The sequence below is a fragment of the Sinohyriopsis cumingii genome, chromosome 2 (genome assembly GCF_028554795.1).
Source record: "Sinohyriopsis cumingii isolate HCF-2022 chromosome 2, ASM2855479v2, whole genome shotgun sequence".
Lineage (NCBI taxonomy): Eukaryota > Metazoa > Mollusca > Bivalvia > Unionida > Unionidae > Sinohyriopsis > Sinohyriopsis cumingii.
The window spans coordinates 147735578-147859141 of record NC_142962.1 but is presented as its reverse complement, the minus strand read 5'-3'; the positions used below and the strand labels follow the sequence as shown (position 1 = coordinate 147859141).

The 123564-nt window shown below is 36.7% G+C and overlaps 1 protein-coding gene across 3 annotated transcripts; it reads right to left on the bottom strand.

Moving 5' to 3' along the window:
* Positions 1-20710: 20710 nt before the first annotated feature.
* LOC149806043 (uncharacterized) lies at positions 20711-82762 on the bottom strand. 3 transcript variants are annotated; one of them, XM_089950905.1, is made up of 13 exons: positions 82519-82762; positions 56585-56755; positions 54489-54638; positions 52761-52904; positions 50100-50238; positions 49533-49747; positions 48100-48244; positions 45489-45506; positions 42806-43028; positions 38419-38552; positions 37714-37872; positions 35879-36048; positions 20711-21050 (listed from the first exon to the last, which is right to left on the bottom strand). In XM_089950905.1, the coding sequence occupies exons 1-13, from the start codon at positions 82591-82593 to the stop codon at positions 20886-20888; spliced, it is 1908 nt and encodes a 635-aa protein (XP_089807031.1). In that variant the 5' UTR covers positions 82594-82762; the 3' UTR covers positions 20711-20885. The 3 variants fall into 3 exon arrangements, with proteins under 3 accessions (XP_089807031.1, XP_089807033.1, XP_089807032.1); XM_089950907.1 differs by lacking the exon at positions 56585-56755 and having other exon boundaries at positions 82519-82759; XM_089950906.1 differs by lacking the exons at positions 56585-56755; positions 82519-82762 and adding an exon at positions 58605-58751.
* Positions 82763-123564: the final 40802 nt, after the last annotated feature.

Sequence of the window (123564 nt, the reverse complement as noted above, 5' to 3'; positions counted from 1 at the left end):
CTTAAAATTGTACGAAGCTTTAGAACTGTTAGAAGAACGCGTCCTGTACTTTGACACGGACAGTTGCATTTACATCCATCACCCGATTCAACATCACCCTAACATCGAAGGAGACCGTTTAGGAGCCTGGACAGACGAGCATCCCGACGACAAGATTCTAAGTTTTGTCAGTGGCGGTCCCAAAAATTACGGCTACGAATACCGGGACAAACAAGGAGAAGTGCACACGACGTGCAAAGTGAAAGGACTGACTCTGAATTATCGTACCAGTCGAGTGGTCAACTTTGGGGTATTGAAAGAAGCCTTGCAATCGGGAGAGGATGGAAACTTTAAAGTGACCACTCACCAACCGAACAAGATTGTACGTTTACCCACTCACCACATCGTCAGTCGACCCCTGGAAAAAGTCTATCAAATCGTGTACCAGAAGCGAGTGCGACTTCCCAATCATTTCACCTTACCGTACGGTCACGTCGGTATTGGTCTGTATATAAAAAAGAAACCCTAGGCAAGATCGATAGTTCATTGTGACTAGCAAGACCGAGCGAACAAGATGAATACTTTGAAAGAGACATCGTTCCAGTTTGGGGATTGTAAAAAAGCTGTATCTTTCTCTAGTGTGACTAATACTGGATGGATAAGACCCAGACATTGCGACGGAAAATGTCCGGAAGGAAACTGCGATTGTCCATGTGGTTACCATTGTAATTGCGTAACGGAGTTTGCAGACGAGTGCGATTGTGAGCCTTGCGATGGGACCGATGCTGTACCTTGTGACCTGAGCGATGCCGTAAAGCATCATGGGAACTTTAGTGCCCCTATCCCTGTCATGGAAAGTGATGCTGTGCGTGTCAAACCTGTGGGATGCGAAAGCGATGCTGCTCGTCCTCTTGGACATTTTACTGGGTTTCGTTTTAAAGGGGAATGTCGACCTTCACGTTTACCTCCCTACGGATGTCATCCAGCCCTGAGCAAACTCCTGCCCATTTCACTCAACCCTCATCGAAACGAACCTGTGAAAAACGAATATTCGTTTCCTGTGCGTTCGTCGGAATACTGCGACTTTGAAAATCGTCTTCAATCGTTCAAAGGAAAATGGCCAAAGTATCTGGGAGGACCGACCCCCGAAGAATTAGCCAGAGCCGGATTTTTCTACTTGGGCGAAGGAGATAAAGTCAAGTGCTTCAGTTGCGGTGTGTCACTTCACCACTGGGAACCGCAAGATTCGGCCTACGTAGAACATGCTCGATGGTCACCGAATTGTCATTACTTACCTTTAGTGGGACCGAGACATTGAAGTAACTTCTTACCATAATCATCTGTTCATGGATACTTTACAAGAGAACATTCGTGCTTTGCCTGTGGAGTTGAGAGAACGCATTTACCGAGAGCTGGTCAAAATACAAGTGAAACGTAAAGAACAATTGCATCCGATACGTCACCGGTGTTTGAACCACTGGTACCTGAAGGCTATACAAGGACTGATTCAATTGAAAGTGTTCCATTGGACAGACATTGATCAACGACCTCCTGGTTATAAAAAGGATTGGTTCGGTATGGACGATTCTATCTACTACATTGTAAACGTACTGCATCGAATTCCAGAGGAAGAGTTAACGAATTACCAACATCTTTCACACAATGTCAACTTGGTGAAAGAGGAAACTTCTGAACGAATTGTAATGTGTAGATTAGTGACTCAACGATTTAAATTCGACACTGAAGTGAAACCATGTTTGTGCAAAGAGTACATTTCTTGTGTCAGACCAAAGAGGATTTAGTATGACCTATTCATGGATACTTTACAAGAGAACATTCGTGCTTTGCCTGTGGAGTTGAGAGAACGCATTTACCGAGAGCTGGTGAAAATACAAGTGAAACGTAAAGAACAATTGCATCCGATACGTCACCAGATCTTTAACCACTGGTACCTGAAGGGTATAAGAGAACTGATTCGTCAGAAATTCTTTCAATGGTCAGACATTGTTCAAAACTTTGAGGTCGCTAATGATCGACATGTTCATGATTATGGTTACTTCGAGATTCACCTAGTGCAATGCATTGAGGAAGACAAGTTAAAGGATTACCAACATATTTTACGTGGAATCTACTTAGAGGAAGAGGAAACACCTAAACGAACTCTGACGTTTCGGTTACAGTATGCAAGATTTAGATTCCCTACTGGAGAACGAAGATCTCTGGCTAGAAAGTACGTCTATTGCATCCGAAAAAAAGAGAATATAAAAACAGGCTGCCATGCCACGGTTTATGTCACATGTCATCCAACAGATTCCGTGGAAGGAACTCAATGACCATATTCAAACCGTGGATCATTACCATCAATTATTACAAGAACTGTATCCATTCAATTTGGGACGACAAGTGGTGTGTGTCTTAGTGACTTGTTTTCTGGGATTTCGTTTACCAGCCGATTCTTTGTGGACTCTTTACGATCAGTACTTACCACCTCCATGGCCTTAAATGGTCACGAAAAACTCCTTTTGCTCAAAGCCTTGCGTTTTCATCTGGATACTTCTCGACCTCAACAGGAAAAAAAGATTCGTCAACTTTTAGTGACCCAAGACGTGTATGACGATGTGTGTGTAGCTTGTGACTTACACCCTCATTGGACAGATGTTCGTGATTGGAAAAAGGGGGGTTTTGAGGCTTGGACCCAAGAAGTGGCCCAGTATGCACAAGAGTTGTTCAAGGAAAAAAGTTACTTTTCAACCCGTGTTAGTGACGGTGCCAGAAGAACCCGTCACCGAGAACAACCACTCGCTTCAGGACAGGACTGTCATGGACATGCCTGAAAGGTCATTCCGGGAGGACACTTGTGTGACAATACCTCATGTAGAGACTGTAAGAACATTACACACTGTCCCTAGGACATCTTGGTTAACCAGAACATGTTGTACAGACACTTGTTTATATTCCACTTTGATCGCTTTGCTGTGTTTTATATTCCTGTACATCACTATTTGGGTTGTATGTATTTTTGTCTTTCGTGTTCATATTTGAAAAAAAAAACATTCAATAAACGTGTTCTGAAAAAGTATATAAACTCTTGTCTTGTTTGTTTTTTCGTGTCACAAGTGACATTTCTCATACCATGGCTACCTCTGCTGTCTCTGCTCCCTCTTCCTCTACTGTCAAAGTCATCGACGAACACTTAGATCGTGCCAGTTGGGAGGCTTTGTATCTTCGCCATCCCTTTAACATGCTCATTGCTGGACCTAGCGGTTCGGGCAAAACCGAATTCGTCAAACGTTTGATCGAACATAAACATCATTTGATCGATCGGCCCCCTCAACGGATCGTGTGGTGTTACAAAGAGTGGCAATCGGCGTACAGCCTCTTGCGTGAAAGTCAAGGCGATTCCATCGTGTTTGTGGAAGGCATTCCTAAAGAAGACGATGGCATCGTCTCTGACTCCCGTCTAACCCATTTGGTCATTTTCGACGACATGTTAGGAGAAGACGAAGAAGAAATTAAATTGTGGTTCACGCGCAAAGGGCATCACCGTAATGCCAGTGTCGTTTACATCACCCAAAATTTGTTTCAACAAAGTAAAGCCCATCGCACCATCAGTCTCAATGCGCATTACGTAGTCTTGTTTAAAAGCCCTCGAGATAAATCGCAAGTGCAAGTCTTAGCCAAACAGTTAGGAACGCCTTGGCTGACTCAGGCGTACGACGATGCCACTCAAACTCCACACGCCTATTTACTCGTCGATTTGAAACCTACGACCCCCGAGGATTTGCGATTTCGTACCCACTTGTTTCACCACTGGTGCCAAGACGGAGGGCCTGTCCTGTACACGTCTCCGTCCTCGACTTCATTTCACTCCCCATGAAAAAAATCTATAAAAACCTCAGACCCTTTTTCGTCTCTCTCACACAGTGTGAACATGACGTCCCTTCAGTCGCATCTTCCGTCAAATTGATTCGTGCCTTGTATGGCATCAGCCGAGAAAAAGATCCACAAACACGAGCCCGTGTCTTAGAAGCTAGTCTCAAAGAAGTCTTACGATGGTTCACGGTGACGGCACGTCAATTACTCCAAGGAATCATTCAGATTCCTCATCAAACCCAACGCTTTTTCGATCGAAACAAAGTCGCTTTGGTCCAACTGGCCGATCCCCGCATCGACACTCAAACCAAAAAACAAATCATTTTGAAACCTGGAGGGAGCGGTACTCTAGGAGGGGTCATCATTCGCTCACTCTTAAGATGGGATCCTAATGCCCCCAAAGTTATCCCTAAGACAAAAGTCCAACGAAGCCCCAAGAAGAAAAAGAAAAAGACCAAGTCCCCAAGAAGAACTTCTCCAGTGGCGGGACCCTCCTCTTACCAGACACCACCACCATCACCCCGGAAAAAGAAAAGAAGCCCCCAGAAAAAGAAACAGAGAAAAAGTCCCCAGAAAAAGAAAAGTCCACAGAAGAAGAAGAAAACTAGTCGCAAGAGAGGCACTTCGGCCAGGACGCAACCTTACACTCGCAAGCCACGACCTGCCACAGCGGTGACTGCGTCTCCGGCAGCCTCACGTTTGTCCACTTCTCCGTTGATGTCACCAGGAACTGAAGAGTACTTGGAGACGTTGATCACACCAAGAACTTCTCCGTTGATGACCCCCAAAAGAACTTCCCCAGTGGCAGGACCTTCCCATTTAGCGGCAGTGGCTGCTGCTCACAAAGTACCTTCTCCCAAAATCAAAGTCCAAGAAAGATCGGGCATGTTACAAAGTTTACTGGATTTGTCCAAACAAGAACTGGCTCGATTTAGTCCGTTACGTACCCCTGCACGACGTGTCATGCCTGTCCTCAAACTGATAAAACGTAAAGACAATCAGTGGCGACGCGTTCCAGTATAAAAAAGACCTGTGACCGAGTAGGGTATCAGTGTTTTTAGGTGCTCCTAAAGACTCAAAGATGTCACCCTCCAGAAAACCCCAAGGAAAGAAAAGAAAAGGACTACCACCACGTTTACCCAAACATGGGGACCTGTTATCTGTCCTGTCCAAAGCTTCTCCACCCCTACGAAAAAAACTCATTCAAACGGCCTCCAAAGAGGTCATCGATACCGTGTGCGAATGTTGTTTGAACGTCTTGAAAGGCACGATCCCTTTGTCCAAACACCAGAAACAATGCTTAGGCAAACATCGTCACGTTCTTCGGAAAATGGTTCAAAAGAAAATTCCCATTCGTCAAAAAAAGAAGATGTTAGTGCAACGTGGAGGTATTTTACCTCTCTTGTTAGGCCCCATACTGAAAGGAGTCTTGGGAACCATGTTGGGAGGACTGGTGGGAGCAAGATAAAAAGGCCTTCGGAAGTCTCAAGATCTCAGAATTCACCCCTGACAACCCCATGGAAGGACGAAAACTAGCTTTAGTGCCTTACAAACGATGGATGGAATACCATCGGTGGCAAGAACAACGCACCCCGCATTTACCTCCCAATCCCCATTTGAGCGAGATGTCCCAGTTACAACACGAATTGCAATCCTTGATGGATCGCCAAGATTTGTCCGAAACAGAAAAATCGCAAAAGTATGGTCAACTCTTGCAACGACTGCAACTCTTTCACCAGAAAGCTTTAGACGAAACAGCTTTACCCACTCTAAAAGATTTTAAGACCTTGATGAAAAGTCCAGCACCATCACCAGTACCAGTACCAGTACCAGTACCACCAGTACCCGTGACCAAGACAGAAAAAGAAGAAGAAGAAGGGTTTCAAACTCCACCAGAAAAAGTACGCAAGTTAACAACACCACCTACCTCCAGAATTGGATGGATTAAAAAGATGATGGCCACCCCTTCTTCCTCACAAGAGAAAAAGAAAGTGAAGACAGAAGTGAAGACAGAAGTGAAACAAGAACCGATATCCCCCGCTCAGACATCCTCCTCCTCTTCGACACCTATTGCCGGTCGCACACGCAAAGCCTTGCAATCCAAGAAAATACTCCAAGAGAAAAAGAGTAGCCTCTTCCAAGAGTGGGTGCCTTATTAACACACCAATCAACACAAAAAAATGGAAAAAGTCTTAGCCAGCATTTACTACGATCCCTCCCATCCTGCAGGTTACGCAGGAGTTCAAAAATTGTATCGTGCTGCCAAAACGCGACTGAAAAGTCTCCGTTTACCTCAAGTGCAACGATGGTTACAAGAACAAGCTACCTACACTTTACACAAACCCATTCGACGCAAGTTTGCCAGAAGTCGCACCCGAGTGGAAGGCATCGATCATCAATGGCAAGCCGATTTAGCCGATGTCTCTCATTTGGCCAGCTACAATCGTGGTTACAAATATTTGTTTTGTGTCATCGACGTCTTTTCCAAATTTGCCTGGGTCGTGCCTTTGACTTCCAAATCCAGCAGCGAGTTAGTGCGAGCCCTGCAACGGGTGTTGAAACAAAGCGGTCGTCGCCCTCTTCGATGGCAAACGGACAAAGGCACCGAATTTCTGAACCAAGCTTTCCAAAAAGAATTAAAGAAACGTGACATTCATTTTTTTTACCACCGAGAATCCCGAAACCAAAGCCAGCATCGTGGAACGTTTTCAACGCACTTTGAAAGAACGCATGTGGAAATATTTTACGCATCACCACACTCTGAAGTACATCGACATCTTACCGCACCTGGTGCAAGCGTACAACCAATCTTACCATCGAAGCATCGGACGTGCCCCGCAAGACGTGACTCCCGACAACGAAGTGCTGGTGTTCGAGCGCCTGTTCGGTACGTCCCCGACGAGGGCTGTCCCCAAGAAAAGTGGAGAGTTGACCGTAGGAGATTGGGTGCGCATTGGCAAAACCAAACGCACTTTCGACAAAGGTTACTTACCTAACTGGACGACCGAACTGTTTCGCGTCACTGGACGAGTACATGGCCGTCATCCTGCCGTCTATAAATTGGAAGACATGAACGGAGAAGTACTCAAAGGAACGTTTTATTTGCCCGAGTTACAACGTGTGACCAAAAAAGAAGACGACGTGTACGACATCGAAAGCATTCTCGAACGCAGAACCCGTAAAGTGGGCAAACGACGTGTCAAAGAAGTCAAAGTACGTTGGAAAGGATATCCACCCACTTTCGATTCTTGGATCGACGCTTCGCAAGTCATCGACTATAAAAAGAAGAAGTGACCATCATGCCTTTTCACACAGCAGCAGACGCAGCTACGTCGACCACTCCTTCTTCACCTAGTTCTTCTGTGCAAGATTTACAAAAACAACCCTTGTGGGTGTGGTGTGGAGAACGTGTGCCTAAAACGCAAATCGTCTTTTTCTGCCAAATCTTCGTGGTGTATTGTGTCATCGGGGCAGCCATCGCCAATTTGAGTTTGCAACAAGGAGACAAACAATTGTGGACCATTTTATTGAGCAGTTGCATCGGTTACCTGCTTCCCAATCCCTCCCTGAAATTCTCCTCGAACGGGAACGTTGTGTCCAGTGCCAGTGTCAGTGCCAGTCACCACTCCAACAACCACAACCAGAACCCCATTTTGGGCGGAGACACGCCTCTGACATCCAGTAATATCCCCTCGGACAGCCACAGAACTCTAGAATTATGAGTCACCAAAACCAATTTTACTTAACCTTACCCAGTGACAGTTCCATGGAGGTGTTTCCCAACAACACGTTGTGCTGTTACACAGCCAAATTACCTCAAGCCATCCAGTTAGATCACGAAGCCCATTGGGAAGTGGCTTTAGTGGAAATGATTCACCCGACCCAAGTCCACAATGTCCTTCCCAATCAAAATACTTTTAAGGTGGAAGTTCATGACCAACAATTGCAAGTAGAGTTGGATAAGACTAGTAGCACATCTACCAGTAGAACCTATGATGAAAAACTTAAAACGTGGACCTACAACTTTGTGATTCCCCCAGGCTATGATTTCAGTGGTCATCATTTGGTCAGCGCCATGGCCTCCAAGTTTAATGGTGTGTTTGGGGAAGTTTTTAAGAAGGAAACTTTCAGGAACAAAAGTGTCACCATGGAGTACCACAAAGTAGCTCGTCGCTTCTTGATGAAATTTGAACGGAGTAAAATCTTGTCCATTTTATTTAGTCCTGAATTGTATGACATGTTGGGTGGACACATGAACATGAGAATGACCATACTCAAGAACAGCGAATCACCCACCGTTCACGACAACGAGTCTTTTAGCAAGTTATTTCGTGCCCCAGTAGAACTGAACCAAGGACTGAATTTGATCTTTGTGTATTCCGATGTGGTGGAATACAACGTGGTGGGACACACCTCCGTACCGTTACTGCGTGTCATTCCTTTCAAAGTGGATTCTGCCACAAACGCTGACGAGGAAGGTGGAAACACTTACCACGTCCACCGCGAATTTGTCCATCCTCACTATTTGCCTGTCAGCAAGTCGTATTTGGACACGGTCAACATTACTATAAAAGGAGATTTGGGACAAAATATTCCATTCACCAAAGGAAAAGTCACGGTGAAACTCCATTTTCGAAAACGGTTCTCTCACGACTCGTAAGTAAGTAAGTCATGTATCCAGTGTACCAAGGGGTGGCTCGACAGCGAGGACACGGTTTAGGAGACATGTTAAAATCGGCCTTTCGTTCGGTGGCTCCAGTCTTGAAACCGATGGTGACACGCGGATTGCACGCCTTGAAAGATGCGGCACTGACGCAAGGCAAAGAATTTCTCCAAAATGTCATCATCGACAAACAGAACCCTAAAGAAGCCTTCATGAGGGCTGGCAAAAATGTCTTGCTGCAAACGGGTAAAGACATTTTAGGCCAACGAGACACACCTATAAATGCCCTGCACGCTACCGAGTCAAGCATTCAGCAAGGACAAGGCAGAAAGAGACGACGAAGAAGAAAACACCCTTTCACCAGACTTCAAGCGAGAAAGGCCAAGAAAAGAAGAACCGTTCGAGACTTAGACGTTTTCGATTATTGAAACACAAAACAAAATGATGCACCGAGAGTCTTGCGCTTGTTCCAAGACGGAACTGGATCTGTTTGCCATGCCCCCCACCATGATGACCATGCAAGAATCTCAGTGGGTGGAATTTAATCCCGTCTCCTCACTGATCGATTCCGCTCCCATCGAGTTTGAAATCAAAGGACAGCCCGAAGATTACATCGATCTGAATAGCAGTTACTTGTACTTGAAAGTCCAAGTTCTAGATAAGGATGGTGCTGGAGTAGAAGACACTGAGAATATAGCTCCCGTCAACAATTTCATGCATTCCTTGTTCAGCTCAGTGGACTTGTACTTGAATAACAAACTAGTCAGCAGCAGCATGGATACATACCCTTACCGCGCCTACCTGGAAAATCTCTTGACGTACGGAATAGATGCCAAGGATACTCATCTCAATGCCTGTGTGCTGTGGGAACCTGACGAAGCGGGCAAGTTCGACGCAACAGATGGAAGCAATTCCGGCTTTGAGGCAAGAGAAGAGAAAATCTTAGACAAGAGGAGTTTAGAACTGATGGATCGTTTGCATTTGGACATGTGGTTGCAAGAGAAATATTTGCTGAACGGGGTGAATGTTCGCTTGAGACTGAATCGCAACAGTACCGCTTTCCATTTGTTGGCTGATCCTGATAAGACTGGCATTCCTAAAAGCAAAATTTTAGAGGCCAAACTCTACGTACGACGCGTAGAAGTGTTACCCAAAGTGGGTAACGACATCAGTCAAACGTTGAGCAGAACGACTGCCAAGTATCCCATCCGACGTGTGGAAGTGAAAACGTTCACCATTTCTGCTGGACTACAATCCATAACCGAAGATCATCTGTTCCAAGGACAGTTACCCAAACGTTTGATCCTTGGTATGGTCACGAATTCAGCCTTCAACGGAGCCTTCAATCAAAATCCTTTCAACTTTCAACACTTCAACGTGAAGAAAGTCGAAGTCAGTCGTGACGGCAAGACCTTGTGTACCCGACCTTTCGAGCCTGACTTTAGTGACAAGAACAAAAATTACTTGAGATCGTACTTGTCCCTGTACGAAGCCACCGGTCAGTTAGGAACCAACACCAGTCACGGCATTGAGTATAACGATTATGCAGGAGGCTATGCTTTGTGGGCTTTCGATTTCACTCCAGACCAAGGCAGCGACGAAGGACATTTCCACCCTATAAAATCTGGCCAGATTCGTGTGGAACTTCAGTTTGCAAAGCCTCTAACAGCGACAGTGAACGTCATCCTGTATGCAGAATTCGACAATACCATAGAAATCAACAGTTTGAGAGAAGTCATTCTAGATTATTAGAAAGCCATGGAAGACTGTTATCCCTCTTTACCTAGTGGAGAAACTTTGGAGATGGAATGTGAGGAGACCGTGGAAGGAGAAGAATCTCAAGACAAAGACGAAGAAGATATCATGATGAAGTCGAGATGGCCAGAACAAGAAGCCCATTTAGTCTCCTGTTTTGCCAAACACTTGGTCGACAAAATAACGGAATTGATCAAGAAAAATTGCTATGGATGTCAAAACGATCATCCCAGTCAAATTCAACACGATAAATGCCTGATGTTGAGTCAAGAAGAAAAATTGGACGAGTATCTGGACGAAGCTTGGAGTCTCATCTCGAACGAAGACGTGTTGCACCAGTAGTATAAAGACTTGCGTGAACATTCTTGTCCACCATTAACCACTCAAGAGATCCATCGTATCGAAGCTCTCCTGAATCAGAGTGAGGAAACAGAACGAATAACCGTTTATTCGTCAGACATTTTCAAGCAAAAAGTCAGGATCGAATTGACAACTTATTATTACCTGTGAAGAAAAAACACAAAACAATGGATACCTGGGAACTTTATTACCTTTTGAACCACAGTTCGTATACGGCTTCTTGGAATCCCGTCGTCTGTGCTAAAGATGAACTCCCTCATCGCAAACCTAAAGACCATCAAGCTTACGTGATCAACACGGACGACAGTCATCTCCCAGGAACCCACTGGGTAGCCGTCTACTTTCCTCAAGAAGGCTGTGTGGAATATTTCGATTCGTATGGATTGCCCCCTTTGGAAGACGATATCATCGACTTTATGAGAAGAAATGCTCAAACCACCCGATTCAATAACGTGAAATTACAAGGCACAGATTCCTTGGTGTGTGGACAGTACTGTGTGTATTTTCTGCATCATCGCAGCCTGGGCTATTCCTTAGAACATTTAGTGACTCATTTCGATCCTCGTTCTTCTGCTAGAAACGATGTCAAAGTAGATCGATGGTTTTGTGACCATTATGCTTATCTTTTGTCTCAAGCTAGGAAACGTAGTGTCCATCAATGGCCTAATGATTTCCAACAGTGGAAATCACAATTTCATTCACAACGTTGTCAGCCTTGTTTAAAGTAGATTGTATTTAAAGAAAAAAATTGTTTGTGATTTGAAAAAAATTGTTTGATGTTATAGTGTTGGATTATTGTTAAAAATGTTGTTGTTTAGTGTTAAGTGATTTTTTGAATAAAAATGTTGTGTTTTGAAAAAATGCTTTTTGTGGTTTGTTTAGCTATAAGAATGTTGGATTGATGCTCTTTCATTTCTTACTATCCCTCTCATGAACGTTGCGGCTCGAAAACCGTGTGGGGGATGTTTTCCTTCACGTCCGCGCTTTAACTTTAAGAACCGGGTTGTTCCCAGTCTAGCCATCCATTGTCGACTCATCCTCCTAAGAAGATGTGCTCCAAACTAGCTAAGCTCAACGAAGCCTACGTGAATTTGCATAGGGTCAGACACAGTCTGATACCGAAACCAGAAGAAATAGAGAATGTGAGAATGTTAAAAATCACTGAAGACCTGATAGAAGAGCTCTTCCGAGAAGAAATGAACAGGGAAAAAGAAGAATGGACAGAGAAGTACAGACTTCAGAGACAGCAGCAACAGCAGCAACAGCAGCAACAACAGCAACAGCAGCAACCTGAAGCTGACAGAGGCTTTGTCGATTGTCGTATCGACACCAAAGAATTCTTCTTCTCTTTCCGAAGAAGCAGACCTATCGCCAGAAAGTCTATCCTCAGAGGACATCGCATTCTTAGAAACTAAAAAGAATGCCATAGCAAAACAAAAAAACAGCCCTTTTCAGGGCTACCCAATACTCTAGAAAAGAAATAACTATTAATTTGCCAATGTGTGTGAAGGTAGAGTAGTGTGAAAATAAACACTAACTCTTTCTTAAAAATTTTGAGGGTATGTGTTTGTAAGAGCTCAAGTAAGTTGGTGTGGATAGTAGATTAAAATGATATCTTTTCTTAGTGTTTGAGGTGTATATTTGGGGTTAGATTGGATTGCTTTGCGTATGTGGATAGTCTATTGAAGTGATGGATAGCATAAAAAAGTGAGCAAGTGTTTCTTTTAGGTCCGCGCGTTGTTGTTTTTTTGGGTCATGATCTAGGTAAGATGAATTTTATGTTTTTAGGGGGATGTTTTCCTTCACGTTCGCGCTTTCAGTATAAATTGAAACTCGTTGGGCAGTCGAGCTACCCTTGTTGATTGATCAACACCAAAAATGAACACGAGACTGGAGAAACTGTTGGAACTTCATGTGCATCTGGAATATGCCAGGCGCATATTAAATGAACTGGCCGCTGAAGCCATTGTCGAGGAGGGAAGGATAAGAGAGGAGGAAAGAAGAAAAAAAGAAGAGGAGGAGAGAAGATATAAAGAAGAGGAGGAGGAAAAGGAGAGAAGAAAAAATTTCAGAATCCCAGAGAGTGAAAATTGGGATTCTGAAGCGACATATCCTGCCTCTGCTCTCTCCCCCCAAAAGGTAAAAAGTAACTGGGGGATAAGATGTGTATGTGGCGCCAGGCCTGGAAGGTGCCACCATTAACCAGGTGTCCATGAAGTTCCAAACAAAACAGCCCTTTTCAGGGCTACCCAATACTCTAGAAAAGAAATAACTATTAATTTGCCAATGTATGTAGGTAGAGTAGTGTGAAAATAAACACTAACTCTTTATTAATAGTGGAAGTGTATGTGTTTGTGTGTTTGTAAGAGCTCAGGTATGTTGGTGTGAATAGTAGATTATGGGTTTTTAAGCAAATGTGGAGAGTATAGTTAGGGTTATATTATATGAAATGAGAAAAGTGGGATGTTTTCCTTCACGTCCGCGCGATGTTAGATCATCATCTAGGTAAGATCCATTTTATGTTTTAGGGGATGTTTTCCTTCACGTTCGCGCTTTTCGTATAAGAATCCACAGTATTGGTTGTTCAAACCATTCTGCAAAGAATACAAAGAAGATGGCGTCAAACCAAATGGACAAATTACAAACCTTGCAAGACGTTTTAGACAACTTAGGAATAATGGAACAGATGCTATTAAGACTGGTTGAAGACCATTATTCCTATAGTCCCCATCGTGTAAAGATGGAAATTAACAATTTAAGGAAAGCAAAGGACAAGATTAGTGGTGTCATGAAAGAGATCAAGGAGGAGAAGGAGGATGAAGAGGAAAAGATAAGAATAAGAACATGGAACGAAAAAATTGAAAAAGAAGAGGAAAATGAGAAGAGGAAGAAAGAAGAAGAGGAGGAAGAGAAGAAAGAAGAGAAGGAGAAAAAAAAGAAGAGAAAGAGTGTTGGAGATAAAATAAGAAGTTGGTGGAGGAAAAGAAGAAATTAGAAGAAGAAAACCCAAAGGCCCTTTTCAGGGCCCCCATATTTCTCGAAAAGAGATAGTCTTTGAATTGCCTACCCCTTTTTTTTTAAAAATTTTTTTTAAAAAATTTAAAAAAAAAAAATCCCATGTTCAATTTCCCTTGTCGCTAGAGTGACCCAGGGTTTTTTCCCATGTTAATTCCCCTTGTCGCTAGATTGACCCACGATTTTTCTCCATGTTAAATTTCCATTGTCGCTAGAGTGACCCAGGGGTCTCTGTAATGCTAATTCCCATTGTCGCTAGGGTGACCCCTTTCACTACTACTGGTCTATGGTTCACTTGATAACTGGTAGAATCAAGTGGAAGTAGCCAGTTGATAACTTGTAATAACAGAGTCAAGTGATCCAAGATGAACTTGATAACTAGCAGAGTCAAGTGGAAGTATCCACTTGATAACTTGTAATAATAGAACGTAGAGTCGAGGTAAAGCACAAATTCAAGAAAGGAAGAGTCAAGTGATATACACTGAACTTGAAAACTGCCAGTCACACAGACCCACGTGATAACTTGACATAACAGCAAGCAGAATTGAATTTGCAGACAAAGTCCAAAAATATAGAATCAATAGATGCACGCTGAACTTGAAAACTGGAAGAGTAAAGTGGAGATAGATAAACTTGGCGACTTGTAATTCCATCATGCAGAGTGTAGCTGATGTATGTGCTGTAGAACTGAAAAGCCACTGGCATATTAGCACATTCAAAACTACATCGACATCAACACATTCATTAATGGAATGCATACATTCGGACCTGTGATATAACTTTTAGGACTTTTTGGGATTTAATTCACAATGCTGAAAGGTTTCGTTTCTTAGTAGTATGGTTTTAGTCATAACATTAGGAACACCGTATCATCTTAGTACTAAGGAATATGAGCATACTGGACCAATCAAATCAGATTTGATCAATCATATTGATTATTATCTTGCCAAACTAAAGGAATGACGCTCCATAAATTTTTACCTGAATTAGGCACTGTTAAGGACAACGTACCAAAAAGCAGTAATTGTATGTAATGTGTTAACATAGAGTGAAATAATGGAGGAAACGGAAGGAAAATGCAAGGGTATTTAAGGAAAAGATACAAATACGGAAAATAAATATAAATGTAGTGAGAACTATATGGCTTCAGTATTCTAATCTAACTTACACATTTTCTTGCACGATTGCACCCCTACGTGATTTGTACAAATACCGTTGCCCTTTGTTTTACAAGTGCACGCCGTCTGCCCGGAATTTATCCCTGCAATCCTTGCTTTCGACGGGGAAAGGAAATTTACCATTGTGTTCCCAGAATGTAATGTATGGATAGGAAGTGACTTTTCTCGACAACGGCTTCGTCAACTTAGTTAAACTTCTTCTTATGATACGCCTTATCAAAACTGAGTCTTGGATTTCTCCCTTAGTAACATCAATATCAACCATGTGGAAAACATATTTTTAACCACTTTAGAACGGCTGGACCTTGTTTGATAAAGCTTGGTAGAAGTGTGTCTTATGGCATGCTGTATCAAAACTGTGTCTAAGGTGGCTCCCCTAGTAATGATATTGCTTCCATAACAATCATGCAGAAGACCTATTTTTCAACTTCTTCAGAACGGCTATGCCAGTTCTGATCAAGCTTGGTAGTGATGTTTCTTAGGATACGCTCTACCAAAATTATTTATGTCTTCACGTTATAACTGTCACTGTAACAAGATGAGCAAAACAATTGTAAAACTTCTTCTCAAGGACTGCTGAGCCAAGTTTTATAAAACTGTCGGAACGTTTCTTAGGACATTCTCTTTTAAAATTGTGTATGTGGTCTCCCCATTCCCACCCTTCCTCTTAGCAACCTTTTGAAAATCTATTGTCAACTTCATTTCCAGAGCGGCTGAGCCAGTTTTGGTTCAGATGGGTAGGATCGTTTCTTAGGACATGCTCTATCAGAAAGTGGGGACGACGTGGCTCCCTTAGTAATTGTGGCTTCCATAACAACCATATGGAAACTTGTTTTCAGCTAACCGAGAAAGACCGAGCCAGTTCTGATCAAACTTGTACGGTTAATATCTTAGGACCCACGCTATCAAAATTATGAGTGTGGCTACCTGCTAGAGTTGTGGCTACCTTAGCAAGAAGGTGGAAAACCTATTTTTGACTTATTCTTTAGAAAGGCTGGGACAATTTTGATCAAAATTGGCACCAATGTTTCTTTAGACATGCTCTATCAGAACAGTGTCCAGGCTGCCTCACCTAATAACAAGCATGAAGAAAGCTTTATTTTTATAGCACTCATTAGAAACTGGATTATTTTAATTAAATTTAGCAGAAATTTTTTGGGACATCCATTATTAGATATATTATTTTTTACTGTTGCTTTCAACCCCTTTGGTTTTCATTCATTTCCAGTTTTTCATCGATTTGCCAGATCACCTGACCGCATGGTAATTGTTTTATACTTAATTCTGACGAATTTACTAGTCTCACAAAATCGATCCACACTATAACTGGATCACGTGTAGTATTGTATGTAATTTACTAAGAAGCATTTTTTGTGAATTTGAGATTTTGCAATTAATTGTCAATGTGATGCTGACGTCAATTACTTGTTATCCTTGTCCATTTCATCGTTCTTGAAACTCTATTATATAACACTGAACTAAAAAATGCGTTTCTTACATTTTTATCTATTATAACGATGTTGAATAGCCTTTCCCACGTTCCCATGAGTGTGTATATGTATGATCGTGTTTTCTAGTGTAGAATAACGAGGGTGATTAGGCCTTTCTCACATATCTACAAGTGTATTGTAGCAAACAGCAGCAATGGAGAATATCTCCTCGCATTCCTACGAGTATATTTTCCAGTGTATAACAACGATGAGGAATATCTCCTTACAATTCTGTACTATTATGATCCTGTTTCCAATGTAGAGCCCCGGTGCAGAATAGCTCTATCCAATTTCTCACATAACTTTTATTCTATCAGGTGGACCATTTGGAACTTCTACTGCACACATAAAGTAAAAAAAGAAATCCCTTCCCGATTTCAGTCATCACTTAAACGTTCTTACCAATCTGATTAAAATCAGATCTCCGCTGTATGACAATGGAGATCTGATTTTAATCAGATTGACGTTCTTGCTTAATTAAACATATTAAGTGCAACACATTTGCGTACTAAAACCTGCTGTGGTTGAAGTTAAGCGTCCCACAAACACACCGTTTCGCACTGACGCATCAAGTTATATACGACTTATTCAGTACAATTTTGAGTCGAAAAAACTGTTGTTGTAATTCGGGTGGGAGTTGGGGGTTGCTCTTTTAAATTTCGTATTCTCATTATTTTTTCTCAAGGGTAAATCAAACATAGATCAAAGCTGAATCATGAACAATTTCATTATTTTTGTCTGTCTCTTTTATGAATTTTAGTTTGTGAAATGTTCACGTTTGTATCATTGCGCACGCTACGCAGTAAAATATTTGGACGCAGTCTTTATACCATAGCTGTCTCAATCAGTCTTCATTCAAAGCATAACTTTGTTTAATCGTAATTTAAACTTTACCAGTGTAAACTTAACATTTTACGCTCTATCTTAAGGTAGGGGCATTTTCAATTGGTTTTGCCGTTTGAAAGTTACATCAGAATTCAGAATACTTCATTTTGACTTCAGGAGTGTGAGGAAAGAATCCTTAATTATGATCGAGTGAAAGGTACGTAAATTCCACCCGACAGTCAGAATTTTGCATGAGAAACGAGGCTTCTCGTGTTTGACACAAACTCTGTCCCTAGGGTTTAATTATCCTATCTTACACTGATGCAAAGCGGTTGAAAGTTAGTGTCCGCAAAAAAGATGTTTTTCACTGATCTATCCATGCTCCTCCTAACTCATACACTTTCAAAATTGGATCCTGCCTTAAAGCTGTTTTTGACCTCCCGTTCATCTAAACCTTAGTCAGCAGTCTCCGCCTTATTACACAAGTACGTATAACTGATTAAAATCAAATCAACAGTTATTTAACTAGAACCAGACTATGAATGGCGGCTCAGATGCTCTTCATTGTGAGGTCATCTGTATACTACTCACACCGCACTTCCGGCATGGCTTCATTTGACACCATCGACTGCACAGCATGAATGACATAGTATATATTTATACACTTTTTTCCGCACAGATATGTACTCGTTAGATTTAGCCAAGCGCACTTGATTTTAGCAGAGCCTGTCACAAAGCAGTATATATCTTAGTTCAAAAGTATACAACCTGCAACTAAGCAGTATACATGATAGCTCATAAATATACAACCTGACACTAGGTAGTGTATATGATTTATTGTTTACTAATAACAAAGCATTTTGGAGAAAGAGCGTAAATCAGTTCTGAGCAGCCCTCATAGAAATGGGGGGGGGGGGCGCTTGCAACATCATTTGTCTCATGACGGTTCATAAGCATTTCCATTTGTGAAACTCTTAAATTTTGAAAGTAAGTAATTCTTGCACGTTTTAAATTCTTTAATTTCGCAGGTAAGTAGTTCTTGCAAACAGACCGCAATCTCATAATGTCTCAACGGAAGAGACTGGTTTTGAAAAACATAAGGGCTTTTAAGTTTGAGTCTCAGCATGCCCATATTGTATCTGCTTAGAGAATTTGCATAATAATGAACATGGCATCCAAACAGACGTTACGCTAACATACAAAGGACTTGTTCTTACGACATTCTTCATGACTAATATAAGTGTCACTTTGTTTATCTTAACTAATTCAGGACACGTTCGTCTCCTTCTTGTGCAAATCAAGTAACTTTGCTTTTTTAAAGGTTTTGCTGGACAGTTTGCACTTTGCATAGGGTTTGATTTTGAAAGAAATATTTCCCCATGTTTTCCTCACTGGTTATCCTGGTTAGTTATACACCTTGTATATCTTTGGTATTATTAAAATAACTTTGAGTCATCTATGGTTTGGTGTTTGGCTGATGGGTATACTTTGAGTTATAGAGTATACACTTCGGCCTTATTGCGGATGTGCATCATTCAAAAGCCTGGTAGATTGTCTTGGTAATTTTCACTTCCTGGACTTGAATCGTAAATTGGAAAATATAAGCTTTTTTATATACTTTTTGTATATTTCATAATTCATTCAATGCACATTCAGAAGTTGGTTTTGCCCAATAGGCAAAATTAAATTTTCCAATTTTAATAACTGTTAAAGTTAGAGTATTTTGTACTACATCGGGCTCATCTTTCGAGAACATGGGAGCAGACACTTTATCAAATGTCTGCTTTAGGTAGTGCATAATTTCTCTAATTATCACATGTAAAGACATTTCAATCATTGTATATGAAAGTACCATAGAGGTATTCCAACATTCTCTCCATTGTGCATGTTACCAATACAAATTCCACATTATACCGGTTCCTTCTCAGAAGTACAAAATCTTTGGAGCGCTACCAAAAGAACACCGGAAGTAATCATAGTGATAGTGTTTGGCGGACTAATCTTTGCTAGATACGAATAATATATATTTACAAATAGAGAGTGTCGTTCAAATACCATTTCATGGTGTTCACCATCAATGAAATACCCGGACGTTCAGCTAATAGGTAAGTCATGGAATTTTCGAAAAATGCAAATATAAAGAAAAACAAATATAGGAAATTAATCATTTCGACGTACACGCTACAACTGGCTTGATGCCAGGTTCCGATAGGTTCAAAACATGAGGTTTGCTCAGATCTTAGCCTTCATCTTGCCTTACGAGTATTTAATTTCGTCATCATACAGTTTCTCATACGGAATCTCGGAAAATATTGAGAATACATTTCAACATGTTATTGGATATACATATTTAGTTTTAAAACAAAATTATCAGACAAGACGGATTTTCTTCGCCTTCAAAGACAAAAGTCTAAATGGATAAAATCTGTAAATCATCTACTCAAATGAGTGTTTGATTGGATGAATGCCAAGTACGCTGTCATGTCGAAATTATCAATCATTTTAGTTTCAGTAGCTTCAAACTATTGCTGACGTTGTTATTAGTGATGACATGTGGTGGAATAGTTGTGACATCATTGGCGTAATAACAACAAAGAAAATGAAAGAAGTTAAAAAGGGACACCATTTACTTCTCAGATTTTTTTCTTGCATGCGACGGAAAAAGCAAAAGGCATCCAGGTTAACCTTAAACCTGTTAATTGACCTGCTTTGTTTTTGTTTTTTCTTTTTAAATTACTTATTAAATCTACCATTTACAGCAGTCACAACACCGTACAGCGCCACAAAATTTGGAACGCCTCATTTTCCTTTCACTTCACTATTTTTCCCCAAGCCTTGATTGACTTCTAATTCTTGTGAGATGAAAGCCGAAGAGGTCCGGGTGACTCACGCTAGATAGTATGTAATCAACCAAGCTACAAGTACCGATTCTTTAGTAAGATCTCAAGTAAAATAAAGTCGTTTGTTCTAATTGTAGTTCTTGAAAAAAATCTTCTCATTATTATTTACGGTGATAAAATCACTTTTAGATCAAAGCTGAATCAAGACGGTACGATTATTTTTTGTCTCCCTCGCTCAATTTTAGGGATAAGAGTGGGCTTAATTTGTTATTACCTCTTCACATTTGTAGCCTCGCGCAAGCTGTACATGGTTTAGTCTGTGTATCGAAACGTATTTTTAAAGCTGATATGTCTTTAAACTTTAATTACTAGTAAATCAGCTTAACTTTTTGTATTCTATCTTAAGTTGCGGAAATTTTAAGTGAGTGTTTTACAGTTTTAAAGTTTCATAAGTATTCTCAGTGAGACCTTTTGAACTTGACCATAATTATCCACCCAGGAATGTAAGAAAAAAGATCATTTATTATGTATTGGTGTTTCATGTGTAGATGTCAACCAGCTTGATCTTCATTTTGCTTCAGGTATGCGACACACTCTCGTGCCTGACGTAACATTCTAACCATCCGGGTAATTTCCCTATCTTTCGCCGATACATATGAAGGATTCTGTTATTCCATTTATATATGTGCGGCTTGGTCATACAGATATTCCTAAATCAAAGAGATGTACCACTTGTGATATGTAAGACACAATTTATTCAGAAAAAAATTAAGTAACATAGTTCAGTTACTATGTTTTGCAAGGATAAACAATCACGAATAATATACACCCTTCGTAAGTTGAACAACATTTAGATATCTGAATTTGAGATGGATGCCATTGTTATTGTCTTGACAACTTCAGTCGCTCAGCTGTTTTCCCTAATCTTGTTCATAATCCAATCGAAGTAGTTAGCCACCTTTGTGTAGATACCCGGGAACGCCGCATCGCCACATGTGTATCCAAGGGAGATGATTCCCGCCTGTGTCCATTGGCTGTCATGGTGACAGAATAAAGGACCACCTGAGTCTCCCTGAAAGTCAAATATAATTTATGTTAGCCACACGCCATATCATTAAGGAACTATCAGTAAGCACATATAATTTTTGTTTCCACACCCACAACCACATTCACTCTTCACGAGAACCCCACCAGTGCTCTCATCTCGCAATGCAATATTACCAAACGCAATTCAGATTATCCATTTGTTTATGTGCTTCAAGCCACACATACAGTCTTATTTTTTCATCATACATAAATGAAGCTTACTGGCCAAGCGTATTTCTTCATAAATTCGTTCGCTAATTTATATTTTGTTCTAAATGTTTAAAGTCTATTAGCATGGCAAATTTTTCACAAATTTGTGAAGGCAACTTGACTATATTTATCTTCTTTAAAACTTTCTGTCGAAGTATGTCTTCCTTAAATGTTGTAAGCCAATGACCTAGCGTTATTTTGTTCGTTTAAAAATAATTTTGTAAATACTAATAACTCAATGTTTCTTTCAAAATTTTTTAAGACTACTACCCCAGCGTTAATTCCATACATTTTAAGGACAAATAGGAAAGCTTTTTTTTTAATTTTAGGATAAAGCGTCAGCGCCTGCATCCAAATGTTAGATAAATAAATAAAGCCATCCCGAATTTAGAAATATAAAAATCACGAAAGAAACATAATACTCCTTTTAATTTGATTAAGATGGTGATGCTGATACAGTGAAACTATATAAAACACAACGTGATATGAAATTTTGGCAAGATCAGTTAAACTGGGCAGTATGGTGAACAACGGCAGGATGCGAGATAGGTAATAAGAATTTATATCTTGAAGATGGCTTAATGACATCAACAGATACGTTTCACGTCTACATTCATATAAGAAACTCCAGTCCGTATGTTCAATAGCATTATCATTTAATTACGTAATTAATCCAACAGACAACATAACATGTCAAGAGAAATTGCAATTATTTTTGTAACAGCTTTAATATCACACATCACTATGCTTTGAGGTATCTGAGAATATAGAACGTAATCTCTGTGCCTAATACATCTAGCGTAAATATAAGTCTGTTTCAAATATATCGGTGTGAATAAAGATGAAATAGATATATTTGTAAAACCACCAAAAATATTACATTTAGTGGCATGAGAATAGTTCGCTCAACCCAAATATAAAATTTATAACACTCAGAAACTGGATGGACATACTTTTTTCTACGAGTTAACAGTGGGCCCAAAGAGGGAAGGACGCTGCATCTAAATCAGAGTATTAGATTATAAGCGATATCTGTTTGAGCTGACAAGCAGAAAATGGAAAAGCTATTATGTAGTAGATACTATTCAAAACACCGTTAAAAAGTTTGAATATTTCATATTACAAAAACAAGTTTTTGACACAGATAAACACATCACAACGAGATTTTAACGATATGTTTCAGATTCAAAACTTAGGAAAAAATATGCTGTTAGTGATAATAGTATACCAAATGAAAAGCTGGAGGCAATGGATAGTATAGAAAGTTATAATAATAATTTTAGCATAACAAATGGAACATATAAAGAAATAACTTTCAAACACTAAAACGACAAGGAATTGGATAAGATAGATTCAAAACAAATCAGGAAACCATACGAAAATTGTATAAATGCTAGATCATCTGTTGTATCGAAGTCAGCGTCGGTCGCAATAAGTCAAGGAGATACATATGTGATGAGTAATTTTTTTCTAGTTGATAAATGAAACGAATTACTTAAAATGTTGAAAGAAAACTGCTTCACGACCAACATAATTCAATACTTCAGGCGGTTTATTATCTCCAAGATTTTGATTGTCTATTTCAGCATTTAGTGCTAGCTTGATAACTTTTAAGCACATTCATTTTAAAAAAGGAAGCAAAACAAACGGGACGCCAGGATTATTGACCACTACGATATTCTCCAAAGAACCAAATAAAGCGAGTCTCTCTATAGAAATGTGAAGATTCATAGTGGAGTCATGCGAAAATTGTATAAACTTTATACAAAACGAACAATATTTATAACACAATTTACATCAAGAAACTCAACACTAACAAAGTTTCAGTGTGCTTTTGTAGATGATATTTAGTTTTAAAATAGATTCATCAACAAACATGGATGTGGAAGAAGTGCTAGAAGTGGCAATTCCAATTTCGTTGAGTCAGTTTACAAGTCACTCTCTAATTGTACTAGATATACTATCAGAAAAAAATAAATTAATACATGGAATTACCTAACAACAATATATTTAATTTTAGATCGATGAATTAGGAATGAGTTAGCCAAAGAGATAGAACATTACAGAGATATAAGAAAGAAGTATAAAACAGCAAGTACGTTTTCAAACTTTGTAGAGGTTGGTATGGCAAATGTTTCCGGTGGAATAAGTGTTGCAGCTGATAGTTTAAGAGATAATGACATCATGGATTTTATTATTCCTGTAGCATTTACATGGTTTGATGCACCTTTATTGGGATTTGCTGCATAAGATGTGAACGATAATCTGGCATGTAATACGGTTTTAAAACACGATAAGATTGTAATCTCTGCTTTAACTAAGCTGATTACTATTGACGATATACTGAATACGAACTGGGAACTAGACGTCAGGACTGCGATTCACAAGATGTAAGCCTTTCGCCTGATTATAGGCTTCTTTTCTCTTCTTACTTAAATAGAATCCTATTTATCGAAAGTGCATATGACTAATTTGGACAGTTAGTTGTACAAGCATAACTGTGGAAGCATGTCTCAGAAACAAATATAGTTTTAAAATCCAGTTGAAAACAACGAATTATTATAAATAATATATTTTGTACTTGCTTATTACAATATTCCATATGATCACAAAATAATTTATTTTACTACATAACCAATTAGAATGAAACCGATACCAAATACATTTTATGATCGTGAAATGTAACAATGAAGAAAGCACAACTCTAAACTATTAATACTTCGAGTAATAATTGCACCGTGTATATAACTAACTATAATTATAAATTACTAGATTTTTACAAACACAGTTACCGAATCCAATAAAGAGTCTGTGGTCTTTTGAAGCCTACGATGTATGTATTTTCCTTGATCAACTAAACAACAATATTAAAAAATAATACAGAGTGTCCAACTCGACTTCTTCGGAATGCCGATCTGTTAAAATATATTTCACGGCGATTTTATATCATACGATAATAATAGTCTATACAAGAATTACGAAGAGGCACTATCAACGCATTTAATGTTAGCATTAAAGATGAAGACTCTAAAGTAATAGGTTTTAATGGTATGTCAATTACATATATGTTTTGAATATCTCAAGAAAAATAAATAAACGACAGAAATATATTTAAGAGGTCATACTGATTTTAGTTGCTAATTCACAGAGAAAGATTAAAAATATAACTAGCTCAAGCATTATACAATAACATAAACATGAAGAACAACCATATTACACATTTCCCCTTCTGAAAAGATGATACGGCTAGAAGGCAGTTTATGCAAGGATGAATCGACTCTAAACTACGTAGTACTTTGCCTGAAAATTATCTGAAAGATATTAGAGTATGGAATTGAACAAGTTTATAACATCTAAGTGTTATAAATTAGTGTATCACAGAAAAAGCTACTAAAATCTCTGAGCAAAGGCAAAGACTTTGAAGAAGATTCAGATACATAATATTCTTTTACCAAGATATTACCTACTATATCAAGAGCTTTACAAGCTGAACTTTAGATTCGAAGCAATATAACACTTGTTGAAAACATACAGAACTACATGCAACCAATTAATCGAAGGACAAATTAAGAAATATCAACCTTAGAGAGTAAAGTAGATGAAATAATAAGTGTCTAGAAAATTGCATTACTTTACATTCAAACTTTCAATAGTTGCAGACAAAATTAAGCGACGAAAACAAACAGTATCATGAGAAGATTGAAACTTATCTAAAGATGTTAAATTGTTTAAAAGACAGTGTGAAAAAGTTGGACTACAGACTCACAGCCGTCATTAATAGTCATACCAGTTACAGAGGAACATTGGCTTCGAAGAAGTAAATAGAATGATTCCAAGCTTAATAACATTATTGTGAGTGAAAGTATAATTAAATCTATGAAAATAACCTCGGATCTATCAATTACTGATATAATAGATAAAATCATCCTACTGATTTAATCGATTAAATTAATCTTTTTAAAGATATGGACTTTGTAAGTCGTCAAAATGAACTGTCCGCTTAGTAGAAATTGTTCTAACAGATGGTAATCTATATTCAGACAATAGCTTATCACAAATATTGGCGTGGTATAAAAAATAAGTATAGAGCAGTTGGACGAAAATATAAAAAGAAAATCTGAAACGCTCCTAAATGAGCATTTAAGAAATTCCTGAAGTAATAGATAACAATTTCCTGAGGTAGATGAAAGACTTCTTCGTGAAAAATAAAGAGGAGTTAGGAATATATTTCAATGAAATAGAACCAAAGACAAACAAAAAACAACATACGAAATTAAAAATCACGTAGGTAAAAAGACTTTAGCATTAAGTGAAAGAGATGATACAGCTAAGTCAGAAGTACAGATAGTATTAACTAAAATAAACCTAAATATGAGAGTAAAGACTCTTGCGAACAATGAAATTAATGAAAGGTTGAGTGATTAGGATATAAATAAACTCAAGATGGATGATGATAATGTACATGGAAATATATTTTATTTGATTTTCGTATTGCATCGGAAATTCACATTCATATTAATATAGATATGAACCCACATTCAAATATGATTTGTGAACCTACGAACTTATAGGGTTTCTTGGATATATTCTATGTTTTTATATTGCCACAAACATTTTCTACTGCTTATGGACTTGATTATGCTCGATCGGGTTTTGCTGAATACAGCAAACAACGAATATGTTCTGTTTGAGTGAATGTTTCTAAACTTGTCAAACCAAGTTTGCATAAAAAATATAAAAACTTAAACATGTAAGATAAATTCAGTTAAGGATATTGATGTTTTGCTGGATCATTGGCACAAAGCCAATCTCTTGCATGCGAGGCAAATATAACTGAAAAGAATTATAAACAGATAGGAATACGAAAGAATAAAACAGAAGTAACACTATACTGCTTAGAACAAACATTTAATAGTTTACATTAAAAAAGTGTTGTATAAAACATACACAGGGTTTTGGAATTACGTTCTTGAAAAAGGAAGATTGCATAACAATTTACTATCAATAAATGTCAACATTGATAGGAGGAGCAATTCCTAATGCTATACCATTCATATGAGTTTGTTATATGTTTAAATTATTCGATTCTTATAGAACTAATGCAGCAAGAAAAGAAAGTGCAGAAAAACAACTAATGAGCTAAAGGAAAACAGCAAAGTCATTAAATAACTTACATGGAACATTACGAGAGCGAGGTTTAGTTATTTACATCATTTCATGGACCTTTTCCTGTATATTCTTCTGCTATCTTGGCGCTAATTACACTTTATATAAACCTATTAAACATACACTTTATGATTTTTATAATATTTTGATAAGCATGTAACTTATAAGTATATAATTATTACAATTATGGTCTTCATTAGGCTATAAATGTCTCTAAGAAGTGAGCAAAGTAAGAGATAGAGTTTTTAAGGTTCATAGATTTCCTAAAATATATAATTAAATTTAACTAAATAAGTAGGAAAGATAATTGCATATGGAAATTGTATAGCTCTCAAATGAAAGAAAATAATGTCACATAGCGTTAACAATCTTAATCTGACACAGCATTCAACTAGTATAAACCTATGCACTTACTAGTTATATTACCTAGGCTCAAGCAAAATGTTTTGACTTGTACCGGGTAGTTATACGTGTGCACTGGCCGTCATCTGTACAACAGCATTGGTGCTTTCTAAAATCCTACTGGTTTGTATGAAGCTTCGAATTATATATATATATATATATATATATATATATATATATATATATATATATATATATATATATATATATATATATATATATATATATATATATATATATATATATATATATATACACATATTTATATATATATACACATATATATATATATATATATATATATATATATATATATATATATATATATATATATATATATATATATATATATATATATATATATATATATATATATATATGAATCGCTTGTATTAATCAATATCAACTCAAACCATTGCCAGATTGATTGCATACTAGTGCTGCTGGCAGTCAAGCAGGAGTAAGTAAACCCAAGCAATATAAAAAATTATACAGTGGCGGAGATTCAGGTGTCACGGTACTAATTCAACTCCCATAGTAAACATATGGAAACACCATCATATTCAAAACTCAATAACTTAAAATTTCTGGGTGCTGATGATCAGACTTATATTTCTCCATGCACAACTATCCTTGGTGCAAGTTTCGGTGTGGAGAACACCATATGACCCGCGACATTTGTTTAATCTACATGTGCATGAACCACGTGTTATTGATTCTGCACCAAATGAATCAGGTGCTACTTTCATTATCGAGTACTCCTAAGTCAAGCCTGTAAAAATACTAAAATTGCATCAATATAATTTTGTCTATATTTTTTTACAATTACAGATAGGATAAGCTCTCAAAAGATATTTTTTATTAAAGTTTTAATTTTCATTATTAACCAATTATGGACCACCAAACCCGTATATACTCTATTATTTGTTCACCCATTTCTAGACTGATTCACAGTTCTTCCGTATAATTAGTACCGTGTGTCCTTCAAGGACTTGCTGGGATATGCAGTTATATCCACTCTGCCAAAGAATTAGCTTATTAAATCCCCATAAAAATTAACATTCACGACTGATTCATCCTTCATTGAAAATAATTGTTTTTATCAGTAACACATACTTACATAACAATTCGATATCATCTCGATATTTAAATAAAAATGTATATTTTATAACAGACATTACACGTGCGTCTTAGTTCAATGTTCAGGCCAAATGACAATAATATAGTGAAATAGAGTTTAGTTCCCTTAAAACAGACATTTTGTTTGACAAAATAATTTAATAATCTGAGCTTAGTAGGTTGTCACGTGTTAGGACTTCCCAGCCAGAGACACTACTAGGCAATCTACTATGTTTACTATTGTACAAATTTCTGAACCAAAGAGGACTAGCATACTATTATTGAAGACCTAAACACAAAAACAGAAAATGCTTCAGACAAAATTTATTCCCCTCATTTTATATTACAGACATATTACCAGCAAATTTACGAAAATTTCACTCAGCCAGTGAACTTCAAATATTTATGAACAAACCATGACCGATGATCGAACAACGTTTATGAAGACTACGATAAGCATTCGGGCATTGGATTTTTATAAAGCTGTAGACAATAGGAATGACCTTGAGCTTTAAAAAATAAAAATGGTGGATAGACACATGATAGTTAAAAGTCTTAAGAACCTATATAACAGGTTTAACGGAAGAGAAAAAAAAGACTGATTTACCGATTTCAAGCGGATAGTATAAGTATTTTGGATCATGGTTGTTATTTTACTGGAATGATTGAATTTATTGTTTCTATTTTTTCTTTTTTTGTTTTGTTTTGCTTGTTGTTTCTAAGTTGAAATAAAAGAGAGGATATAATTTAATTTATCTTTTTTGGGATTCATGGCGATGAATGGCGACAGTTTAGTTGAAAACCATAGGCTATGATATTACGGTCAATTTTATCCAGTGTCTGTTGAGACGGGATTTAATTCATGGTTGACGTACATCAAAGTAGTGTAAATGTATAAAAAAGCTAAACCACTAATTTTTTATTTGATTTTATTATACTTTTTTTGGTGCATGGGGGTGAAGGAGGACAAGTGCCATATATAAAGAACATTGAAAGTTAAAATTAGTCACTGGACCATCACTATTTAGGCAATTTTGAAAATCATTAAAATTACAAGAGCAATCGGACTCTAGTACAAGCACATGTATGTAGTGTTGTCTTCTAGGATGTTTCCAGAAAAGCCATGCAACCCATGTAATTTCTAAACGTCTACCGCCCGTATACCGGAGTATTTTAAACTCGTACATTTATGTCGTAATATGTCACATTTTCCTCAAATATGCACTAAAATTTATAAAGACAGGAATTTTTTCTCTTCAAAATGCATTTGAACATAGCGATTGTTCCTATTTAACATCTTCGAAATAACCTTATAGTACATATTGAAATGTAGCCCATTCCCACTAGATAATTAAAAGAAGATGACAGCTGCATAGATGTCTCTTTGTAGCAAGCGTTTTTACATAGTTAAACCTGCATAACATTGCAAAATCGTTGAATTTAAGAAGAGGAAATTTAAACACACATTTAGAAAAATCTGGCTTTATGACTTTTAACATTGATAGAATTAGTACTATACGCTCTGAACAGCTAGCTATACGTCCTGATTTTGACATCGAAAGGTCATTACTCTATCCCTGTTTGCAAAAACATTAAAAATATTGAATTAGCGTTATATTTTGAACTAGTCAACAACTATCACGGTCCCGTGATGCTTTAATCATGTTACATGATCTGTATAATGTATAGCTGACACACCTTATCTGATCTCTTCGACACAGGTAACAAATCCGCACACCTTAATTTATATACAATTAAATGATTTTACCTATAGGTCTAAACTGTTTGTATTCGTTTTTCATGCTGGATATTTGCTTGCTTAAATCAGGATTATTAGCTAGAAAACCTTTCAACATCACACCTTCTTTTCTTATTGAGAATACAAAGCATCTAAGTCTATATCCTTCGAATGTACGTTCAATTGAAACAATCGTTTGGTCTTGTCTTTTTTCCTTCGCACACTGATCTCGTCATTCAAAACTAATTTCATTGGTAACATCTTCGCATCTGTATTTGCCAAAACCATGTTAAGCGATTTGAAACTGAGATCTTCTCTTTAACAAAACTCTTGAAATTTTAGCTAATTCATGAGTCTTGTCACTCCGCCCTCAAAAATGAATTTGTGATAAATTCCTTAGTCACCTCAAACTCAATATCTTATAAAGGTTTGGATTCCTCAATTATAAATTGAAAAAAGAATAGTGTGTTTTCTTTTGTACAAATAGTTCTGAGAGATTTCAAATTATATAAATACTTTCTCTAAGGTCTTTCATAGGCTCACATCCTATTATATTCGTGCTGCGCACAATTAATTTTTCAGACAATAAAGAAGTAATGCAACACATCAGTTTATTTTGTTTCAAATGTTCATAAACGATCTGCATCATATGTTTCGCTGTTATTATATACATCATCTGTCTTTTCAACGTCATGTCTCGCATTCAAAAGAAAATGTTATATGAAAATATATATCTTTTATAAAGGTGAAAATCAATTTTGATGTTTGATTTCACATCTATTTTAAATTGCCTTTGTCCGTAAACAAATTGTGCTTAACCAATTGGGTGTATATTTCTTATATTGTTAAACTGTATATTTTTATTTTGACTGTTTTATTTGCAAATATTCTCTGCATTTTTTTTATTTTTAAATTTGAAAAATCTTTCATTTCATTAACAACGTGTTTTAAAGGGTTTTGTTCCTTGATTTGCTTTATTCGTTATAAAACCTTTTGTTTGTTTGCTGTCATCCTTTTCGTCTCAAACATTTTTAAGCAACCCACTGTATGGTTTTAATTTTTCGTCTTCTTTAATTCCTTGTTTGTACAGATATTAATGCTCTTTAATATCACAGGCAATCACAGCACTTTACGGAAAGGATGTCCACAGTCATAGCCGTGAAAATAAAAATCTGCTTCAGTCAGCCTGGCCATAATAATATAATTTTTGATAATCAAGTAAAGTTTGCCGATGATGTCATATTTTTTGCCTTTTGTATGCAGTTATATATCACTTTGTGTATTACAGATTTACAGCTAGTTTCATTCAAATTGAATAATGATATTAATTGGTAATGAGTTGTATTGATAATTCACAATTATTAATTTTTTAGCCTATATATTTTTGAAAATAAAAGATCAACATAATAGGAATAGTAACATAATGACAGTTTCCATAACACACCAAGAGGAGCCTTAAATTGCAGGTAACACAGAATGTAATAAATTATTACATTTTCAAGGAGGTCCCTGTAGTGAATTCAAATTTCTCAGCTTTTTTCGAAATGTATCCACTGTAACTTCTGTCCATGTTAAACCTTCTTCAATAGTTTCTTCAAACGATTTACGTAACCTCATAACTCTGCAACAAATTTAGTTCCACATATTTAATCCGAAAGCTCGAACTGTTATGGATCATTTTAAATTATACGAAGCTTTATTGTTGATTTTATTTTTAGCATCATCAGACGTAATTGTTACAAAACTGTTCGCGAGCGATTTCTTCACACAAATCAGTGTTATTAAAATGTATAGTAAACCCTACATCCGGTCCTTTATGTAGTCATATACACAACCAAGATTCAGTTATTATATTAATATTATATGACTTAGACATCCCTGGCTTATAAAAGCACTCGTATATTTCTAAATGTGACATATTTTCGTTCGTTGTTATCATTCTATTTCTATTTCATTCGTTATCAACAATATCTCATCAGCAAATTCCTTACAAATTATAATATTGTCGCAGCTTATGTCTCACACCGGTTTGGGTTTAACATTGAGTTAATATAATATTTGTTCACATTTATATTTGAAAACCACACAAACTACCTTGATGAGCGAGATCGTTCAAAATTTCTGCTCTTCTAATTCAACTATATTGTTAAAATTATGCAGTTGTTGCTATGTAACAACGCACGGTAGCTGTTTGTCACTATTTATTTTGTTGGCTAAATTTTACTAGACCTGGGTACCAAGAACAATTTTGTACGATGGTATACCGCGGTATTTGTGAACGTACCACGATGCGTAACACGGTATACCGCAATTAATTTTAGGGACCAATAATTCAGTGTTCTGGGGCATGGGCCTGACCATTTTTTTAATTTCCGCTCTTTCAATATTTTTTGTTTAAAATAAACTTTGCTCTGATTCATAGCAAATTAACACTGTATTCGTGATATTATTTGGAAGAAAGATTAATTATCTTGGGAAAAGAAAATATTTCAGCTAAAAAATTTTTTTACACAAACCAAGATTAAATGGCCAGCACATTATAGAACATAAATGTTTTATGTGTATGTTAACTGTTGTATAAGTTGCAATCTAAAAGCCGGAAGTAAACTGGAATGATTAAGCTTGCACTATAATTGATAGGGTTAAAAATATCGTGTTGATCGTAGGGAGAGCCTATTGATAAACATCAAAAGTGTTGATACTGAAGCCAACAATTTACTATCTACACTGTTGATATTCTAGGCAGGGAAACTTTGAGTGGGATGCCAACACCCGGGCAAGCTATTTATCATAGAGGGCCAGTAAGCATAAAACACACTTACTATAGCGGATTTGAGAAAATTATGTAAAGTTCAGACAGAAAACAAGCGCGCTCCTGAAATTTGTAGTGTGATTTGCAGCCTTACAAAGGAATACATATACTTAACACATTCACATTCGCTAGTAAATAACTAAAACATGACATGTGGTTTTTGTGGGGTTTCTAAAAACATATTTTCGAACGTTGGAATTGGCCAGAATAAATTTCATAACTTACCATTTGGCCACCGCGTTGGCATACGTGAGACATGTCAAATATGTGCTTAAAGGATCATATATATATATATATATATATATAGAGAGAGAGAGAGAGAGAGAGAGAGAGACAGACAGACAGACAGACAGACAGACAGACAAAACTACATGTGTTTTGTTCCTAATGGGCGGAAAGAACCAGTTTGATGCGGCGTAGGAATATGTCGAGACCGTCAAACGAGTCCTTTCCTCCAACTCGGAACAAAGAACTTAATGTGGTTTCGTATTTAATACATATTAGCTTTTTATTTACACATTCTTTTGAATTTTTGTAATATATCCTTTTACAAATATAAATTATGCATTTTTAAATTTTATGACAGATACTGTACAACCCTCTAAAATATGACCATGTGACGTATGTAAGCGGTGATTTACTCTTTAGCTTTGAATTTGTCAAAAATGTTGTAAGGGATATATAAATGCGTTTAAACTGCAGCCAAGAGGCAATTTTATTTTTCCTTACTTATCTAATGGAACAGAGGTTTAGGAACCAGGAAATGACCTTTTTTTCGTTCACCCTTCTTACTGAATATACACTCTACTTCCAAGCAAATTTCAAGGCAGATTTCACAGAATAGCAGTACCTGAATACATTCAATTGTTAACAGAAAGCTCATTAGTTTAAAGTAACTTTAAAATCTCTATTTTAAGTTTTCATTACAAGAAATTATTGATGCATTGAACTTATAGGTGATAATTTAAGCATATATTTTAAAGGAAACGAAGATTCAGTCCCATTCTAACATCAGACTAGATTTTTAAGAATCATTTGGATATTTTTAGCAAGAAATTCTAAACAATATTTTCATTTGTTCTCTTTATTTTCTACCTAAACAGTAGAAAAAATTAAAATGTAAACAAGCACACAGTTCCCAGTATGTGTCCCAGTGAATGTCTCAACAGCATTGTATCAAGCAGTAATTCTTCTAACTCAGCGTCATTTTCATAACAATTGCTAGTCTCGGTAATGCGTCTACCTTTATGATGCAAATATTTTTCAGTTTTATCCTCAGATTTACTTAACAAATTCGATTCGTCAGTAATATTAATAGACATATAGAAAATTCCTCAACTTAAACTTGTTCCTTAAAAGATCAATAAAACAAACCATTTTTGTGAAATTCTGAAGCTACAATGATTTTTGGGTGATTTCTGTTTTGTTTTTTTATAAGATGATTTATATCGTTGAATGTCTCTTATCTGTGTCATCAGTGCTGCCGACATCGAACGGGTGCAAGATTCAAAAGTTTCTTATTTTCTCCTTTCTCCAATTTCTTAGACCTTTCTATTTAAGGTCGTTGCGCTAAGAAATCAGCACTCTGTGACAATTAGCAAGCTCAATGGAAGATCAAATGCTGTCCCTTAATTATCTATCTATAGCTGTGTTGTTAACTGTTGGGTATTTGGTTCATGGTACAAGCAACCAGTTTCATTAAAGTAACCAGGTAGTCACCAATTTAAGTGTAGAATTAAATAAGGCTAAAGATTTCTCCAAAACGTGGAGGCACGTCTATGCCTTGAATCTTCACAAGAATCCCTAAGCATTGATAACTTTGAAGTTTTCTAACTTTCAGTACACGATTTCAAAGGCAAAATATTTGCTCTCTCTCTCTCTCTCTCTCTCTCTCTCTCTCATGCTTGGAGTCAGTGGCGTACTGAAAGCAAATGGCGCCCGGGGTCAGTGGCTTAAGTGGAGACGATGACCCAAAGAGCAAGAATACGAGGCCCAAAGGGACGAAGCCGTGTGAGGGTTCTTCGAAGGAAGCTAGTGCCCCCTTCCACGGCTAGGAGGTTTGGAGGACCGCCGAAAGCTCACCCAGCGGGGCCTAGGGCGGACCCTGGTCGCCAACGATTTTCGTGCAATTTAATGCTGTTTGGTGGCTTTTCCTAGCATTTAACATCTAGCACTCACACAAGACAATCAAGCGCCATTTTACGCACGTCTTCATTTCTACATTAGACCCATTAATCAAAGTTGTTGTTGTTGTTGTTGTAGGGCTTAACGCTTAACGCCATTTTTCAGCACAAGATAGGCTATACATGGCGGCCAGTATTAATGGTGGAGGAAGAACCCGGAAACCCCCGGAAAGAACCACCGACCCACGAGAAGCTACTGGCAAGCTTTCTCACATAACCACATTAGCCGAATCCGAGACTCTAACCGACGCAGACAGAGGTGAGATGGCAGTGACCCGTAACGGTAAGCGCTTTAGACCACTCGGCCACTAGGGGCCCCTAATAATCAAAGTAAAGACTCAGATTACAAAACACATATTACAAGAACACCTTATAACGGAGGCATTTAATTAACAGTTTAAATATAGATATAAAAGCTTCATTTTTCATCAAAACAGCACACCCGAATGTCGCTGGTTTAAAGCCAAAATAAAATCTAACGCATATTGTTCTACGATCGTGATGTAAAAAGATGTGAAGAATTTTCGCCGAATCCATGCAACATTTCACAGCGCAACCAAGAGTTATTTTATTTTTATTAATAAAACACCACGCAAATAAAGTTAACTCGAGAAACACAATCCTTCAATGACAATCGCTGTAACGTTCTGAGGTTTGAAGTCGTCGATCACTACCGAACTCAATACACAGCTGGCAATAAGCATACGATTCAAACAAAGTCACAAAAGACAAAAATTCAAATGTCGATATTAAAGAAATCGGCGTTGTTTTTTTTTAAATTAACGACGTCAGCAGACGTTTACAAAATTATAATCCCACATACCCCTTCCCATAAATCGAACTACTAGTGGTTGCCTGACAGAAATCGAAGATAGACGTCTATTTTAAATGATTTGTGATCAGGCGATATTATTGGTCGATGTCTGAATCCCTCTCACTCGCTCTGATGCGAAAGAGGATTATTTATCTTGAAAAATCCTAGCAGAAGACAGTGTATTTACTTGTACCTCAGTCAGAGTGTCTAGTAATTTTAATGATTTTTCAATTACCCGATGCAGTGCTGTCTTGTTAATTTAATTTCGATTTTTAATCTTTTCGTTTTCTAATATGGATCTAAACACGCCCAAACAAAGTATTGGTCGAACTTTCTAACATTTAAACTAATCATGCTCGGCTTAACCTACCCAGCAAGAGTCTTTGCCATTTATTGCAGAAGCACACAGCACAGAGTCAACGATTGCTACGGACTGCTTAGCTACGTGATTATCCGGAAGGGCAGCGTACCTCCTGGCACACTCAGTTGAGTCCATGATCGGCACTTGGACATGATAAGGAATTTCCACACCAACACCATCTGTAAATAGATTTTCAAAATCAATTACTAATTTTTAAATAGTTTAATAAGTATGCTTTCAAATTCAAAAAGAAAGATCTCGAAACATGGAGAATCAAGATTGTTAACAAATTAACTACAGTTAAAACCCGTTATAACGCGATTATCGGAGACAAAAGACTAACATCGCGATATAAGCTGGATCGCTTTCAAACAAATTTTTAAACAAAACTTCCCCATAGAAAATGTGCATTGAAATTTCAATGTCATCAATTTTAACAAACCTCTTGATCATATATCGCTTGTTTTGTTCGCCGAGTTTCATCAGACATCAAACACACTTCAATTTTGAATTGTACGCATGCCAATATGGCCGAAACGGTGCACAGTGAAGTTAAAGCAACATTAAACGCAGTTCTGGGATTAAAAATCTGCTACGGATACGAATGATAGGCTTTTCCGAGAGCATATATTTAGGATATTAAAAAGAGAGGTCACCTTAAATTAATAAAATGGGAGCCATTCTGCCATCATGTTATAAGCGGAATCGATAACGGGTTTTACCTGATTGTCTTCAGAAATTAAAGGTCCATTTCAGCATTCAACAGATCACGTATATATTTCGAACATGTATATTAGTTATCAAACAAACATTTAACAAAACTTTCTATGTCGTTCTTGTTGTTGCTGATCTTCTTCATCATCATCTTCTTCTTCTTCTTCTCATTATTATTATTATTATTATTATTATTATTATTATTATTATTATTATTATTAAAATTTAAATCTGTAAGTCTGTAAGTTTTGAAGATATTCGGAGTTTTTTCTCAATGTGGTTGAGATGCCTGCTCATTTATAAGCGTAGATTTGTTTTCATCAAACAAACAAAATTATCTGTTACAATATGCATAATAATTAATAATAAAAATGTGATAACTATAAGATATCATCCATATATTATACATAACAAGTTTTATAAGGGAACCACCTATGGACAAATATGACTAGGGACATGTCGAAACATAACGTTAAAGACGTACATAGATTTAACATTATTTAACTGTTTGGGGGAAAAGGTGAATGCTAATGTTATGTATATTGAAACTGTCTGGGGACAAAGGGAAATGTAAGCCCCATTCACTACTAATGTAATATTAAAATTTCCATAAGATCAACAGTATGTTAGTGTCTGGGGACAAGGTGAATGCTAATGTTAAATGTCCATAGGTTTTGAATTATACACCTGTCTGGGGACAAGGTGAATGCTAATGTTAAATGTCCATAGGTTTTGAATTATACACCTGTCTGGGGACAAGGGAAGTGCTAATGTTAAAAATATTCTTAGATTTACATATGGAGATTTTTAATACTGCATGTCCCAAGATAATCGCAAAATGTTAAACCTATTGACGTTTTTCACATAAGCAATCTTCTTGTCCTCGAACAGTCCCATACTTTCAAATTTATTAACCTTTTAAGCATTACATTTTCCCCTTTCCCCAGACAGTTTCATTTGATCCCAGAAAGTCCCCTTAAACTATAGCCTGAAAGAATAAATTCTTATATCAAAATGATTGCCCAGTCAGTTTTACCCCGGTGACTACACTGGATTAATCGATGTAACAAACTGCTCTACTGTACCATAAAAACTTGTTCAAATTTTAAAACTGTCTCTATGAAACTAACTGATTTCAGTCATTCCCCATCCTGCTGTGTTACAGAAAGTCCCTGGCGGGAACGTAAGGCTGGGTTCCAGACAAATGACGTTGACGTAATCCGACAAGGTGGCTGGTTGGTGAAGTTTCAACAGCGCGATGTCATTCAAGATGGGTTCACTCACATTAACTAGTCGTGAAAGAAAGAATGGCATACAAGATTTAACAATCTGTAAACTGCAGTCAATAATTGTTTTGTTGAGATTAAGGTACCAGCTAATAATAACTATAACCATGTCTTCGTCAACGAGTCTAAATTTTTAAATGACAATTTATTTGGAAAACCATGGCTTTTGCTCGTATCATAGAAAAAAAAATGTCTGCCATTTGTAACAAAACATGAAAACCTTGTGTCTTGAGACTTTCATTCCTATCTATACATTACATGACACTGTTAAAAAAGTTAACTGTTATTAGTGCTTGTTTTTGTTTTGTTTTCAGTAAAACGTGAATTTAACATTGACCATATGTTCTTAAGACAAAGCTCTCTTATGAATGATGTATGTCTTGACTTTCTTCAATCAAAATTGCTACCATGTTTGCAGTATATTTAAATAATTAAATTGGAGAAAAATATGTTGATAAAGCTTTTTTCATAATTATACCAATCTATCTCTCTATTTCTCTGTCTATCTATCTCTCTATCAATCTACATTTATTTTTCGTCTAAGCTTACTATTGAACAGCTCGTGTTTGATGATCAAATCTATTTCCATCACTTGCTCCGTTCCGTCCTTGTTTGCCTGATTGTGTTCTCCCAACACTACTAGCCAATTGGTTTTGTTTGCAAGTCCCTTACTGACGACATCACTGCATGAAAATAGGACAGAGCTAACGTTATTATTTCCACTCATTACCAAGAAAATAGACTGACCACATCTTCACAACCGTGGTCTCTTGAAAGGTAGAAGCCATCATATTGAAGCAATTGTAGTACGTACGACAGTATATATTTGTTTTGTTCTGCTTTATTGTTTCGTTTGTCAACCATAAACACGTAGTTTATCAACCACGAACACTTGAAGAACAAAACTTGCATTTTTTCCGAACATATTAAACCAACTTATGAAGAATATAGTTTTGAATATCTCTATCGATATTGCATCTCTATTGACTCTTTATATATTAAAAAAAACTGATTCTTAAAGTATTATGTAATTTGAGATGAAACATTCCTGTGGATATAGAAAAGCAGACACCTATTTTAGCACGTGACATTCAACGATAGTAATGGGCTGACATAATATAACATAGCGACAAGAAGCCTATAAAATACGCTCATTTTTAGACTTTTCCAATGGGGGTTTCACGGTTAGTATCTCCCCTTGAAAACACCAGAGGGCATATCGGTGCAACTCACTTCCGGATAGTTCAATCAATTAAGATGTCAGATGTAGATGAAGAAAATGTGACAGACCGCTCACATTATGCAAGCAGGATCGATATCTCACTATCTTAAAAAGAAACGATATCAATATTTGATCAATTATTTTTACATCTTTTATTTTTTCATTAACTTGCGCTGCTACCAGCTTTCAAATAAATATTTTCTGCCCATTTCAGAACTTCATTATCTTTCCATTACTACCTTATGCTCTAGTTTGTATTATTTGATTGTGTGAAAGTGTATCGCTGCGTAAAAAGTTCTTGTAATTTATATTGCTTGAAGAATAATGAAAATATGTTTATTTTGTACAGCTTCAATCATATCAGTTAATGGAATTTGAACGACAACGAGAAAAAAATTCTAACTTCTTAAGGTTTTTTATTATTGATTTAGACTGTTGCTTTTCTATTAATGTTCATTATATTTTTCATGAACTAATTTGAGTTTTTTTTTCTTCTTCAAAATGCACAAATGTTAACCACGCTTGAACAGACAGGCGCACGTACGAGTTTCCTTGATGATTACTTTAATTTTATTTCCTAGAACGGTTGGAAATTTTAAAGTATACAGTTTGGAGAAATATCGATGTTAGACACACTATGCATGTATAGGACATTTGTGGCTCTCACCTATCTATCTGTCTGTCTGTATGTCTGTCTTCTTTCATCTGGTGCATGGATATGTATATCCTCGAATGAAAGTGTGTTCGCATACGTATATTACATAAACATACTTCTGGTTAAAAGCGAGTATAAAATGATGCTAAGTTAGAAATAGCGACTGATAGATAAAGTCAACAAATATGAATATTTGTGAGTATTCATTTATTATTGACTTGTAGAGTAAGTTCTTACAAGCAGTCTCTTTTTAAAATCATACTGTTTGCAATTTTACATCCGGTCACGTGGATCAATATTGATTTAAAAGGCGAACCAACGTAATAGGACGGAATTTGTGAAATAATTGGATCTTTAAAACTTACATACCTGATGCAAGGAAAGTCAAACAAAATTAAACTAATTTTAAGAAGGCTGTTCTACATGAATTTGCTGGTGGCAATCAGAAATGTTGTCTAAAGACCCCAGCAAATTTGAGAGTTATTACGTGTCAGCATAAGCAATGAAAAATCATGCTGAAAGTTATTGCATGTACCGTCCGATATTTGATGTTTCAAAAGTCAAAAAGAAAATTGATACAACAAAAAACACATGTCATTGGGCATGTTATTTAATCTGAATATTGTACGATATTTACACCCAAATATGAACAAATATTCCGTCTGCATTAATTACACTCATTTATCGTTATGATAGCTAATGTAATTATTGGTTTGTTAAGTTCCTCTGAATACATTAAAATACTGTGTTCCTCTTTTAAAAAAACAAAAAAAAAATCTGGTTTATAATATTCAGCATTACAAATCAGCTTACGTATCGCATTCGTGTTATAATTTTCTTACCGAACTTGTGTTAATACTTTTTTAACTCGTATTATAAACGAACTATTAGCCTTGCGAAAATAACTGAGAAAGAAGGATATATCAGCATATGAAAATTGCAAATTGTTGAGAATGTTTTCGTTAAGGTTATATAACCAAAAATGTGCAATAAATGTTTAAAATCGGAGAGCAGAGTAAAATGTTCCTACAAATGTATCTGAAATTATGGATAATGAATTTATATTATCAGGTATGGACATTGTATTTAATTTAATTATTTGATATCATTTAAGTATGGAAAGTAAATATTATTTAATAATCTGATATAATGCAAGTATGGACACTGAATCTAATTATCTGATTTAATGTCTATAATTATTCTTCTATTATGAACAAAAGATGTTTGACATATATAATTGATTCATTGGTTTAACAATAATGATCTGTAGTACAGCTAAGATACCTTCCTTTGTTGACTTCATGTTTCGCTAACCAACTGTAGAACGGTGAACTATCCGGAACTGAAAAATGTATGTGGGCATGCGCATTTGAGCTAAGGGAGGTAATTTTAGGCGCTACGATCAGTAACTCCGTTGTAACCGTGAAACCCCCTATAGGGTACAGTCTCTAAATTTCAGTTGTTGTTGTGAGTTTAACTCCATTTTTCAGCACATGATAGGCTATACATGGCAGCCAGTTTCACTGGTGGAGGAAGAATCGAGAGAAACCCCCAGAAAGAACCACCAACCCACGCGAAACTACTGGTAAGCTTTCTCACATAGCCACTGTGATGATGTATAAGAACATTCCGTAAAGATTGGATATAAACATGTCCAGTAGTTGGAACTCGGAAAGCCTTCACATTCCTCATTACCTTTTATAACAAAATATTTTACAAATTTTAGGACATTTATGAAGTGTTTCCACATTTCTGATAATTTTAACAAATTATATTAAAAGCAATAAATACTATGCGACGAATAATCCAGTGTTTTGATGGCCTAACAGTAGGAATTGTTTGATAAACTAAAAATTAATATAATATTATTAGCGATGGATGTATTGCAAAAGGTTGCCACTGACAACAGATTTGCTCGTCAGGGCCTTCAGCAGAGGAACTTGGGTTGGGTAACCAAAATAAGCAGAACGGACATTCAGGAACCATAACTTCTCCATATTATGATATGGAAAGCTGAGAATCCAACTCATTCAAAGTTAATCCTTAGAAAAGTTATGCTACAGAAAACACCGTTTACAAAGCGGGAGAGTTGGGGTTATAAGTTATGTAAATGCAGTTAATGATATTACGGAATTCTGCAAATCAAACACTTTCGTGGTCTCATCGGACTAAAGTTGCAAATCAAACACTTTCATTGTCTCATCGGTATAAAGTTGCTTGTCACATTTGTTCGAAGTATAACAAATTTAAGCGAAAACTGATTACTAGTAAATGAAGTCCGGGTAACGGATCATCAAGGGCTGTAACTCTTGCATATGATATCGTGGAATATGGAGATTGAATTCATACAAGATCTTAGCAATATAATTCCGCATGCCAGATTGAGCTGAAGTATAAAAAAAAAAAAAAAAAAAAAAAAAAAAAACTGGTAAAATAATGATGTGGTAAGTAGAGTGAGGTGGACGGTTACTGGGACAATGGGCGTGGGATGGAGGCTTATATCAAACTCATTCAAAGTCGCTTAGTTAATGCTGGTTACCAAATTTGGCTCAGATGGTTAAATTATGCTGCGGTAAAAAAAATCAAGACGACAGTTAATCAAGGGGCATAACTTTTGTGAGTAAAATCTTTGAATGTTGGAAATTTATTTCAGCCTCTCATCAAAATAAAGCTTCACGAAAACTTTAGTTGAAATCTAGAAATCCTTGGTAAAGTCAAGATGCGGAAACCAACGTTAGAGGTCAAGCAAACAATGGATGTTATTCGTGTAAATAATGACGAAGAATGCTGATATCTGAACTAAAGCTGCACATAAAATATGGTTAAAATCCGGTCATTTCACTCAAATTATCTTATGAATATAACCCAGAGGAACCGAAAATAAATTCAAAACTTGGTCACCCGGCGAATATATGTACGATTATCTCAGTTATAATGGAAAATATGATAACAGGTGCGAACCAACAGTTTTTGTTTACGTAATTACACTACTGGTGATTCATATAATATAGTATTTATCTATACAAGTTGGAATTTTGCATATAATTCAATTTACCTACTCAAAACAATGTGCTGCTGTCAGGACCCACTGAGGTTTAATAAGGGTCCCTCCACAGAGATGTTTGAGCCCCGAGTTTTGGGTGAAGGAATGGCGTTTCAGATAGTGTAGGGAGACAAGCCACGGCCACTGACCCGGATTCGTTGCATCCCCACCCACTACTCGCTTCCGTCTCTTCTTGGCACGAGGGTTTGTGGTCTTGCCGCACGTGCTCAAGTCCATATCTGCGCGCAAATACATACTGAATTAAGACTGGTGTCCCCGACTTAGTCATTATACCCTGTATTTGGGCCATATGGTTTCAGATGAGCACAGCAGAATCTTTAAATTTTAAGTATTCATAGTGATAAGCCAACACAGAAACCTTTGATGTAAGTACAGACAGGTACAAATATTTAATCTACTGCCATTAGAACAAGATTTTTTTTTTTTTTTTACTTTCCTAAATATCACCAAAAATTCAGTTTCAAAGATTAACGCTAGGTTCTGAAACAGCGCTTTAAACGTGTAGTTATAAAATTGACGTTACTCACACATAACGTCAGTGACGTTATTGACGGAATCCATGACACTTTTTACGGTGTGAAAAAATGTGTGCATGTGCTCACATAAACTTCTATAGTGGTTGTTTCGAGCTGTCATTAAAAGTTTTGGACCTAGCTAATTTTAGTGAAGTTTCAAAAACTAAAAGCAGTTGATTAAATAATTTTACCTATTTGTACTTTTCCAATAATGTAATCTAGGTCCTCCAATCAGTTATAATTAATGTTTGGTTTGTGATGAGGTCATTTAAAGTCATACACCCCAAATATGTAGCGTAATGACCAAGACCGGCACATAAACCTCAGAGTACATTACTGAAGTTGCAAATACGAATAAATATTTAATCAACTGCCACAAGAACAAAAGCATTTTACTTTTTCAGTTTTCAAAACTTCACCAAAATTTGACCAAGTCCAAAAGATCACATTTTTGTTTTGATATTTCTGCCTCAACATGTAGTTGGAAAATTAAGGCTACCTATCCGTGATATCAATAACCGTTATATTTCGAATGAATGAACCATTTATGTGTGAAGACATCTGTACATGTGCTCGTAAGTACATTTAGTGGGGTCGAGTCACAGCTGTTTTCAAATATTTTGTCACTTTCCGGTGAAGGTTTAGAAACTAGCAAAAATTAAATTGCTTGTTTAAGTGACATTTTGATAAATATTTGTACCTATATGTAATTACAATACTGTTAAATCGGTACTCAAATCAGTTAAAATTAATTACAATGTTTAGTTTCTGTTTTACCCAGCGGAAGTCATATGGGCACAATATATGGTGACGATCAAGGACACATAAACCTTAAAAAAAATTAACTTGAGTCAATACATGGCTCTATTACAATGGGACTAAGGCTGTCATTAATAGACAGTCGTCCTAATGTCAGTGAACAGTCAGCCTAAACCAATGCGGTAAGGTTGTCCATGATACACGGTCATCCTAATCTCAGTTGACAGTCAGCCTAAACCAATGCGGTATGGTTGTCCATGATATACGGTCGTCCTAATGACAATAAACAGTCAGCCTAAACCAAGGCAGTAAGGTTGTCCATGATACACGGTCATCCTAATCTCAGTGAACAGTCAGCCTAAACCAGTGCGGTATGGTTATCTATGGTAGATGGTCCTCCTGATCTCAGTGAACATTCGGCCTAAACCAAATGCGGTAAGGTTGTCCATGATATACGGTCATCCTAATGTCAGTGAACGTTCAGCCTAAACCAATGCGGTATGGTTGTCTATGGTAGATGGTTGTCCTAATGTCAGTGAACAGTCAGCCTAAACCAATGCAGTAAGGTTGTCCATGATATACGGTCGTCCTAATGATAATAAATAGTCAGCCTAAACCAAGGCAGCACGATTGTCCATGATACACGGTCATCCTAATCTCAGTGAACAGTCAGCCTAAACCAATGCGGTATGGTTATCTATGATATACGGTCATCCTAATGTCAGTGAACGTTCAGCCTAGACCAATGCAGTAAGGTTGTCTGTGGTAGATGGTCGTCCTAATCTGAGTGAATATTCAGCCTAAACCAATGCAGTAAGGTTGTCCATGATATACGGTCGTCCTAATGACAATAAACAGTCAGCCTAAACCAAGGTTGTCCATGATATACGGTCGTCCTAATGTCAGTGAACATTCAGCCTAAACCAATGCAGTAAAGTTGTCTCTGGTAGATGGTCGTTCTAATGACAATGAACAGTCAGCCGAAACCAAATGCGGTAAGGCTAATTTACCTTGTCCTTGAAAATTTTCAGCTTTAAAAAGTTTTTGAGATACATTTTGGCCAGTTATTTTTATCAGTAGTCAATATTTCGGTACGTAAAGTCGCATTAAATACAAAATACTTATTGGAGTTGAAAGGTTTGCCTGTTGTAATGCTCACTTTATCTTCCATTTCTACGCAAATATTAGACACTGAATAGTCATTCTTGACCCATACATTAGTTTATCAAAACCCATCAAATTTGTAAAAGACAATTTTCTTTCCTTTTTAAAAAAAAAAGAATTAATAGTCATAGAGAACATTTATCGGTATATGCAAAACCTTTTCTGAATTTTATTATATAATCAATACAAGTTCTCTCAGGTATAGGAAAAAAGGACAGAAAGAAAAGGAAAAATGTTCACCTTCTCTTTTGTTCACATCTGAAAAAAAAGAAAAATGCAAAATATTTAAAAACACATCATACTTGTACACATTTCGCATATATCATCAAGTTCTACACCACACCGTGGGTTACTTCCCTTGGAAGGATAACGCCACTGCCACCACTATGTATAACTTTCGTGGTAAATTGCCGCCTGGAGAAAACCGTACGCTTTGACAAGTGAATCTTGTTCAAATCATGCCGCATTTTGTGCGATCTTTTCTTTGCAATGACTTTATTGTAGACTGTGAAGATATTACCTAAGACGTTGGAGTAAAATCTGAATTATTCACTTACAGAGATGAGGCAAAGAGCTGATGACGTTACAAGATAGTACGTGGCGGACGTCATTATATATTGATAATGTTCCAGTAAAGCGCATCTAACCACCTTATATACATAGTATGGTTGTATATACCTCTTTTATGATTGGAGTTCAATCTGTATTTAGAGAAGGAGAGTAGGGTCCAGCCAATTTGCTCTAATACAAATGCACACAAACGACGGGATGATATTAAGATGACAGGAATTGAAAGAGGAGGAGCGTGGTCTAAATGCATTCAAACATGAATGGCAATCATTCTCTATCATTTAGAGCGGGAACAATTGATCTTATTTAGTTCTTGCGTTATTTCTGAGATCTGGGTCTGTGCAGTTTGCAATTGGACTTCAAAGAGAGTACGTCAGGTAGTATTATTTTGTTCTATGAATTGCTGGTTAAGGATGGTTTATTATTTTGTAAATTATATGGCACTCATAAGATGCCGATGCCCTCCTCTTTCATACGAAAGGTTTCAAGCAAAAGTCGTGTACGGCTATTTTTGAATTATTTTTTTAAATTGTAGATTAACACGTCTCAGTTTTCCATTATTTGTTGTTGCTTAGTGCACCAGATACTGTTTAATACTTTTGCACCAGATAATGTTTAATGATCTTTGCATTCTTCAAAAAGTCTGGTTCGATATTGATTTGTTTTTGCGTTCCTTAAAAAGTCTTGATCGATACTGATTTGCTTTGCATTCTTTAAAAAATTCTTGTTCGATATTGACTTGTTTTGCGTTCTTGGAAAATACTTGTTCGATATTGATTTGTTTTGTTTACTAATCGTACGAGATCCATTTACATTTAAAATCACTTACTTTATGAACTACATTTCATTGGTTATTATCCAGGTCCTGAGATATTTTCATTATTTCAAAACTTTTCAGAATTATTGGAATAAAGAGAAATTGTATATTTTTTTCCGTACACTGGGTTGCATTGGCAACAACATCTCTTTTCACCTAATGAGATGAAATGTCGTTTTGATCAAGATGTATCTGGGATTTGTAATGAAACAGAGAAAAAGGAAAATATACAATGTCTTCACCCTTTTATTAAAGTTACAGTTGAAGTTGTTGATTAACATGTGTTTCGATTTCAATCCCAATGTGTACTTGATTGGTAATTAGTGTAAAGCCTTTTGTTACCCCGTTAAAAGAGAGTTTTGGTGAAAATGAAATTCGATCAGCAACAAAGTAAATAAACTGATGTATGTACCAGGGGGAAAAAAAATCTACGTACTGCATAAGACATTTTTTTCAAATAGTTTGGTACTTCAATTACCTTGTAAAATAGATTTACAAAATCTATAATTGGCTTGCTTTAAGAAAAATGTCTATAGAAAAGAAAGTAAGATATAAGCGTTAATCATACCATATTAGTATTAAACACTTTCCAAAACCCACTATGTATACAAATATTTAAGTATTAAATTTCGTAACATGGAAAGCTGGCTTTCTTCTATGTTCGAAATGCGGACAGTATCATATATACAGTACACTGATTTGCGACTGTATTATGCGTGTGACATTTTTTTAGGTCTATATTCACTGATATTATATATATATATATATATATATATATATATATATATATATATATATATATATATATATATATATATATATATATATATATATATATATATATATATTACAATAATTTGTAACTATATTACACAGCTGACAGTTTATCTTGGTCAAATGAATGATATGATTTTGTAATACTTCAGTTTCTAAAACTGTGTGTTCCTTATGATGTGCACATTCATAATGGTCAATATTTGAACCAGAGATGAATATTTTGTCTATGTATGTATGTGTGTATGACTGACTGACTGACTGACTTTATTTCCTCTTAAAAAAGAGATTACATCAGATTAAACAAATTCATGATAATACAAGATCATAAAATAGAACAGAAAACTGACAAAAATACAATGGTAATACTGTGTCAGCTACCGTATTGACAAAACGAAATATCTCAATACCTGCTATTATGCAAATCTGCAGTCATTTGGCGGAGCAAGGCATTAATCTTTTAACAGTTGCTTGATGATGATAATATTTCGAAAAGTTAATACGTCTATAGTGTTATGTGCTTAAAATTAAGTTCGAGATAGTAACGAAAATGAAATGAAAAACTTATAACAGTGTAATTCTATATGTAGTTTTTTTTTCTTCATATGACGCATGTATTTATGCACATATGTATGTATGTATGTATGTATGTATGTATGTATGTCACTTTATTTTTCAAAAAAATCTCACCGCATCCTCTAAAGGAGACCTGAAGATCGGTCAAATCATAACCGGAACCAGAAGGCATGTAGACCGTGAAGCACTGCGCTCTGAGGGGGAAGACGCTCTCATTATTGATCGTGATGTCACTAATTTCTGGGTCCGTCTTCAAGACCTAAAATTAAAAAGAAGCAATGCGTCTAAACTTAAACACTGCATTAAGTTTATGGAAAAAAGATTGGTGGAAGAGGTCGAAATAAATAACATAATCGTTTAAAACAAGGTGCAAATAACAAAATAACAATTGATCAATCGTGTGATGCAGTGAATGGAAGACCTATTAGCCTCCATCTACAGCCAGTCAACAGTGACAGGTGATATATCAGGTGACCGGTGATCTGTCTGGTCACAGGTGATATATCTGGTCACAGGTGATATAACTTGTGACAGCTGATCTTTCTGGACACAGGTGATATATCGGGTGGCATATGATCTCTCTTGAGATATGTGATTTATATGGTGCTTAGCGTCACTTGCCAGTGACAGTTTTAGATAGCTTATATAGCCTAAACGCCAATCAAAAAACGTCTCCATTTGATGTTAGGGTCTCGTCCTTTAAAGCACATATTTAAAAAATGCTCTCCTTGAGACTATGGTTTCAACCTTTAAGTATGTAAATCTTATTTAAAACTGCTCCTATTAAGTGTAGGATATCGTTTTTATTTTAGTTTAGCTTGAATGTTATATAAAAAAAAACTGCTCGCTTTGAGCGTAACGTCACATCCTTTAATGTACATGCTACTTAAAAATGCCCCTTTGATTTTTGGGTCTTGTTCTTAAATTACTTGTTATTTAAAACTGCTTCCTTGGATTGTAGGGTCTCAAGCTTGAATATATATGTTATTTAAAACTGCTGAAAATGTAATATCTGAAAAACATAAAGATATGAAATATTTTATTTATGAACCTGTCGTTACATGGAAAGTGTGTGTGTGTGTGTGTGTGTGTGTGTGTGTGTGTGTGTTGGGGAGGGGGGACGAAGCGGGATGCTCACTAATTCCGGAAAATTCCTTACGCGCAGCCAGACTATCTTTTGACGATAATCTGTACATCTTTAACTCGACATGAAAATGAACATCTCAGAGCTGATACATACCATATTCAGAATCAATGAAGAATTAAATGAGAGAATAATGGAAATGCCCGATATCCTACTATTCTATCCTCCGTCCTTTAATAGTATTTGAATCGTAAACAATAATAGATTATGTGTATTAGCATAGATTTTTATTTTACACTTGCATATTTGTTTGTTTGTTGTTGTGGGTTTTTTTTCTTGTTGTTTTTTTTCTCACAGAAGTCTTTATAGTCTAGAGGGCAACGTTGCCTTAAAAATAAATGCCGTAAGTTAATTGACTGGATTAGTTCCATGGAATATACATTTGCTGTAAAAGCGTCCATACCTCTATATGACTGTCGATATCTAGTCCATCAAACTCGTGGCAAGTTCGGCTGTACAGCATCACAAAGGAGTCGAGAGCTCCCGCGTTGGGACCAGGACTCAAGATAACAGAAGACAGAATTTTTTCAGAGCCGAACACAAAAATCCTTGTAGCGTTCCACTCCTCTGGATTCTGGACACTAGCAGGCGTGAGGACATTGGAACAGCTCTTGAAATCTATAAAATTAGAAGATCGCACACTTTCTTTCCTGTTTTACAAGTTCACCTGAAATTGCACATTGGTCCCTTGATAGCCACAGATATCATGATATCAAGTTGATGGGGACCTTGGCAAAACATTTGGATGATGTATTTGTAACATCTTAAAGAGATACAAACCTGGTTTTGTGATCAATTTTGAAGTTATATTGTCTTTTTCTAAATTAAAAAATGACATTTTCTCACCGAAAATATCTTAATAGTAATTTAGAATTAATAGATACATTAATGAATTTAGTAATAATTAATTTAATTCATAATTAAATGTTGATAGGGTAGTTGAGAGAGAGAGAGAGAGATACGCGTTTACCACATCCAAGCAGTTCAAACTGAAGCGCAGCCAGCGGTCCTACATGTTCTGTTGGGACTATTCTCACACATCGTGCAATGAAAATGTCGTGGAATATATTTACACTGGTTGTGCGAACAGCAATGTTGGCAGCTAGAACCTGAGCAATACAATTGGAAAGAATTACATATATTATCAACATATTCAGGCGACAGTTAAACAGAGAGTCAACGCAAGACATTTTAAAGTGATTACAATAATATAAAGCAAATCATGCACAGGGAGATAGGACATTGTTTTCTCTGAAACCCATCTGGTTCAGTTTAGATATCACATGACACATATAACCTTGAATTTCTCTGAAGCTTATCTGACTCAGCTGTGTTACGTAAAATAATGAAAGTCAAAGAAAATATGACGTATGGAGACTCGATTTCTAATGCATGTGGGTATAGTCAGGAAATGAATAATTTTATCCCAATTCGATGATGAGAAAAGCTGCATAATCGATACATGGGATTGATTTCAATGTGTGCATATTTGTTAACTAATTACTGCCGACTAGTTATTCATTTGTTCTTACACCATAAACCAACAGAAAGTGTGACATTTGACGATTTGCAGTGAGAAACATTCTTTGGTCTTGATCAAGCCAGAGTCTCAGAATTTTTCTTCGCGGCAATCGATGCGACATTCAAATATATACAGTAGTTTTCATCATTGTTTACACTTCCATACCTGTACACATACATAGTTGTAGTAAGAACATAATAATAAAGTCACTTTTTTCCCTTTTTTTTTCTTCACGTTCGCCGGAATAACAGTTTCTTTCTTTTCTGAATGTCGATTATTTGACCAACTACTGAAGTATTTTACTTTTATTTTAGAAAAAGTTGTATGGGAAGGTTTTTAGAAATGTAACTTGTACACGATAAATTATCAACAACAGTAATTTTAAGCCTTTGGTGTCCAGTTTCTCTTAACAAATGATTTCGTTCTTAGGGTTTCCTTTTTCAATATGAGGTGGTGTTTTTTTTAAATATCTAAACCCCTGCGTATTTTGTCAAATCATCCTTTGGCATTATGGATCGTGAGTTTACATATTATTAATAATATTTATCATTGCATATAATATTTCTAAGAATTTCATATTGCCTATATCTATATAAAAGTTTCTCTGTAATTCAGGCACCCTCTGGTGCGCGGGCTGGATAAGCGAAATTTAAGGCCACACCCTATGTCAGATAAAATCAGGTCGCGGGCCATAGGCTGCACGTGCCTGCTCTAATTTTTCATCATGAAGGTGGAGTGATATTTAAAAACATTCGTCTAATTTAGCTGCCAATAAATCAGGAAAATAATGACTATATGTCTGGTTCGAAATCGAGTGTCCTACACCCTCCCTTCCACCGATCAACATGTCAAAATAAGGAGACTGGTTTTCTTAGTTTCACCTAATAATTATGTGAGCTGTCAATAAGGAATAGTTTATCATCTGATTAGAGGGCTGTTTATTTAACGAAACAAGTGAAAACACTCATTTACAATTAGTTATCCGCAGCCATACAAACGAACTCAATAACAACAGCAACATCAAAAACAAACGCAACAACAACAACAACAACAACAATAATAATAATAATAATAATAATAATAATAATAATAATCATCATCATCATCATCGGGGCCCCGAGTGGCCAAGTGGTCTAAAGCGCTCTCCGTTACGGATCACTGCCATCTCACCTCTGTCTGCATGGGTTCGAGTCTAGGATTCAGCCAAGGTGGGTATGCTTGCCAGTAGCATCTCGTGGGTCGGTGGTTCTTCCCGGGGTTTTCCCGGGTTCTTCCTCCACCATTAACACTGGCCGCCATACATAGCATATCACGTGCTGAAAAATGGCGTTAAACCCAACAACAACGACAACATCATCATCATCATCATCATCATGACCATCAGCATCACAGTCGAATCGCGAAAATAGGAGTTTGGACTGGGTTTGGGAGCTGAAATTGCCCCCCTCCACGGGTTCCAGGCAATGCATCCGCCGTCGAAAACTTTATTCAGCTGAAATTTTCATAGTATTTCACCTTCACCCTAGTGTAACGGGGACAGTTCTTCACAAAACCTATATTTATGAGGGGGCGGGCGACGTAGGTTGGCGAATGTGGCAAAGTAGAGGCGCCACTAAAGAATATTTGCCTTCAGCCGTCACTACATCAGCAACAACATCATTGTTATTAAGTCATATCCAGTACCCAAGGGGTGATTATTTTCTGCATTTTTCATGCGCAAAATACAAATTAGTACACAGTACTTGGTTTTAAAAAAATATTAACTAACAACGCAGTTCTTTCTAATTCAGTCATAGACATTTCAACATTTACATGAAAGATCTTCAGCTCTCACATCTTTTAATTTTCTACAAGCGATGCAGATTTTATTGGCTAATGAAAGAAAAATAAGTTTCCTGTGTTCTATCAAAAGCCAAAACATTTAAGATTTCAAACAAATAAGATTAAACTTCATCTCGTCTCCGTTATGGTCTACGGCTCGGTAAGCTTATCGTTATGTACATTTCTGTTTTGTCTGTATCATTTTTCGTTCCCACCTCGCAAACATCATCGGCTTTAATTTCATAACCTAGTTTATAATAGCGCTTCAAAATCGAAGCTACAACTCACCAGAGGTTCTCCTCCACTACTGAGCGTGACGAAGTTTGTGCAGTCATCACTGTACAGTACTTTGAAATGCGTAACTCTCGAATTATCATGCGGGCTGCCTTTTGTTACGATCCCTGATACCAACATCCGCTTGCTAAGGTCTGCCTAAACGAAAATTTAGTAACTGTAGCTGCAACGAGTATATATGCAAAATACCCCCCAACAAAAAACTGGTCCTATATACTTATTCATCCATATCTATCTATCTATCTATCTATCTATCTATCCACCTATCTATATATCTATTTGCCTGCATGTCTGTCTGTCTGTCTGTATGTATGTATGTATGTATGTATGTATGTATGTATGTATGTATGTATGTATGTATGTATGTATGTATTGACATGTGCTTCGATTAAGTATTTATAGGTTACTGCATTTGTATGGGAAAATATGAACGAGTTTTGGGATGGAATACTGCACGACCTTGGGAGTGCAGAATATCCTTCCGACAAAACGAGTTCATATTTTCCCATATAAATGCAGTAACCTTTTTATTATGTGCTCATTTTTTTAGTTCTACCTAAAGTTTAATTATATAAAAAATACACATAAGAAACAATGTAAATGAATGAATGCCGTATTCCAAACTAAATACACAAGCGCAGATTTGTCATTACACAATAACATCATTATTAATGCGCACATAACTCCGCCCAGATAAATTTGAACTTAGTCGCGCTCTCGACATAACTTTCGAAAGAAAATGGCGTGTCTAGTTAAAATTTAAATTTGCAGTCATATTGTGAATGAATGCGCACTGCAACAACTTTTCCATTTGATCTGGAATTAATATATTTTGGTATTTTATTTCGATTCGACGAAAGTTTGTGATTTTGGACTGGATTCATCTGTGCAAATTATACATGAAATACATCGGATTGAAGTGGCGCGGGAGAAGCGTGTTTACATCTCCAAATGTGTTTCTGTTTCTGACATTGAATGTCTTTCAATTGCAATTATCAAAAAGACGCTATGGAATTGAATGCTTATTTCATTTTAAGTGCAGTAAAGAGGATGCAATTGCACTTATCATCGAAATTACAGCACAATTTCGAAATGTGTAATCCAGATTGAAAACCTATGACATGGCTCATGTAATTCGTATTTGCAGAATTAAGAAAATACATTTTGCGGAAATTCAGGATGTAAAACTGTAAGTATATTTTATTTTGCCATTCTTATCACCAGCTAAAGAAGAGAGTATATGACTTGTCACTTGTATGTTATTTGTAAGGACCTTATCTTGCGTCTGTTATATACAGTACTGTAGCTAGCCTAAATCCGTAACATTGTATCAACGCGGAATGTGCCAAAACAGCTGGTATGTGGCAGTCCACAAAACATCTGTTTCAGTTCATTCAGAAACAAATTTAAACAACCACAACATAAAGAGCCTCTCACGCGAGTGTACATGATTTGTGTACAAATAAAAAATGCTGGCGTCTGCGTCCATTGTTTATTTATAATAGAAAGTAGTTCCTTTATGCACGTGAATGTTATATGTGTATTGTCGCGCTGATTCAATATTGGGTAATACTGCACGATTCTGACAATGTAAAGTTAACGGGGAAAAAATGAGCATATAATAATACATTTTTAAGTTTATAACTTATGGAGTTAATGAGCATTTTTCACTTCAAGGCCATACAAATTCTGTTTTACCTGACATAACGTCTGAAAGCTTACTTGAATATATGTATTTTTAGTGATTGCAGGTACCGCCCATGCATCTGGACCATCTAGTTTTGAGTTCTTAGCAATGCCCTCTGGAGATGTCAATGTGATCTCCACTAATGCATCCAAGGGTTCGCTACAGTGCTTGGTGCTCTCTCTTGGCTAGAAAAGAAACGAAGAACACATGATAATTACTTTAAAATCACAGTCCTTTCCTATATATATATTTTAGAGCACATTTTCTAACCAGTATGATAATGCCATCTATTCGTATTTATAAAATTATGTTAGTATTATTAAATATTCACCTTTAGAATCCAGAGGTAGCACTTTCCGTTCCGTTTGGTATAATTATATATATATATATATATATATATATATATATATATATATATATATATATATATATATATATATATATATATATATATATATATATATATACATATATATATACATATATATATATATATATATATATATACATATATATATATATATATATATATATATATATATATATATATATATATATATATATATATATATATATATATATATATATATATATATGTGTGTGTGTGTGTGTGTGTGTGTGTGTGGTATACATACCAACATATGTATGTGTGTGTGTGTGTGTGTGGTATACATGCCAACATATAGTATTTGGTGATACTTGTGAAATGTGTATAATACCCTTTAAACTGATGCAAAATATTTGGAAGTAATAAATATCATCAAACAAGTTGTAGAGGATCAAACTAATTCAAACTAATTTTGCAAATAAAAAAAGGAACAAATAAACCTTGGTAAATTTTATCATTATAATTTTGTAATGTTAGTGGATAAAAGTACTTTCAGGGGCGTAGCTGGGCAAGTGTTGATGCACAACACTACCAGGCAGCTAGGTAGGATGCGTTTTACAAATATTAGAACGTAATATCGTTCATTTCTCGAAGTCATACAAGTGCTTCTGTGCACTTGTCTAGCTATGTCACTTGCCTTGTTTACGTTATCTGCAGCGATATTTTACTAACGTTGACGTCATATTGTTTTTATTGTGTATGTTCCTTTCAATAAGTACATGTAAGCAATGATTCCCTGTCGTAGGGTGTGAACAAATCGTATAAATATTTACAATGGATAGATGCAGTATTAAACTAAGTAATACAATAAACACAAGAATTTTGCACATGATGAATTAGCCATTCTAATGAAAGCACCATCAAACATTTAGTCACACTGTACGAAGAAACTAAACTTTATTTAATCACCACAAATTTATTCTTTGTGTATAATACAAGAATAGCAGACCATTCAAGTTAAATTCTAATAGCTCTTTGTGCATGCAGGAGTTGAAGATTGTGGTTAAGTTAATGATCGCTCATTTATGAATTGCAACAGCATATCAACCGTGTTTTCATCTTCTGAAATATTTCAAAAGTGGCACGTCAGTTGGAAATATATGACAGACAGAAACAGAGAGAATTAAACATTTCCATTTTATTTCCAAGCAGTTATAAGTGAAACAAAAGGGCAAGCATAACAACTCTACGTCCCTGATAAATTTAACTGGAATCAAATCTTGCCCACTGTTTGTCATGTTTATGGGCTCTCCCTCAGTTAATATGCCTCTGGGAAGAAAGGCGTTAAAATATTCAGTACACTGGAAAATATTGCCTCTTTTTTAAAACAGAGCGGCGAAATACTAAAAATGGTAAAGCCACCAACCTTGTTGGATATCAGCTCTTCGGAGTTTTATACTTTTTAAAAACGGTATGACTACATTTCAGATTTGATTCCAGTAAGGCTAGACAGTACTTTAAAATTCTTCTGTTTAGCGTCCATGGCCTATAATACTTGTACGTGGTACAATAGCAAATTTCATTAGTAAAAAAGTATTTCTAAAAGCATAAACCTGACAAAAGAACTGTTTCACCTCTGAACGTATATTAAATTAACAAGCCGATATTGATGCATGTTTTGAATAATGCATACAAATCTAACGCATACTACGAGTTGGCTAATGTGGTGTCTACTGTAATCTACAGATGTTGAAGCCCCTTCATGCTAATTGTGGCCGGCATTATAAGGCAGATTTTACTCGCCTTCCCTCTTCTTCCTTCGCTATCTGTTGCCCTCCAATCGTCTGCAAACGGAACATCATTTACATATGACGATGAATTATTTTTATATTCAACTGGAATGTAGAAGTCTTCCAACTCCGTGTCTCCCGAAGTGTCGGGATCTACACTATAATGCAACGTGTCCTCAATGGGCTGCCAATAGAAATTTACACGACTGCAAAGAGTCTCTCCTTCGTCATACTTTGCCTTTTTACAAGGGTACAGCACTGTTTCGTAAGTACGTATCGTGAATTTGGGTATTCAGAAATGATTATAATTTATTTCAGTTCCGTACAAGTCTATATTTAAGTTTAAAGATACTGAATGACATCTGTGAGAAATTAAATTCCAATAAAGAAGACAAATAGATCAGATAAAAAGATTTTGGATAGAACTGTATAATTACTAAAAAATTATTTTATATAATAAAAAAAGATGAGAAAGGAAAAGCAAGAACAGCAAGGAAAAGATAAGAATATATGCATTCAACTTCGGGGTTTAGGGTTATGAATTAGAAGATGACACATTAAACTGCATACACTCTGCTTGAAACAGTAGAATTGCTTTTGAAGATACCATCCTAAATTTTATCAATGACCGTATTTTCTGGTTTTTTGCTGACATCGTCAAACCCTATCTCTAACCAGATAAAGTTAATGAAAAATAAGGTATTAGAACAATACTGTAACTAAAATGATACATATTAATACTGATGGAACCATATCAGTAGCCGACCTTTCACGTAAACATACATACTTGTGTTTGTTTTAAAAATAATATTAAGTGTTAAGAAATACAGGTATGGTTTATAGGTCCAACTTCAGGATAAATATGTTGTTTTTATTTGTTTGGGGTTTTGTGCATTTTTTTTCCGAGTATCGTTTATAACAGAAAAGAACAGTACAGAACTTTACTGATTTTACATATATAAAAAATCATATAGTCAACAGTCAGTATAATATATAATTCATATACAATGCACTATTGCTTACATGAATGAATAAAATAATAAATAAAATATGTGTACACATAAATCATCATAGAAAGACAGACAGACAGAGACAGAGACAGAGAAGGCACTCTAAGTTAGAATGCATTATACACATATTTACATTGAGTTAGAGTTGCTATATCTTCAGTTTTTATTATTTTAGTAGTTTGTACATGCTTGGTTTCTGCCAATGATAAAGATCAATATACGACTTTGTAAGTGAGAGGGATAGAGGACAGATTAAGACAAATTGACATTAATCTTCGATCTCATTCATTATTTACACCAAGTTCACATATCCTTTCATGTCGTTCGTTTCCTATATGTCTACCAGTCTCGATATTTAACGGGTGTGATGAAACTCTTAATTTACATAAAGTCTTTCTTTGGCAAGCATTAACAATTATGTAGAGATAAGAAGTGGTTTGGAGCAAATCTTTTATATCCTTTACGTTCTCTTCCATTCGCTTAAACAGTGTATGAGCGAGGTTTAGTGTTGTTCCAATTATCGATTATAATCGATAATCAGTTGGTAGGGGAACCAATTCGCTAATCGAGTGTGCAACTCTATAATCGATTGCATAGTACGGGAGAAAACTGTGAAGCGCTCGGCACAGACTAGTTTTCTCTCTTTGTTTGTTGGGAAGATAACCGTGGATTCCGAACAAAAGTTTTAAAACGCCGATAAAAATCATGCACGTTCCGTGGCTGAAAATTATCCCACAAATATATCCATATCCTGTAGGAAAAGTTCATTCTCGTGTTTGAACATACTTCAGATTTTACAACGCACAGGAGAGTCCACCGACAAAGGAGAATTGAGATAAGACGAAGGTCGTATGCGAACTGTGAAGAAAGGAGTACGCAAACAATTAGCCGATAAACCAGCCCTTCACCCGCGATGATATTGATTTTTTTTGGGTGAGGGGCTGATATCACGTATTCATTAAAAGCTGTAATTATCTGCATCCGAATTTTGCTGCACACATCGATGTTATTTTATACACTTACCGGTCTTTCTTGTTGCTGTGCAGCTACCGTCGGCTGCATGGTTCTTTTGGTGACATGTAGATTATATTTCCTGAGCAAACTATATGTTTGGTGACTTGTAAATCCACCTGGAATAGCACAACCATCTGTCATGTGGGCATTTTGAATTTCGCTCTTGATATGGCTGTTACCAATTACCGATATGTGTCTAAAGTGTACGCGTATTTGTTCCGGAATGATTAGCATGCAGCAAAATTGCATATTTTAATGAACAGGTGACATCATACCCACAAAATCGTCCGTCAGTATCAACATAGATTTGTGGGGTTGATTTATTGGACCACGCAAACAAAGGTAGGTCTAGCTATTTTCATTGAAATCAACGAGGGGATACATTTGGTTATTTAGATGTTTGTCAAACACACACTCCAATAAATACTGCAAAAAAAAAAGAACAGTATTCTTATTGTGTTTTGGTGCTAGACCAAAACAAAATAATCATGTGATACGTCTTACGTTGTAGGACTGTGTAAACAGTATGATATAAGCCTTCCAATCCACTACAGTAGATCTGGATTATTTATTCCCTTCATAACTTCCAAATAAAAGAAACATACTCCATAGCTGGAAGCTTGTAGGATAATTTGGAAAAAATATAGTCGTCAACTACGAATACAATTATTAGGAGACGGAGCACCCTAATATAAAATAAATGAGCTGCAATCGTGAAGTTGCCACGTATATATGCTGTCTACATAATGGACCATACATCTCGTGACTGTCTTTCGGAGAATCAAAACGTTTCATGGAATTCCAGTATCTAAAATTTTAAATCCAGAGTTTTATTTTCATTAAATCGTTTGAGTAGTTTGTGCTTTTTCGTATATAGCATGTAATTAAAAAAATTTGTTGTTGTTTGTTAAAATACTTCAAATGTCTTTTCATAATAAAGCTCCACGTCATGTGAATATCATGCCTGAAATACATAAATGATCAGAAGATTATCCTGCTATTAGTCATATATGATGGAAAAGTGATCTCTGAGGTTTGTTACAGATGTTCCCTGAGATATGTGATATTTAAAAACATAACAGAGCACATTTTAAAATGTTTTAAATTAAATTTAAAATCTGTGCAATTTTAATATTATTTTAAATCTTCCTTTTCTTTTCTCTTTTTTTACAGTTGATTTGATTCAATTGATTTAATATACTTGTGCATAAATTATTTGTCCTTTTCTTCTATTTCAATATAAAAACATTTATTTCAAATATATTCCAGGCAATACAACAAATGTGAAATTTCATCTTGACCATGACCGCAAGGAAACTGGATAAACAAGAGGTACTGATGTTCCCTCCCCGGCCAAACAGACTAAGATTGATGAACAATTTAAGAAGACAACGGAGAGGATTTCAGCTACAAAGCAGAAAGAAACTGATGACGCACTCTTGAAACTCATTGTTGGCAAAGTTCTTCCGCTGAACCTCGTTGACCATAAATATTTTAGAAACTTTGTGATGCTTCTTAATCCAAAGTAAGTTCATACCTAAATGAAGCAATGTTTCATTAAATATAATGTTGTCCTGTCTAATTAAACATTATATAATTTTATTGTTTTCACTCTATTTAGATACAGGGAATATTCCAAATACATGTATGCTCTGTCTTGTTTGACTACCATAACTAAATGCTTCAAACTTTACATTTTCAGGTATGAAATTCCAGGTTGTAAATCAGTGTCCTCCAAACTAACTGAGAAGAAAGATCAGGCTGAGAAAAAATGAAAGAGGAACTACTTGATAATTCTTTATATTCCAAGATCTTGTTTGCCTTGGTGAAAGTCAACAGCCAATAACAGATATCAACCACCAGGAGGTTTCCAAATATCTTGTTGCTGCTCCGTCTGATACCAATCTCACAATGTTACATTGGTGGAAACAAAACTGCAAGTTCTATCGAAATCTTAGTTTACTAGCTCAGAAATACCTAAGTATTCCGGCACCATCTGTATCCAGTGAGAGAGTATTCAGTCTGGCTGGACATCTTGTCAGCATGAAACGGGTTCGTTTGAGCTGTGAAAATGTGGACTTGACAATATTCTTAAACAAAACTATTGACGATTGGTAGTGTTGGTGTAACAAAATCAAAAATAAGCAGTATTCTGAAAAATGATTTGTGTTCAGCATTACTCAAACATTTGACTTGTATTTTATTGTACCATCTAACTAGTAATATGGATAACATTTTGATATAGTCTTAAGTATTCTTGTCTTAGATTTTTTAAATCGTTATATGACTTTGCTGTTAAACTGTCAAATTAATAAATGTAAAAATGTTTAGTGTTTTATTTGTTTAAATGCAAAATATGAATTATTGGTTCATTGTTAGTGCAATAATCAGTATTCAGAAAAATTATACGACCTTTACTAGTCAAACCTTTGATTTTGTTTAATGTAGGTAACATTTTAATCAAGTTTAAAGAATTTTAGCTTTAGATGTTCTATCGTTACATAATTACATGATTTTGCGGATAATTTGTTCAGTTAATAAATTTCAAAAATTTTTTTAATCCGTGGGTTTGGGTTTTTTTGTTGTTTAAATCTAAACTGCTTTGATTGCAGTAATGGCAAATAATGACAAGCAAGAAAAGCACGTCCCTCTATACTTTAAACAATAGACAAATCGCATATGAATAAAAGTGTTCTTGGGGCTTGCAACAGTCTTTCAGCTGCATAAAACTGATAAGCCAAAGAAAGTTGCCTTTGTAGAACAAAAATAACAAAATAAAAAATGTAATGTTTTTATTAGGTTAATATATATATATATATATATATATATATATATATATATATATATATATATATATATATATATATATATATATATATATATATAAAACTCCTGTACATTTATTAACATTTTGAACTCTTGAACAAAGATTTAACTCTATAATAAAAATTAACATTTACTTGTAGTACTTGTAGTAACCGATTATAATCGATTATCATTAAGTTGTGTGGAACCCATGATCTATTATGAACTTCTAACCGATTCCCATCGCCAGGTTTAGATGCATCTGGTTTAACAATGTCTTAAGTGAAATGATTTCATTGCTTGCTTGAAGTTTTGTCATATTTAGGGCGCAATTTCCACGATCTTAATTTCTCTTTTTTGAGTTTGCGTGTGATAGTTTTCCGATTCCTTGTTTCGTTAAATCATGCCATCTCGACTGCAAAGTTTCTGGAGCACTAGCAAACAGTTTTAAATTTGTTTTCCTGCAGTAATGCGGTAGGGCTGTATCTATTCGGTAATGTTGTTACATGATATGTCAAAGAGTCATGTAAGGATCGTCTGCCTTCTTTTAGCACCCTTTCTACGAGACTATTAGCCTATGGATATTTTAAATACTTGCAACATAACTGAATCCTTAAGTATTGCGGACCATTTTTTGAAATTATTATTTCTGGTATACCGTGTCGCGCAAAGATTGATTTGAGATGACTGATTGTTTCAAACCCGTAGTGTTGCTATCTTGATGTATTGTGGAAAATAATCAATTTCTAAGAGATACGCTTGGTCATTCAGTTCAAACACGTCGGATGCGACTCTTTACGAAGATAAAATTGGAAATTCACTTGGTATCATTGGTTGAGTGTGATCTCTCGAGGTTCTGGTGCAATTTTTGCACGATTTTATCAAGTGTTCTAGCTAAATGGTTGGTCTTTTCCATAAAACTGACATTTTGGCGCGTTCGTCAGAACTGTACAATTGTTTTATTGTGAAGAAAATTCAATGATTAAAAAGGAAAACTCGCTAAGATATGTGCGAGTCCATGACAGGGCTGATAAAAATAATAACTGAGATTGACTGACGTAAACTCCTCTTTCCCTAAATCTTCTTAGCCTCCAAAATCGTGTTATCTCCAACAATATATTTCTAATACGTCTTTATGTTTTTGATAAACACATTCAGTATAAATTGGCTATAGTGCCAATATTTGGTGTATGATTTAAAAGTATGCACTAAACTGACTTTCTCATAAAATTTATGAACCAGATGGAAAAGAATAGTTAACAAAGCTATTCCCGAATATAAAGATGTGGCCTATATATGAGATGAATCGCCACTGATTTTCACTGGTACGTATATGATCATTTAGGCCTGCCTTCCACCTGGAGCTTAGCCAAAATAATGATGAGTTCCAGCTGTTAAACTGCCGGGGCTTACCGCTGACACTGCCCTAGATAAAACACAGCTGTGCCAGTTTTGCATTGGTCCATTCCGGTTCATTGCTCTGATATTCAGAATATATTTTCCATACCTACATTCTAAAGCTAATCTCACAACTTAACTTAAACTACTCACTAATCTCTCACTAATGTTACAACTAATGAAATTAGTTTCATCACAGGCATTTTCTAGTACATGTCATGTGCTGGTGATGAGAGAACCCGCACTAGGCACTGGCAGTAATGATCACCCCTTAACACGTCTGGCTTTAGTTCGGCGATTAACGGCACTTCAAAACACGTACGTTATTCAATTCCGAGACAATTGGAGTGAAGTGCCTTGCCCAAGAATACGTCTCTGAAGCTGACCCAGGCTGATTCGATGGTAGGATTCGAACCCGCACCCTTTCGGTAGTGCGTCCGGCACGCTGACCGCTGTGACACCGAGGCTTCCAGCATTCACGGGTTAAATTTAATACTTTTGACCTTTGATTCCAGGCAAATTTCCATATTACATGTAAAGTAAATCAGCACACGCATATAATCCTTGTTCATATTTATGAACTAATATATTTTGCTTATAGGTGAATTTGCACATATATTCATAATATTTATGTAATCATTACATAACTGTCGCTTAGTTACGATTATATATTCCCGTTAGATTGTGTTTTATTGCATTATATCTAAGGTAACTTTTAAATGTTTGTGCCAAATTTACATATGATTTTTCTGGGGTTTTGCCATCATTGGTATGTATCTGAAGGTCTCTCTATGGAGACAATGAAACAAATGAAAGAATGAATTATACTTGGTTATTTTTATCTGTGTATAATTTCTTCCAGTTACTTAGATGGACACACTCTCCTTATTAGATGGACACACTCTCTTTATTATAAAGTTTTAAAATAAGCAGCAATTTTAAATACTAATGAAAACTGACTGGCCACAACATTGTCTAACCACACACACACACACACACATTTTACCCCCCATCTCTCTCTCTCTCTCTCTCTCTCTCTCTCTCTCTCTCTCTCTCTCTCATATCGCGACTACAAAATACGTTTAAACCACTGGGATTTCGAAGACGTAAAATAATCTAGATGAGCCATCCTACATGTCCTAAGAAGCGATTAAAGGAAGCATCATCCTTGTCCCGAAAAGACCAATTAAAGAAGTGAGGTTTATACATTTTTTATGCAATTTAAAGACTTTAAGAACATGCTTTGATTTGGTCTTATTATATGCCTTTTTGGATATTAAAACTTACTTGGCTCTAAATAGCCAGGATGGTGCCGATGTAGCCTTAACTTCTGCATACATACATTATTCCAACTAAATTTAGTTTAAGCAGAGAAACACCGAGAGAGAGAGAGAGAGAGAGAGAGAGAGAGAGAGATAAAGAGAGAGAGAGAGAGAAGATACAATGACATCATTTGAGATTTGAGTTAGTTATGGAAATCGTCAGGTATCGGTCACATATTTGGATCTATGTAGAATTCTATATTTTTCATTTACATCGCCATTTTCCAAAATCAGTAAATATAACCTAACAGCTGGATTTGGCACCTTTTGGCACACTAGGATTTATAATCGTTTCTGCAAAATAACATCGTGCAAAAGGTCAATTTGTTTTCCATTACTTAGCCAGCCGTGGGTTTACTTTGTGAGTGGCACCATGCAACAAATGGACCATTTGTTTTCCATTACTTAGCCAGCCGTGGGTTTACTTTGTGAATGGCACCATGCAACAAAATGACCATTTGTTTTCCATTACAGCCGTGGGTTTACTTTGTGAGTGGCACCATGCAACAAATGGACCATTTGTTTTCCATTACTTAGCCAGCCGTGGGTGTACTTTGTGAGTGGCACCATGCAACAAAAGGACAATTTGTTTTCCATTACTTAGCCAGCCGTGGGTTTACTTTGTGAGTGGCACCATGCAACAAATGGACCATTTGTTTTCCATTACTTAGCTAGCCGTGGGTTTACTTTGTGAGTGGCACCATGCAACAAAAGGACAATTTGTTTTCCGTTACTTAGCCAGCCGTGGGTTTACTTTGTCTGTGGCACCATGCAACAAAAGGACCATTTGTTTTCCATTACAGCCATGGGTTTACTTTGTGATTGGCACCATGCAAAAAAGAGTTAGTTGGCACTTATGTCATGCTGTAATTGGGACAATACATTATTTTAGTTTAATATTTACTTATTCATATTTGGTTTCTTGACATTGTGTTCCTATAATTGTCATTTATATGCACACTTTGTCTCGTCAGATGCAACAGGTACTGTATGCAATACTGCAATGTTGCTGTTATTTTGTTAATTTATCTGCAACATTTTCCATTTATTTGCATTGAACTCATTTAATCGAAATTTCTCTCGATTATATCGAATTCTAGTTTATTAAATGGTATCATTATCTTTTCTGGTGGTATACTACATGCTTTATACATAATATGCTTATCTATTGGCACAAAACAGTCATTCCACTGCATAAACGTCTCTCCGTTTAGAATACAATTTCATTTCACCGACATAAGTTTTCATAATCTTCACTGGTATTTCATATTTCTTTCCAACAGTATAAAAAGAAATTAGTAACATATAACGATTACGTATCAATAACAAATGACTGTCCAGTCAAACATCAATGTAACAAGATACCTAATTGTTACCTGGCATATTGATTGAAGTTTATGGTAACCAATCATATGAATTTTTTTACCGAATGACTTAAGGTTCAAATTATTGATTTTTCCCCAAATATTCCACATAAATGAGAAATTAATTAAAGTCTTATTAATATAAACAATGCATATTTAAATTTAATGGCTTACTTGTTTATAAATCTCTGATAAATGAGTAAATACTACATTCCCATGGTTTATGATCAGTTGCAAAACATCGATATTAATTTGCAACGTCTGACACTCCATATGTATAATGCAAAACATCGATATTAATTTACAATGTATGACACTCCATATTTATAATGCAAAATATCGATATTATTTTAAACATTTGACAATCCATATGTCTAATGCAAAATACCGATATTAATTTACAACGTCTGACACTCCATATGTATAATGCAAAACATCGATATTAATTTACAACGTCTGACACTCCACATGTATAATGCAAAACATCGATATTAATTTACAACGTATGACACTCCATATTTATATGCAAAATATCGGTATTATTTTAAACATTTGACAATCCATATGTATAATGCAAAACACCGATATTATTGTTCAGCATTTGACAAGCCGCATTCCTAATGCAAAATTCCTATATTTACTTACAAAGTCTGACACTCCATATGTATAATGCAAAACATCATTAATAATTTACAACATCTGACAATCTATATACCTAATGCAAAGCAACGATACTAATTTACAACGTCTAACACGCCATATATTTAATGCAAAACACTAATACTAATCTATAACGTCTGACACTCCATATTTCTGATTTAAAACACTAATACTAATCTATAACGTTTGACACTCCATAGTTCTGATGCAAAACACTAATACTAATCTATAACGTTTGACACTTCATATATCTGAAGCAAAACACTAATACTAATCTATAACGTTTGACACTCCATAGTTCTGATGCAAAACACTAATACTAATCTATAACGTCTGACACTCCATATACCTGAAGCAAAACACTAATACTAATCTATAACGTTTGACACTCCATAGTTCTGATGCAAAACACTAATACTAATCTATAACGTCTGACACTCCATATATCTGAAGCAAAATACTAATACTAATCTATAACGTCTGACACTCCATATATCTGAAGCAAAACACTAATACTAATCTATAACGTCTGACACTCCATATATCTGAAGCAAAACACTAATACTAATCTATAACGTCTGACACTCCATAGTTCTGATTTAAAACACTAATACTAATCTATAACATTTGACACTCCATAGTTCTGATGCAAAACACTACTACTAATCTATAACGTCTGACACTCCATAGTTCTGATGCAAAACACTAATACTAATCTATAACGTCTGACACTCCATAGTTCTGATGCAAAACACTAATATTAATCTATAACGCATGACACTCCATAGTTCTGATGCAAAACACTAATATTAATCTATAACGTCTGACACTCCATAGTTCTGATGCAAAACACTAATACTAATCTATAACGTCTGATACTCCATAGTTCTGATGCAAAACACTAATACTAATCTATAACGTTTGACACTCCATAGTTCTGATGCAAAACGCGGACTTTAGTTTGCAACGCCTGACACTCCATATATCTGAAGCAAAACACTAATAATGATTTACAACAATTCACTCTACATATATCTGATCAAAATACCGATATTAATTTGCAACATTTGACAATCCATATATCTAATGCAAAACTCTAATATCTGATATTAATCTCCAACGTTTGACATTAAGTATTTCTGTTGCAAAACCCCGATATTAGTCTACAGCCGATATTAATACCAAACACGAACAATAAGTCGCAACGCCTGACATTCCATATACGGAACCATTTTCAAGCAAATTAATATGTGTTTTGCGTCAGGTATATGGAGCGTCAGGCGTTGCAAGTAAATTAGCCAAACCGACAATCGATGGATTTAAAGCTTTACATTGCAAATAACTAATGTATACGTTTATGTACGGTGATAGCTTATTCAGTCGTGAAGCCAATTACGAATAGATGCAACTGTTGAAATATCATATAGTTATTATATGCATTTGGTAAAAATGAAAAAAGTATCCATGATGATAAACGTTTTCTGAGTGCATTAGTACGTTGCGTAACGGCTACTTACTGTGAAACACTTTAAACAATTAAATCTTTAAAATAATACAAAAATAGGAATGCTGCACATGCTTTTCCCAGAATTATACTATCCCCCGCCCCATCCCGCATAATGTTGCGGTGTCAACATGATGAATAATAGGATTCATGAATTTCTAAGAGCGGATATTGTACAGACGTACGGATGGACGTACATACGGAGGGTATAATAATTAACGTTCATGATTGGAACTAGCTCTGATGAGCTATGTAACCAAAATGTTACGACTGTCCGGGACGGATCGGGAATGGGTCCGGAACCCCACCCCTAGGCTAAACAAAAGAAACGTAGACGCAAACGTACAGTCACTTGTCACTTGAAAGTTGGCCATCATTTTATTCTTTTATTTGGTATTATGCACACTTTGAGAAAATAAACACATAGACCTTTGCTTTTTGCTTTGGTGCCCTTTCGAGAAAAGTCTGGTCCCTTTTGAAAGTTTCGACCACCCCACCCTACCTCCGCAACACTTTATCTGATCCGACCCTGACTGTCCTAAGTATTTTCATTAGACATAAATCGACTCTCATGTGCTGGATATGTAGCAAGAAGGGTTGTAAGGCAAGGGTGAAAACTGGTCCTGCCGTAAGCGCATTTATAACAATCAGTGTTACAGATTATCATGAACCAGATTTTGAAAACGAAGCCAGCTGTTTAAACAGAGGTAAATTGTAATCGCTTGCGATTCAAGTTAACGCGACGTCTAACCAGTCTGATGGACTCAAGCCAGTCTGATGGCAAGCTAGGCATGAAGAGGTACAAAATCGGATGTCTGGACAAAAGCTTGCCCAACCAAGTAGGGCAAATGGAAATAATTTACTTTATTACATTTAAAAAATTCAACTTTTTCTAAATTATTCATCCGCTTTTTCTCTGTTTATCTCTGTCACTTTGGCCCACTCGTTCCAGTGAATGGGAAAGGAAAACCCCGGGTTTAGGAAATAGAAATGTCACACTTGTCGAAAAAATAATGCAACGGAACTTCCATGCAAATACATTTAGAATGAATCTACATGTAAATCTGAAAGCATGGTAAATAAACAAGAATGAAAGGTGGAGGGAAAAAAAAAGAAATATAATAAACGTTTTAGTAAGTAGTCATCGATAAAAGACTTGATTGTGTAGCACTGATACACACGAACACTGCTTTAAAACCCGTCGTAATCAGTCGCCAGCATCCAGAATATACACTATCAAAATTATTTTTCTTTGTTCTCAAATATACTGTTAAAATATAACCCTACTACAGAATATGTAATGCAATGTCTAAAAAAAAAGCAATAAAGGAACTGAATGATATGAACTCTAATCTCGAAAACTTCATCGCAAAACAAGTCAAGTAACGTCATGTAAGTTTCTGGCAAATCCACCAAGGAAAGTGTAACACTATCAACTATCAAGTTCCCACTAGGAGGGAATGCTTACGTCCTAACACTATCAACTATCAAGTTCCCACTAGGAGGGAATGCTTACGTCCTAACACTATCAACTATCAAGTTCCCACTAGGAGGGAATGCTTACGTCCTAACACTATCAACTATCAAGTTCCCACTAGGAGGGAATAGATACGTTGTAAGAACTACATAACATAAGCTGGATTCTTAGGTTTGTACCAACCTTCATACTACCTACGTATATTGTGTTCCGAAGATGTTGAAATCTTATTAATATATGCTAATATTAATTAATATTATAAAGGTGATTACTCATTGGTGTCTTTGTCTGCTGCAAGCATGTGTCTGAATATACAAATATAAAAGTATTTATTTATTTTTTTTTAAATTATCTGTTCAGGTTAGATGCCTGTATATTATGACAGAGAAGAAATAAGATGAAAATACTAAACTGGGCAACCAACATGCCCAATAGGATAAACAATGTAAAACATAACAACAACAACAACAACAACCCAAAACAACTACGAAGTTGGACGACCCTTTAGTTGGTCGAAGAGCGCATGTTGGTCATACAGTTGATAAAATGTATAGAACAATCAACAAACACCGCACCCGTTCCTTCCATCAACATGTGTATATATTTGTATTGCAAGGATCTTACGTCTGAAGAATGACTTTATCACTATTTGTGTTTGACGCTACGGAGTACGAATTCATCTTGACTTGAAAGTTTCAGACACGGAAATTATCTTCCTCTATATCTTCTTTCTCTGTAAACAAAGGCTTTGACTATGTTGTCAGAGATTTTGTCATAAACTAGACTATGTTGTCAGAGATTTTGTCATAAACTACTGAAATTATGGATTAGTGAAAATAGTTTCAATATGATGCATGCTAAAAGTAGAGTTAAATACAATGCTACTTGGAGGAATTTACTTGTGTAACTAGAGTATGGTATCATCGTCATCGTCATCATCATCATCATCAATCCATTAACCCAAGAGGTCGTTGGGGCACCACAATTGACTTTACAACCAATTCTCTCCATCTTTCCCTGTTTCCTACTACCCTCTGGGAATCTCCAAATCCCATAACTGTCCACTCCTTAATGTTGTCTTCCCACCTCTTTTTTTGTCTGTCTCTTCTTTTGCACCCTCGCACTGTGCCTTGCAAGATTGTTTTTGACAGTCCAGATGATCTTGAGACATAACCGTACCACTTCAGTTTACGCTTTTGTACAGTGGTCAAGAGGTCTTCATTGGATCCGATGCCACGTTGGATTCTGTTGTGGACTTCTCCGTTTGTTACATGGTCAACGTATGAGATGTACAAGAATTTGCGGTAGCATCTCATTTTCATTTGGATTAACTAATCTGTTGCCAAAACAAATATAGAGTATGGCATGGTGACAATTTATTATGGTTTTCATTTTCTATGTTTATTAACTAATTAAAAGTGGACTTTTGATAAAATGCGGTTCCAATGATAGATTTAAATGAAATTGTTTTTGATTCTTCACAGTGATGGTAAAGCTATTTGTTCCGAAACAAAGAGGGTTTACAAGAACGGTTGAATGCACATGGTAAATATTGCGATAAATGACACCTAAAAATAAATACAAAAAATAGTTAATATTATGGTATTTCCATGTCATGGAAAATTATAGATTATGATATAAAGAAGTTTGTTTTTCTTAAAATTGTTTTTACCTCGGGTAGTGCATTTAATGAAGCACATTCCTACACTTGTAGTACATGCTTCTAAAGCAGTTTTTTCATATATATAAAAAATGGACAAATACTTGTTTAAATTTGGTGATATCTCCAAAAGTGAATTTTTAGCTATTCGACTTTCTAGTCCTGATTTTCAATTATGGTGTGGAAGCATGGGGATTTGTCTCAAGAAATGTGTCCCACAAATTACTTTCAAATATTGTTTAAAAACGGAATAAACTGTGAGGAAATTGACCCAAAATGATGTTTGTATTGCCAATTGGGAGAATGACTCTACGAATAAGTAGGTAATTGTACTGTAAATTATTGTACCGAACGTTTTCTGTTAATAATGAAAGAACATGTTGTTATCACCTACAGTTCAATGTTTTCTGATCTAGAACGGTATCCTGCGAAGAAAAATGGGTGATTTGGGATGAGACGGTGACTATTTGCTTTAGTAACTGGAAATTATTGGATTAACTAATATGTTGCTAAGACAAATATTATTTAACCAATATGTTTGTTTAAATATAGGACTGAAGGATAGAGGAATCCTTAGATCTAAGCTATAGATAAATTTGTCTTTGGAGTTCGGATATAAATAATATTTAAATTTGATTACAATGCAAACAAACGTTCAAATAGCTATTTTAAAAGAGTATCATGACATAATTTGCATCAAAAACTGGCAAATAGAACAGACCACGCCCGACTCCATTTGAACATAGAGTGTGACCTTTAGTTCTGTATTCGCAGGCGAAATATAGGATAGCTAGGTGTTTGAAAGATATAAGGAAATATTGAATGAATGAAGTCGAAATATTGAAGCCCCTCGAGACAATAAAAAAATGTTTTGACTTCACGAGTGAAACATTTGCATATATCTACCGAAACAAAAAAAACAGCAGTTTCATTGTATTATACTTTTACGGCACAAAACTTAAATTTAAATGGATTTCCTTACCAGTTCAAACGCCAGTGAGCATTACTACATCTATACAAAAGGAGTTCAGAAATTTTGCAATAATTTTAGGGCAGCGACCTTTTACAAATTTAGCTTGTACATATATTACACATAATGCTTCGATTATGCATTTTGTCAACCTAAAGTTGAGAGATTTTAAATTTTGTTTAAACTTATTTCTTGTGCGGACTCATCCAGTGAAAATTATTTCAAAGCGGCAGACTTCAGAGCGTAATATTATATATTATACTGCATACAATCTCCTATTGTCACTTGATTTTTGGCTACAATTAGTACTCATCAATGACTGATTTCTCCATCGTTTTCAAGCATAAATATGACTGTTTCGAGAGTTAGACTAGCTATTTAAACAATTTTATTACTATATTTTTCTTCAAACTGTACCTATTGCTGTAGAGTGTAAAATGTTAACAGTACTGTATGGGTGACAGAGAATTATCGAATAGTAACAGGTCGTATGATTCATGAGGAAAATGAAAAACTAATTATAAAACTGTTTATACTTGAAGCCCTGCTTTCGTTTGTTTGGAGTCCACTTTTAGGCATTTCTCTTTGGTTTTATAGATGTATATTAGATGATCCACATTCCTGACTCATTTTAAGATCTGTTACTGATGTAGAGAGAGAGAGAGAGAGAATATGCAGAAGAAGAAAGTGAAATAGACTTAAATATGGAATGTAAGGCTTGAATAACATACATTTCCTAAATGGGCAAAGAAAGTAGTTCCAAAGTTATATCACCACTGTGGCGATATTATTATTTTGCTCTCACAGACAGACAGAGACAGCTAAGGACACAGACAAGACAAAGAGATGAGATATAGAGAGACAGAGATGAATGATGCAAATTTACATGAAAATTTTTAATTTTAAAGTCCTCACCATGTTGAATTATGCAAATGTCGGAATGTAACGATGTATTCGCATTTTGCCCAATTTCTATATTGCCACGTCACCATCCAATTCTAGGTATATTAATATCATTAGACAGGCTCTTGAACATCAAAATGGTGTACATATAAACCTGCAGGATTAACGCTGTAGTATTTTAGTTTAGTAATTGTTTCAGTATTTTCTTTTAATTAAATATTTATAGGTTACTGCATTTGTATGAGAAAATATGAACTAGTTTTTTGAATGGAAATACTGCACGACCTTGGGAGTGAAGTATGTCCATCTGAAAAAACGAGTTCTTATTTTCCCATACAAATGCAGTAACCTTTTTATTATATGATAATTTTTTTAATTGTACCTAATGCTTAATTATATTAACAAAATACAATACACGAAACTAAGTAACCAAATGTATGCCGCATTCCAAACTAAATACACGAGCGCATATTCATCATTACACAACAACACCATTATTACTGCGCACATAACTCCGCTCAGATAAATTTGAACATAGTCGCGCGCTCGACGTAACTTTGGAAAGAAAATGGCGTGTCTAGTTAAAATTGAAATTTGGAATCATATTGTGAATGAATGTGCATTTCAAAAACTTTTCCATTTGATCTGGAATTAATAGATTTTGGGTTTTTTTTCTTTCGATTCTATAAAATTTCGTGATTATGGACTGGATTTGTATGTGACAATTCCACATGAAATACACGGGATTGAAGAAACTAGGGAGAAGCATGTTGACATCTGCAAGTGTGTTTCTCTTTCTGTCATTGAATGTTTGAAATCATAATGTGGGAAAAATATGAAGTCTATCAATTGCAATTATCAAAACGACGCTAAGGAATTTAATGCTTATTTCATTTTGAGTGCAGTAACGAGGATGTAATTGCACTTATCATCGGAATTACAGTACAATTTCGAGATGTGTAATAAAGATTGAGAACCTATGACATGGCTCGTGTAATTCGCAATTGCAGAACTAAGAAAGTACATTTTGAGGAAATTCAGGATGTAAAACTGTAAGTATATTTTTTGGCCATTCTTATCACCAGCTAAAGAAGAGAGTATATGACTTGTCACTTGTATGTTATTTGTAAGGACCTTATCTTGCGTCTGTTGTATAATGTAGCTAGCCTAAATCCAAAGCAGCTGGTATGTGGCAGTCCACGAAACATCTGTTTTAGTTCATTCAGAAATAAATTTAAACAACCACAACGTAAAGAGCCTCTTACGCGAGTGTACATGATTTGTTTACAAATGAAAAGTGATGGCGTCTTCATCCATTGTTTGTTTACATTAGAACGTAGTTCCTTTATGCACGTGAATGTTATATGTGTATTGGCGCGCGGGTTCAGCATCGGGTAATATTGCACGATCCTGACAACGTAAAGTTAACGGGGCAAAAATGAGCATAGAATAAATTATATTTTCAACTATTTTGAGAATTTTGAATGGTCCATGCCAAGGTAGTGGTAACATGTGAGTTGTTGCTGAGCTTGCAGCCCAATCTTGGGAACTAAACATAGGATCTTTAGGCCCAGGACGGCAGTTAAATACAACGTTCGCTTCTCTATTTAACACACAAATGGGCCACGATAGTTACCTTTATCTTTATGCAAGCTGTAACAAAAAGCAAGTTTTCTTTATTAAGTTTGTGAAACTATCTTAAAATATCTGATTGAAGTGAATTGCTAATTTTTCTGCATAACAAAAGGGAAGTTACATTGTTGTTCAAAGACGGAGATACAAGTATATATCATTTCAAATATTCTGATAAGCAGGTTAACTGGAACCAACGCCCTATGGCATTTTAACAATTATTTGAGAAATTTGTCATATCAGTTTATCGTTATGATCACATTTTCTTTCATCGCTTCGCTGCATTCTGTACATATTTGTCATTCATTAGACAGCAACATCAGCTATCTTTAATTACAACCCATGTTATCGTACTTTAATTAATCTTTATATTGAAATTTATTGATTACAATTAAGTGCATTGTGCCATCGAACAATTGTTGTTATCACATGGAATAAACCTGATAAGAAAATTGCGTTGCAAGTGTTTGTTTTTTGTTGTTTTGTTTTTTTTTTTGGTGGGGGCGAAGAAAACTCAATGAAAGACTTTTTTTTTCATCTTTAAATTAAATTGAAACAGGAAACGATGATGATAGTTGAAAGGAAACGGTTTTCATAAGATATATTTATAAATTATTCAACGTAAATAAGTACAAAATTAGTGGACAATACAAGGAAATGAAGCTCAACATGGCATATCTAGCCTGATATACAATATAGGCCAAGTGATGAATTTATCCATCTATTTTTGGTCTATAAGTTTGTCTTGACCTCAAACATACTTGCTATCAGAGAGAGAGAGAGAGAGAGAGAGAGAGAGAGAGAGAGAGCAAGTCGAAATGCATACTGCCCTGGAGTAAACGCTTTCTGTTTGACTTTAGACGTTTGACGTCATACTCTTGGCTTTTAATGAGTATTTGCAAAGAATCTTATTAAATGTAAATTGTAGTAGTAGCACACCACCTTGAACTGATTAACAGAGTAAGTGTCAAGGTTATACAGACCAAAAGCATAGGTAGGTTGGATCACTTACAAATTATGCTCCTTGGAACCTGTGTAATCTTTATATTTGACAGATGGGATTAATTAAGCTTATGCCAAAGTCCAAACTGTTGGTGAATACTACATATTTTACCTTCAAGAACACAGCGATATATTACCTTGTATTCAAAATATGTAATATGAATTCCTATTGAAAATTAGTGTGTGCAAATTAAGAGTAGAAAAATTAGCAATATAGACTAAAGTAATCAATTTCATCGGTATCAGGATGAAAGTGTAGCTTAGGACTTTGTGGGTATCATGGTTAAAACCAATGTCAAATAGGCAGCTTTTATTGCCTTATAATACAGTTTTTATCTCTCTCCCCCCCCCCCCCCCCCCGCCAACTCTAGTCATAATCCATCAACGTGGGGTTGTTCAGATATCTGCATGCAGCTCGCCTTCTTTATTTATCCAAATCCTAATTAAAGGTTAAACATCAACTGCTGTTGGTTTTTGGTCAAAGAAGATTGATGCCAAATTGTCCGTCAATCTGATTTTTTTATTCAAAATATAGTTGTTTCGGAATCAATGGTTAATATCTGTCGCTGGCATCGACCATAACAATTAAGCCTCCGTTATGTTTCAGAAACAATCCCTTCAATTTAATAATTGGGCACACGTGAACAAGTTTTCCGCGATAGAAGATATCACTACTTTAATTAATTAACCAAGTTGAGACACAATAAAACGAAATAAAAAATCCCACAAAAACAACGTAGTTTGATAACATGTGATCTAAACTGGTTATTATGTGATTTCATATGGAATACCATAACACCCACCCCTTCCCGTTAATTATCAATGTACCGAATTCGCTGTGAGACAATGGCCCAAGTTCGGTTTAACGTTATGGAATATTGTCTCTCTCCTATAACAATTATGCTCTTAAATATACCGTTTAATCTATGATAACTTAATCTTCCGAATGTAAAGCATTAACTAGATTAGTCAGTACTTTTCGTTATTGGCGCAGAATGAATTTATTGAAGTAGGTGTTGTTTCTTTGACGCGGTTGCATGCGCGCTCATGAAACTTCATGGGTGTTTTATATCAAGGATACTGCTTACCACAGGCAAAACGTTATATCAGTGCGTTTAGGTCAGTTTATTTGAATCTTTGCATGTACAGCATGTCTGGTGCTTTTGACGGACCATAACATTGTAATATTATGAAATATTCACGACACTCTGCACGTTTTTAGTTAGTTTGAACCACTCCGGTGGCCTAGTGGTTAGAGCGTCCGCCTCGGATGCGGAAGGTTGTGGGTTCGATCCCCTGCCGAGTCATACCAAAGACTTGCAAAAATGGTACTAACAGCTGCCTCGCTTGGCACTCAGCATTAAGAGGTTAGTGTTAGGACTGGTCGGCCTGGTGTCAGGATAATGTTACTGGGTGGGACATCATGCCACATGTCTGCGGCATGATGTCCCAATGCTAGACATCACTATAAACTTACACTGCAGACATCGTAGTGATATGATTGAAATATGTTTAAAGCTACGTCAAAATTCCGAATCTCTCTCTCTCTCTCTCTCTCTCTCACACACACACGCACGCACGCACGCGCGCGCGTTAGTTTGAGTTAAGTAAGAACCAAGTCTGACATATGTATAATGCAATTATTAAATTTCAATTTTAAGAATATGTTTTTGTTATTGTTAATTTTACATGGATATATTATAACTGTTTGTGATCAAAGCTCAGCTGGTAACAAGGAATGCCCATTCTAATGATAACAATGATATCTTCAGTGTAGGTAAATCGGTGAATAACTTTGGGACAGCACAACAGTTCCATGTATGTCGTTAGAGATTAACTCTGGGTAGGACCAAATCACGTCATGAGAGGATAACTTTGGGTAGGACCAAATCAGGTCATGAGAAGTTAGATCTGGGTAGGACCAAATGACGTCATGAGAAAATAGCTTTGGGTAGGACCGAATCCGGCCATGATAAGTTAACTCTGGGTAGAACCAAATCACATCATGAGAAAATAACTTTGGGTTGGACCAAATCAGGCCATTGAGAAGTTAACTCTGGGTAGGACCAAATCACATCTAGCCTTTATGCTGTTAAATCTACTACAGTATTAATCAAAATTTCAATCATACCTTACACACAGTTCAGAAAAGAAAATATTTAGGAATTCGTCCACATATAACAGAACTAAAGAACTGGTTTACAATTGTCTGCAAATTAAAAACGTGAAGAAAAATGTAATTTTCCGTCAAGGTAAGGGAGGCCAAATGGGATAGCCCAAATTCCAATGACTGTGTCTTCAGAATTTGTTCGGAATGGTGATGGTTCAAACGCTCAGCGTGTACGGTACTTGGTATACCATACATAGAGGACTCATGGTACTAATTCAGTACCCATAGCAAACTTATGCAAACACCATTATTTTAAAAATTCAATAACTTTAATATTCTGAGTGTCCATGATCAAACCTATATTTATCAGTATAGACAAAACCTGAATGAAAGCTTATGTGTAAAGAAAAGAATATGAGCCGCGGCATTTTTGGGACCTACATGTGTTTGAATCATGTGCTTTCCATTTCGCACCAAAGAGTTACGTGCTAATTTCAGTAATGAGTGTTCCAAATACAGTACTGTTAAAGGACTGAAATTCCATCAAGAAAACAATGTCTCTATTATTTTTTTTTTACTGGGATAAGCTGGCTGGTTCCCATTTTTCCATACAATTAGAACCGTGTGTCCTAAAGATATGTCCATTTTAAAACTTGTATAGACAGGACCTGTCCAGAAATGTATCTGCTATTAATTAAACTATGTTACTTAAGGAGTTATTGTCACCCAGTAACATTATCCTGACACCAGGCCGACCAGTCCTAACACTAACCTCTTAATGCTGAGTGCCAAGCGAGGCAGCTGTTAGTACCAATTTTCAACAGTAAATGTGTTAGTAATTGAAGTGGAAGGAGCGCTCTCCGTGCTTCATTCAACCAAATAGACAATATTTGGTTGAATGAAGCACGGAGAGCGCTCCTTCCACTTCAATTACTAACACATTTACTGGTGAAAATTCAGTCAATTCTTTTATTATTTGCGAAATAGTTATCAATGAAAAAAAATGTAGTTTTCACCATCTCTTTCTGTGTATTGCACAGTTTCACATCTAAGTCGTTTGAAAATCATTATCAGTTTCATGCATCATACATTATGATTCCTTGTTAATGTTCAAAAACTTTAGCACACGTCCAGGCAATGTGCCATTTCTTCTTCATCGGAGTTAGAAATATGTTGACACATTATAGTGCACAATATTTTTTTTTATAATTTACACGAAATACCATAATATAAGTAACTAAAAGGAATGACCAAAATTTTAAACATACAGCAACTTGAAGGAGCGTTGAGTGACTTTACCGTTTTGGTCACTGACCATATAACGCCAAATGAGAACAGCAGAAAATAAACATTGTAATTAGATTCTGGTTATGTGTTGTTTAACGCCATTTTTCAGCAAATGACAGGCTGAACATGCCGGCCAGTACATTTTTATGAAAGAATAACCTGGCAGGAATCCGAGAACAACCGATACACGTGAAACCACTGGCAACTTTACTCGCTAAAGTTGGTGGAGCCAAGTCTCGAAACTCACGCGGACAGACGTGAGAAATATGGGTCGTCTTTAAAGGCGACCGCCTTTTATCAATTAGCCAACAGCTGCACCCAAAACAATTGTAATTAATTCTACTGATGAGATTAATAGAATACATTACTGTAAGTATGTATAGATAAAAGTTTGACTCAAATGACATTAAAAGTAGCAATTTATTTTTTCATTGCCAAAACTTCACCAAAAATTGTCTCTATAAGAGATTCACGGTAAGTTTTGAATTAACTTAAATATGTAGTTGTAAAATTGAGTTACTTGCTCACAGCATAAGTCATCAACGTGGATTGAACACATTACCACTATGGTGTAAAGACATTTGACCACTATGGTGTGCAGACACATGACCACTATGGTGTGAAGACACATGACCACCATGGCGTGAAGACATATGACCACCATGGCGTGAAGACATATGACCACTATGATGTGAAGACACATGACCACTATGGTGTGAAGACACATGACCACTATGATGTGAAGACAGATGACCACTATGGCGTGAAGACATATGACCACTATGGTCTGAAGACATATGTGCATGAGTTGAAAGATACATTTATAGAGATTGCTTCAATATATCTTTAAAATGTTGTCTGTTTTGTCTTGTGAAAATTTAGAAACTAAAAATTTATTTAATAGCTTGTCTCGTGGCAATTTCTTCAAGACTTTTACCGATATAATATTACAATGCTGTAATCTAGGTAATTGTGCCAGTTTTACTTAAACTGTATAGTCTTTATTCTGCTCATTTGAAGTCATATTGCCCAAATATCATTGTGGAATGACCAAACCAGTTGCATGAACCTAAACGAAATTTAGGTGATTTTGAAACAATTTTGTTTTACATTTGTCATTTTGCGAGATACAACATGTAAACGCGTAACCATATGTTGTAGCGAATTAAGATAAGTTAACGTGCAATTACGTAGAGTTGTTCCCCTTGGAACAGCACTTAACAGCAAATTAGCATAGAATACAATGCAATGGGATGTTATAACTTTATTAAGACATTCTCGAAACAAAGTAAAATTACATTTTACTGCATAAACCCTTTTTATTCTGACTAAATGTAAGTTTAAATAAATTGTACAGTAGATATAGACCAAGAATGAAACAGAAAATGATTTACATCTGCGCAAAGATAACGTTTATCTGTTTCTCAGAAAGTAACTGGGTCCTAGTTATGATTGTCAGTAACTAACCACAGTGGGCCCTAATTATTATCGTCAGTACCTAACCACAGTGTAGCTTATTCTGACATTTGCTTGAACTTGATTTTACTACACTCAACATTAATTATAGATGTAAGGCTTCTTTCACAATCGATTACCTATGTTAAAAGGTTTATTTTCTAAAAATTCTTTTGATAGTAATAAGTAATTGAGATAGGCGTTTCTTCTTGTTTAGAATGGTCATTCGCACTCACGAAAGCAAGCGCCTCACTGATGAAAAAGGTCCCATTGAAATATTTGCAGGACATCGACATGACTTTAGTGCTGAGCTGACGTAAGTGAAACACGATGGCTTTTTACGCTTCTACCACCGACATTTGAGTATCAAAATTTCGTTTTAATAACCAAATTTCAGTATTAAATATCTTCCTCGGATTATATATCTTCAGCAAATTGGTGGACGTTGCCGTATGCGGTGTCGATGATGGTGGTAACAGTTTTCAAGGTCTCGCTTTTTCTCAACTCTTTCTTTCCTTCCTTCCTTTCTTCCAATATGTTACAATATGTTATTATTTTTAAACGTGTATGTCTGCTAGTACGCAATGTTGGTCTACTGGATCCTTTCGACAGATATTTGTTTGGTCGTGCAGCTAGTTATAGTGGTGGTGGTGGTGTTAGTTGTTGTAGTAACAATACTTGTAGTTGAAGCTATGGTGGTATAGATGAACAAAGTGCGTGGTCAAGAAAGAGTACTCAGTAGATTACCTCAGTAGAAAGTGTTTCCATAGCGATGACATTAAACACTGAGGTATTTACTGAGACTGCAGCTAACAATATGGATATGCATGAAAATGATTTTCACAATACAGAAAATAAATGACACATGTCGAGGGCCAACTCAACCCTTGATATTCGCCATAAGTTGGATAAACATAATATCAGTTAGATACGTCTATGACAATGTAATAGATATACAGGTGGAAATACATATGCAGAAGAAGAAGAAAAAAACACATACACATACAAAACATGCACACACACACATACACATCAATACTGCTCTCTCTGTCTCTCTCCGTTTGTACACAGTCATGTAGACAATGAGATACTAATATACATGTCATAAAATGTGGATTAAAATTTACAATGGTGTTTAAAAAAGGAAAAACGAGAAGTTCATTATTGCATGAAGAAAATACAGCATGATAATATTAGTGCAATATTCCTTGCTTCAACTCACAAAAATAGTATGATTTCTAAAGTGCATTATTACAAAAAGTATGACAATATATTATAAGGAATATCATGCATTTGTATTTACTCTTTGTTCACTGCGGTAAAACTGGATCTTGCATTCATCGTGACGTCAATATTGCAGATAGGAGAAAAATACAAGATATGCATGTAGAGATTTACGAATGTGTCATCTAATCATTAAAACTGTGCTACAGACACAGACGTGGGCGCATACAATGCAACAAACACGCAGATATAACCACAGGGTATAATCTCACTCATATCACATTAAAATAATTCATGTAAACCAACAAGACAAAACTACGATAGTTCTATCTGAAGGAAAGTTTAGTGGATGGTAATTTCTTGCAAGGAACACGTATCTGTTTGGCTTTAGTTTTGCGCTGCGGGGATCCTTTCCAATATAAATATTTAGATGGTATCACTAATCCAGTAAATGCCCTATGGTCCGCGGGAGGTAATGTTATTTTTTGTTGTTGCCGGTTTCAATTTTCCTGCTGTAACATTTACAAAAGTGGGTCGAACCATAAACATACGAAAGAGGATAGTTAGATAAACTATATAAATATCCGAAAAAGCTGTTTCTATGCTCGTGACAAAAAATGTACTAAAGATGAGATTATATATGTCAACAGATATGAAAATCAAATTGTTTTATACAATTTTAAGATTTGTCAACCTAGAGCTCCTCTAGCATCAATCGCGCAAGTAGATCTCTAAGAAAATGAGACAGTAGTCCCACGATGGATCTCTCACTCCACCCAACCCCTGCACCTTTAAATGGCGTTGTTGATTGCTAATGAGATCATTTAGTGCATCGATAAAGTAAAACAAAAGCAAAAGGTATTTGAAGAAAAATTACTTTCTATGTTTTTATCTTCAAGTATTTACGATACTCTAATTTTTTTATCCGTTCCAAAATAAGTAAGATTATTTACGCAACTTACTTTTTATAATCACTCACATCTGATAATAATAATAATAATAATAATAATAATAATAATAATAATAATTTACTGATTGGGACAAGTTTCTTTTTAATGACGCATCCAGAGAAAACAAATAAAAACATAAGGACTCATTAAAGAATCAATCTCGAACAAAATTCAGGGTACCTAAATAGCTATTGACTCACCTCGTTTACTGGTATACTATCACCCAGCAGAAGAACGTAACCAAACACGGTTGATAGTAAAAGTAAAATCTCCATATTTCTCAGCTTCTATTGGAGTGAAGTTTTCAAGGAGGAATCATTCGATATGTGGTACCGATACAAAGTGATGATGCTAATATATCTTTCTCCTGCCCATCAATGATGACGCAGTGAGCAGTAGCCCACGCATGCGTTTATCTTGATACTCTACTGTACACACGTTCACACGACGTGGATTCAAACTTGCATCTGCATCTGGCAGATCTGAGTTTATATATATGATCTTAAACGATGGAAGAGAGAAAGAGGGATAGGGGCTTGTAGAACTGCGTTGACACCTATTAGTGAATTATCAAACGAGAGAGGTTTGCCTAGTCTATATTTTACAGGACCGTGCGTCGGACGGAACGTGACAAGTTAGCCACAAGAAATTAAATTAGATATTTTGTTCCCTTCATTTGTTACTTAATTAGATGAATCGATAATTATATTGCTCATAAGTACCAACAGAGTTATGCAAGTATTGAATAAATATGCACCTATTTAGATACTATTAACAGAACCATCAATTAATATAATTTCTTCATTTAAGTGATAGATATATCGATCGATCTCAAGATTGATTTGATCCTTCGCTATTTGATGATTTACAGAAAATGGAAAGAAGGAAGGAATTCAATATTTGTTTTTCATATATCCTTTAAAACAAATAGTTACGTAATTGTCAGGCTGTGGTGAAAAATGGTGTGTGTGTGTGTGTGTGTGTGTGTCAGCCAGGAGATATTCCTGCAATGATTTAATCCATGAGTGACTGGACAAAAAGGTCTAATCAGTTAAACGTTCCAGTAAAGATTAATGACAAGGACAGGAGAGATTTAGCAAAAGTGCAAGTTATCTGCAGATAACAAAAATAATAGTTTATGACCCTTTTAGAGGTTTTCAAGTGACCTCTGTCTAGGCCTACGTTGCCTTTGACAAACGGATGGATTCTATAGTCGTTTGGTCAGTGTATCAAGCATTAGCCTTCTTAGCTCAATGCAAAAACAAACAACACAAAACCCAGCCATATAGCTGCCATGCACTGAAGGATCTAGCAGTAAATGCATGTCTATCTAAGTTTATCTGGAACTTTCTCGGTAAATCAATGTGGACATGCCATATTAATGAATCGTAGATTTTCGATGGCTTGTAGTCACAGTACAGCCGTTGTAACATAGTTAATTGCCATTTATTCCTATTTACAATTTAAAATGTCATCAATAAATCCTCCTACTTTCTTTTAAAGTAAATTTAACGAAATCGGAGCCTCCGATCACGTTCATACGTTTCTGTATACAGAAGGCTTGAATGATAGAGACAAGGTTGGGGCTGTCTTTGCAACGCACCCATTGACACATCTATAGCCAGATATTGGATAAAGCTACCATTCTGGCACGGGAAAATACAGATATACTCAAATCTTTACATTACGTTGAACCTTCTCAAAAAAGAACAAAATATCGCCATCTTTTCGGATTTCTTTTCCAAAAAGAAAGCCTTGTAAAAAGCTAAATTTTACAGCCCATTAATATCCAAAAAGTTGACACAAACATAGTTTGCTTATTCAGTATGGAAAGGGCATTATGTAATATAAGTAGCCATGTTTAGATGTAATGCAACGGCAGATAAAACAGCCAAAATTACCCTGTAGTCGACTATTTTCGAATGGAAGATTCCATATACTGACTTCAAATACTATATAAATAGCCATGTGCTATATACTTAACAAAATATGTGGAATGAAAACTCCACCAACAAGATTCGAAACATAAAGCTCATAACTAGAGAGTGGCATTTTCCATAAGGAACAAATAGTTGAGATGAGGTGGTATTTTGTACCTACTGTGTATCGGATACACTTACTCATGCATACACCCTGAATGGTGAACCTCGACCAGAGTAAATACCTTCAAGTGTTCATTGACGGTGAACAGAGCAAGAGGTAACATATACAATGGAGCTAGCGAAGGAATTAATACCCCTTCCCCCCCCCCCCCCCCCAGGCACTGAACGTAATAAAAGGCTTAGGCCTATTTGTTGCTTCCGGATGGAGTTTAAGAGCCCAACAAAGTAGAACAACGCTTCTCTTAATCTGGGGGAATAAAGAAGATAAAAGAATAAGGCCCAGGAGTCGACGTGGTGGAAGGAAAATGCAACAGCAGAGGGAGCAGTCAGTGCAGACCCAGCCAGTATGCAGCCCACCTAGGTCGACTCAATAGACAATTAGCAATCAACAGCCGACAGCACCAACCAAAAAAGAACTACTCCGGAAAGAGTGGTACAACAACATGGGGCCTGGATTAATGTTGTAGCTGGACTGCAACAAAACACCACAGGAGACTTTTGCGAGAATTGTAGCACATATTCCTGTAATACAGGCAACTCCACTAGAGCAAGAGATCACCAGCGAAACAGAGGACATAGTTGCAGCTGACCTGGACATGTCTTCAACTTCCAACGACAGTCCAGAAGAATCTTACAACGCAAACGATGGGAGCGAAGAAGAAGAAATAGACATAGAAGCGGAGGAAGAAGAAGAGGAAACTGACTCCCTAATCAATAAGTACAAAGAAATGGGCCTAGCACCAACGATGGAAGATGTAAAGAAATCAGCATATTTACTAACGCGGTGAAATACATTGGGTATAAATCTTTGGAAACCTACAAACGAAATCCTGCCCAATGGTATTATGGGGTCAAGATACTCACGCAGTACTACCACCACGCCTATTCCAATTATCCTCTCTGGTAACTAGTACAAGCTGCAGAATTCGTGTCCACCCTGCATTAATACGCTTTCCCGCAAATTAAAGGACAAGTTAGACGAAGTGCGGAAAAGGTCAAGATTGCAAAGGACCGCTAAGGGTTTGAACTGCCTTTTATATTTAGGGAACCATTTTAGCTTGGTGTCCCATTTTGATACAGTATATTTACACAAATTTGATCTATTGGACTGCCACATCGAAACTTAAAACTTCTTATGACCTAATAGTGACCAAAGGTTTTATATGTCGCTTAGACATTTTAGTTAAATAGGACAATTAGGGCATTTATTATGTACATTTTGTACTAGAATTAGATTTGTTAAGAAGTAGGATTTTTTTTTAGACTTGCTGGATTTGATCTAATTGCACAGGTGGCTAACACATTATTGGTATTCTTTTATTGTCCATTATCAAAACTGGACTAGATTTGAAATAAGTAGGGGCTGGCGTTTTTGGGAGTACACAACATCCATGGCTGGCTTTCCGAGACCCTTCTTCCTGACCTCACTCGGACATCGTACCATTGACGGAATGTGGGGACCATTTCCACCCGTTATGAAACCAGGTGTCCTAATGTGACATCATCGCTGCCGACCAATCGTAGCCGACGTTACATACAGCCTGGGTTGACACCTGGTGCGTTCAATCGCAACCGAATTCCAACTTTTCAATCATGAATGCAATCATGAGTACATGTTGGGTTCATTCCCACTCATGACGGCCCTACATTCAGGTCGTTAGGGACAAATTAGTTACACGATCTGATGGCCAAATTAATCAGTGTTCTTTGAACACAGAAAAGCCTGGTGGATGAGGCACTAATTCCTTCCCCCAGGAGTAATTAAACATTCAGCTGTGCTGGAATAAAGGTCGAACATGCCCTAACGGGCGCAATCGACGTTAATTCAACTTACCTACCTACCACTGAGGGGCCCCGAGTGGCCGAGTGGTCTAAAGCGCTCTGCGTTACGGATCACTGCCATCTCACCTTAGTCGAGTCTCGGATTCAGCCAATGTGGGTATGTGAAAAAGGGTTCTTTCCGGGGTTTTCCCGGGTTCTTCCTCCACCATTAATACTGGCCGCCATGTATAGCATATCGCTGAAAAATGGCGTTAAACGCTACAACAACAACAACAGCAACCTACCATTGACGGTGGAACATATTCACATCGAGTGTAAGGCTTCCACCCAGCGAGATAGAAGTCATATGATGTGAACTCATTAAAGGAACTTTATGATGATTTACATCCCGACAAAGTCTTGGACTTCTTGAAGGGACACCTCCATAATGAAATACAAAAATGAAGACGTACACAAACAAGTTTCAGAGTAGAAGATGTAAAACCTGCAAAAATATCAGTAGAATTGGACATTGTCTTCCTATCAATGGAAGTCTCGAAGACAATCTTAAAAATCCACATCACACACATTTCCGATTTCAACAATTGGTTGAAGAGTTTTAAAAATTCAGGGCCTCTCAGACAAGAAAACAAGCTGAGATAATTAGCTGCTTCTTAAGTGTCTTTGGTGTGCTTTTATCGAAGAAAATAAAACAACAACAAAAATCCCAAACAATAAACCCTGCTGATATCAACATTATGCACATAAACTAACCTTGAGTTAAACGTATTTGTAAGATAGGTGTGTCTGATTTCGAAGCAAGGTTTTGCCCTTCAAATAACTTGAAGTAATCTTTCTAAAGAAGGATGGAGCGCTCCAAAGACACGGAACAACGTATTTATTTCTTGAGACTGATATTTTGTACATTTTTTTTCAAGGAAATAGTCAAAATTGAATTTGAGACGATATAAAACTACCAGAGAATACCCCCTAATGTCATACATTTTGAATATGAGGGAAAATGTAAGTCAGCTTCCTAACGAGACAAATTCCAGTTATTGTTCAATTATGCATACATTGCAATGAAAGGTTTGCTCTTTAAAACATTCGCAGAATCAATGTTTTCTGAGGTTGTTTTTTGTTGTTGTTGCTAGGATATGACATTATATGATACAATATAAAGGTTTATATTTTCACTCTGCTAAATATCCGCCGTACGGTACATCGTTGATAGCTATAAGGTATAATGCGATATAATAGGACATGGCAGGTCCATAGCATTTACAAACCTTTCTGCCATATTTGAAGTGTATGGTTATCTTAACGGCATATCAGCCATTAAAATGTTATTAAGGATAGTCTGACATTTCACACAGCCAAAATGCCTTCGCAACTCTATCACTGCCTGGACACGATTATAGGACATTTATATTTTTCAATTCACCCATACACAAAAATACGTGTTTAATTTTGAGTCGGCGGAAAGAACGAGTTTGATATGGCATAGGGATACGCTAATGCCATTATTCCAAGATGTATGAATGACCCATATTAAATGGACTCTTTCCCACGACTCTAAGCTAAACACCAATGCGGTTTTGTATTATTTACATATTCCCTCTTTTGGGTTATCTAAATATTTTTGACTTTCGGTTTAAAGTTTGGAACCAAGTGGTATTATAAAAGTTCGAGTAGGTTAGCCTAAGAATGTAGAAACGTTTTCTAATTATAGACATTTATAGTGTGAGTAACATTCAAAGCGAACTCCGATTTCTCAAAACTCGATTCGTTGTGAACATGAATATCAACGTGCGACGTCAGTGAAACACATAAATAATTCTAGTCTGACTGTACGATACGGAAACATGGAGTGAGCCCATGTATCGAAAGGCATCTCATCCGCGTCGCATTAAACGGGAGAGTAATACACTAGTAAATATGGTAGGTAGGCATTTAATAGGCATTAATAAACGAGTAGATCTGCTAGGTAAGCATTAAATGGTCGTGCAATAAACGAGTAAATATGTTAGGTGGACATTAAATGGTTATGTAATAAACAAGTAAGTATGTTACGAAGGCACTGAATAGGCATTAATAAACGAGTAAATGTGTTAGGTAGGCATTAAATCGGCATGTAATAAACGAGTAAATATGTTAGGTAGACATTAGAATCAATAGTATGGTGACTTCTAGAGAGAAGAAAATATAAACAACTGATCATAACATTTTGTACCAAGAATCCTATGTAAAGCATACTTTATTTTAATCAATGCCTTTCATTTGAAACCTGTAGAACGTTTATAGAAAAGCGAGTAACGAGGACAATAAAGAACAATTACAACAACTGTAAAGAAACAAAATGTCGGTCGGAGGAAACATATTCTTTCATAAATAGGGAACATAAACATTATACATTAATGTTTTGCTTTTTAAACTGTCACGGGGGGGGGGAGTCTTGGTTAACTGTTCCAAATTTTATCACAAAATATATTGAGATGCCCACTTTACAACCTTATACAGGTGTGAAGATTATGAGGAGATTAAATAAGACATATATCTAATACAGACCCAGGTTCATTCCCATTGGATATGGGATTTGCCCTTGAATCACAACTTCAAAACTGTTATGACCCCTACACTATAACCATGTATACATGATATGGGCAAGAAGAGATAACTCCACTAGTGCATTGCAGGCCCCGTGATTCATGCCCCTGGACCTGTCCTTAGTCCATAACTTGGAAACTATTAAGATCCGTACCTAATTACGATATATGCAGTAACTGGACACAAAGGGTCAAATGCACATTTACGGTGTTGCAACATAGGACCTTGGGTCAATCCATGTTCTGCGTGGCAAAGCATGGAAGCGCGGGACATGTAAATGGCATGCCATTGACCTAAGTCTAGTCTCAATTGCAAATTTTGCGGTAAATCGATGTAATTTATTCGCCTGTAAAGTAAAATCATGGCTTTGTTCGCTTTTTTTGCCAACTGTTTTCTAGCCTTTAAAAAACTACAATTTATTTATAGAGTTATCCTAATATTTACAGTCTCCCAACATCAATGTCGCATTCCTCCATCTTAAATACACATTTTCTAGATTTAAATGTCACACTCCTTCATCTTAAATACACATTTTCTAGATTTAAATGTCACACTCCTTCACCTTAAATACACATTTTCTAGATTTAAATGTCACACTCTTCGGTCGTAAATAAATATTGTCTAGATTTCAGTGTTACACTTTTCCATCTTACAAAGTCTACAAAACGTTTATGGAGAGATTCCAGCGATTCTGCTATCAAAACTGTATCATCTGCATCCATTATTTCAAATTTTTAAATTAAATTCATGTTACCATCATTAATTATAAAGTGTTTATATTCTTATATGTCCATCCGATAAGGATCGTGTGTCTAGATTATTTACAAAGACGGAGAGGAGTATTGGCGATAAGTTTTCATCCTGCCTAACTCCACATTAAATGATAAAAATATTCAGATCAACAGCTACTCATAACTTATTATTTTGATACGTATAATGCATACAAATATATATTAAGCTGCGTATTCTTCTACAAGCCTTCATGCAGTCAAAAGCCTTTCAATAACATAGACATGCGCAATGCATTAGCAAAAATTCATAATCATTCGATGGATAATGTTTTCTAAATCCGATCTGAACTTTAAGTAACATTTCAATGTTCGTTTAAGAAGTTTTAATACGTTAATTTTGAACAGCAGCAAATAAAAAGTGAGCATAATCCAGTCTTGTCTCTTTTTAGTACAGTGCGACAGGAATTTTCATGCAGGATCCAAAACATCGATTTGAAAACCTGACGCAAAGATTCTTATTCTTATATAAGCAACTGTAGCAATGCTTCAGTCATCTCAGCTTGTCTTAAAAATTCCAAAAGACATGGACAATAGGCCGACTGCCATGCCAGAAAGATCTCAGTAGCTTCAGTCATCTGAATTGGCCTTATGACTTAAAAAAGAAATGGACAATAGGCCGATCGCCAATGAAGAAAGATCTCAGTAGCTTCTGTCACCTGAACTTGCATTTACTGACCAAATTACGACTTATTAGTATTTCATAACAATATTTCGGAAGCTGCGGGAGCTCAGTTAGTAAACAGAGTGTTGTACTCATAATTCAAGAGTCGTGACAGCCTGGGTCGGCTGCTTTTGTGTGTCTTTGGGAAAGGCACTTCGCTCTCCTTGCCATTGCATGATGAATCCAGTGGCTTTTAAACAATGAGGAAAATGTCCCTTGCATTGTAAACGTGTGGCTGTGTACAAGCAAAACTGTTATAAGTGCATAATGTTGAAGGGTGACCCGAAGAAGTATAAATCTTACATGACAAACATCCTCCATAACACAAACATTCTATGTTTCGAAGACACGGTGAATACAGTTTTTGATATTTAGATATTTTAAACGACCCACGAAATTCAGCATGTGGCAAACAACCTTGAATGAGCTTCAGAGTAATTTTAGAAGAGAATGAAATTGTTATCCTGGAGTAAACAAAGGTACTAAATGTAATATCTGAAAATACCCCATCCCACCGCCCTTATACATTTCTGTCATGATGATTACAAATGATGCTTGTGTCCCCGTTTATCTTATTGGTTCGTTCTAAGCACTGAGAGTATCTTTACTTTTATATCCTTTTACATTCTCTTTTCCTTTGTAATATTTTCGTTCGTCTTACTCTGTGTTGTTCTCGGCAAGATCTGTGTGTTCCGCTCCGGTTTCTCCACTTCAACAATTTCTCTCACGCCTAAATCTGCACTGTCAAGAGTAATGACAACGTGTAATATAAGCCTCAAGAAACTGACACCAATGATTCTAATAGAGACCATCCTGTCACAGCCATTTAGTTTTTCATATCCGATAGACGCCACCGGCTGATAAAAATATGTTCCAAAATGGCGATCAATCATTCAGATATTGCGATAATAGTGTCTACAAATGACGAGCTATTATATACAATGTTAAGCTGGAGTTGGCGGATAACTGTCTCGCGAAACACGTGCCTCCTTGATTGCACGTATTGGATATTTATAATTGAAAATAATATGACATATGTTGAACATTACGAGGAATGCAAATTGAAGGAAATAGAGGATTTAATAATAATAGGCGTTAACAGATGACTGCACTTTGCTATTTAACTCTCAATGAAACACTGACGATTCAGTAAAAATAGAAACGATACTTATTTGATGTTGTTGTTGTTGTTTTCAAATAAGAAAAATGTGAAAATAAACTTAAAATTTGAATGTGATGCCTATACATATACATACTGAATATTGAACATGTACAAAAATCTCTTTATTAAAATTTTTTAAAATATTGTTGATTTTTTCACAGCTAAGGGTCCGATGAATCCTAAATCACAGAGAGAATATTGGCTGGTGCTTATTGTCCTGCACCACTCCTGGTTGTGTGTGTGTGTGTGCGTGTGTGTGTGTGTGTGTTTGTATATGTGTGTGTGTGTCTCTCTCTCTCTTATATATATATATATATATATATATATATATATATATATATATATATATATATATATATATATATATATATATATATATATATATATTATATTTCCAAGTGCGGGTGATTATACAGAAAAATATGGGGAAAAGCACCCTATCAATTACTGTCCATACCAGTATAAATGAATGAGTATTTACAAATTCATGAAATTGACACTCGTTTAAGAATATGTAATCTTTATCCCTCTTTTCGAATACACAAAGAAAAATCTTTGTTAGAAAGCCATTTTTTTTTATTGCCATGTAACTATAGCGATCAAATCGGATTTCCGGAAAAGAATGCCTGCCTGGCCTATTTTTGGAAGCACGTAAATCATTCAAGAGTTCCAAAGGTCTCGTATACCGTTCGTGGACTTTTTATTTTTTTTTTCACAGACTTTTATTAGGACATTTAAAGTTGAATGAAAATTTGTCTTTTTTAATATTAAATTCGCAACCATGATATTTTATGTCCAGTCTCTCCAAACGTTCATAGCGCTGCCTTACAACTAAGCAAAAGCAACGTCGTATTCATGACGTAATATTGAAATGGTAACTTATATTCGAGATGTTAAATAAGCTTTGGATTTACAAAAGCTACCGGCTTCAATATTTAAAGGCCCTTTAGTTGACTTTTTCACCATTGTACTGATTTTATTTTTCTTACTTTGAGGTACATTAAGAGCTGATGAAATTCTATTGAAAATAGTGTATCGTTGAATCCTAACATACATTTTTGAATTGCGGCATTTGAAAATGGGGATGTCTGGGTACTGTGTGTGAAAATTTGTCTGATCTTTTGTTTTTTTATTATGATCATCTGTCATTATTACTGCTTCTCTAATTTGATTTTCAGATTCATTGGTTATCTCTATGTTTCATCTGGAATGGCTATCTTTTGTTTTTATATAATAGTTTGCTCTACAGGATATTTAGGCTGTATTTGTTTTGTAGTGTTTCCATATTTAAAAATCTTCTTTGAATATAAGTCAAGAAATTCTTTTCCACTACTTTGGTTTTCTGTCCTAATGAGTTTCACTAATGTCCATTTGAAAGACTAATCTTATGACCTTTGATTATTACAGCAAGATAATAACCATCCCAATCAATACCTTCTGCAAATTATTTCATGTATACCTTGCCAAATCTAATATTTTTAACTCTGCCAAACCTGATTTGTCATTGTTTACATATTAGCCCCTTGAATTCTATTTTCTCCTGCAGATTCAAGTCCTTGTTTTGGTAAATTAGCCCTGGGATATGCCATTTTAAAACTGTTTCCCTTACAGTTCATCGTGATAAATTAGCACTGGGATAATCCTTTTTAAAAATGTTTCACTTCCAGCGTCAGATGGATAAATTAGAAATGGGATATGCCATTTTAAAACTTTCACTTACACCGTCACCTTGATAAATTAGGACTTGGATATGCCATTTTAAAACTGTTTCACTTAGAATGTAAACTTGATAAATTAGCACTGGGATATTCCATTTTATAACTTTCACTTACACCTAAACTGTTTCACTTGCAACATCATCAAAAACAGGATCATTGCTTTTGTGATCTGCTACATCAGAATCTACCACCACTGTCCTATTAAGATATTTAAATGAAGATTGCAGTTTTTGGAACGGAATTTGACTTGTAGGAGATACCAGTAAGATTAATTTGATCTAAGCCCTAATGAGTACACAATTAGCATAGCCAATGGAACTTACAAAGAGATAACAGGTCAGGCGTTAATGAAGAATTAGATATTATGCATTCTACATGTGTTAAGATAACGTGCTGATCATCTGTAATGTTAGATGGACCAAAATATCTAAATCTATATCAGATGTTATCCGTGTAACTTTAACAAGCGTCGTAATTCAATTTCTACCAGGGCCCCGAGTGGCCGAGTGGTCTAAAGCGCTCACCGTTCCGGATCACTGCCATCTCACCTCTGTCTGCGTGGGTTCGAGTCCAAGGCTCGGCTAGCGTGGGTACCTGGGAAAGCCTGCCAGTAGCTTTTCGTGGGTCGGTGGTTCTTCCCTGGGTTCTTCCTCCACCGTTTATACTGGCCGCCATGTATAGCCTATATTGTGCTGAAAATGACGTTAAACCCTAGAACAACAACAACATCAATTTCTACCAACTGACAATCCAACAATCTTTATTCTTTACAAGCATCATATTTCATAAAGAGAAGACTGCATGATATCGAATGATAATAGCTATTCAACCCATATTAGTCAGCTTTAAGTGCTTGGTTGATGACAAAAAAGCATGGCAGGTTCAAACCATATGAAAAGGAAATGTGTCCTCTATAAATGCTCAGAAATATCCATACTAAAAAGAAGAAACGTATCCTAAAGAAGTGACGAGAGATCCCATACTAAAAAGATGAATGTATCCCGTATGAATGCCGAGAGATACCCATGCTAAAAAGAAGAATGTATCCTGTATAAATGCCGAGAGATACCCATACTAGAAAGAATTATCCTGTACAAATGCTGAGAGATACCCATACTAAAAAGAAGAATGTATCCTGTATAAATGTTGAGAGATGCCCATATTAAAAATACCCATACTAAAAAGAAGAATTATCCTGTATAAATGCCGAGAGATACATATACTATAACGAAGAAAAAATATCCTGAACACATGCACATAGATAACCAAACTAAAGAGAATAAATGTATCCTGAATCAATTCAGAGAGGTCCTCGATCTAAAAGAAAAAAATGTATCCTGTATAAATTCCGAAAGGTACATGCACTAAAACGAAAGAAAAAAACGTATCCTGAATAAATGATCCTGAATAAATTGCGAGATTTGCCCACACTAAAATGAAGAATGTATCATGAGTAAATGCCGAGAGATACCCATACTATATATAACAAATGTATCCTGATTACATATTTTGATACACTCATAATAAAGAAGAAATGTATCCTGTATAAATACGAGCGATACCCATACAAAAAAGAAGAAATGGATCCTGAATAAGTGCTGATACTCATACGAAAAAGTATAAATGTATCTTGAATAAATCCTGATACACATACTAAAAAGAAGACACATTCTAAAACAAAGAGTAGAAAATGATTAAAATAAAGATGCCAAAGAAGAGTTACCAGAAAGGCAACCAAGACACACGCTTTGGGCAAGCAAACGCTAAAATAGAAAAGGCAAATAAATGTGCATACTTGTTATGCAATTATTGCATTTTTGCCATTCACAAAAATAGTGATAATCATAGCCATTGTTATATATAACAGTCAACAAATAGACGTGATGATTTAAACAAGACCTTTTAAACATGAAGACAAGAGAAACTCTGATGAAAACATCCTTCATGATAAGCCCATCCATTTAAAATTCTTCAGCCATTGTTCTATGTTCCATGATTTCTTGTACTGGTGGCATCTTGGCATTATTGATATATTACCACGAGTTTTCCTATAGCTTGTATTAAGACCAGTGAAAGCGTTTTATCTGTTGTTCATCACCAGAAAGGGCAACATATGCACAAGGTATGAACTCATTATTGTCTAATGTATCTCCGTTTCTCCATCGGCCCTTTTCAAATGTAATCATCACCGATAGACGCCCATGTACAAAATAATTTCAGAGTTACGTCAAAATGAAAATGTCATCGTACGTACAGGCAATTCGATGTCTTGGTCAGAATTGAAAATGTCATCGTACGTACATGCAGTTCGATTTCTTAGTCAGAATTGTAATTTAATTGATTAAATATAGTTTGAGTAATACACAGTGCCTTCTAACCGCTCCGGTGGCCCAGTGGTTAGAGCGTCCGCCTCGGATGCGGGAGGTCGTGGGTTCAATCCCTGGCTGAGTCATAACAAACACGTACAAAAATGTTACTTACAGCTGCCTCGCTTGGCGCTTAGCATTAAGAGGTTAGTGTTAGGACTGCTTGTCCTGGTGTCAGGATAAAGTGACTGGGTGGGACATCATGCTACATGTCTGCGGCATGATGCCCCAGTGCTAGATATCACTATAAACTACCACACTGCAGACATCGTAGCGATATGGCTTAAAAAAGTGTTAAAGCTACGTTAAAAATCCAAATCACACACACACACGCACACACACACACACACTGTGCATTTGCTCTGGCTCCTTGTTGGGCCCCTCTTTGTCTAGTAGGGTTTCTCTGCCCATATATGATATCATTGCAGGCAGTATATGTTAATAAAAACTCTGTTGAAACAATCAGATGACTGAATTGGAGCACGCATTGTCAGCTGTTTGAGGCGGTCATACAGCAACTGGGATATCTGTAGAGGTGTGTGGTTTTCAGTGTCGACGCTGCATGTAACTCAAAATTATCTGCGGAAAGAATTCAACATCCGTTTGATGATACCACAAGTCACTTTCCGTCTTTTGGGGATCATATGTTTATTCAACCCACAATGGCTTCTCGCAGATCAAGACGCATTGTTAATCGTTTCACCATCGTTCGCAATATAGAACAAGACCAGTACGTCATCACTGTGACAAATTCAACTTGGGCGGCCATTCCCGAAAATTGGACTGCATTAAAATTGGTCAAACAATTAGATGAAAAGAACATCAAGGTCTCAGCTTCAATTGAAAAGAATCATCTCCTTCGACTGTACAGAGATAATGTGCACCAGATGGGTGATTCTTCTTTCCGTTCAAGAGCATCATCACGTGACCAGACGGGTAATTCGTGTGTCTTCAACAGCATCGTCAAGTGACCTGGAAACAGCTGATACACCACGTGATCTCAACATGTCGGCCATAGCAGCTATCAAGCAACAGTTAGCCGAACTACAAGCATATCACGCCGCATTGACACAATCTTCTGCATCGACTACGATATCACTGCGAGGTGCTACATCTTCATGGAGTCCGGTTAATGCGGATACATGTCAGTCGCATAGTGACTTTAACCTTCAATCGACCCTTGCTAGATGCAGGGATGACAACTCAGATTCTCCCAAACAATGCATTATGGTGAGCCTGTTGACAGACTTCCGCCGGTGGACTTTGTACCTAGCAATATACGCAAGGACATAATCAATGGTAAGCGTGTTAATCCTTCCCTACTTCTGATATCTGGAATGGACTCTTGCTCAGAGACTAAAATTATCGACCAAGGTGGCAACCAAATTGTAGTGAAAGGGAATGACCCACGTTTGGCCGGCACACTAACTATTTCTGAATTTCGTAAGGCCTTCTCTAAATACAAAAACATTCTCTGTGAGGTCTGTCCGTTCAAGAGGCCTGAATTAGACTCTTATGCTGGTTTTATTGATGAACTGCATTAGGAATACAGTGGAACTCGTTTCTATGAGTATCATAATGCTTTTTCTCGAAAGGCTGCCCAATACTTAATACAACACAATCTTGTTATAGATTGGTCTTCCCGGGATACTGACTTGTTTCGAGCTATTTTCTCTGGTAGGAAAACTGGAGTTTGCTTTCATTGCAACAGTACTCTACGCTCAAGTGGCTTCTGTCCAGCTAGCCTCACAATGCCTTTTAATACTCAACAATCTAAGAGAAATACCCAATATTTGAACTCCAACTCAGCCAGTCATACTTTAGTGAATCGACGTGGCCGTCTAGTAATTATGTTCAATGGGAAACAAATATGCAACAATTTCAATGAGACCATTTGTAACACGCGCAAGTGTAATTTATTACATATATGTAAATTGTGCAAGAATGACCACCCTCAGGCCAAATGTGACCAGAGAGCCAAGAATGAGAACCACATTAAAACTCTAAGTCATGCTAAAGAAAATAATAAGGACTGACTCTATTCTGTTCCTGGTGTGGCACAATACAAGATACAAGGAAATTTCGTTCCTTCCATGCCTACAACTGCGACTACCCCTATATATGTTGGCCTGCTTCTTCACGAGCTCCGCGCTCATTCTGATAGGGATTCTGTAGCAGATTTAATAAATGGTTTGCGTGACGGTTTTCATACTGGCATTCGGAGAGAACCTTCAGCAACCTTTGAATGTAAAAACGTATTGTCTGCTAGATCCCAGCCACACATAGTGCAAGATATTTTAGAACAGGAGAAACAAAAGAGATTTCTGATAGAACCTTTGATTCTTTTCCTTACCCCATTTACCAGGTAAATCCTATAGGCATCGTTGAGGGTAAATACTCCAGAACAAAATAGACTGATTGTTGATCTGTCGGCTCCGCATAATAATCAAGAACACTCAAGCCTTAATAGTTTGATTGATAAGCATGAATTTTCCTTGAAATATGTCGAAGTCGATGATGCCATAAAGACAGTTAGAAAGGCAGGTACAGGGGCGTGGTTATGTAAATTCGACATTTGCGATGCGTTTAAACTCGTCCCCATCCATCCTAGTCTATGACCCTATCATGGCAGTTGGATTGCAGTGAATAATTATGGCAATGGCAATCTGCTCAACTTGTTAGACGATTTCCTTACTATTGATCATCCTCACCACATGGCTGATAGAACCATGGCCATCAAGTCAATGCTTTTTGCTCGTTTGGGAATTCCACTTGCTTCTCATAAACGTCTTGGTCCTACATCATGTTTGGGATATTTAGGAGTGCTACTAGATACCTGAAGCATGCAAGCGAAATTACCAGAAGCAAAAAATATATAGAATTCTGAATGTTCTGACTCAATTTCTCACAACAAAATCAGTAACTAAACGGGAACTCTTACGTCTCCTGGGACGCTTGAATATTGCCTGTCTTGTAAATGTTCCAGGCAGGACATTTGTCTCCTTAATCATTGCAAGTATCAATGCTCGTTAGGGAGCTACATCATCACCTACATATTTCCAATGAATGCAGGAAAGATTTACAAATGTGGCGTGGTTTCCTCAATCAGTGGAATGGGATATCTCTATTTTATGATGATGATGATATCTCTGATTCTACAGATATGGAACTTTACACTGATGCTTCAGGGTCTTTTGGTTTTGGGGTTATTTTAGAAGTTTGCAAATTCTTGGCCAGAGGAGCTACATCCTTTGGTGACCCATAAACTGTCTATAGCTTTCTGTGAATTATATCCCATAGTGGTGGCAGCGGTGTTGTGGGGGCGGGGAGGGCAGCAAAAACTACTCTTCCACTGGGACAATGAGACTACAGTTGCAATAATAAAAAGGGCAGGTCTAAGAATCCGGACATTATGAAACTAATGCGCCGCCTGACTTTGACACCTGCTACGAATGGCTTTGTTATATATGCGGAACATATACCAGTCAAGAAAATGCTGTATCTGATGCATTATTTCATTTACAGATTGCACGATTCCGGCAGCTGGTGCCCACAGCAGAGGAACAACCGTGTGAATGCCCTCCTTCAGAAAGACTACTGCTCACCTAGAGCCTACCGTATATTTCTTGTGGGACTCTTCTTTGGCTACGGACACCAGATTTACTTATTCAACAGGCTTCCAATCCTTCAGGTCTTTCATAGTAATGGTAGGATTGTGGATTCCAGGATCTAGTTTGCCCCCCGTTGTAAATGAGGACACCTTGATTTACTTTGTTGCTCACTGTACGCAGATGCGCACCTGATATATCAAACTATAAAGCTTTATCTAGCCGGTATTTGGAATTCATACTTGCATCTTGATGTCCCAACTCCATTAAATAACACTGGACAACAAATTTTTACAAAAGTCATGTTACTGAAATAAAATTAGTCAATTCTTATCAATTTTTATGTGCTGAACACGAATATGACAGTCAAATTGCAAAATTGGCTCTAGTTATTTTGTAATCTGCAAGAAATTAATGTTTACATAACGAAATGCATTCCAATAGTAAAAGGTCAACTGTAATAGCCTACCTATAAAAAATCAAGTCATTGACTACATCTTAGATTTCTTCGCCTGTCTCTTGTACAGCTGTTCGGGAGCATCTCTGAGGAGTGTCCAGCAGTAGTCAGCCAGCATTGTAGTGGACCATTTTCCCTGGTATCTTTGTTCCATTGTTGCGATATCTTGATGAAAACGTTCGCCGTGTTCATCACTAACAATACCACAGTTGCTAGGAAAGAAATCCAAATGGGAATGAAGGAAGTGAATCTTTAGAGACATATTGCAGCCAAGTTTCTTATACTTCATCAACATGTCTTCTACTAGTTCCTTATAGTTTTCTGCCCTAACATTTCCGAGGAAGTTTGTAGAAACTAGGCGAAAAGCATTCCATGCTTGTTTCGCGTCACCTTCCAGCAAGTTGTTGAACCGGTCATCTTTGAAAAGCTCTCGAATCTGAGGACCCACAAAAACTCCCTCTTTAATCTTTGCTTCGCTGAGTCGAGGGAATTTTTCATGCAGGTATCGGAATGCTGGCAAAGTCCGGTCAATGGCTTTCACGAAGTTCTTCATCAAACCTAGTTTGATGTGAAGGGGTGGTAGCAAGATTTTCTGAGCCTCAACCAGAGCTGGGTGTTGGATATTCTTCTCTCCAATGGCTACATTCTGCCTGTGAGTCCATTCCTTCCTCATGTAGTGCATTTCCCTTACTCGGCTATCCCACTCGCATAAGAAACACATGTATTTTGTATATCCTTGCTGCAGTCCCATTAAAAGGGCAACTACCTTCAAATCACCACAGAGGTACCAGCTGTACTTGTTATACTCAATGGAATTCAGTAGCTGCCTTAAGTTATCGTATGTCTCTTTCATGTGGACAGCATACGCTACTGGAATAGATGGAAGAATGTTTCCATTGTGCAAAAGCACAGCCTTGAGACTCAGTTTCGAAGAGTCCACAAATAGTCTCCATTCTTGTGGGTCATGAGTGATTTTTAAAGCATTCATGAGGCCCTCAATATCGGAACAGAATATCAGATTACTTTCCTTTCTGAAGAAAGGCTCCAATTGCTGGTGGCGCTTTCGATATGCAGTAATTGTGACATCTTCTTCTAGAAGATTCCATTGTTGGAGTCTTGATCCTAGCAATTCTGCCTTGTTCTTTGATAAGTCCAAATCACGAATCAGGTCATTTAGTTCTTCCTGTGTTATTCTGTGTGGGGTTGATGATGCACCACAGTGAAAATCTGGATCACTGCATGCTGATGGACCAGGAGAAGAACAGGTCGACTCACCTTTGTCTTCGTCAGATGAATCAAGAGAATATTCTGCTGGAGGTTCTGGAATAGGAAGTCCCTCACCATGTGGAACTGGTCTCAATGCAGACGGAATGTTTGGGTAGACTATTCTCGACTTCTTTCGCTTCGTTATTCCGCCGGAAAGAGGAGGAACCAAGCAGAAGTAACAGTCATTTAGGTGGTTGCTTGGCTCTCTCCACACCATTGGGACTGCAAACGGCACTGATGACCTTTTGCAATTCAACCACTGTGAAAGCTGTGTTGTACATGTAGCACAGCATATATGCGGAGCCCAAGGCTTGTCTTGGTCACCAACCTTGCATCCGAAGTAAAGATGATATGCCTTCTTCACTTGAGAATTGATACTTTTCTTCTGGTTGGCAAATGTCACTTCCCCACAAATATAGCAAAAATTGTCCGCGGTATTAACACACTTTCGAGGCATTACTGTTCTTTATTGTACGTAAATGGATAAAATAATAAGTTTTATGTAACAGTAGCTTGAACTGTCTCGCACAACGTCTAAAATATTTTAAATGCTGAACCTATCTGATTGGGCTTTATATAGTACACTGCTTACGTCAGCTTCAGCAGCCGCCTGGCATTAGTATAATAGGCCTACACATGTATAGTACACTGCTGACGTCAACTTACTTCAGCAGCCGCATGGCATTAGTATTGCATTGCATCAGAAAATGATGCAATCAACTGTGGATGATGTGAGCATGATGGTATTATGCAATGTTACATCATTATTCCGGATGTTGCTGCAGTCCTACTGGAGAAATTTACACAGTGAAACATAGAAAATGAGGTATATGAATATCTTCAAAACGAGAGCCAATACAAATTTTTCACGGTTATATTCGTGTTCGGCACACCAAAATACTACAGATTAGGGCCTTTTCAAGTCAGTAATGATTTCACTGTTGACCAGTGTAATATTAGTTCTTTACTTAGACTACAGAAAATATTGAAAGGTGACCGAAAGGTGCAATGAGACTACAGACAGAAACGAATTCCTATTACATATGATATGTCACATATGGCAGAGCTTGGAACACTGTGGACTGAGCGAGTACATTAAACTCTTACTACAAACTGCTTGTGCACTAGCTTTTTATGCTTTTTTTTGTGGTGTGAAGAATTTGCTATTCGCTATTCGTGGAGCCCATTTTTCTGCAACAAACAATCTGTGTATGCAAGACATAATATTTCATACGGATAAACGCCTATTCATTCTGCATCTAAGAGTATCTAAGACTGATGTCTTCCTCAAAGGGGTGGATATCAATATTTATGCTATGGACTATGATGTCCTTATATGCTCGTACCGTGTGATGAAGAAATTCCATCGTATTCGGATGTTAGATGGAACTCGCCCTTGTGATCCACTGTTTCTCATGGACAATGGTCGCATTTTTAAATAGAACTTTCTTTATCACTACCATTAAGGCAGTTTTGTCCAGGTTAGGTTATGATTCACATCGTTATAATGGGCACTCCTTTCGTATGGGGGCGGCTACCATTGCTGCTAAGGCTGGAATTCCAGACCGTCTTATCCAAACCTTAGATCGATGGTCGTCTAATGCATATTGTAGATATATTCAGGTACACCCAGACATAATTAGCTTTAGAGTCAGATGTCACAGTGTGTGCCTCACTAGTTGGTTCACGCTTGTGTTAATCAATGCACTATTCGTTTTTTTACTTAGTGAGACCATCATACAATTTTTATTTTTATTTTTTTAAATTACTTACCATCTATTAGTGGACATGTAAATTCCTAACTGGCTAAGATGTATATCTAACGTTTATACCTTTATGCACAGGCTTATCATGCGGTTCCAAATCTATTTCATGCGTTTTCCATGTTTTTTTGTTGTGTTTTTTTTTGTTTTATGGTTTTTTTTGCATTTTCCTTCATTATTATCCGTACACGCTTACATTTCTTTTAAACTGGGGGCCTTCGTTACAGTCACACTGGGCCATTGCCAAGTTTCATGCATTCACAACTTTGTTTTTGACCCCCAATTTGTGTCAGTACTTAAATGTACTCAACTATTATGCCCATATATACTTCATACCCGCTTCCTAAGGTGCATGTATGGAGTATCGGCTGATGTTTGTTATCATAGCATCCTCTGGATCGGAGTTGTCGAGTTTCGGTTATCAGTGTCCATATGTACATCGTATCAGCCCCTTGCGGCTCCACATATAGGTGTCGGACACTCTTCACAATCCTACAGACTCCCCCAGGTCTCTCTTCCTGAGGTATTCCTATGGAACAAATTCAGAGCTAGGCTGGTGCAATGTGCTGGGACAGGATTTGCCCCGTTATGCCAAAGATGAAATGTGACAGGATTTGCCCCCGTAATGCCAAAGATTATTTTATATGTACAATAAAGTATCTATTGAACCTGTGCATTGCGTGTTATTTATATTGAAAATGTCATCGTACATACAGGCAATTCGAATTTTCGGTCTGAATCGAAAATGTCGTACGTACTGGCAATTCAATGTCTTGGTCTGAATTGAAAATGTCATCGTATGCACAGGCAATTCGATTTCTTGGTCAGATTTGGAATTATCATATGTACTGGCAATTCGAGTTCTTGGTCAGATTTTGTATTGTTATCGTATGTACTGGCAATTCGAGTTCTTGGTCAAATTTTGTATTGTTATCGTATTGGTCAAATTTTGTATTGTTATTCGAATTATTGGTCAGATTTAGAATTGTCGTCGTATGTACTGGCAATTTGAGTTCTTGGTCAGATTTAGAATTGTCGTCGTATGTACTAGCAATTCGAGTTGTTGAAGTGATCCACATTCTTCATTCTCTTTTGTCTCCTAAAGTATTCATTTATGTGTTCTCTCTTTCTCTTGACGCTAATTTATTTGGTATTCGCTGTATTATTCGCTATTCTCTTCACGGCAGTTTCGGTGTTAATATCTATGACAGTAATTTTTCTATCTTATATAATTTCTAGCATATTCAATTTGCCCAATTTACAGCTGCTAGTATATTGTAGAATTCTGTCACTTCGTTGTTTTACATTCATTGCATCTGTTTTTCTCCATTTAATTTGAACTGTTGAATTTCTAAATATTTGCATTATTGCAAGAATCTGTTATTAACATTTGATCTGCAACTTTTTTAGTTATAAAATGAATGGGAAATGACAAAGATGAAATTCAATTTGATAACAAGTATATGTACAAGATGATGTTCATTCACGTTCATATAGACTTCACTTTACATTTAAGTTCATCTGCAATTCTTTTGCAAATTAAATGGAATGTGAACAAAACAAAGTCAAAGATGAAATAAAGGTTGAAAGATAACACTCATCAAAGACGAAAAATCCATGTTGAGTCCAACTTGTACGACAATTCGGTAAACGTTCGCAAGAATACGAGAGAGCTTGAGCAAGGAAATCGAAGATAAACAAAATAAGCATGTATCCGATGTAATTGAAGTAGGACTTCTAAACCAAACATTTACTACTAATTGGCTGGTAGGGAAACTGTAGTTGCCGTTCTAGCTTGCATTAAAGTTGTGTCGTTACACCAGCTAGTAGTACAATATAAACACTCGTTGAAATGAGGATGATAGCTTATCAGCGATCTTGTAAAATTCACCCAATAAATGAGTGAGAAAAGTAAGACAATCAACAACGTCTATAATACCAGTTTTAACGAAGCACGTATAACTGCTTACAATACGCTCATAAAGATGCTACTAAAATTTATTTGTTGTTCCACCAGCCAAGATGAGTTTTGAATAATGATAAAGTTAGTTGTTCATGTATCTCCAAGTGAGTTCACATCTGACAACCTTGTGGGCAGGGCCGGCGCCAGACTATCTGGCGCCCTAGACAAGGTTAGATTCTGGCGCCCCCCACCCGGAAAATATCAATTTCAAAATTTATAAACAATAAATTTAAAACAATTTTTTTTCAACATTTGAAAGTTTCGTATAGGCGCGATTTTCATTCACTCATTTTGCTTGTTCCGGTCAGCCTGGTGTTTCGGTCAGACTGAATCTACCCGATTATTTGTCCCTGTATGAAATAAACCAGGATAAAAAAACGACCCTCAATAAAACAAATTTAATTATTTATTTTTCAAAACTGTTGTTAATTTGGAGAAATGAGCACCCTGAAATCAGCGCCCTAGGCGGCTGACTAGTTTGCCTATATGGTAGCGCCGGCCCTGCTTGTGGGAGCTAGTATATTACCACAAAAAGGTATTAAACATCAAATGAGTAATCTTGGATAAAATTAAAGTGATTGCAGTTCTATTTTAAAGCTAATGCTCAATCAAGGAGAATAGTTAGATACAATATACAAAATAAAGTATACATATAATAATATCACTCAAGTTAGACAATTTTTTTCAGTTGTGCTCTACGGAGTTTCGAACCCAGGTCCGCGGGTAAAAGGCACCCATCGCCTTGCCTACACGCACCAATCCATATTCAACCACGACTAAGCACACATCATAAAAGTAGCAATGCTACTGAGGCGGTGTTATATGCACTCTTGCGTGGCAGACACACTCGCATAGTGTCCTAGTAATTAATTCTCATCTACCTACATAGTCATTCGGGATTCCTGCGAGAGAAATCAAGGTATATAGGAATAATTATTGAGATTTGCAATTATACATCAAACGGAACGGAAAAGTGATATCCCTGGATGAGAGAGAAGTAGTGAATGGGGGCACTAGAGCGACAATGGGAATTAGCATTACAGCCCCCCCCCCCCGGGCAAATATAGCGACAATGGAAATTTAACATGGAGAAAAATCGTGGGCAAATATAACGACAAGGGAAATTGAACATGGAGAAAAACCCTGGGCAAATATAGCGACAAGGGAAATTGAACATGGAGAAAAAACCCTGGGCCACTCTAGCGTCAAGGGGAATTGAACATGGGAATAGAGTGTGGGTCTGTCTAGGGACTAGGGGAATTTAACATATGGAAATTGAACATGGTGGGTCTGTATAGCGTCAAGGGGAATTGAACATGGTGGGATTGTCTAGGGACAATGATGGTAGAGGGTCAAACACAACAGAGACAGAGACATACATACACTAGTACAAGCGTGAGATTTATATATAAAGCATTACCAAGACCTGAAATCTTGCTGGGGTGTTCAAAAATTTGCATAATTGTAATGATGCTATAAATAGCTATAATCAAGGAAATGCTCAACGACAAAATGGATGTGACTAAAAGTAACGCTAAAATGACGAAATTGTCCCAGAATTTAAAGGAAAATAAACATATCCCCTAAAATTAAGTTACAATAGTTTAGAATAAAATGGATAAAATTAGTAACTACTTATAATATCAACTTGTGTGACGATCAAGGATAAACACCCATGTATCTATTTATAGCTATAATCAGCTAAAATTCCTATGAAATCTCACTATCTATTTATACTACAACTTGTGGGTTATTCCTTTGGAAAATCCCACTATCTTTTTATAGCCTCAGCTTGAGTGACGTTCCTGTTTATGAACTCTAGTATATATGTATGGCTACAACCTGTGGAAATCCCCAAGTCCATATTTATAGTCTCGAAATTTCCAGCGTCAGTGACGTCACTGTACTGAACACTAGGGGATAAATGTCAACAGTGTTGCAAGTGGCTGACCTGAATACACGCTACTGCAGGTAGGTAGGTAGAGTGTATCTGATAGGGATAAAGTGAGTTTTATAGGGACAAACAGAGACCAATACACACACACCCACACACACACAACGTACGCGCGCAGACATACGCACACACATACATACACACATACACACACACACACACAGAGGGAAGAGGAAAAAACAAACCCCAAATATACTATCAACACAGAAGGGAGATAATACAAACCCCAAATAAACTATCCACACAAACGTACGCGAACGCATACAAACCCCCCAAATATACTATCAACACAGAAGGGAGATGATACAAACCCCAAATAAACTATCCACACAAACGTACGCGAACGCATACAAACCCCAAATATACTATCCACACAACGTCGCTAACGCATACAAACCCCAAATATGCTATCCACACTCGGGAGGAATAAGAAAAAACAACCAAATATACGATCTACACAACGTACGCGAACACACACACACACACACACACACACACACACAGAGGGAAGAGGAAAATACAAACCCCAAATAAACTATCCACACAAATGTACGCGAACGCATACAAACCCCAAATATACTATCAACACAGAGTGAAGAAGAAAAAGTTTTTTGAAAGCACCTAAGCCCTCACCTGCAATGACCAACTCTGCCAAACACCTACACCCCACCCCACCCCCACTCCCAACACTACAAAACCCATTTACCCCGTTATTTTATGGCATCAGTGTGTGATTTAGGAAACATCAAGACACAAAATGATGAATGAATAGACTGACTATTGTTTACCGACTTGCATGCCTAAAGAGCGTGCGTGAAGGAAAACATCCTTCCATTTCAATTCTAACTAAAACATGATCCAGAGGGATAGAGAGAGGTGAAAGAGCACAATTTCATAAAGTGTGAGTAAAAACAAAACACGCCATCCTTATTATACAATGTCAAGACCAAGAGACACTTACGTTTTCTTTCTGGTCTATTCTCTTTTAGAAGGTAGTATGAAATTTCACATCAGGGCCAACGCATCGGCTCACATTGTCAATTTTTTCCATTTCCATGTCTTTACTGGCACAAGTTCTTCATCATCTTCAATTTCTTCTTCTTCTTCTGAATCCCTCTTCTCTGTTTCGTCTTGTTTTTGTTTCCTCTCTTTTCTCGTAGGGCACTCTGAATTCCAGTGTCCTTTCTCCTGACAACGATATTAGGTATCTTGACTCTTGTCTCTCTTCTTAGACGAAGCAGGTATTCTGGAGACAAATACCCATTTACCTTTGCAGATATAGCAAACTTCATTAGCACACACTTTCGTATGACTCTCATCAAATCAACGACCAAAAGAGTAAGTTTTGTTGCCACTTTCGCCTGTGAATTATGCTTTCGTATGACTTTTAGCAAATATTTGACCAGCAGGTCGATCTGTGCTGACTCTTCCATCTTCTTGATCGTTTGAGAGTGGAATGAATACTCTGACGCTAAGACACTCTCCTTATATACAGGGACCTGCTGCGTATGAAACCTAGTCAAATGTAATTTTGCAATAAGATGAAACGATTTCATTGAGGAAGTAAAAGGCAATGATGTACCGTATCGCCTCACACAAAACCTGAAGTGTTAGCTCAGATCCGTGTCAGCGATTTCGAAGACGACATAACTGAGCTTTCGTCAATGCTCTCCATTTATGCCACAAAACCACGAGTCCTGATTCACGCCAAAAGAAATTTCGTTCGGTCCATAAAACATAGTATCCCATCTGAGAAACGCAAAAACGAACTTCCAGAAAACTGAGAACGACGGCTTACACCTACAACGTAAATGTATGAGTTCAAGTTGTGCGTAAAACTTAGTCAAATTAAATTTTTATAGTCAAGACGAAACGATCTCTTTTCGAAGAAGAAAGCAGACACCAAGCGACAATGGCGATCCGTGTCACACAACACTTTTCAAAATGTGTATTATCAGAGGTTTGTTCTAGCGATCTGCACGGTTAAATTAAATGTTGATGTATTTTGCAATAAGACGGACACAATTTCCATGGGATCGCCCATGGTATGATTGTTCGTGCATTAGTTTAATTTTTAAAAATATTTTTTTATATAAATCGCCTATAGGATAGACCCAGTAAAGCATGGCCATTCTCGTCACTGTCTGAATAGCTACTCAAGTCAATTCGAAGCGAACGCGGTAAGAAAATAAGTATAGCCAATGAAATGGCTTACAACGGGTGATGCATTGTTTTGTTCTAGGACTGTGTGGCATAATAATCCCTATGTTCTTGCGTTGTTACCATTACAGTGCAGACAGATTGAAATGTGAACTTACAAGCCCTCTTTGTGTGTGTGTGTGTTGTACCATTTCCTCTTACCACATCAAAATACTGAGCGTCACAGTATTGGTTCGCGTTTTCAAGCTGACCATTTTTTTATATCTCACTTAAACATTTTAACATAAACACTCACACTCACATCGGTAGAGTCAGAACAGATGTGTTACAGTATTGAGGGGCATGTTATCTTTTTTTTTTTTTTTTGCAAACTAATAAATTTGGGGTTTGTATGAAGTAAAGAACCGAAAGTACAGTGAAACTCAAGGATGATGACCCAATCTGTCTGTCTATTGATGCGTGTATTTACTTAAGAAGAAATATGACCTCTAAAACACAAAGAGACACGGCAAGCATGATTAGAATGAACATAACGATGTTTTCCTTCACGCCCGTGTAATTTAGAGTTTCAATCCTCTTTGAAGACAAACTTGGTCCCCTTTTGTAGGGCTTGAAATAATAAAAAAAACCTGAAAAATCTTAAGCACTTTGCTATAGATAATTTCATCAACAGACTAAACAACATAAATACCGTTACAACACTAGAAAGCCTTAAATCTTCTATCAAAAAGAAATGCATCAAAAAATTAAAGATTAACGATAACTAACCAATGAAACCGAATTTAACAAAGGCAGTGACATGTGAAGAAATGTCTCTCACTTTGGAAAGGTAGGCGAATGTACTCTGTCATGCACCATCAACTTGAAAAAAAATTATAAACAGAGAGAAACCTGAATTCAAAATTCAGTTTTTTTTTCTTCAAAATTGTTTCGTTTCTTTTTTCTTTTTTTTTGGAACAAATCTAAGCACTAATATAGAGTGGAAAAGGGAAAATGCACGTACAAGCTTTGATATTTCTGAAAAAATGAGGTGATATTCCTAACGTTCATAACCAACCATATATGCTTGGACTTGTCTGTGACTTATCCACAAAACAAGATGTACATATTTCTGGTCAAGCTGCAAGTGTGTGCGTGTTTTTGAAAATGGTAAAACTTGGATATACAATTTTCTCGTGACGCTTATAAAGTGAAGAGTCTGTGCAAGTGTCAAAAGCCAAAGTCATATAAGTTTTGTATTTTGTATGGCTTGTAAAGATTTCCACTTTAGGAAATGTGAAGTATCACAAGTTATTATCACAAACAGAAGTGGAACATAGGGGCTTGCAAGAAAGAAAATAACCCAGACAGTTGGTGTCATCAAGAGTGCTAGAGACGGTACCCGAACTTGCTTGCTTGCTTACTTGAATTAAAGTGATTTTCGCTCTAATGGAGCATGTATCACTGGTTTAATAACGCACCGCGTGATTTTTAATTACTCCTGGGGAAGGAAAGAGAACCTCATCCCCCAGGCTTTTATGTACTCACAGACTATTTTTAAATTTAGCCACTCAGGTGTAGGACTAACTAGTCCTTAACAACCTGACTGAAAGGCTTTAAACATGAGTGGGAATTGTCTCACCACACACTCATTTTTCTGTCCGAGCGTGGTAAAGGAGGAAAAAGGTGCTCAGCAAGACAGCCATGGATGTTAAGTACTCACCAAAACGCTAGCCCGTACTTATTTCAAATCAAGTTGTGTCACCAAAAAAGACGACGTGTACGACATCAAAGGCATTGTCAAACGCAGAATGCCTCAATGCTAACTGGCTAGGTCTGCATTTCTTGCTCACGCTGCTGTTGCGTATATTTCTTCCCTCCACACCGAGTTCTGGGCCTAATTCTTTAAATTTCGTTGTACCCGAACTTACATTATCCATATTATCACCAACAAAAAAAAAATAAAAACGCACAGACCTAAAAGAAACACTCACTCACTTTTTACAGAACATTACTATTTTTAAAATTTTGATAAGCGACGAAAATGAACAACTTAGAGTCACACTTTCTAACCAAGATAAAGAAATCATGTGCTGATAGACTCACTTCTGTATTTTTTCTTCTAACTGACTAACATATCATAGGCAATGGAATGTTATTTCTTTTCGAGAGTATGGGGTAGTCCTGAAATTTTTTTTTTTGGGAACTTGAAGCTATGGCGATCGCTTAGGTTATAAGATGACGGCCTCCTCTGACGACAGGCTTTCTCACAGGATAAGGTCTGCTTCTTCGGAAAAGAGAAGAAGAACTCTTTGGTGTCGATACAACTGTTGACAAAAAGCCTCTGTCAGGTTCATGCTGCTGCTGTTGCTGCTCTCTCTCTGCTGTTTATGAAGTCTGTACTTCTCCATCCATTCTTCTTTCTCCTTCTTGAATTCCTCCTTGAAGAGCTCTTCTTTCAGGTCTTCAGTGACTTTCAACATTATGATATTGTCTATCTCTTCAGGTCTCGGTATCAGACTTGTCATGACCCTATGCAAATTCACATAGGCTTCGTTCAACTTGGCTAATCTTGAGCACATCTTCGTAGGAAGATAAGTTAACAATGGATGGGCAGACTGGAGACTTCCCCGTTTTTATTGTCAAGGCGCGGACGTGAAGGAAAACATTACTACACGGTTTTCGAGACGAACCGTTCAAATAGTGTTATGAGAGGGATAGAGAGAAGTCAAAGAGCATGAATCAGGATTCCTATAGCCAAACAAACCACAAAGGCATTTTTTCTTCAAAACAACATTTTTTATTCAAAATCACTTAACACTAACCAACAACTCTAACATTTTTTTTAACAATCATCCAACCATATAACATCAAACATTTTTTTCAAATACCAAACATTTTTTGAATTCACACTCTACTTTAAACAGGGCTGACAACGTTGTGAATGAAATTGTGATTTCCACTGTTGGAAGTCATTAGGCCATTGATGGACACTACGTTTCCTAGCTTGAGACAAAAGATAAGCATAATGGTCACAAAACCATCGATCTACTTTCACATCGTTTCTTGAAGAAGAACGAGGATCAAAATGGGTTACTAAATGTTCTAAGGAACAGCCCAGGCTGCGATGACGCAGAAAATACACACAGTACTGTCCGCACACCAAGGAATATGTGCCTTGTAATTTCACATTATTGAATCGGGTGGTCTGAGCATTTCTTCTCATAAAGTCGATGATATCGTCTTCCAAAGGGGCAATGCGTACGAATCAAAATATTTCACACATCCTTCTTGAGGAAAGTAAACGGCTACCCAGTGGGTTCCTGGGAGATGACTGTCGTCCGTGTTAATGACATAAGCTTGATGGTTTTGAGGTTTGCGATGAGGGAGTTCATCTTTAGCACAGACGACAGGATTCCAAGAAGCAGTGTACGAACTGTGGTTCAAAAGGTAATAAATTTCTCAGGTATCCATTTTTTGTTTTTTTTTCTTCACAGGTAATGATAAGTCATCAATTCGATCCTGACTTTCTGCTTGAAAATGTCTGACAAGTAACCGTTTCTAAGCCTTGTCTCCCAACTCTGATCCAACAGAGCTTCGATGCGATGGATCTCTTGAGTTGTTAATGGAGGACAATAATGTTCACGCAAGCCTTTATACCACTGTTGTAACACGTCTTCTTCCGAGATGAGACTCCAAGCTTCGTCCAGATATTCGTCCAATTTTTCTTCTTGACTCAGCATTAGGCATTTATCGTGTTGAATTTGACTGGGATGATCGTTATGACATCCATAGCAATCTTTCTTGATCAATTCCTTAATTATTTTCTGTCAAGACTATAGCATAACAGGAAACTATATGTGATTCTTGTTCTGGCCATCTAGACTTCATCATGATGACTTCTTCGTCTTTGTCTTGGGGTTCTCCTTCCTCAGGATCTTCACATTCCATGTCCAAAGAATCCCTACTATATAAACATTGATAAAAGTCTTCCATGACTTCTAATAGTGTAGAATGACTTCTCTCAAACTGTTGGTTTATATCTTTATGTCAAATTCAGCATACAGGAGGACGTTCACCGTATTATCTGCGCGTAGATTTTCTGCAAACTGAAATTCCACACGCATCTGGCCGGATTTTATAGGGTGAAAATGTCACTCGTCGCTGTCTTGACTTACAATTCGTTAGAGAACCGTTTTCGAAAATGGAGTTTCACTGTAACTTTCCCTTAGGAGAATGGAATATTTTGTCCCAGATCTCCTTTTATATCAATGTTGACAGTGTCTAAATACGACTTACTGACGGGTAAATAGTGAGGATGTACAAATTCACGGTGTACTTGATAGGTGTTTGCACCTTCCTGGTCATTGTTTGTGGTACTATCCACTTTGAAAGGAATGACACGCAGTAACGGCACAGAGGTGTGTCCCACCACGTTGTACTCCACCACATCGGAATACACAAAGATCAAATTAAGTCCTTGGTTCAGTTCTACCGGGTTTCCAAAAGCTCTGCAAAAATCCATATTACTTTTGATCTTGGGGCTCAAATTGTTTGCGACCATTTCTGCATGTCCACCCAAAATTTCAAACAAACTACCATTGAACCTGAGGGACAATGTGTCCGTATCTTGAAATTTTATCCTGAGACGATGAGCCACTTTATGGTACTCAATCTTCACACTTTTTTTTGGCTCTGTTCAGTGCTTTACCAAAGGCTAAGTTGAACCTGTCCGCAATAGTGTCCACCAAATGTTCACCACTAAAATAATAACCTGAAGGAATTTTCAAGGTGTAGATAATGAAGGCTGGATTGCTGGCTGGTCTTGTGTCCCCTAAAAACCCGATTTTATTGATTTCTTCCTCCAATTGGGCATTCAGGATTTCCACCTCGAAAGTGTTTTGCTTTTCGGTGATGTTTTTGATTTGTGTTGGGTGAATGATTTCCATTAAAGCCACTTCCCAATGGGCTTCGTGATCTAACGGGATGGTCTGAGGTAATTTGGCCGTGTAACAGCACAACATGTTGTTGGGAAACACCTCCATGGAACTGTCACTGGGTAAGGTTAAGTAAAATTGGTTTTGGTGACTCATAATTCCAGAGTTCTGTGGCTCTCCGAGGTGTTACTGGAAGTCAGAGGAGTGTCTCCGCCCAAAATGGGGTTGTTGTTGGAGTGGTGGCTGGCACTGACACTGGACACAAGGTTCCCGTGGTTCCTGTTCGAGGAGAATTTCAGGGAGGGATTAGGAAGCAGGTAACCGATGCAACTGCTCAATACAATGGTCCACAATTGTTTGTCTCCTTGTTGCAAACTCAAATTGGCAATGGCTGCCCCGATGACACAATACACCACGAAGATTTGGCAGAAAAAGACGATTTGCGTTTTAGGCACACGTTCTCTATACCTCACCCACAAGGGTTGTTTTTGTAAATCTTGCAGAGAAGAATTGGGTGAAGGAGTGATCGCAGTAGCTGAATCTGTGTGAAAGGGAATGATGGTCACTTCTTTTTATAGTCGATGACGTGCGAAGCGTCGATCCAAGAATGATAACTGGTCGGATATCCTTTCCAACGTACTTGACTTCTTTGACACGTCTTTTGCCCACTTTACGGTTTCTGCCAGTTAGCACTCCACCCACCTCGAGAACACAAATAACATCTAGTCAACAGCCGACTATACCTAACAAACAACCCGTCCCGGAAAGAGTGGTGGCAAAACAAAGGTCCAATTATGTTAGACAAACGGTATGGCAAACTCAGATGTAATTATCGGAGGCACTACGTTCTTTTCTCACTCCGATACTACAGGAAATCTCAGCTGAAATAACAACCACAACAACAATAACAGCGACAGACACCATAGCAGCGGATTTGAAACTATCTACCTCAACTGAAGAATTAGTATCAGAACCAGAAGAGGAAATTGAGGCGGTTGAGGAGGAGGAGGGGGACGCTGACCCTGGTTGAAAAGTACACCGAAATGGGGCTAGATCAAGCATTGTATGACGTCAACATAGCAGGGCAGTTTATTAGAGCCATACAATACGTTGCCTACAGATCTCTAGACACCTTTAAACCAAGACCTTCTCAATGGGGATTAGGGGTCAGAGTTCTTCCCCAATTCTACAGACAAACCTACACTGGATACCCCCTCAGTCAACTGGTAGAAGCCGCTGCTTACATTACCGCCCATCATGGCTACGCATTTCCTGATATCAAGAATCATGAGACTAGGAGTGCGGGAAAGAACGTGAAAGCAAAAGAGAGACGTGTTACCTTCTAACAGAAAAAACAGACTTTTTTTAGGGCTCCAAAAGATTGCTTTTTATTAAATAGGGAACCATATTTGGCTTGGTATCCCTCCTTGACTAAACTATTCTCGAAACAAACTTGACCCGTTGGAACACTGCAACAAACTTAACTTTTTAAACCTAACAGTGACCAAACTGGTATATGTCGCTTAGACATAATAATTTAAATAAGATCAGTATGGCTATTTTTATGTACACTAAGTACTAATATTAGACAGATATGTTAGGAAATTTAACAGACTCGTTAGATTTGAACTAATTGCACAGGTGGTTAACACATTATTGGTACTTATTATTGTCGATTAGCAAAAAACGGGACCTGATTTGAAATAAGTACGGGCTAGCGTTTTGGTGAGTACTTAGCATCCATGGCTGTCTTGCTGAGCACCTTTTTCCTCCTTTACCACGCTCGGACAGAAAAATGAGTGTGTGGTGAGACAATTCCCACTCATGTTTAAAGCCTTTCAGTCAGGTTGTTAAGGACTAGTTAGTCCTACACCTGAGTGGCTAAATTTAAAAATAGTCTGTGAGTACATAAAAGCCTGGGGGATGAGACTCTCTTTCCTTCCCCAGGAGTAATTAAAAATCACGCGGTGCGTTATTAAACCAGTGATACATGCTCCATTAGAGCGAAAATCACTTTAATTCAAGTAAGCAAGCAAGCAAGTTCGGGTACCGTCTCTAGCACTCTTGATGACACCAACTGTCTGGGTTATTTTCTTTCTTGCAAGCCCCTATGTTCCACTTCTGTTTGTGATAATAACTTGTGATACTTCACATTTCCTAAAGTGGAAATCTTTACAAGCCATACAAAATACAAAACTTATATGACTTTGGCTTTTGACACTTGCACAGACTCTTCACTTTATAAGTGTCACGAGAAAATTGTATATCCAAGTTTTACCATTTTCAAAAACACGCACACACTTGCAGCTTGACCAGAAATATGTACATCTTGTTTTGTGGATAAGTCACAGACAAGTCCATGCATATATAGGTGGTTATGAACGTTAGGAATATCACCTCATTTTTTCAGAAATATCAAAGCTTGTATGTGCATTTTCCCTTTTCCACTCTATATTAGTGCTTAGATTTGTTCCAAAAAAAAGAAAAAAGAAACGAAACAATTTTGAAGAAAAAAAACTGAATTTTGAATTCAGGTTTCTCTCTGTTTATAATTTTTTTTCAAGTTGATGGTGCATGACAGAGTACATTCGCCTACCTTTCCAAAGTGAGAGACATTTCTTCACATGTCACTGCCTTTGTTAAATTCGGTTTCATTGGTTAGTTATCGTTAATCTTTAATTTTTTGATGCATTTCTTTTTGATAGAAGATTTAAGGCTTTCTAGTGTTGTAACGGTATTTATGTTGTTTAGTCTGTTGATGAAATTATTATAGCAAAGTGCTTAAGATTTTTCAGGTTTTTTTTATCATTTCAAGCCCTACAAAAGGAGACCAAGTTTGTCTTCAAAGAGGATTGAAACTCTAAATTACACGGGCGTGAAGGAAAACATCGTTATGTTCATTCTAATCATGCTTGCCGTGTCTCTTTGTGTTTTAGAGGTCATATATCTTCTTAAGTAAATACACGCATCAATAGACAGACAGATTGGGTCATCATCCTTGAGTTTCACTGTACTTTAGGTTCTTTACTTCATACAAACCCCAAATTTATTAGTTTGCAAAAAAAAAAAAAGATAACATGCCCCTCAATACTGTAACACATCTGTTCTGACTCTACCGATGTGAGTGTGAGTGTTTATGTTAAAATGTTTAAGTGAGATATAAAAAAATGGTCAGCTTGAAAACGCGAACCAATACTGTGACGCTCAGTATTTTGATGTGGTAAGAGGAAATGGTACAACACACACACACACAAAGAGGGCTTGTAAGTTCACATTTCAATCTGTCTGCACTGTAATGGTAACAACGCAAGAACATAGGGATTATTATGCCACACAGTCCTAGAACAAAACAATGCATCACCCGTTGTAAGCCATTTCATTGGCTATACTTATTTTCTTACCGCGTTCGCTTCGAATTGACTTGAGTAGCTATTCAGACAGTGACGAGAATGGCCATGCTTTACTGGGTCTATCCTATAGGCGATTTATATAAAAAAATATTTTTAAAAATTAAACTAATGCACGAACAATCATACCATGGGCGATCCCATGGAAATTGTGTCCGTCTTATTGCAAAATACATCAACATTTAATTTAACCGTGCAGATCGCTAGAACAAACCTCTGATAATACACATTTTGAAAAGTGTTGTGTGACACGGATCGCCATTGTCGCTTGGTGTCTGCTTTCTTCTTCGAAAAGAGATCGTTTCGTCTTGACTATAAAAATTTAATTTGACTAAGTTTTACGCACAACTTGAACTCATACATTTACGTTGTAGGTGTAAGCCGTCGTTCTCAGTTTTCTGGAAGTTCGTTTTTGCGTTTCTCAGATGGGATACTATGTTTTATGGACCGAACGAAATTTCTTTTGGCGTGAATCAGGACTCGTGGTTTTGTGGCATAAATGGAGAGCATTGACGAAAGCTCAGTTATGTCGTCTTCGAAATCGCTGACACGGATCTGAGCTAACACTTCAGGTTTTGTGTGAGGCGATACGGTACATCATTGCCTTTTACTTCCTCAATGAAATCGTTTCATCTTATTGCAAAATTACATTTGACTAGGTTTCATACGCAGCAGGTCCCTGTATATAAGGAGAGTGTCTTAGCGTCAGAGTATTCATTCCACTCTCAAACGATCAAGAAGATGGAAGAGTCAGCACAGATCGACCTGCTGGTCAAATATTTGCTAAAAGTCATACGAAAGCATAATTCACAGGCGAAAGTGGCAACAAAACTTACTCTTTTGGTCGTTGATTTGATGAGAGTCATACGAAAGTGTGTGCTAATGAAGTTTGCTATATCTGCAAAGGTAAATGGGTATTTGTCTCCAGAATACCTGCTTCGTCTAAGAAGAGAGACAAGAGTCAAGATACCTAATATCGTTGTCAGGAGAAAGGACACTGGAATTCAGAGTGCCCTACGAGAAAAGAGAGGAAACAAAAACAAGACGAAACAGAGAAGAGGGATTCAGAAGAAGAAGAAGAAATTGAAGATGATGAAGAACTTGTGCCAGTAAAGACATGGAAATGGAAAAAATTGACAATGTGAGCCGATGCGTTGGCCCTGATGTGAAATTTCATACTACCTTCTAAAAGAGAATAGACCAGAAAGAAAACGTAAGTGTCTCTTGGTCTTGACATTGTATAATAAGGATGGCGTGTTTTGTTTTTACTCACACTTTATGAAATTGTGCTCTTTCACCTCTCTCTATCCCTCTGGATCATGTTTTAGTTAGAATTGAAATGGAAGGATGTTTTCCTTCACGCACGCTCTTTAGGCATGCAAGTCGGTAAACAATAGTCAGTCTATTCATTCATCATTTTGTGTCTTGATGTTTCCTAAATCACACACTGATGCCATAAAATAACGGGGTAAATGGGTTTTGTAGTGTTGGGAGTGGGGGTGGGGTGGGGTGTAGGTGTTTGGCAGAGTTGGTCATTGCAGGTGAGGGCTTAGGTGCTTTCAAAAAACTTTTTCTTCTTCACTCTGTGTTGATAGTATATTTGGGGTTTGTATGCGTTCGCGTACGTTTGTGTGGATAGTTTATTTGGGGTTTGTATTTTCCTCTTCCCTCTGTGTGTGTGTGTGTGTGTGTGTGTGTGTGTGTGTGTGTGTGTTCGCGTACGTTGTGTAGATCGTATATTTGGTTGTTTTTTTCTTATTCCTCCCGAGTGTGGATAGCATATTTGGGGTTTGTATGCGTTAGCGACGTTGTGTGGATAGTATATTTGGGGTTTGTATGCGTTCGCGTACGTTTGTGTGGATAGTTTATTTGGGGTTTGTATCATCTCCCTTCTGTGTTGATAGTATATTTGGGGGGTTTGTATGCGTTCGCGTACGTTTGTGTGGATAGTTTATTTGGGGTTTGTATTATCTCCCTTCTGTGTTGATAGTATATTTGGGGTTTGTTTTTTCCTCTTCCCTCTGTGTGTGTGTGTGTATGTGTGTATGTATGTGTGTGCGTATGTCTGCGCGCGTACGTTGTGTGTGTGTGGGTGTGTGTGTATTGGTCTCTGTTTGTCCCTATAAAACTCACTTTATCCCTATCAGATACACTCTACCTACCTACCTGCAGTAGCGTGTATTCAGGTCAGCCACTTGCAACACTGTTGACATTTATCCCCTAGTGTTCAGTACAGTGACGTCACTGACGCTGGAAATTTCGAGACTATAAATATGGACTTGGGGATTTCCACAGGTTGTAGCCATACATATATACTAGAGTTCATAAACAGGAACGTCACTCAAGCTGAGGCTATAAAAAGATAGTGGGATTTTCCAAAGGAATAACCCACAAGTTGTAGTATAAATAGATAGTGAGATTTCATAGGAATTTTAGCTGATTATCGCTATAAATAGATACATGGGTGTTTATCGACGATCGTCACACAAGTTGATTTTGTAAGTAGTTACTAATTTTATCTATTTTATAGTGTGTGTGTGTTTGTGTGTGTGTCAGTATATCTGCGCGCGTACGTTGTGTGTTTGTGTTTGTGTGTGTGTGTGTGAGTATGTCTGCGCGCGTACGTTGTGTGTGTGTGTGTGTGTGTGTTTGTGTGTGTGTGTGTATGTCTGCGCGCGTACGTTGTGTGTGTGTGTGTGTGTTTGTGTGTTTGTGTGTGTCTATTGGTCTCTGTTTGTCCGTATAAAACTCCCTTTATCCCTATCAAATACATTCTACCTACCTACCTACAGTAGCGCGTATTCAGGTCAGCCACTTGCAACACTGTTGACACTTATCCCCTAGTGTTCAGTACAGTGACGTCACTGACGCTGGAAATTTTAAGACTATAAATATGGACTTGGGGATTTCCACAGGTTGTAGCTATACATATGTACTAGAGTTCATAAACAGGAACGTCACTCAAGCTGAGGCTATAAAAAGATAATGGGATTTTCCAAAGGAATAACCCACAAGTTGGAGCTATAAATAGATAGTGGAATTTCATAGGAATTTTAGCTGATTATAGCTATAAATAGATACATGGGTGTTTATCCTTGATCGTCACACAAGTTGATATTATAAGTAGTTACTAATTTTATCCATTTTATTCTAAACCATTGTAACTTAATTTTAGGGGATATGTTTATTTTCCTTTAAATTCTGGGACAATTTCGTCATTTTAGCGTTACTTTTAGTCACATCCATTTTGTCGTTGAGCATTTCCTTGATTATAGCTATTTATAGCATCATTACAATTATGCAAATTTTTGAACACCCCAGCAAGATTTCAGGTCTTGGTAATGCTTTATATATAAATCTCACGCTTGTACTAGTGTATGTATGTCTCTGTCTCTGTTGTGTTTGACCCTCTACCATCATTGTCCCTAGACAATCCCACCATGTTCAATTCCTCTTGACGCTATACAGACCCACCATGTTCAATTTCCATATGTTAAATTCCCCTAGTCCCTAGACAGACCCACACTCTATTCCCATGTTCAATTCCCCTTGTCCCTAGACAAGCCCAAACTCTATTCCCCATGTTCAATTCCCCTTGACGCTAGAGTGGCCCAGGGTTTTTTCTCCATGTTCAATTTCCCTTGTCGCTATATTTGCCCAGGGTTTTTCTCCATGTTCAATTTCCCTTGTCGCTATATTTGCCCAGGGTTTTTCTCCATGTTCAATTTCCCTTGTCGCTATATTTGTCCACGATTTTTCTCCATGTTAAATTTCCATTGTCGCTATATTTGCCCGGGGGGGGGGGGGGTCTGTAATGCTAATTCCCATTGTCGCTCTAGTTCCCCCATTCACTACTGAGAGAGAGAGAGAGAGAGAGAGAGAGAGAGAGAGAGAGAGATGGGAAACGACACCACGTTTATATCCTTCATGGCAACACAAGATAACTGTATACCTTTTAGACTACAAAAGATCAATGCGATTAAAAATGACTTTATTATTATGAATTGTGCATTATACAGGTGTTACAAAGTGTAAGGTCGCATATATATTTTAGAATTAAGTAAATGAAAAGTATTGCAGCCATAATGAATGGTATACGAGCTGTAAGTTTACTAGTAGCGGATATAGTAAGATAAGTTTGAATTCCCTGAGCTGCAAGCTGGTTAGGAGCAACCAATTATGTATTACCAAACCTATCAGATGTAAGATCTTTTATCACAAAGTGTTGAATAATGGAGAGGCAGTTTGTTCTGCAAAATGCGAAATAAACAGCACTGATGACATGGTTAGCATGGCAATAAGTGTACGTATGTATGTATGTACGTTTGTATTCATGCATGTGTATGTCTGTCTGTCTGTGTGTATGTATGCGTTTTTTCTTTGAACAGATCTAATTTGCTGATCAGGTGCCGATCAAAAGTTCTTAGTAGGCATCCATTGAGACAGGACTTATCATATGAACTGTTAGACAAGGTACATGATGACTGACTTTATTTTAAACGTTTCGTATTCAACATCATTTTTAAGTTTGCCTCTGTCATCCGCATAGTATCTCTTATTCGCTTCAACATATATACGTAATGCAAACTAGAGTCAAGAGCTAACCAGAGACAGATGTGCCGGGTTAAATATGTCACATATTTCACGCAACATTAACGTATCTATCTTCACGTAAGAGTCTGATTTTGTATTCGGTTCAAAATGAAAAATGATTACATCCCGATCATACTTGTTGTTGTTGTTGTAGGGTTTAACGCCATTTTTCAGCACACGATATGCCATACATGGCGGCCAGTATTATTGGTCGAGGAAGAAACCGGGAAAACCCTGGAAAGAACCACCGACCCACGAGAAGCTACTGGCAAGCTATTTCACATACCCACTTTAGCCGAATCCGAGACTCGAACTCACGCAGACAGAGGTGAGATGGCAGTGATCCGTAATGGAGAGCGCTTTAGACCACTCGGCCACTCGGGGCTCCCCGATCATACTTGAAACCGTCATTGGATATATTCTAATTGTTTAGAGACGAGGATAATTTTTATACTGGTGGAATAGATGTTTCGTTTAATTTCCAAATTATTCTGTCTATTTGTAGAGAACACTGGTCAACAGTGAAATCATTACTGACTTGAAAAGGCCCTAATCTGTAGTATTTTGGTGTGCCGAACACGAATATAACCGTGAAAAATTTGTATTGGCTCTCGTTTTGAAGATATTCATATACCTCATTTTCTATGTTTCACTGTGTAAATTTCTCCAGTAGGACTGCAGCAACATCCGGAATAATGATGTAACATTGCATAATACCATCATGCTCACATCATCCACAGTTGATTGCATCATTTTCTGATGCAATGCAATACTAATGCCATGCGGCTGCTGAAGTAAGTTGACGTCAGCAGTGTACTATACATGTGTAGGCCTATTATACTAATGCCAGGCGGCTGCTGAAGCTGACGTAAGCAGTGTACTATATAAAGCCCAATCAGATAGGTTCAGCATTTAAAATATTTTAGACGTTGTGCGAGACAGTTCAAGCTACTGTTACATAAAACTTATTATTTTATCCATTTACGTACAATAAAGAACAGTAATGCCTCGAAAGTGTGTTAATACCGCGGACAATTTTTGCTATATTTGTGGGGAAGTGACATTTGCCAACCAGAAGAAAAGTATCAATTCTCAAGTGAAGAAGGCATATCATCTTTACTTCGGATGCAAGGTTGGTGACCAAGACAAGCCTTGGGCTCCGCATATATGCTGTGCTACATGTACAACACAGCTTTCACAGTGGTTGAATTGCAAAAGGTCATCAATGCCGTTTGCAGTCCCAATGGTGTGGAGAGAGCCAAGCAACCACCTAAATGACTGTTACTTCTGCTTGGTTCCTCCTCTTTCCGGCGGAATAACGAAGCGAAAGAAGTCGAGAATAGTCTACCCAAACATTCCGTCTGCATTGAGACCAGTTCCACATGGTGAGGGACTTCCTATTCCAGAACCTCCAGCAGAATATTCTCTTGATTCATCTGACGAAGACAAAGGTGAGTCGACCTGTTCTTCTCCTGGTCCATCAGCATGCAGTGATCCAGATTTTCACTGTGGTGCATCATCAACCCCACACAGAATAACACAGGAAGAACTAAATGACCTGATTCGTGATTTGGACTTATCAAAGAACAAGGCAGAATTGCTAGGATCAAGACTCCAACAATGGAATCTTCTAGAAGAAGATGTCACAATTACTGCATATCGAAAGCGCCACCAGCAATTGGAGCCTTTCTTCAGAAAGGAAAGTAATCTGATATTCTGTTCCGATATTGAGGGCCTCATGAATGCTTTAAAAATCACTCATGACCCACAAGAATGGAGACTATTTGTGGACTCTTCGAAACTGAGTCTCAAGGCTGTGCTTTTGCACAATGGAAACATTCTTCCATCTATTCCAGTAGCGTATGCTGTCCACATGAAAGAGACATACGATAACTTAAGGCAGCTACTGAATTCCATTGAGTATAACAAGTACAGCTGGTACCTCTGTGGTGATTTGAAGGTAGTTGCCCTTTTAATGGGACTGCAGCAAG

What these genes read in the sequence shown, in the direction of transcription:
- LOC149806043 (XM_089950905.1), bottom strand. Translation starts at nt 82,593, where the DNA reads ATGGAGATTTTACTTTTACTATCAACCGTGTTTGGTTACGTTCTTCTG. An exon ending in ATGGGGAATGACTGAAATCA is followed by an intron (nt 36,049 to 37,713) that starts GTTAGTTTCATA and finishes ATCTATTTACAG; the next exon opens with ATGGTGTTGGTGTGGAAATT. An exon ending in ATGGCAAAGACTCTTGCTGG is followed by an intron (nt 21,051 to 35,878) that starts GTAGGTTAAGCC and finishes TTTGACTTTCAG; the next exon opens with GGAGACTCAGGTGGTCCTTT.